Source organism: Xyrauchen texanus, chromosome 1 (genome assembly GCF_025860055.1).
Source record: "Xyrauchen texanus isolate HMW12.3.18 chromosome 1, RBS_HiC_50CHRs, whole genome shotgun sequence".
NCBI classification, from domain to species: domain Eukaryota; kingdom Metazoa; phylum Chordata; class Actinopteri; order Cypriniformes; family Catostomidae; genus Xyrauchen; species Xyrauchen texanus.
Window position 1 is genome coordinate 25,007,000 of NC_068276.1, and position 104,472 is coordinate 25,111,471.

Genomic DNA, 104,472 nt, shown 5'->3' on the forward strand with positions numbered 1-104,472 from the left:
GATATGGGCAAGGAGAAGGCTGGATAGATGAGTCTGGACAAACTATCCATTTTAGATAAAAGAACCCTTTCAAAAATGGTAAGATCCCTCTGCAGCCATCTATTCAATATGGACTTACATTTATCTGTTATTCAACAAATTTTTATTCTCCATAACATCTTTATCTTTAGAAATAATAATCCCCAAATATTTAACTTCCCTTTTAATTTGTATATTAGATAATGACTGCAAAGGAAACTCATGCAGTGTTAACATTACACATTTGTTTAGGTTTAAATGTAGCCCCGAAGCTTTAGAAAACTGGTTAATAGAATGTAAAGCTAATGGAATATGATATTCATTCTTTAGAAACAATGTTGTATCGTCAGCAAACTGACTTATAAGTACATGTCTATCCAACACTGAAAGACCTTCAATACCATTATGTTTAATCAATATAGATAATAACTCTGCAACCATTATAAATAATACTGGTGAGCTTGCCAGTCACCACCGAAACAGAAGAATCCAGCTGTTTTAGTTGAGGTCTGCCTTCTTTCTTTTTCGACTGTTTTCCTCTCTTTCTGCTACTGTTTTTATTGTTTCTAAACTGAAGACTGTTCTTTAATATATTAGCAGAGCACAATGTAATGGTTCCATATTTTATTTTTAAACTGTGGTGTTTTCATTTGAACTGTTACAGTGCTAAAACTTTAACTCTGTGTTACTCAGCTTTTTTTGTAAATTAATCTGAAAGAAATGTTGAATGAAACACTATGATGTTTTGGCCAAACCATTTGAATTATTACAGTGGGGGTAATTTTTTTTTTTAATTATTATTATTTGAAAGAGATTGTGAATAAAACTACTGTATATTGTAATGGCCAAACTAATTAAAAGAAAATAGTTGACATCGTTTCTGCTTCAGGGTTTTTAACATTGCTCATTATTAAGATTGCTTTTATTTTATAAACTTGTTAGTTTTATGAAAACTCAAATGTAACTTAATGGATATATACAGGGATGACAAAATACTAAATTAATCAAAAATGTGCTTTATTACTACATTTGTTTACAAGTAACTTTATTTAAGTTAAAAAAAATAATAAAATCAATAGGATTTACGTAATATACTGTAGAATTTAGCTTTTTTTTTTTTGGTCACTGGCAGCCACCCCGTTTGGAGGCAGTGCCCCAGCATGGCCCCCCCCACTGAAAATGCTCTAGACACGCCCTTGGAACAGTAAAAGAAAATCTTCCACGCAAACGCACCACACATCTATAGTAGAAGTGCCCCCAACTGGTCAAATATGAAATAACACAAACTGATTAAATATTTTCATTTTTTATATGGGTTACACCCTCCCTCTTTAAATCAGCTTGAATTGCTTCATGTGAACCAAAATACATTAACTAAATATGCCAAATCTTGGGTTTATCATAACTGCCCAACAAACCAAGAGTGTTGTTAAAACTCTCCAGCACAGTATGGACAAATGTTTTCCAAACTCATGATAATGAAAATGAGCAGGTGGTCTTCCTGACCTTGTATACCTTCTGATCATCATGGACATGGTCTTTTCATCTTTAATCTACTCGTGACTTGTTTACATTCTTTTCATCATTACCTGGATCTCCTAAATTGGCACATCATCATCGTCCAAAGAGATGGGATATGAACTGCTCTATTCTCTCACTCTCTTCTAGGAAAGCTTGGTCATTTATCAATACACTGTGAGGAACCCTAGATAACCCATCAGCATCCTGGTTCTGTGCTCCAGCCCTGTACCTGATGTTAAAACTAAAACTTGACAATGCAGCCAACCAAAGGTAACCTGCTACATCAAGTTTCACTGAAGTGAGTAGGTATGTCAACGGGTTGTTATCTGTGACAACAGTGAAAGTATTTCCATATAGATAGTCCTGAAATTTGTCAACAACAGCCCACTTCAAAGCAAGAAACTCCAGCTTGTGAGCTGGATACCGAGCCTCACTTTGAGACAATCCCCTACTTGCGTAGTACAGCACCAAGACCAGTAGCACTGGCATCTGTATTTGGGGTAAAATACTTACTTACTTACTTTGAACACACTTCATTGCAATGACACAATTTCGTGGTAGTGTGATATCATGATCAATTTTGTTTCTTACCCAAACAGAAAAATTGTATGGCTACTGCTTAGGAAGATGTATCAGACAGCTTTAAAAAAAATAACACCAAGTAAGACTGATGTTTGGCTGTTCAAGCAAAACTTCACACTCTGTGTGTCCAGCATTTGCTCTTCCAAAACACTGAAGTGCAACTCGCTTACCTGCAGGTACCTCACTGTTTTTACCTCTAAGCATCATCAAGCCAAGGTGCCCTGTGGAACGTTGTTTAGTTCTCAGCTCCAGTGCTTTGAGAATTGAATTATTCCCAAGGCCAGCTGACTTGATCTTCCCTCTGTTACAGCTACAGTGCTTAAGTTAGTTCCTATAAGAAGTGGTATTCACTGTTCATCCTTACATCTGGAACAACAAGAGCTAAAGTTGATACTTCTAAATCTGTTTTAATAAAATCCTTAGGTACGGTTATACTGTCCTCAACATACCCTAGGTATGGAACCACTCGGCCATTTGCACCTTTGACATCAAGCAACTGGGAGATGGGCTGAATTGGTTGTTCTACCAAATGGTCTTTTTAAAATGACAGAGACAGGGTTTTAATCTGGGACCCTGTGTCAAGCAACCTACTACATTTAACACCAGAAACCATGAATTCAACAGTACATTTTTCTCCAACTAACCTCCTCAGCACTTTTCCATATGTTTCTGCAGCATGAACTTTACAATCAGCTTTACATATTGAGTCGAGTTTGGGACTTTTCAGATCTTCAGAAAATGCAGTACAGGTTTCTTCTCAGCTTCTGTAGATTTGTTGGATTTGGCTTTGGGAACATCTTTTGGAGATGCTTCCTGTTTTACAGACTACAAATTGGCCACATGAGCCTGAAGATCTGCCAGATGTTTTTTCATTTTCATTGAAACAGCAACAGATGACTCTGGAGTAAAAATCTGCATATCTTTCACATCAGCACAAATATTGTCAACCATATACAAGCTAGACTGTGCATTGTTCTTGGAAATACCAAGATGTCTCATTCTGTTTGACTTTGCAGCTTGTCTATCTTCCTCAGTGGACAAAAGGAGTAAAAGTTCAGAAAAAGAAGGATGATCCCTCTTATTTGCTCAAGTTGTATGGTTGCAATTAGGCTGTTGTTCCAGAACCCACTGCAAAACTGCTTTAATAACTGCCTATTCATGTCACTGCTAGCTTTGCCACATTTCTTAACGACTGTACTCAAAGCAGTTTGTAGTCTGAGCAGGTAAACTGAAGGCTTCTCACCACAATTTTGGTTAGTGTCAAGAAATTTGGCGAAGAGCTTGTCATCATCTTCAATGGTAGCATAAGCTGAAACAAGAAGGGTTAGGTATTCACTAGGGCTGGAATGAGCCCCTAAGTGCTTTGCGACATTCACTGCTGGAGGCAAAAGGCTTTCTACCATCTTTCTAATCACATGTAAGGCTGAGAAGGCAGGATCAGTTTGGTAAAAATCAATACTGGAACACCAAGTGTCATAATCAACCTCTGCACTTGGACAGGGTGTTCTGCCAGAGAAAGGCCTGAGCCTTAGGCTGCTATGCAACTGAGATGACAGATCGTTGCTTTTAACTACATGCTCAACTACTACCCTCTATATTTCAGGTGTGCTTAAATGATCGGGTGACAGACAAAAATTAGATTCCCCACTGGCGAGGTTCAGAACATATTTTGAGGGGAGATGCTCGTGTAGAGGCTGCTTCAAACTCTGGTACTTGATTTTGCTTTTGTGGGACCAAGGTAGATGCTTTAAATATACTTCTCCGCTGGAAATGGTACATGAAACCTCCAAACCAGGGGTTTTTAAACTTTTTGATACCAATGACCCCCAAACATGATGATCCCCTTGCGAGGGACCGCTTTCAAATATAAACAGGCAGCTTTATATTTTAGATATAAATTCCCATTTATACAGTGTGAGAAAAAAGTGAGTGTAAAATGATAAAGACAATGTGTGGTTTGCAACATTAAACAACATTCTGTTATTTTGTAATAAAGGAAATTAAGAAAATGAAAAGAAATTATTAAAATACCATATCACAAAATCTGGAAAATATTACTTTGTATTAATTTGAGTGCATATCTTTTTATACCCACTCTTAAAGTAATATTAGATGCACAAACGTGATAAATTTTAACTAAATTGAAATATATTTATATTCTTTAAAAAGCACAATGAAAGACTAAAATTCCCAGACCCCAGTTTGAAAACCCCTGCTGCAAACAATACATTAACCAAAGTATATCGTAGCATAAGTTACATGGATGGCACTTTTACTTCGATTTTAAGGAAAATGTTTAACTAATTCTCCACCGCAGTGTTGTCTCCCTCAGGATCAACAGCAATATACAGTGAGGAAAATAAGTATTTGAACACCCTGCTATTTTGCAAGTTCTCCCACTTAGAAATCATGAAGGGGTCTGAAATTGTCATCGTAGGTGCATGTCCACTGTGAGAGACATAATCTAAAAAAAAAAAATCCAGAAATCACAATGTATGATTTTTTAACTATTTATTTGTATGATACAGCTGCAAATAAGTATTTGAACACCTGAGAAAATCAATGTTAATATTTGGTACAGTAGCCTTTGTTTGCAATTACAGAGGTCAAACGTTTCCTGTAGTTTTTCACCAGGTTTGCACACACTGCAGGAGGGATTTTGGCCCACTCCTCCACACAGATCTTCTCTAGATCAGTCAGGTTTCTGGGCTGTCGCTGAGAAACACGGAGTTTGAGCTCCCTCCAAAGATTCTGTATTGGGTTTAGGTCTGGAGACTGGCTAGGCCACGCCAGAACCTTGATATGCTTCTTACAGAGCCACTCCTTGGTTATCCTGGCTGTGTGCTTCGGTCATTGTCATGTTGGAAGACCAAGCCTCGACCCATCTTCAATGCTCTAACTGAGGGAAGGAGGTTGTTCCCCAAAATCTCGCAATACATGGCCCCGGTCATCCTCTCCTTAATACAGTGCAGTCAGCCCTGTCCCATGTGCAGAAAAACACCCCTAAAGCATGATGCTACCACCCCCATGCTTCACAGTAGGGATGGTGTTCTTGGGATGGTACTCATCATTCTTCTTCCTCCAAACACGGTTAGTGGAATTATGACCAAAAAGTTCTATTTTGGTCTCATCTGACCACATGACTTTCTCCCATGACTCCTCTGGATCATTCAAATGGTCATTGGCAAACTTAAGACGGGCCTTGACATGTGCTGGTTTAAGCAGGGGAACCTTCCGTGCCATGCATGATTTCAAACCATGACGTCTTAGTGTATTACCAACAGTAACCTTGGAAGCGGTGGTCACAGCTCTTTTCAGGTCATTGACCAGCTCCTCCCGTGTAGTTCTGGGCTGATTTCTCACCTTTCTTAGGATCATTGAGACCCCACGAGATGAGATCTTGCATGGGGCCCCAGTCCGAGGGAGATTGACAGTCATGTTTAGCTTCTTCCATTTTCTAATGATTGCTCCAACAGTGGACCTTTTTTCACCAAGCTGCTTGGCAATTTCCCGTAGCCCTTTCCAGCCTTGTGGAGGTGTACAATTTTGTCTCTAGTGTCTTTGGACAGCTCTTTGGTCTTGGCCATGTTAGTAGTTGGATTCTTACTGATTGTATGGGGTGGACAGGTGTCTTTATGCAGCTAACGACCTCAAACAGGTGCATCTAATTTAGGATAATAAATGGAGTGGAGGTGGACATTTTAAAGGCAGACTAACAGGTCTTTGAGGGTCAGAATTCTAGCTGATAGACAGGTGTTCAAATACTTATTTGCAGCTGTATCATACAAATAAATAGTTAAAAAATCATACATTGTGATTTCTGGATTTTTTTTTTTTAGATTATGTCTCTCACAGTGGACATGAACCTACGATGACAATTTCAGACCCCTCCATGATTTCCAAGTGGGAGAACTTGCAAAATAGCAGGGTGTTCAAATACTTATTTTCCTCACTGTATCTATAGTAGAGCACATATCTATAGTAGAAGCGCCCCCAACTGGTCAAATATGATTTTCTTTTATTATTATTTTTTATTTTTTTTTTAAATGGCTTACCAGTTTTAACATGCTTTTTAACTCCTCCAAAAATGTGCCCCATTCACTTCCATTGTAAGTGCCTCACTGTACCTACATTTACAATTATGCCAAAAAAAAAAAAAATGCTGTCAATAGAGCTTGAAAATTTATTTCACCAGAAAACGAAAATGTTCTAATTTTCATGCCATCCCAGGTGTGTATGACTTTCTTTCTTATGCTGAACTCAAACAAAAATCTTTAGAAGAATATTTCAGCTCTGTAGGTCCATACAATGCAAGTGAATGGTGCATGGCCAGAACTTTGAAGATTCAAAAAGCACATAAAGGCAGCATAAAAGTAATCCTTAAGACTCCAGTGGTTAAATCCATAGCTCAGAAACAATATGATAGGTGTGGGTGAGAACCAGATCAATATTTAAGGCCACCAACTGGGCAAGGAGGATAATTTATAGTAAAAAGTACTTCCATCTATTTCTCACCCACACCTATCATATTGTTTCGAAAGATATGCATTGAACCACTTGAGTCATATGGATTACTTTTTCTGCTGCCTTTATGTGCTTTTTGAGCTTCCAAGTTCTGACCACTTTTCAATTACATTGGATGGACCTACAGAAATTAGGTTTAAAAATAAAATCTTTGTTTGTGTTCAGCAGAAGAAATTCATACACATCTGGGATGGCATGAGGGTGAATGAATGATGAGAAGTTTTAAATTTGGGTGAACTATCTCTTTAACTAGTATTCAACCTGAAATATTCCTTTAATTGAATTCACCAACATCATTGTTAATGTCATTCCAGACATGTGGGCACAATCAAAATAATAATTCATTCAGGCTGATCAATTAGACAGGGTGAAGCACTTGTGCTCTAATAGAGCACAATGATGACTTGAAAATGTGTTAAAAACTTGGTCTCACTGTTTGGTTAGCAGAAAGGAATGCTGCTCCTTTTGACTTAGGCAGTGGTGATTGGACTTCTTTGGTGATTTGACCATAAGGTCAAAAGTCTGTAGCATAGATCTAACAGTCGGAGCAAGATAAGTGTCTTTGTAAATCAAGTAAAACTAGTTTTTGGGTCAGACAAAACACACACAACTGTGTCTGTCTCTCACTTGTCACGAGCAATTAAGCTGCATGGACTGATAGCGCTCGATTGGCCCGAGCTGACCTCCTCTGTAATATTTCTTTTCATAACTTACCATCAATCTTTAAATATTTAACCAACTCGCATGAAATACGGAAATTGACTTCTTTCAGTTAGACAGTGTAAGTCCCATTCTTCTGCCTTGGATGAGAGATATCACTTTGCCTACAGTAGCTATATTTAACCCGTTAAGAAAGCGCTCCATTGAAAATAAATATATCAGAATTCACCTGAAATGATAGTTCTGACCTGATTACCGATTAATCAAACACAGTGCAAGTTTATCAGAAATGATTTTCCGTCTAGCCAATCTTTGCTCTGAAGAGGCGGGGGATAGAGCAACATGTATATGGTGATCTCAGACTACTGCTCTCTCTCTCTCTCTCTCTGACAGAGAACGAAGAGGTAGAAAGAAACTTTTCCGAAAGCACAGATTATCCCAAAGTGTACATCTAAGATGGTATCGATTAATCGGATGACATCTCTGTTTTCTGTGTCTTGGGAGCAAACTGTCGTATGGGTGTGCAGTTTGCTCATTACACTATTCATTTTGTTGGTGATTCGCCATCTCATAAAGCAGCGGAGACCCCGAGGGTTTCCCCCTGGACCGACACCTTTGCCCATGATAGGGAATATACTGTCCCTAGCCACAGAGCCTCACGTCTACATGAAGAGGCAGAGTGAAATCTACGGACAGGTATGGATGACAGTCTCTCTCACTCTCCATTTAATTGATATGAAGTAGCCTACATGCATATAATCATAGTATCAATGTAGCCTATAGGACGATAACTTGTGTATCCAATTATTTTTTTTTATTTTAAATGACCCCCCTGCAATTTAAAATGCTATAGTTCAACAAAAGCCCATTAAATCAAACTTTTAATGCCTAAAGACCGCTTAGGGGCTGTTCACACCGAACGCGTCCTTGTGCTAAGAACGCGCAGCACCGCAGGGGGGCGAAAACAATTAGAAAACGCATTCGGTGTGAACGGCCCTTTACTGGGTGTTTTAAAACTTTAACGTTACAAGTTTGGCAAAGAGCTGCAGCACTCAAGACAAGTCGTTTTGCAGAACGGCCAAGATATGCTGAGTCAGCGTGTCTCTTTCACTGCCTCATTATATGCATGATGGGGAGGGGGAATCAAGCCCTCTAATTATACTCTGTTCATTAGGAGAAATATGTTTTGGCAGAGTTACAGTGAAAGGAGGAGGGAATTAATGACTATTGCTATTTATATCCAGATTTTTAGTCTCGACCTGGGAGGCATCTCAACTGTTATTCTAAATGGTTATGATGCCATTAAAGAGTGCCTGTATCACCAGAGTGAAGTTTTTGCAGACCGGCCATCACTCCCTTTATTTAAGAAGATGACTAAAATGGGAGGTAAGTGGTTCCTTATAAAATAATTCTATTTATTATAAAAAAGTCTCCAAGAACAGTTCACTTCAGAATGTTCTAAATTGTCATTTTGTACTGCTGGGTGATTCAGAGAAAGATCTTTGGTAATATATGTCAGAGTTAGGGTTATAACTACATGAGGTTATCAGATTATCAGGATTGCAATTCTTGTAATTTGTGTTAAACCCATGAGACTTTGTTTGAACAATCATCTTTGGTTAAACATACAGAACAGAAGGTTTATCATTAGATAAACTTTGCTTCTTTTGTTTCCATTTTTAAACCTAACTCTTTCAGCATTGTTTATTCACCGTCTAGGACTTCTGAACTGCAAATATGGTCGGGGTTGGATGGAACACCACAAACTGGCTGTGAACAGCTTCCGCTACTTTGGCAGCGGTCAGAGGATGTTTGAGAGGATTTCTGAGGAGTGCCTGTTTTTTCTAGATGCCATCGACAAGCACAAGGGCAAGCCCTTTAACCCCAAGCACCTTGTTACCAATGCAGTGTCCAACATCACCAACCTCATTATCTTTGGGCAGCGATTCACTTACGATGATAGCGATTTTCAGCACATGATCGAGCTCTTCAGTGAGAATGTGGAGCTGGCAGCTAGTGGCTGGGCCTTCCTGTACAACGCCTTCCCCTGGATTGAGTACCTGCCCTTTGGGAAACATCAAAAGCTGTTCCGCAATGCCAGCGAAGTGTATGACTTCCTTCTGCAAATGATCAAGCGCTTCTCACAACACAGGGTTCCCCAGTCACCACAACATTACATTGATGCTTACTTGGATGAGATGGAGCAGAGCGCCACTGATAAGGCCACGTCTTTCTCGAAAGAGAATCTAATTTTCTCTGTTGGTGAACTCATCATTGCCGGCACAGAGACCACCACAAATTGTCTGCGCTGGGCCATGCTCTACATGGCTCTATATCCAAGTATACAAGGTTGGTGTCCATTGAGTGTGCATCAGTTATTTTTCATTTTTGTGCAGTAGAACTAATCATGTTATGCTTCTGTGTTCAGATAATGTCCAAAAGGAGATCGATTGTGTCCTGAATGGCAGGCCACCGGCTCTTGAAGACAAGCAGAGGATGCCCTATGTGGAAGCAGTGCTCCATGAAGTCTTGCGCTTTTGTAACATTGTCCCACTGGGTATCTTCCGCGCTACCTCTCAAGATGCAGTGGTGCGTGGCTATACGATCCCCAGGGGCACCATGGTGATCACTAACCTGTACTCAGTGCACTTTGATGAGAAGTACTGGAGTGATCCATCCATCTTCTGTCCTGAGAGGTTCCTTGACCTTAATGGTAAATTTATCAGACGTGAGGCATTTCTCCCCTTCTCAATCGGTATGCCACCATAACTCCATTATCTTTATGTTTTGGAAAAGTAACCTCAGAAAGTATGTTAAATATACACTTTATATATCACTTTATTAATAATCTTCATTCATCCAATGTTCTTTAGGCAAACGTCACTGTCTTGGTGAGCAGTTGGCCAGGTTGGAGATGTTCTTATTCTTCACCACATTGCTCCAGAGGTTCCGCCTTCAGTTCCCAGAAGGCTTTATTCCAACTCTTAGCCCGAAACTGGGCATGACTCTGCAACCTCGGCCGTACTCCATATGTGCCATCAGAAGAAAGCAGTAAAACTCCCCCCATGAGCTGTGGCACATATGCACTCACCTCAGGGGATCCTAAGAAGAAACACAGAACGGCAGTGCAATTCCCTGTCTTAAATTCCATCAGGTTTTCAGCTGGGAATATTGACCTCTGATATTGACTTGTTAAATTCTCAGAATGTGTCCTCCATACTTTCACAGAACCCTGGCAGTAAGTGATAACATTACTGTTAAAGAATACATGGTATGGAGAGCAAAGAGTGAGCACATGTGTATACAAATGTGACAAAGACACGCTGTTGCAAGATTAAGTGTAAAATGCATGTTTGATAACTTGAATTGAAAAAAGTGTACCAAAGTGCACGTCAATAATGAGGTATTGTGTCAATAATTGATAGGGTTTACCTATAACTGAGGTTATAAGAGCTCAGCTGAGACTAGCTGCCTTTCCAAGAAAGTTTTGGATACACTTTATGACTCCCATTGGTTTAATGCCATATAACAGTGTTGAACTAACAACAGCCCTGTCTGTCCCTAGTTTATATCAGTGGAAACAGTTTATCAAGAAACTTGAGCTTTAAAAAATGGTGCTATCATCAAAAGCTGGACTCATTTTGAACAATATATTTTTATAGTACAATGTCCTATATTGCTTTTACTTTTTAACCAGTTTCTGAGCAAAGACTCATTATTCTTGTTATAGTTAAACAAACTTGGAAAAAACCTTTACATAATGAGGAAAAAAAATAAACATATTAGGTAAATCTTTGTAAATCTGTTTTGAGTTGCGTGCATTTTAATACTGCCCCTGAGGTTTTAAGAGTTGGGGTTTTGTCTGTCTCAAGCGACATTTCTTTCAACCGTGCTGGAATTTTCCTGAAGCCAAGCTATACACCATATAAACTAAGCTGAAACTGGTGCGTATATTTAGAAATCTTTTGAGATTTCCTGAAACTGACTCACTCCAGATTTCAAAGTGTACTTCTGCAAATCCGTAAACCTGGCACGTTTAAAAATGAATGGTGTGCACTGGTAATTTTTTGCACACTTTGACATACAGTAAAACATTTAGCCACCTTTTTTCCCCCTCATTTCTCTTCTCATTTTCCTTCTGCAGTACCATAAAAATTCCCAGATCCACACAGTAACATTTACAGGCCAATGTAAATGTTTTTTTTTTTTTTTTACAAACAATGTTGTTTATAGACATCACCCATACAACAAACTGCACAGGACAGAAAACTCTAAAAATGAGAGAGACGGGAAGGGGTATTGTGGCTTTGGGTAAGCTGTCACAGTGATGCTGTCATCTGAAGAGATAAGGCTGCCCTTATATACGACCCACACTTGAGGACTCCTCATCAGCTGACTGTCATTTTACAGGCAGTTTTCTCCAAAAGAATGCTTGGGCTTTCATGTGTGAGCATAACATAATTAACCGCAACATGCAACTAGATGATGCTTAGAGGAACGCCCAGATAATGTCAAAAACATGTTGCAGCATTGCCATTGAGGAGAAAGGTAAAGACAGTTGTGCTTGTGTCTGGACTTCCCTTAATAGGTGAAAGATCATGTTTAACACAGTTAGTATTCCTCTGGGCTGGTGCAGTACAAACGCTATGAACTACATATTTAAAAGCTTGAACCCACTTGAGTGAATTTATGTCTCTTATTATCTAAAACCCATTTTGCATTAAAGACTTAAAGCATGGTTAAAAACTTTAAATCAGTTTTGTAGATATATTAAAATAATTAATTTTATAAATACTAAAAATATATATGTTTATGTAAATAGACATGCTGTACTGGATGGTTAAGGAAGAATGTCTAACAAATGCCCAGCATCCATGGACACTTTAATACGGTTCCAAAAGCATACCAAGTGTCATCTCATGTAGTTGGTTGAGAGAATGCCCAGAATGTCAGAGCTGTAATTTATAGACAAAGAGATGGCTACTTTAAAAAGAAGCTCAAATAAAAAGAAATAACAATAATATATAAATGTAACATTGTTTTTGGTCACTACATAATCCCCATACTTCCATTTATGTTTAATAGTTTTGATGACTACACTATTATTCTAAAATGTGTAAAATGCTAATAATGAATAAGTAGGTGCACTCAAACCTTTAAAGGGTAGAAAATGTGGTTTGCTTGAAGTTTATGATTAGGTAATGTGCATCCACATCTCACTGGTACATGAAACAGGCAAGTTCACATCTGCTCACATGCAAAACACAGAATGGAGAAAAAACTTGACACAGACAGAAATCAATTGAGAGAGTGGAACTATTCTTCAGGGATGGTGCTTTTATGACAGCTATAAATAATAACAAAAAAAGAAAATTCTCCCCACAACCCTGAAAAGGCTGGATGGTTACATCAGACATTGCTATCTAAATGCTACATAAAAAAGTGAATGCCATCATAAAGGTACTAATGACAAGAACATCGGAGGCCACTGTGGTGCGGATAACCCCCCACGGTGAGATACCACAGTCCGCTTTGAAGATCGAGCAAGGGATCAACACGAGGGGGTGGAGGCGCAGTGATGCTCAGATCTGAAGTTTCCCTTCTTGACAACCTGAACGATATTCTGAGTGTGTGGGTTTGGGGCCAACTGAGGTTTGCTCAGCGAAGGCAGGTGAGGGAGAGGGTGAACGGAGCATGCCGAGGTCCCGGATCCAAGAAATTATGAACACACAGTCTGGACAGAGAAAGAGAGAGAGCACCACAAGCTGTGTTGGGTGCACACAAGCCCCAATTACAGAAAACACCCTGAGCACAGGCCAAAGGGACTGATGAACACACCCACAAACAGGAGAGAGAGAGGGCAGCATCTGGCAGCTCTGTTATGAGATTGTGACTCACAACTGGCGAGCTTTAGAAATAAGGGGGCTTTTCGGCAAGAGTGGTTATGAGCAGGAACACAAAGACAGTGCACCAAAAATGAGGAAAAATAAATAAACAAAAACAAAATATATTTTAAAACTGAAAAACACAACACCCAAACACATCCACATCTGTAAATATTATTAGATTTTTAAAACTCCTGAAACAAGATGTTAATAACATGTTCTCAATGTACAATATATGTCAGCTGTATGTAGAAAACAACGCATTGTTGATTAATTAAAAATATATTATATATATATATATATATATATATATATATATATATATATATATATATATATGCAAGTATTCTTTCTGTGCAGAGGTTAAACACTTGTTTGGTAGTAAAATGTGCACATTTATATCAGGTTATTTCCTCCTAAATAAACAAGCTTGATTTACACTGCCTACTTGAGAACTTTCCTCTACAGAGACAAAAAGAGTTTAGGCAAGGTGAGGCAAAGAGGAAGAAACTGAGAGCGAGTCAGTCTCCACCTCCCCAGACACCCCCCATTATTATAGTGGAATGCCTTAAGTTCTTGCTTCAGATGAAATAAAATAGAAAACTATTAGTATTAAACCTGCCTTATTGTGGAGAATACGAAAATGTACTTAAAAAAAGAAAGAATGAAAACGTGTACAGCTTCCAAGGTGAAACCCCTGCATTACTAGTAATTTATGCACTGGCCAGAATATGCGTTTGGCAATAATTAGTTTAAGTAAAAGCATGTGTTTGTATGTTTGTATAATGCCAAACATAAAGTAACCCCCAAAGCAATGTTTAGTCTATGACGTGCATGCTAAATCAAACAAACATTTCATTTTCACCAAACATTCCTGATCCCAATGCTTTTAAGGGGGTCTTTGCAAAAATAAACATGGTTATACTGGTCTGGAGCAGCTGATAAGGACTGGGGTAAAATCCAGGACTTTGCATCTCTTTTTGTTGATGACTTTCACGTTGTTCATACAAAAAATAGAAACATTTTTCTCCGCCTCTGAAAAGAACGTTTCGACGTGCAAGTTATTTCGGAATTGCAGAATTATTTTTTCCCCCCACAAAACAAGGAACGATCCTTCACATGAATCCTGAGTAACTGTGAAAAAATATATATCTATTCAAACGTAAAAAAAGAGAAACATCCCTTCATTGGAACAGCTTCCCTGTCCCATTTTCTATGCTTTAGAACAAAGATGGATTATACAGAGAAAACTCAAGGATTGGCAACTCGGCATTCCGGAAGAGGAATGAAAAAAAATTCAATAAAAATCAACTGTATAAACAACAAAGGCAAACGAAAAATGAAGGAAGGTGATGCACACAAATAAAAAGCATCCAAAACGATGCAGAAATCAGGTCATTTTTTTTGTCAAAAAATTTCAGCATTTCCACTTGCCCTTGTGACTCTGTTCAGTAATACAGTGTTTGATGTCGCCAGCATGAATTGGGGACTGCACGTTCAGTGCAGCGTACATAGTCCATTGTCTGGACCACAAGAAAAATAAAAAACAAACAATTATATATATATCACAAAAGTTCAGACAGGCACATTTTGAGTTATGCTTCCTGACAGTGGGCCTGAAACAGTCTTTCTGTGTTTTTGAACTGTTCACTTTGGTAACGGGTGTCAACTGTGTCACTGTCTTCTTTATTCTCTAGTCATTTGTGTCTCCTATTTGACTTAAGTACCTATGGGAGAATTAAGAGCTTTACGTTCAAGGCAACATCACAGTCAGGTAACCATGGGTGGCACGATTCTTTGCCACATCCTTCCCTGCCTGTTTTCTTCTTTTTCTAATACCACCACACAATTTTGCATCTTCAAAGCTGTGTTCAGCCTCCACTGATTCTCCATGGGGTGAAAGTGCATAGGATTGGGGCTCCCACCGAGGGTCCTCTCACAGTAGTAAGGCCATTTTTTTCAACACAATGTGAACTGCATTAGCTTCAGAGTGTCGGCACAGTGACTAATTTCAGCGTGGGGAGATTCAGCACGGTCTTCCTCTGGGTGTCAATGTTTGTGCGTGTGTGTTTAGGTGAAGGAGAGGGAGGGGTCATTCAACTCTGTTCAAGCCCCTCTCTAAGCTTCAATTCTTGACCTTAATCCTCCAGCTATTGCCGATCCTCTTCCTCTGCCTCCTCTTGAATGGCCTGGATGTCATCAGAGGAGGAGTTGGATGTAGGAAGGCTTAGGCTCTCTGCTTGCATCTTCTGCTGAGTCTCCAGCTCTTTGGACTTATCTTCTTCCTCAATGGTCTTCTTCCACACCTTGTGGTTTTCTGTTAAGTGCTGCATAATTTTGCAGAACAATCGGCGTCGACCCTTCCGCCTTTCTGCAAGCAAAAGTTTTCAATTAGCACATGCCACACCTTAAATAAGACACCAGGGGTGCAATGTTTCAAATTTCTCACAGCTGGCAGAGTTGTGTACCGTAATTTCCGGACTATAAGCCTCAACATTTTTCCCACGCTTTGAACCTCGCGGCTTAAACAATGACGCGGCTAATATATGGATTTTTCCTGCTTTAAAAGTTTATTTTAAAAAATTAAAAAAACATTCTGTGATGTGCTCAGTTTTTTTGGCGGCGTGAAGCTTTCGTTAGACCAATGAAATTGCCGAACGGGTTAAGGTCAAACAACTTTTTTGTTTGCTGTTTAGATTAAATCAAACTTCCCATCATTCTGATTACGGTAGTCATTTTGTCACCCTCATCATGGCAAAGACACGGAGAAATGCATATGATGCAGCTTTCAAGTTGAAAGCGATTGATCTGGCTGTTGGAAAAGGAAATAGAGCTGCAGCACGGGAGCTTGGTCTTAATGAGTAGATGATAAGACGTTGGAAACAGCAGCATGAGGAATTGACTCAGTGCAAAAAGACAATTAAAGCTGAGGCTATTCTGAGGCTATTCAACTCCGACACCGAAGGAGATGACTTCAGTGGTTTCATGTGCACAGGAGGAGGAAGATAGTGACCAATGACTTTCTTGGTAGGCTACTGTTTACTGCTAATTTTGTATTTTTTGTTACAAGCCGTGTGTGGCAGTGGGGGCGTGGTCAAGCGCCCGTCCGGGAGAGAAAAGCGGTAAGGGCCATTAAAAGCCTTACCTGGAACGTCAAGTGCCCTGCTTCACGTGTCCTTCTTGTGAAAACTGTCACACTGGCACCAATGTTTCGTTAAAGCCTATTTATTTTTGTTACAAGCCGTGTTTCGTTACCTGCGGCTTATAGACATGTGCGACTTATTTATGTTCAAAATAATATTTTTTTTTTAATTCAGTGGGTGCGGCTTATATTCAGGTGCGCTCAATAGTCCGGAAATTATGGTAAGTTTCTCAAAAAAGGAATTTACTACAAATGTCTACTCTAAAAATCTAATCAGATTACTGACCTGCTGACTGCTTCATTGAAAAAGTAAACACAAAAAATGTTTCGAATAAAAGCTTTTGTTTTTACGCAAATTAATTCAAAATATCGTTTACTATCGTTTTTTCTTGTTCATTGACTCGTTAGGGGACCACACCCTTCAGCTCTATCAAAACGCAAACAGATGTACTTATTAACATAAGAAAAATGTGTGCAACACAAGTAAAATACTTAAAAGTTATAAATAAATGAACTTACATGAAAGTCAGTAACTGTATGTAATCTGATTACAAGAATTTAAAATGTAATGTGTTACACTTCTTTTTGTACTAAACAGTAATTAGACTACAGTAATCTATTACTTTAAATTAGGCATCACCCAACACTGACAGTTAGGAAATTCAAGACTGACACCTATAACCAATATTTCAAAGCTATGATCGTCCGTTATTAATCTGATTGACAATTTCTTTTTACTGGCAAAATGTACAATTTAGGAGATGTATAGTGGTCAACCAATATATTGCCAAGGCTGATAAATCGTCTGATATTCAGAATTTTTTTAAATATCGCATCAGGCGGGGCCTGGGTAGCTCAGCGAGTATTGAGTGCTCTCTGTCTGTCATCTCGCACACACAAGAGTGCACTTGATGATCATGATGGGGCATTTACAGTGTGTGAGCGGGCGGCTCTACACATTCATTTTGAAGCACTCATCACTTGCAGATGTTTTATTTATTCAATTAAATCAGATAATTTTTAGTTTATCACACTTGAACATATCAGAATTTTAATTCGATTCATTGTGCTTTCAAACTTTCATTTTCGTCCAAATATGTCATATTCCACGACATTCTGTATTTTATTGCTAATGCCATTTTTATGACTAGATTCCCTGTTTTCAGCATACTACATGTGGTAACTGTGGTAAAAGCTGACTCCGATCGTTCCGATCTCCGAAAATTAATTCACATCATGAAGTATTAAGTCTGAATCACCACGCTACAAACCCTGTGTGAATTATTATATATCTGTGGTCTGACTGTCATCATTGTCTAAAGTTTATAACTCACAGGGATGCAAACTCATGAGGGGGGAAAAAGGTAAGACAATCACTGATCCACAAACACAAAAAGTTTTCCAGGTTATTTTTTTCAAGAATAAGCTAAAAGCACCAACTCAAGCTATTTTAATGATTCAAGTATAGCAAATGATCTGCAGTGCAGAATTAGCTGCAAATATAAAGGGTATTTTGGTGTGGCTTGCTTCTGTTTTACAGATTTGTTCAGATTCATTAATTGATTAGTTTAGTGACTACTTCTGGAAATGCTCCTAGGTGGTGACAAATGAGCAACTTATGTGCTATGAGTGAGTCATTGAATAATTTTGAGATGTTCATGACCAAAGTCTGCCAAGAGACTTTATAGTATTTAAGCACTATAAGAAATCAGATCTATTCCTCCAGTTTGTGAACTGCCGAGCATGACTTTTCATCCAAAGAGACAACAATAAATGTCTAATAATTTTAATTATCCATACAGTATCCATAAAGTCCTTACTTTCTAAATTTAGCATGACAAATCTACTGACTTCAGCACAATGTTTAAGAATTATAAGAATAAAGCAGATCTACTGTATAATTTTACTAGATCATTTAAACTGCTGAGCATGAATTTTATCAGAAAAGACAACAATAGCATAATAGTATGTAAAACAGTTGAAGGATGGGCAAGGAGGAGGCGAGAACCGGCTTGACGATATAAATCATAGTTTAATGGAAAACTTAAAAGACAACACAAACACACATGACGGACATGTCCGCTAACGATCTCTCTCTCCCGCACAGCCCCTGCAGTCGACCTTTAAACCTCACGGAGGCATAATTAGCCTAATACGGGACCGGGTGTGTAGGATCACGACCCAGCCCCGCCCTCCGCCCTGCCACATAGTAATAATAATAATAATTTTGAGTTTCAATAATGTCCTTTCGTCATTATAAAGCACATTTCACGTGAGTTGAGTTGAGGCGTCAATGCTCCGCTCAAAGCCAGCGTCAAGTGCCGCTTTGCCCTCCACATGACAAGTCTTGCAGAACGAGGCTTGCCATGCAAGAAAGCGGGAGGTGTGCACAATAAATACTGAAAACATTTCTTTGGAAGATAAAAAAATGGCAATTGGTTTGATTGCAGAAATTCAAAAAAGGACTCCTTTATGTTTAGGTCTTAGCGTTTGTTTCTTTTTTTTTTTTTGTTGTAAATGAAATTACTGTAGTTCAATGACTGTTGTTTCTGGATACTTGGAAACTATAAGGTAATAATTAATTAAAATAAATTCTGAGACATTCAATATCGCTTCATAAATTTTGACAGCTTTAAAATATTTCTTGTAGCTTTGTACTCTCAAAGGCATCTTTTGTGTGAGGCAAAAACATGTGTGAAAAACACTTTGGTGTTAAGTGGGAGCCGAGGTTGCGCTGCCGCTTCACTTCATAGACTTAAATTAGCTGACACGAATCACGTGTAAGCCCCTCAACGTGTATAAACATCAGTCACTTTTAAACATCAATAGATCTTCTGCCCTTTTCTCTCCATGATGAACAAGGTATTTTTAATCATTTGGACACTGGAGGTGTCAGAATAAACATGGTATTGGCATACTACCACACTACTCTTCTTTCTGCCATAGACTGATATAGCATAAGTAGTAGGAGTAGTATGTGAAGTATGCAATTGCGAATGCAGCCCATGAAACACATGTAACCATTGTCACGTTGTGAGTCTGGCCAATCGTGAGTGAGCTGTGTCATTATCAGAGCTTGTGCAGCTCCTCTGGAGAAACTGCAGCAGCGGAGTGAGGCCAAGATGGCGTTGTGAGCGGTGGTGGTTCACTTAGCTGAGGAACAAAATTGGGTATTTCTCACAAATGACAAAATATTTATATAAAGTTGCAAATTAACATTCACAAAACTATTAATTGTTAGCTAATCTTGAACAAGATTCAAGATTAGCTTGAATTGGGTTTGTTGCAAACATAACTACATAACTACAACCCCAATTCCAAAGAAGTTGGGACAGTATGTAAATGCAAATTAAAAACAAAAAGGAGTGATTTGTAAATTATATTCACCCTACAGTCATTTCAAATCAGATGATTGCAACATGCTCCAAAAAAGTTGAGACTGGGGCAATTTAAGACTAATACAATTTTACGACAATGTGAAACAGGAGATGTTAAACAGGTGAGGCAATCGTGTCGTAGTTTATAAGGAGCCTCCAAAAACAGCCTAGTCCTTCAAGAGCAAGGATCATTCAAGAATTGTCAATTTGCCAACAGATGCTTCAGCAAATAATCCAGCACTTTGAGAACAATGTTCCCCAAAGACAAATTGGAAGGATTTTGGGCATTTCACACTCTACAGTGTTCAATATAGTTAAAAGATTCAAGGAAACTGGTCAAATCTTGGTGAATAAAGTTCAAGACAAATAGCACTTCAGAATGCACATGATCTCTGATCCCTCAGACGTCACTGTCTTAAAAACATCAATCATCTGTAATGGATATCATGAACTTGATCTTGGGATTACTTTATTAAACCTTTGTTAGTCAACACCACTCGCCGCTGCATCCACAGATGCAAGTTAAGACTTCACTAGGCTCGGTCTCATCTTAGATGGAAAAAAGAAAAGTGGAACCGTGTTTTTTGGTCTGAAGAGTCCACATTTCAAATAGTTTTTGAAAAACACAGCCGCCGTGCTATCTGGGCCAAAGAGGAAACGGACCATCTGTTGTGCCCATGGTATGGGTAACTCTCACTTCTATGAGGGCACATTAATGCAGACAGATATGTAAACATTTTGGAGCAGCATATACTGAAATCCAGCACTGTATTTTCCAGGGATGTGTTATTATGTGTTATTAGAAGAAATGGTGATGTTTCACAGTGGTATACACTTGACTGCCACAAATGTTTTGGAGAGTGTTGCAATCATCGGATTTGAAATTACTGTACAAAAAAAAATTATGAAATTCACAAGGTAAAACATATATAACGTTTAGTTGCAGTGCTTTAAACATAGCAAATGGTGACTATCATTTACAAATCACATCTTTTTTTTTTCATACTGTCCCAACTTTTTCAGAATTGGGGTTGTACAAACTCCATAGTTAATGTCAGTTTGTTTGCTACTGTTCATTGCAAAATGTCTCCATATGCTAATCTCAGTGCACAAATGGAAATTTAACCTGTAAAAGAGTAAAGAAACATCAATGACACACATTCGTATGCCTGCAAATCCAAAGTTGGAGGTAATTGTGAATCTTGCTCAACACACCAAGTAAAAATCAACCTTCCAAAAGGCAAAAAAGCGCTGCCGCCTCTGTCAAAGACACCTTCTCTGAGTGTCGTGCAGGAAAACATCTCCCGAATCCTTTCAAAGAACATTAATGAGAGATCTGATCAGATTGAATGAATGGTAAGACAGAATTCAATCTCTTTCTTCAGTTCACAAGGAAGTAATGGATCTGCAGAAAGAAAAAAAAGCCTTGAAATGTCGCAATGCATATCTGGAAAAAAAGGTCACTGAAATGGACATGAAAATTCATGACCAGGAGCGCTACAGGTGTAGATGTTGCCTTCGCTTATATGGACAGTCCGAGCAATCTACCAAAAATGTGAAAATGAGAGTCATAGAAGTGTGTTGAGCGATGGCTTCTGATACAGACAGAAACATGATTACAGATGCTCTGGATGTTAGACAAAACTTTGGATGATGACAGGAGAATTAATCAAAGACCGGTGATCATGAGATTAATATCCCGTACATCCAGAGATTTAATCTGGAAGTATACAAAAAAACAACAAGTATTTGAACGTCAAGGGGCTGTGGTTTAAAGAGGATCTGACAGCATTTGACATAGCCGCACAGAATCGTCTCTGGCTGGCAGTGGAGAAAGCAAGGAAGGAAGGCAAAAGTGCATACTTCAGTAGAGCAAGGGCTTTCGTTGTTGGTAATGGAATTAAATAAACTGATGGTCGTTTTAGATTGATGTTGGTGGTTGTCTCCAAAGACAATGCTGTTTCTGAAGAGGATACATTTTCTTCAACTATTAAATCCATTGATCTAAAAGCATTTGTGATATTTCAACTCTTATTTTGAATGTTTAAGCAATGATTATATTATGTTTGCCTTGTTCATTTGTGAGAAACCCATTAAGTGTTCAAGTTTAAAGTGTAGGTTATCTAGTCACTTTATCTACTTCAGTTGTACTTCATTTTGTATCCTATGTCTTTTTCTTTCTTTTCGATCAATGCCAAAGTTATTCATGATATTCTTAAGAAAAAATATTTATTTTTATAAGAGAAAATTGCACATTTTTGTTTCATTCAGGAAACGCATGTTCTCCTTTTTATAAGTTTTGAAAATATCAGTGGGGAAAGGAAATGTGGTTTTCGTTTGGCAGCAATTTCTCAGCAGGGGTCGCTATTATGCAAGATACATTTACTGGTGATTACTAAGTTGTGAGAATGATGATTGTGGAAGATGGATATTACTTTTGATAGATGAAGATCATGAACAATTTTCTCTAGTCAACTGCTATGCCACCAATAACAAAACGAACAACCAAGTAATGTTTTCACATACTGAATCTAGAATTAAACATTTTATCTCCCTATACCATTCTTGTGATCTTGATCAACTGTGTTCAATATTAGGCCTCATTGATTTGTGGAGACATAAGAATCCAGACGGGGGGAATATATGTGGTGTAATAAGGATTGTCCACTTCATTTCCATATAGACTATTGGCTAATGTCTAGTGACATTAAAGATAATGTGGATTGTGTTCTGATAGAACCCTCTATAATGACAGATCATAAAGGGATCTATATATTAATAAATATTGTCCAAGGAACATCAGTTAAAAATGTTAGTAGTTACTGGAAACTAAATCATAAATTTCTAGAAAATGAATACATAAGAATAAAAATTAAACAAATGATTGATAAATATCTGAAAATTGCATATAGAAAAATCTTATGGAAATTATTGGGAATTAATGAAGTTTTATATTAGATCAGCAGCCATTAACCATGGGAAATTGGAAGAAAATTTTAGAAAGGTGAAAGAGAAATCATTTATTTAAGGAAATTTAAACTTAAGAAGAATAGAGAAGCTCAACAGTTAAGATTTATTGCAAACTGTATTAGGTAATAGACTGAATAAAACCAGAGGTGCATTTATAAGGTCTAGACTTAAATGGTTGGAAAAAGGGGAAAAAATACAAAATATTTTTTTGTTCTGGGAAAAACGGAACAGTGATTTTGCCTCAGTTTCAAAACGAATAATTAACGGAACGTTAGTGGATAAATCATCAGTTATTTCAAAGTACTGTATGTTGCTCAGTTTTATAATCATTTGTATTCTTTGACATTGACTACATCCAACATTTATGTTTTTTAAATTGTTTCTCAATTGATACCAATTTTTTTTTTTAAAACAGACCAACGTGTGTGATAATCTGTGTGATAAAGAAATGGACATGGATTGCATGTTAATGGATTGCATCATCTCTTTCAAAAGTAACAAATCTCCAGGTAATCATGGGTTAACTGTGGAGTTTTACAAGGATTTTTCTTCTCCCCTTTTCTCCCCAATCTGGAATGTCCAATTCCTAATGCACTGTAACTCCTTGTGGTGGCGTAGAGACTCACCTCAATCTGGGTGGCGGAGGACGAATCTCAGTTGCCTCCGCATCTGAGACCATCAATCCATGCATTTTATCAAGTGGCTTATTGAACGCTTTACCGCAGAGACGTAGCGCGTGTGGAGGCTTCACGCTATTCTCTGCGCCATCCATGCACAACTCACCACGCGCTCCACCGAGAGCGAGAACCACACATTATAGCGACCACGAGGAAGTTACCACGTGTGACTCTACACTCCCTAGCAACCGGGCCAATTTGGTTGCTTAGACCTGGCAGGAGTCACTCAGCATGCCCTGGATTCAAACTCACGACTCAGGGGTGGTAGTCAGCATCTTTACTCGCTGAGCTAACCAGGCCCCCCTACAAGGATTTTTTTTTAAAGAACTTGCACCCTTCCTAAGAAGCGATTCAGAAGGGTGACTTGCCTGCTTCATTAAAACAGGGGTTTAAAACATTGATTCCTAAACCCAATAAGGATAATATAAATTATTTATAGTAAACTGGAGGCCCATTAGTTTCCTTAATAACAACAGTAAATGTTTTGCAATGATTTTTGCCAAAAGACTGAAACAAAATCTTGAGAAAATAATAGATGAAGAGCAGTCTGGTTTTATGCAAGGCCGGCATATTAGGAATAATATTAGTCTGGTCTAAGATATGATTGATTATAATCATTCGTTTTATTTTGTTTATTGATTTTTATAAAGCTTTAGATACAGTGAATCACAAATTTATTTTGTAAGTTATTTGGTTTTGGAGAACTTTTTTTGAATGCAGTTAAAACTCTTTACAGTGGGTGTAATAGTTCTGTCAAACTTGTCTCAAAGGTTTAATATTAATCAAGGTATCAGACAAGGATGCCTTTTTTATTTTTGTTAATCACTCAGGTTTTGGCAGTGCATATAAAAAAAATCAGATTAATGGTATTACAACTTTATGCACAGAATTAAAACTCAGCCTATTTGCTGATGACACTGCAAAATTTTTAAAAACAGGTTTGAGGTGTCAAAGGTAATTAGATATTTAGAGGCATCAGGGAAAATGCATTTTTCAGTGTTATTCCCCTTAAAGGATGTGCTTTCACAGAATTAGGAAGTATTCCAGTTAAACAGAAAATAATATATTTATGTATGGTAATATGTAATAATGAAAAACAAAGGTGTCAACTAAATTTGTATCCAATTATTGAGAAAACAAAAAAGATTTGGGGTTAATGAGGGATACATCGATTTTTGTGAGGGTATTATTTTCAAAGGTGGAAGGAATATCTAGATCTGTATATATTTCATATTTGGAATATATTTCCTTGCTATTTATTTAATACTCTTAGTGGTATACAATTTTTGTTGAAGTGTAACTATTCTGTTGACAAAATCCCCATAAAATGTCCACAAACAAGCCCTGCTAGCATAAAATCTTATATACAATATGCCACCCTGCTCTGGATATCAGCATCAGCCATTAAAAAACCCTTATCGGATGACCACTAGAGACGTCAACATTATATATAGAAAACACATATGAAGGTAAGTTTAACACACTGACACTAGAGACAAATTACCATAATTACTGTGGAAAAATTAATATACATTTAATATTTATTTTTCCAGAGGTGTTAGACATAAATACTAGTATAATGTGTACTGGACCATGGTTGGTTTTTCTTTTCTTTTTTTTTAACAGGAAGCATCTAACAACTATAAGTCACGCAGCTCAATAAGATAGTTCATCCATAGTGAATTCTGTCATCATTTACTTGCCCTCATGTTGTTCCAAACCCCCATAACCATTTATTTTGTATAACACTAAAGGAAATGTTTGGCAGAATGTTAGGGACTGACAGCCCGAGTCACCATTTACTTTCACTGTAGGCAAAAGAGTTGCATCTAACTGAATGACTGACACTGTCAGTGTCTAACATTTTGCCTTTTGTGTTCCACAGAAGAAAGAAAGTCATATGGGTTTGGAACAACATTATGGGTGTGTAACTAATTACAGGAGTATAATTTTGGTTCAATGAACCCTTTAAAACATTGTCAACTGAACTTATGTATCCATACTTGGTTCAAGATCCTCGTCCAACTCTTCATCTTCTGTTTCAATGTCTTCCGTTTCCTCTTCATCGTCGGAGCATTCCTCGTCAATCCAGTATCCTGGCAGCAGACCGGCAGCATCATAAGAGTTACAAAGAGGCCCGACGATGTGTGTAATAAAAGACTCCTGTAGCTTTGCTAACTGTGGTGCTGAGCGGTCCATAAATGGGCTAATGGGTAAACCTAGTGAGGCCTCCTCATCACCCTGCAGGCAAAAATTCCAAAATATACAAATGTAGATCTCATGCTGCCAGAAGAGAGTAAGATTGTGTACTTTAAATGAAGCCATTAAAACATACCTGTTCATAAAACTCATTGACAATACCCTCTGTCCATTTGAGGTGAAGTCTGCGGTCTTTAGCGGGCCCATTAATATCTGCCAGCTTAATGCACACTTGGCACACTAATAACCTGTCATTTTCATTAGTCCAGTCAATGCCTGGACTATTCACATCATTAACCTGTGAGACAGGAAACAATCAACCATACAAGTTTATGCTAGTACCAAAACAAAACAAAAGTTATATCAAAAATATGCTAGCCGTTCTGCCGGATCATGCCACAATAGTGCACCTTGTATGTGTTTGTGCAGTTTAAGGGATAGTTCACCCAAAAATAAAGATTCTGTCATCATATAGTGGCCATTCAAAACAAACACGTACATGCCCAAAAAAAGTTAGATGCTATACAACAAATAGAACAAAAAGCAGATCTCGCAAGATGCATCTTTAAAAGCCCCTGCACTAGACACTGAAAAAAAACATGGTAACTTTTATCGCTAAAACAACGCAAGTTTTTGCATGAACCCGGGTTGCACTGTAAACCAGCCTCTCTCAAGCACTCATTAACGTGCAAAGGACAACAAGATATTCACTGAAAAATTACTTATATTTCATATTGTTTCAGTTCAATCCTGGCATATGCCCTCAATCGAATATAAATATGACACATAAATCCTATTGATTACTTTAATGATAATTTTGGGTCCTTTTATAAGCATTTGGGCCCTTTTATTAAGCTTTGAAGTGAGGTAATATCCACTGGAATTGCATTAAAAAGACAGGCAGCAATATTCATTGAAACAACTATTTTTGTGTTCTGCATAATAAAAGTCATAAAGTTTGGAACAACATGAGGGTGAGTAAATGATGACAGCATATTCACTTTTGGGTGAACTATCACTTTAGTGTTTTAACTGTATGTAATCACATCCAATGAAAATGATTTTGAAGCTCCTTCCATTTCTGAGAGGCATCAAAAAACTAATCTATCCACTGACCTTGGAATTAAACTCAGCAAGGAAGTCAAAGTGCTTCTTCAGGTCTGTGGCGAGGATGGCCTCGATCACAAGGAATCGAAAGCGCTTAAACTCAACATGTTCCAAGTTGCCAAGGAAGTTGAACTCTGTCCGGGAAAGAAAAAGGCTCCAGGCAGATGCTGCGTGATGGTTCTCCAGAACTGAGCGGTCGTTATACAACACCGCCTGTGTTAGTGTGTGTGTGTCCATGAAAAGAGAAAGACTGAGTGAGAAAGAAATACTGTAGGGTACAACAGCTCTAAAGGCACATTTGATTATTTTTTTCTCAAAACACTAAATAGCAACAAAAACTACCACATCACTTTGCTAATCACAAGTTTGACACTATGTCACTACACTACACAAAATTATTGCCTGCAATTTCTAAAGTTTGATTTGAAAAGGCAATCTGATCTAATATTTAATCATTTTGAAATGTTGCAATAATGTAGTTAATGAGATTCACTGAAATTATCAAATTAATTTTTTATTATCAAAGTTTTGTTCAAGGGGATTTAATTAAAAGTTTTTCAATAACTGTCCAATAAGTGAAAGGATAGAATTTGGGCTAAAAGCCCCCCTGCCCCAAAGGCCCCCATAAACACATTGTTTTTCTTAAGTGGGGCAAATAGTTTTGTTATGGAAAAAAGTGGGGTCACACTGACTGATCCAATCAAAGTGGAGATTCATATGTTTATAGAATACTTGAGATGTTATGAAATGTCAAATATGATAGAAATTAACAGGAAATATGTGTATTTTGAATAAGCATTATTTTAACGTTACTCAAAAAAGCATCTTGCTGTCTCAAATGTATTTGTATAAGTTGACACATTTTGCTCTATATCTATTGCCTCTATATCTACACAATATCACTATAAACCCCCTGGGGGCATTTTACCCCAAGTGTGTGGGCCCCCTCGTCACCTCTTTTTAAAAACTGAATTTTAACTAAATCAACCTTCTGTTACTATTTCTTTTCACACAAATTATGTTGCTCCATCAATTTCAATAAAAATAAATATTTTTATTTTAAATCTTGATACATGACCAGAAAAAAAGCTAATATTCCTTAAGCTATGGCCTTAAGCCCTGTAGTATGTTCCATGTGCTGATTACAAAATTACAGCCTTCTGATAAATCATTGGCTGTCACCACTTGTCACAACAGTGTGAGAGCTAAAACTCTAAATGCTTTGTTATTTTTTTATACTTAATTTATTTAAGAATAGTTTATAAACACATTTCCAGCTACAGATATATTGCAGGTTACATATGTTAGAAAGTTAAAAGCTGTGCACTTCAAATGAAATAGTTCACACAAACATGAAAAATGTCATCATTTACTCACACTCATATCATTCCAAATCCAATCTAATCCATAGGACTACAAAATTATACATAAAAAAAAGCAGTTGATAGTGACTTTGATTTGATTTGAGAGTCAATAAAAACTTAAATATAGGGTTATCTCTTAATCTTATGCCTTTATAAAACTTGGAATATGGTGCACAAGTCACATAGACTACTTTTATGATACTTTTGGGTGCCTTTTCATTTTTCTTAAGTGAGACACTGTTAACTGCTCTTGTTTTCTAATCAGTGATTGTAACATTCTTTACAATACTTCCACAAAATAAAAATAAAAGGCATATGGGTTTGGAATGACGTGTGTGAGTAAATAATGACAACAATTGTATTCTTTGGTGAACTATTCCTTGATGTTATGTAATGATGCATTGTTCACCTTTATTAGATAGGAATGTATAGGGGGAGAAAGGAAATGACAGAGGAGAAGAGGGGGAACAGGATCAAGAAAGGAACTCATTGGATCACCCATTACAGGGGTGCACAAAATATCGGAGCTCTGCCCATAATTTGCGGCATAACTTACCTGAGGAGCATTAGTGGCTACAAGAAAGGCATTTGTGCGACCAGGATGATCATAGTCATGCATAGCAGCAGCTACATATAGTGCCATGAGTTCCAGTGCAGGCACATTCCAGGCCAGACAGCCATAACTGTCATCTGAGAAAGAGGAACTTTTGGATGTGGCATATGCCACCCTGCCTGGAGAGATTCCACTGTCTGAATCTAATAATAAAAAAATAATAATAATAATTAACAACAGTGTTTAAAAACTATTACGTGTTCAATCTAGGTGAAGGTTCATTTCACAAATCAGTACAGTGCTTTAGATAATTAGGTGGCATGTAAAGTATTACCTAGCAGGTTCTCTTATCTTCTTTTTCTTGAATAAATGGTCTGTTCATTCGAAGTTTGATGCAACTAATTTGCCAAATAATCAAAGTAAAATTTCATATGAAAACATAAGCATAAGACTGTGTGATTTCTGCAGTAAGTTCAGTTCAGAGATTTCAGTAGCTATTTTTTGCCATTATAAAATTTTGTTCATGTTTTCTGTGCTGCGAATTAAGATTTGAAAAGGCCTTAAAACATTGCTGATCAATTGCAACTTTTTAAATTCCACCAAGTGGCTGTATTCATGCATACTGTTTTAACTATTTTTAATAACCGCAATATTCTGAAGGCATACAGCACTCCTCAATCTCCTTCTGAAGATTTCAGTTTTTTTTATTTAAATTTTTTTATATCAGCACTTGAGCCAGATAGTGAAGTCACTGGTCTCAGTAATTCAACACCTCTGCTTGCCAGTGCTGGCAGCTGTGTGGACCAGCAGCAGAGTGACTCAGGGTGAACTCCATTTGAGAAATTACAAGGACCATCAGCAGACTTAAAATAAGTCCCAAACATGCTGAGCCAGCAGCTGGTACAGATCTCAATCGCAATAGAGGATCTCTTATCAGATAGCATTTGTGCCTCTGGCTGAAATAACAAAAACAGGATGACAGCAATGGGTCCTAATTTATTTGAGATATAATTAGATGACACATGACTGCGGATACAGATGTTCTAACCTGAATCTGTCCCTAATTTACTCAATGAAGAAATGTGAATTCTATTCATGTAGCCAACCATTTTAACCCAGAGCAACTTGGTGTTAAGCGTCTTGTTCAAGGGCATAATGGTGATGGCCCACTGCGAGGATTGAGCCAACAAACTTCCAGCTACCAGCCCAGATCTTTGACCACTACATCACTAAACTAGATTGGAGTGCGAGAGCACAAACGTACCTGTATCACTTCCTGTGACATGCTCATTAAGGATTTGCTGAAAGCCTGGTATTGGCTGGGTGGTGAGATACCACACTGCATGTAGAACATCAGTGGCATGGACACGGTTGTGATCTAAAGAACGAACCAGGATAACACTTTAATGCTTCACTGGAAACAGTTTCAACATTTTAAAATTATACAAATCTGCACTGAGGTCCAGTTTTCAAGTTCAACTTCAAGAGTTTTATTCTCACAGGGGATATCACGATAGCCATTCTCCAGAGCGCAAAAGAACATCATGAATTCCTTAACAGGGATTTTGAAGATCTCGAACAGACCCGTGTCCTGGAACAAAGTGTATGCCACCTGAGAGAATGTAACACAAACAGAACTTCATTAAGACAAGACAACCAGTGAGCCATCAAAACCCAGCAGATAAATGCTTATTAGATATTGAACAAACAGTGCAGACAGGGACCATTAGCATTGCATTCAACTAATTCAAATTAAATGTCATTCACATCAAAAAAGTTCTAATAAGCAATAAAAGCCTGCAGTTGGTTGGATTTAACTTTAAAGAAATGGTTTTAAAGGGAAAGTTCACCCAAAAATGAAAATTCTCACATTTATTGACCCTCATGCCATCCCATATGTGAATGACTTGAATGAGAACACAAACAAGATTTTTAGAAGAATATCTCAGCTTTGTAGGTCCATACAATGCAAGTGAATGGTGACCCGAACATTGAAGGTCCAAAAAGCACATAAAGGCAGCATAAAAGCAATCCATACCACTCCAGTGGAATAAGAACTAACCCTTTAATTTGCAAAAGAACAACCATGTTTTTAGCCGATAGCAGCGTATTTATATTTGATGTGAATGCTGATGCGGAAGCGGCAGCAGAAGTGGCATCCCTTGTGTGAAGACCTACTTGTGTAAATACCAGCGAATCTACCTGTGCGGGTCCACTGAGCAAGAACACTGACAAGGCACCACTCACCATAGCACTTAAGTATCTTTTTTTTTTTTTTTTTTCTATTTTCCTTATACATTGCCATAATATGTCTAAACCACACATAACATGTACACATCCCTGCATATCCCTGTTATCTGTTACAGACAGTTTACACAATACAGATGCAGGACGCAGCACAACCCTCACAACATACGGCAACTTTGCACATCAGCACCTGCTCCACTTTCATTTTCAGTTGGACTCTGGAACCGCCAGTCAGCTGCGAACAAAGCTGACTTCATTCCAGCCTTCGCCACACAGTCCACCCTCAGCAGCACTGACAGAAAGATGGATACGTCCAGAGGATACAGAAACACCCTCTGCTCTCTCCAACAACTTCTTCTCTCACACCCCTCGCCATACCAGTAGGGGTGGGGGAACAGGTTTGTTCTGACACTGACACTAGGCTCTACCTTAACAACCTGTCTTGACAGCATCTGTCTAATTCTCTCTAGGCCAGCACGTATGACACCGCCCAGCCCCTGGCCCTCTGACGTTCTTCGTGAACATCGGACTGACCTCAGAGCGGCTGAGAGGAGATAAAAGATAAAGATCCAGCAGATCTGGGTAAATATCAGTCTCTGCTTGCATCTTTTTCAGATAACGTTGAATCTGCAAAAACGTCCTATTATCAGGACAAGCTCAACAGCACCACAGACACTTGCAGCTTATTTAGAACATTCAACACACTCCTCTGTCCTCCCCCTCCACTGCCTGACACCTATCTGACAGCAGATGTCTTCACCACATTTTTTAATAATAAGGTTACAGCCATCAGCAATAGATTCTCAGCACCAAACACTCTCAAACACCCACCTCCTGTTTGAAGCTCTTCTATCTCTATTTTTCCACTCTGACTGACACAAAGATCTCTAAACTCCTCCTCTCCAACCACTCCACCACCTGTCCCCTTGACCCCATTCCTTCCCACCTTCTCCAAGCCATCTCTCCATTCATCCTACCTGCACTCACACAAATAATTAACACATATCTACTTACACTTTCCCACTACATTTAAGCAGGTTCGAGTAACCCCACTGCTTAAAAACCTGTACTTAACCCCACACAATTAGAACACTACAAACCAGTATCTCTCATCCCATTCATGGTGAAAACACTTGACAGGGCAGTTTTCAATCAGATCTCTGCCTATCTCATTCAGAACATTTTGCTGGATGACAATCAGTCAGGCTTCAAAAGTGGACATTCCACCGAGACTGCCCTGCTGTCTGTTGCTGAGACAGGTGAGAGCTGGATCCAGATTATCCATCCTGATTCTAATGGACCTTTCTTCAGCCTTTGACACAGTCAACCATCAGATCCTTCTGTCCACCCTCACTACTCTGGGCATCACAGGAACTGTACTTGAATGGGTTAAGTCCAATCTCTCAGGTAGGTCCTTGCCTGGAGAGGTGAGGTATCCAAGTCACATCAGCTACTTACTGGGGTACCTCAGGGCTCAGTGCTTGGGCCACTTCTCTTCTCTGTATACACAACATCACTGGGACTCATTATTCAAGCACATAGGTTCTTTTACCACAGCTACGCCAATGACACAGCTCTACTTGTCTTTCCAGACCAACGGCACAATGGTGACTGCTCGAATCTCGGCCTGTTTGGCAGACATCTTGGCCTGGGTGAAGGAACACCACCTGAAACTTAACCCAGCGAAGACTGACCTCCTCGTCTTTCCAGCCAACCCTGCTGTTTAACACAACATCACCGTTCAGCTGGGTTCAACTACAATAATGCCTTCCAAAATGGTCAGAAATCTAGGGGTAACCATTGATAACCAATTCAGTTTCACAGACCACATCTCAAAGACACCACAATCATGTAGATTACACTCTACAATATCAGGAAAATAAGACCCTTCCTCTCTGAACATGACATACATCTTCTTGTTCAGTCACTAGTCATAACTAGACTGGACTACTGTAACTCTCTCATTGCAGGCCTCCCTGCATGAGCAATTAGGCCCCTGCAAATGATCCAGAATGCAGCAGCACGTCTGGTCTTTAATGAACCAAAGAGATCACATGTTACACCACTCCTTGTCTCTCTTCACTGTCTGCCAGTTGAAGCATGTATCAAATTCCAGGCTTTGATGCTGGCATACAGAGCAGTCACTGGTCTGCACCAGCGTACCTAAAATAGTTTCTGCAGAGCTACGTTCCTACCAGAAACCTGCGGTCGAACAAACATGCGTTACGTTCTTGCGTTCAAAACATTTGATGGAGCGCAAATCCGAACTAAGGGATCTCAAGATGTGTTCTAAGAATTACACTATATTTAACTTGACACAGTGACCTAAAATGTTTATATTTATGAGGCAATGCACCCGAGACGCTACACAAGCATGTCTGATGCAGGTGTGCATTTACAGGTCCTTAAACAAGCCCTCATAATAAATCTCGAACTGATTGACAAATTCACTTGTGAAATGGATTGCTGTGAACTGTATGCCAATGATTGGATTATGATCAATAATATGGTAATAAACAATACATTGTATTCTAAAGCCGCATTTTTGTATTGTCTTATTAATGATTAACTCTTCTGCCACAATTTTAATTATCTGAATATTTATTTTATATATATATATATATATATATATATATATATATATATATATATATATATATATATATATATATATTAAATATTTAAAGATAACTATGTATAATTATTTCATCATTATATACAGAATTATTGTTATATGAGGGGCTTTCTCAGCAAATATTTGTATATGCGATTAAATGTGATTAATCAAGGTTAATTAATCGGGACACCATGTAATTAATTTGATTAAAAATTGTAATCGATAGACAGCCCTAATATATATATATATATATATATATATATATATATAAATATATATATATATATATATATATATATATATATATATATATATATATATATATATATATATATATATATATATACACACACACCGATTAGCTACAACATTAAAACCCACCTGCCTAATATTATGTAGGTCCTCCTCATGCTGCCAAAACAGTGCCAATCTGTATCTCAGAATTGCATTCTGATATGCAATTCTTCTCACATGTTACAGAGCAGTTATCTGAGTTACCGTAGACTTTGTCAGTTCGAACCAGTCTAGCTATTCTCTGTTGACCTCTCTCATCAACAAGGCATTTCCGTCCAAAGAACCGTCACCATCTGGATGTTTTTTGTTTTTGGCACCATTCGGAGTAAATTCTAGTGACTGTTGTAGGTAAAAATCCCAGCAGTTACAAAAATACTCAAACCAGCCCGTCTGCCACCCACAATCATCCATGCATTATCTAATCAGCCAATCGCGTGGGAGCATCAAATCATACAGATACGAGTCAAGAGCTTCAGTTAATGTTCACATCAACCAGAATTGGGAAAAATGTGATCTCAGTGATTTGGACCGTGGCATGATTGTTGGTGCCAGACAGGCTAGTTTAAGTATTTCTTTAACTGCTGATCTCCTGGGATTTTCACACACAACAGTCACTAGAATTTCCATCCACAGAACTGCCACTTTGGAGAAGTACCAATTGCCTTTCAAAACAGCAAAATCTGTACATTATTACACAATTTTGGACATCAGTGTATATTCTTGTTGCACTCTAATCTGTCTTGGATACTACTATTCTGCTGCTAGTAAAACTTAGTAAGATTCCAGCAACTAGCAATCTGTATGTCCACTCTGAATGCAACACTACTGCGCAATGTGGCACAATCTCAGCCAATCACAAACAAATTTCACATTTGGACAATTACAAGAAGCTTGATATTGGACCAAAGAGGAAATAACTGCAGTCGGACAACCTGTTGTGACACAGAAATGAAAAAAAAAAAAAAAATAAAAAATAGAATGACCCATTGCTCGTCTCTGTTGATTTAAGACAAAACCCCAGATTAACATGAGAGTTACAATTTAACGCTTGTCACATTATCGCGCATCTGGTTAGGGCATGGTGTCAGGGTGTTTTCACACTCTATCCCTTTAAAAAAAAAAAGGGAAAAGGACCTCTTTAAGTGAATCAAACAGTGAATGGAGCGAGAGAGAAAAACAGTTGTTGCATTCAAACAGTCCCTGGCCTTAAATGTGGACTCTTGTCCACTTTAGTCATGGTCCATTCATAGTTATTGTTCTTGCTCCATTGTCAATTAACACTACATTATTACATTAATAAGAGTGAAGAATAGTGAAGCACTAACATAGCTGAGAATCCTGCCAGTCTTCCCTCCCGTCGTGCCCATCAACTCAAAGATCTGGAAGTTCCAGGTGTTGATCTTCTCCATGAGTGATTCATGCTCTATCAGCATGGGATCCAATATGAACTCTTTCTCTCCCTGCCAGAGATCAAAAACAGAGAGCAGAGTGAAGGGAGAAGATTACATTTTGTGATCATCTACATTCCTTACAACAAAAGTTGTGCTGAAACACTCTTAAAAGAATAGTTTACCAAAAAAATAACAAATTGTCTCATCATTTACTCACCCTCATGCCATTCCAGATGTGTATGACTTTCTTTCTTATGCTGAACACAAATTAAGATTTTTAGAAGAACATTTCGGTTCTGAAGGTCCAAAAAATGCAAGTGAATGGGTGCCAAAATCTTGAAGCTCCAAAAAAATTAAGCCACCATAAAATTAATCCATACGACTGAAGTGGATTAATGTATTCTGAAGGAAAATGCTAGGTGTAAGAAAAAGATCAATAACTAAAACTTTAACTATACAATTTAGCTTCTGCCCATCTGTGGTTTGCTGGATTATGCATGAAATACATAACATACGGAAGCACAGTGTTGCTTACAACAGAGGAGGAGGAATATTATACAGAGGCAGACTTGCTTTTGCTATGGATTTGTATTTGTATCTGTTTCTTTTTCAAGATTTTTTTAAGGTGCTTACGTGTGCTTATCTTGGATGCCTCAACCTACTGAAAAATATTTGATTACGTCCGAGGCTTTCATCGCAAGTTTTCACAGATTCCTTAACTATGATCCTGAGAAACTGAAGCTATGGCTGCTCACTGACCCATAGAGTCACTCAAAATACTGAGGGTGTGCAGTGAAAATTTTTCACTGCCAAATTCTGAGAGGCAGTTTGAACGCCACCCTCGTGACTGTGTATATCAAAGCCAGCCGGAAGAGAACATTTTTAATAAAAAAAAGTTTAAATATTGACCTATTTCTTACACGCACTTAGCTTTTAGCTTCAGAAGACAATTAATTTAATTAATCCACTGGAGTTTTGTGGATTACATTTATGATCCCCTTATGTGCTTTTAGGAGCATAATGATTTTGGAACCCATTCACTTGCATTGTATGGACCTAACTATTCTTCTAAAAATCTTCATTTGTGTTCAGCAGAAGAAAGTAAGTCACACATCTGGAATGGCATGAGAGTGAGTAAATTATGAGAATTTTCATTTTTGTGTGAACTACCACTAAGTCATTCCGGGTGTCTTTTACAGTGATAACAAAAACATTTGACTGAGTCAGCTCATTTACGTTATCCTCGCATGCTCTTACAGTAAACCCCTTTGGGGAGAACAATGAACTGCAAGCTTGCAGAGAGATCCACTCAAAATCCACAGCTATAAATCCAGCAACCACATCATAATGCAAAAGCATGGGAATGCAAATAAGCACAATGCATCTGCAACAAGATCTCTGGCCAAGCTATAAACTGCTTGGTTACCACACCAGAGCTCTGTTCTGCTCATTCAACAGCTGGCCACTTTAACAACTGCCAGATTGACTAATAAAAGCAGTGAGAGACCGGTAGAATCGAGAAGGGGATTTCAGGTTATGTGGAGAATATCTCTTCTCTTACAGGGTTTTCTAAGGCAACCATTATAAACAGCACTTCGTAAATTACAATTACTCATCCACAAGCAACACTAGATCTTGATTTTAGGTCCTAAGGCAATGTTTTAGACAATAATATAATGATTTAAACCACGTGGGGATAAAGTGAAGTATTGGGTTAGTGTGTGTGTTTTACCTCAGGATCTGGTGAGGACTGCTCGGTACTTAAAGTCTGTTCCTCTTCTTTGGTCTGGCTTTTCAGTTTCTCCCCTGCTGTGTCTGGAGTTTTCTCCTCCTGAGACTCAGCCTCCATGCTCTCCTCTCGAATCAGATTTTCCCCTCTATACTCCACACCTTCAGCTAAGAAAGCGAGCAAAAGCATCATTTTGACTATCAACTTACAAGATACCAATCTTTTCAGGAAGAATGTGACTGTTGTGAATAATAGTGGCTGTCTTGGAATAATGTACTTTTTTAACCTACCTGAGCGCATTCGTTGCATTTCACTGGATGCTGGGTGATTGCCCTCGCCCACATCCACATTGGAGACACCCTTCACCATCTGCCGACCACAACTATTAAAAAACACACATTTACAACACCATCAATTCATTCTCTCATTAGGTACAGCCAATTGGTCTCCTCTAAGTGTCAAGACAGAATAGGAGGAAGATGTTGCAGAAGTTACAGTACCTGGTGCACAAAGGGACTGAAGCAGGGCCACGATACTGCTGCTGGAAATCAGGTGAGCTCAGTGTGTAGCCCAGAGGTTTGTGCATGTTGACGCTGGGCTTGGTGAGGAAATCAGCCGTGTCTGGGAACTCCACAGGAGAGCGTGTGACCATAGAGGAGCCGGGAACAGCAGAGAGGCTGTGACTCGGTGAGCTGACCAGACTCAGGCTGGGAGATGCACCTATGGACATATGAAAGAAAAGGTTGCATGCAGGGTCCAAAATTAACACTCGCCAAGCACCAAACGCCTTTTAACTTTTCTAAGGAATTGCAAAATAATGAATTGAAATTGCAAAGCAGGGGAAAGAATAATCATTCAACCATTTTCTCAATGTGAGCACATCAAATCAAAGAGATCATACACTATACTGAAGAAGAGAAGATTGGTCACTTATGTGCATCTTCAAGAACCTTTACCTTTTACCGTAAAATTTATATTAAAGAAAATAGTTTCTTTTTTCTTTTGTCATAACCCCAGAACTTAATGTAGAGACACATTCCTGGCACTAAGACACCAAGACAGCTAAATGAAATAATTATTTTGTCACAGGGAGAAAAATCTATATGTTTTCATGGAAATAATGCAAAACTACAAGGGACAAAGTCCAAAAACAAGGTTTGTAGATGCATGGGGTACAAAAATCCAAATAGAAAAGAAAGCCTGCACACCATTGTTATTTAGAGTCAGACCACTTTATGTGAGATTACTGCAAATGGGAAAATGTTTAGTTCACAGGAGACCTGCAAAACATATTAATAATAAAAAAAAAATATTTATGGCCAAAATTTACTCAATTTACCTGGCATTGGCAAGAAAATAAAAAAGACCTGGACTCTGATTGCATGTGACGCAAAAGCCACTGTCACAGTGATGGTTTTTCCATTTACGTGCATGCTTTATTGTCACTTTGCCTGACTAATCACACATTTCTGCTAAGATTTAACATATTAGATGTGAAAAGAGAAGTTATTTTGCTTTTAATAGGTGCTGACCTGGTCTTCTGGGGACAGTATGGCCGTAGTTGAGGGTAATGGAGGAGGATCTCTGTTTAGGGATGGTGAGCAGGTTGCTGCTGGGCCCATTAGACACACAACTTTGGCTGCAGGGTACAAATGTATAGAAGTCAATAATAAGTAAAGTTTTCATTACTCCTATTCAACAAGCAAAGAGACACAGCATCTTTGAAAAAAATGTATATGCCACATCAAACACTGCCACCCAAAGGACAAACAGAACAATTACACAATGCAGGAAGTCCTTATAAACCCTCAACTGCAATCTAACTGCCTACCGAAACTAAATTTTGGTGATCTTACATAATATTTGACCATTCACTTTTGTCAGCTTCCAACAATCCACAGATATCAGTGCACCACGTTCAGAAATTAACAAAGGACTGGGGAAAAATTAAAAATTAAAAATTAAATTAAAAAATTTAATTAAACATCAAAAATGCCCCACATTTTTACAATGTGTAAGCAAAAATGTCTGTTAAAATGTTTTATCTGTGATATAACATTTAATATGTTACTCTATTCTAAGCCTGTCTAGTTTTTGGGTCATACATATTTATTACTAACTCCATAACTTGAAACCGAGATTGTATTGAAATCATACTGATGACGAACAGTACAAACCTCTATAATCTAACACTGGGACTAGCCAATTGTTTTCAAATATATATTCTAGCCGAGTGTTTATGGTTGCACATTATTTTACAGTACAGAGTACTTACCCAAGAAAGTACTGAGTAATGTTAGGTAACTCTTAGGTAACTTAGTATGGGTTAAGATTAGGGTAGGGGTTAGGTTTAGGTTTAGTGTCTATTTATTTCTACAGTTGTAAGTAATTGAACAGTACTGTAAAATAAAGTGCTACTGAGTTTCCTGTGTTATGATATCCAGCTCTTTTTATATTTGATGTAGAGTTTATTTTTTGGTAACATTCATAATAGTAAATAATTACTATATTTATATTTAAACCTAAATATCTGAGGAAATTTCATGCTGTGTTTCAATCTAAAATATGCCCTTCGAAATATAAAAAAATGTCCCTCAAAATGAATTGAAGGGGAAAATTTAGCCTTTTAATAAACAGTTACTTTATGACACTGCAGTACACCCATGCTCCTTTCTTGGTCCCTTGCTTTACTCATCTGGGGCCACATGTATTAGTATTAGAGATAGGGAAAGTTTAGTCATGAGAGGTCTGACCTGTTGAGCTCAGATTGAGATCTCTTTCCATTGGTGCGTTCCCAGCGTGAGGCGGCAGACTCCAGGGGAGGCAGAGAGGAAGAGGCTGAACTGCGCCTCAACTGAGCGGTGGGTAGACTGTTCCTGCTGCTCAGACCCTAAACACAAGTCATGTAGTAAGTAGTAATTAGTCAGATACGAATTCCAGTTTTGTACGTTTATTTAAAAAAATCTCAGAGACAAGGGTACTTTTAATAAATGTCAGGTCGTGACAAGTTCTCAAATGTGTTTTATTTGTTATAAATGTATTCATTACAATTAGGGATGACATGTCATCAAATTTTCATATCACAATAATTGCTGAAGCATTAATCACAGTATATGGATAACGGTATTGTATTGAATTACTGTACAGAATTGGTTGAAAGATAAATTAACTTTATTGTTGTTCCAAATTACAAGATTTAGTAACTTGTTTTGTACTTTATAAATTAAAAGATCAAAACGAAAGTAGACTAAAAGAGACATGGTGGTTTTCAAAAGAATGAGTCCATTGCTTCTATTTTGCATTTATCAAATTTATTATGGTTTATTTTCATTGCAAATTAACAAGAAACAACAATAGTATCCTTTAGAGAGGAAAGTTTTATTGAAAAAGAAACATGAATTTCAGAGTTTGATAGTAATTTGGCATGTCTTCCTTTTACTGTAAGACTTAAGAGTGTTAACAATGTTGATTTATTGATGGAAATTCTACAGTGCATTCAGAAATATCAAAAATTGGTTAATAGGTCAACCAGAAATTTTCACTGTATTTTGAAGTGCTCAAAATAACAGTATTGTGCATGTTAATTATCACAGTATCCCTTATTATTGAATATCAGCTAATATTGAATTACAATATAAGTTGGCCAAAATATATCAAAATGGTTTGATATTTTTATGCAATATCTTTTTTCATGAATTGTAGAAACAGTTTTACTGCTTAAATTTAGCTGAAAATCCCATAATAGGCTGTTTAATGGCCAGTTCCAATATGACCCAACATAGTGTGAGAACATACCCCACTTCTGGCCATATTGTCACAAAAGGTTAATGTGTGCTCCAAGTATCGGTGTCTTTTCTCCTGAGCAATAAGGGTGGAAATGTTCAATAGCTTATTCAACAATACACCTACCCTGAGAAATATTTCCTGGAGTAAAAATTGTGACAACTAGACCCGATCTCATCTATAAATAATCAGTGAAGATCCATCTTGGGTAGGCTGTAGTGTTCAAAAAGTAAAATCATCTCTGGTGCCTTCCTCTTGTCATCCTGCTCACCTACCTTAAGTGGCTTTCTGTCTCCTCTCTCTGAGGGGTCCTCTATCTCAGCACAGGTATAAAAGCCAGGGAAGGGGGTGAAGGGGTTGACCCGGGGACGACAGGACCCAGAGAAAGCTCCCATGAGACTGCTGATGCTGCGCAGTGAAGAGAGAACATGGGGCGAGAGAGAGGGGTCCAGCAGCAGGTCTGACACCAGGTTCCTGGCCTCATTTATCACAGAGAGATCCACACCATTCCCACTCACTGCACCCTATGTATATGTACACAATACACATTTCAGTATCTATAGAATGACTGGTTAAAGAAGACAACACATTTAATATTCCCCCATTCACCACTACATGGTCTGCATCTGGAGACTTATACTGCCTCCTTGTGGTCATTTATAGGAACAAAAGGATATCAAACATACAGCATGCAATGCCGCACTGCTCCAGACTTACAAAAGTAGTAACTGTAGCAAAAGAATGACTCATTCTCAGAGCCATCCATTTGAAAAATCCAGCCAAGTGCCAGAGACAGCTTTTGATGATATCCACTCAGTGGAAAAAAAAAATAAGTTCATAATGATATTACGGGAAGAACTCAGGGTATCTATAAACTTGGCTAGCTTTAATCCATATTCAGTCTTGTGCGTACAAGCTGAGCTCATTTTATTGATTGTATTTAATTCAGACCAATATAATTTTTTTAAGGGAAGGTGGGTTCTGATGAAAGTAATAAAGCGGCAGCACTGCTGCGACCTGTGTGTGCGCATGCACACATGTGTATATGTGTGTGATAAAAGTGCTTAGTGAGCACTTCCTTCTGGAGTTGACGTCATTCGGCAACCTTTATGTGAGCCAGGATAAGGGTTATCCACTCGCAGGCCTGCCGCAGTAATGAGCGGCAGACAGAAAGAGGCTAAAGGCCTCGGCATGCGAACAAGGCTTGTTCAGACAGAAAAAAGGACAGTGAAGATGCTGGGAAATGGACCGCAAAAGCTTGTTTTAGGCACATGTACATAGAGCATTATAACATAAAAAACAGACACAAAAAAAATCTATATTTCTAACAAGATGGAAGTTGTGAATTAATGATTACCACAAAGATCAGGGTTACCGTACCTTGTGACCAGTGAAATTCCATGACTGTTTCCAGTCATTTCTGATTACTGGATAAGGATTTTAAAAATAATTTTGCAGAGATTACACTCATAATGAGCCATTTGTAACGGATACATTTAAGTGCTGAGCATTACTAGAAAAAATTATATTAATATTTTCATAACTTTTCAAAATGTTTACATGTCCTGATATTTCCAGGTTTTGCATGACTGTGGGAACCCTGCAAGATAGCAAGTTAAAACTGTGCATTACCTAAAATGTTAAATATTTATGAATAATGGATGTAGATTACATGATATGGTTATTAAAAGTGAATAAAAAAATAAAAGCATGTCTGGATATTGTTAAATATTGTAATATGCAGTTACCTTATAAAAGTATCATGGAAATTGTGCAGAAGAAATACAGATGAGTTTTGCTCCAGTAAACTGGAGCAGTACATACCTGATATTGTGGCTTGTACCATTGTTTCAGGTCCCAGTCCCACAGGATCATCTAAAAGAACACAAAACAAAGGCTTATTAAAGCACACTTCATTCATAACTGTCACCCTGCACAAAAACTGTGGAAAGTAAAGACATAGACGCAGCTAAATGAGTTATTTTTGTGTTGTTGAAGCACCTATAACCAACGTTAAAAATAAACTCTTCTAGGTATTTCTATGTACAACAGTTAATTTGATGTGGGAATGAATACTTTGTCAACACCTGAACAAGACGTTTTGTGCGCGGAAAGTTGCTAAATGAAAACCTTTCAACTTGCAGAAAGAAAAAAACAGAAAAAGAAACCACACTTTAACCACAATGAGACATCAACAATGGTGCTCACAGATCTTATTTAACCAAACTACGTCATTTGACTGCAATTCCACGTTATCTACCTCATAAGAAAGTCACCAAGCAGAAGCCAAGTTCCACAACTATAGGTCATAGACTGGGTCTGTTTTCTGGTGTTGTGGTAATTTTTTCTGTTACAACTGAAAACACAGTTGTCTAAAAAATATTATGCTTGAATGTTCTGTAAACTATAACTTGTTCTATGAATGCTTCAAGTCTGAATCCATTTAAACCACCTAATAAGATGTTCAAACTCTAGGCAAACTTTTTTTGTACCAAAGCATCCTCAACATTTACAGCATGAATAAAAAGCTAATGTACAGCTTTACCTATTTGTACACAAATAGGTCTTTGACCTAATCAAAATAAGTCATTTCAGCTTTTGTCAGTCAGCTAAATAGTATTTGTTTAGCAAATTTATGAAGCTAACCCAATGATTTTATAAAGTACAAACAATCAATGCAGTTTCATAATTAATATGAGGTACTAAAATATGCATGTCAAATAATTATACAAGTGTAAAATTGTTTCAAATTTAGATTAAGTATTTAATGTCAACAACCACATAGTTGGTATTTTCTAAGCCAAGGAGTATAAGTTTACTGCTTACAACAATCAAGGCAGATAAAATAACTTATTTCAACTTTTGCATAAATGACTGTTGCAACCAGCCAAGCACAAATCAATAAGAGTTCAGTGGTATTATCAATAAAATACCATTAGAGTCACGGAGTCTTAATAATTAGATAATTTTGAATTTGAGAGAATTCTCTGCCCATGGCATTGAATATGTGAGCCGTCGCCATGTTAAACAAAGAGAGCCCACTGTACTTTAGCAGCAGCTCATTATTTGACCACAAGAGGGAGTGCTGGTAATATGTGAGAGAACAGCCTGCTCTCTCTCTCAGCACAACAAAGTCCCCTGCACCTGCACTAGCTGTGTCAAATGTGTCACTTACAGAGGCTCTAATCTTTAGAACCAGCAGCTCTCACAGATGCTCAGAGCGGTCCAAACGGCATGGCCAGCGACTCAAAACACACACACACACACACACACACACACACACACACACAGACGCACGCGGTTCTCACTGAGCAACAGATGGATCTGATCTTAAACACACTCATCAGTGAGACTGCACACTGCATCAATACAAAAAATAATATACAATATATATTTTTTAAGAGTAATGAATGAACAACATCAAGCTGCTTCAACACAAATAATAGGTGGTTTAAGCTTAAATTTCTATCCAGTCCATGTTTGGATTGGGAGTGGTTCAAGATCAATACGCAGAGTGGTCTAACTCCTTTAGATCAGATGTTTCACTGATCGGATAGAGATGATCCCTGTTAGTCGTCAGCTTCTGCTTAACACTGGTTTTTAGTATGGCAAATAAGCACTGTCATGGCAACCTGACAGAAGCCAGCAAATAATGGTACAAACGTCATGGTAACCAGGATGGTGGGAGAAAGGCTGACAAGATCACCGTGAGGCTAAAAATGTACTCAATCTCACATTTAATCTCCCTTTACTTTTGTTCTTTACGGTCTATTAAACTAATTAACCTCACAGAGAGAAAGATAGATTAGAAGAAAAATAAAGGTGCAGTCGGTTCCAAACCTCAAATCTGCAGTCAAAATATCAAATCAGTTTCCTTGAAAGTGTGTTACAATTTACAAGTCAACAACAAATCAGGATATCTGAGATGATGAAAATGAAAAATTTAGCTTAAAACACTTAAATGTATTCTTAATGTATTCATGTCGCTGAAGATCATTTATACGATTTTGTTGATTAAATGTCAAGTGGTGTAACCGTCAAGTAAAAACTTTACACTGGTAAGGTTTACATTTTACTTAAATCTTGAATATTTTGGGGTGTACACATCTTTGCTTTAAAGTTTTCACATATTTTTCAAGGTAAAAAGCATTTAATTGTATTTCTTTTACAAATGCTATTTATTGAATCAGTTTTAAATACAAATTCATCATATAAGGTCTATTGACTATATACTGTAAGGTCAAAGTCATCATATCATGCTCTAACCTGTGTAACTCTAAACCATATACATCCAAAAATTATATCTTTGTTAATTTTAACTAACAATAAGTGCTAATACTGTATAAATAAGCTAATTTGTATGACGTGGGTTCAAAGCCAAGACTGATAATACATTCACTTATGTGTTTAAGTGAGGTAAAAATAAAGAGGGTACATTTCAGGCACCATTTAAAAAATGGGGGTGGGTAGTCTGTATATGATTTTATGAAAATTAGAAATCCTTTTTGATTTAATCAAATATTTGATTTTGATCAGCAAGCCAAAAGTCTGGTTTAATTTGTCGCTATAAGAAAATGTTGCATGATCTGATATTTAAGGTGATGAAAGTGTGCTGCGTTGTCAAACTGCTACAATGACAAACATGTTGTCATCCAGTTCAAAAGATATTGAAACATTTTGCACTGGTTTTGTCAGCTGTTTCTACTTCTGAGTTAGTATGGGGCTTTCCATATATATATATATATATATATATATATATATATATATATATATATATACAGAACACTTAGAAACACTTAAAATAGAACACTTCCTCAGTAAAACAAAAAATAATAATAATAATTACTTGAGATAACATGAAGATGTTGTGATATTCACTATATGTGTTAAAGGAATAGTTCACCCAAAAATAAAAATGATCTTATTATTTACTCACCCTCATGTCATCCCAGATGTGAATGACTTTCTTTCTTTTGCTAAACACAAATTAAGATTTTTAGAAGAATCTCTCAGCTCTGTAGGTCCATACAATGCAAGTGGTTGGTGATCTGCACTTTAAAGCTCCAAAAACCACAGATGGTCATAGTAAAAGTTATTCATACAACTCCAGGCTTGTAGGCATACATGGACTGTTTGAGTTTAGAGGGAGGGACGCCAATTGCCGCTGTCGTGCAGGGGTTAATGTGCACACTTTTCTTTTTCTGTTTTTTTTTTTTTTTTTTGTTCTGGGGGATTTTTGGGGTTTGATTGTTGCACTAATGTTGGAAAGTGGTCGCTACAATTTTATTTTTGACACACAATCTATTTTTAATAATGTGTCAAAACGTCAAATGTTAATATGAGTGGATTGTATCTCTCCATGTGGGATGTGAATTGGCTGGGGCACCCCATAAAAAGAAGTAAGGTTATTTCTCTTCTTAAACGTAAAAAATATGATATAGTGTTTCTTCAAGAAATGCATCTTTCCCCGCAGGATGCTGAAAATTTTGGGAAGACATATTTTCTTTAGTGCTGGCTCAAGTAAGAGCAGGGGAGTCATTACATTGATAAGTAAACAGCTACAATTAAAATGTCTCAAACAGGTTAAAGGTAAATTAGAAAGAGTCATTATTGTTTTAGCAAAAATTCAGGGGCAAAGGTTGAATTTGACTAATATTTGCGCACCTAACGCTGATGATAAGAGCTTTTTTATCTTCAAGGGATGTTGCAAGCCGCTGGCACCCCTCATTATATAATATTGGGAGGAGACATTAATCTTTTGCTGGACTCAATACTTGATCATAGTGAAGCAAAAGTGTGCAAGCCCCCTAGAGCAACAGTGACGCTTCACAGGATGTGTAAAAATCTTGGTCTTACAGATATTTGGAGACTTTTGACCATATCTGGTAGGGAATATACATTTTTTTATCTTGATTCTGAGATAAACATGGAGGAGTTTGGCAAGGTAATTAAGGCTTTGCCTACAGGAAAGTCTCCAGGGCCAGACGGCTTTGCCACTCTACTTTTTAGATCTTATGCTACAGAACTGGCTCCACTTTTGTTAGAAGTTCACACGGAATCATTAAAGAATGGAAAGCTTCCACCAACCATGACACATGCCCGGATCAGTCTGATTCTTAAAAAGGACAAAGATCCAAGCAAGTGTAAGAGTAACCATCCAATTTGTCAAAAATTCTGGCTAACCGATTAAGTAAAGTTATGATATCTCTTATACATATAGATAAGGTGGGGTTTATTCTGGGCCATAGCTCTTCTGATAACAATAGGCGTTTCATCAATATTATGTGGTCAGTGGCAATGATCAGACTCAGGTTCCTGCCATCTCACTTGATGCCAAAAATGTGTTTGATATGTTAGAATGGGATTATCTTTTTAAGATTTTGGAAATATATGGGTTTGGGAATACTTTTATTGGATTAATTAAATTATTTTATAGACACCTGGTAGCAGTTGTACAATCAAATTTATTAAATTCATATTATTTTACTCTGGATAGGGGCACCTGTCAGGGTTGCCCTCTTTCCCCATTATTGTTCTGTCTTTCTCTGGAACCATTAGCAGTCATGATAAGAAGGGAAGATGATTTTCCAGGGGGGGTAGCGGGAGGTATGGCGCATTAGCTTTTGCTTTATGCTGATGATATTTTATTATTCATCTCTGACCCCATTAGATCTATGCCTTGCCTCTACAGAAATATTTATTCCTTTTCTAATTTCTCAGGATACAGAGGCAATTGGTCTAAATCTGAAGCTTTGACTCTGACAGTGTACTATGGCTTTTCATTGGCTTTTCAGCAGGGTGCCTTCCAGTGGCCCAAACAGGGCATAAAGTATTTGGGCATTTTATTCCCAGCAAATTTGTGTGATTTATTTAGAGTTAATTTTGACCCTTTAATAAAAAGTTTTTTGAGCGATGTGGGCAGGTGGGCTTCATTACATTTATCAATAACTGGGAAGGCTAATGTATCCATCCATCCATCCATCTTCAACCGCTTATCCGAAGTCGGGTCATGGGGGCAGCTGCTCCAGCAGGGGGCCCCAAACTTCCCTATCCCGAGCCACATTAACCAGCTCTGACTGGGGGAACCAGAGGCGTTCCCAGGCCAGGTTGGAGATGTAATCTCTCCACCTAATCCTGGGTCTTCCCCGAGGCCTCCTCCCAGCTGGACGTGCCTGAAACACCTCCCTAGGGAGGCGGCCAGGGGGCATCCTTACCAGATGCCCAAACCACCTCAACTGACTCCTTTCGACGCAAAGGAGCAGCGGCTCTACTCCGAGCTCCTCACGTATGACTGAGCTCCTCACCCTATCTCTAAGGGAGAAGCCCGCCACCCTTCTGAGGAAGCCCATTTCGGCCGCTTGTACTCGCAACCTAGTTCTTTCGGTCATGACCCAGCCTTTATGACCATAGGTGAGGGTAGGAACAAAAATTGACCGGTAGATCGAGAGCTTTGCCTTTCGGCTCAGCTCTCTTTTCGTGACAACGGTGCGATAGAGCTAGTGCAATACCGCCCCCGCTGCCCCGATTCTCCGGCCAACCTCCCGCTCCATTGTCCCCTCACTCGTGAACAAGACCCCGAGGTACTTGAACTCCTTCACTTGGGGCAATACCTCCTTCCCTACCTGGAGTACGCACTCCATCAGTTTCCTGCTGATGTAATTAAAATGAATTGTAATCCAAAATGTATCTACCTGCTACTATCTCTGACTGTAGATGTCCCCCTCTCTTATTTCAAGCAATTTAATAGCATTGCAAAGTCCTTCATTTGGAATGGTAAGCATCCCAGATTACATTTCAATAAGTAACATAGGCCAATTGACAAAGGTGGGCTAGGCATACCCAAGATTTTGTCTTATTATTATGCATTTGGTCTCAGACATTTGGCTCATTGGTCGCTGCCACCTGAGAGAGCCCCTCCCTGGTTTTGTATTGAACAGGAACCCCTATTTTGCCATTGCAAAGACTTTCTTCCAAACTAATTGGAGCCGTTAAGTTACACCCCATTATCTTGCATTTGCACGTGGTATGGACAGAAGTGTCCAGTGTGTTTAATTCAGACATTTATTTAAATGTTGCCTCGAGCATATGGCTGAACCCAAAATTATGTATTAATAAGTCCCCTTTCTGCTTGTCAGAATGGATTGTGAGGGGGGTTACTAAACTCTTATACCTTTATGAGAGTGGAGTGTTGAGATCCTTTGAAAATTTGGTTCAGCATTTTGGGATTCCCAGGTCTCAGTTCTTCAGGTATTTCCAGCTGTGCCACCTGCTCTGTACTGTTTTTGGGAGTAGTTTACACCCCCCTAATGCAGCAGATACTCTAGGAGAGCTGATTACTGCTTTTGAAAATGGTCATGAGGCATCAGTGTATTACTCCCTGCTAATTCAGAGTCTGAGGGACGGAGCTTTAAATTCTATCAAGAGATTATGGGAGAAAGATTTAAACTTTGTATTAGAGGAGGGAGTGTGGGCCAGGATTCTAAAAAACATAAAGTCTGCATCTAGAGATGCAAGGGTGTGCCTTATGCAATTCAAGATTTTACATAGATTCTATTGGACCACCTCTAGATTGTATAGGCTTGATTTTAAAGACACACCCACCTGCTGGCGAAGCCAATCAGAAGTTGGAGACACAACCACATTTTTTGGTTCAGTGTTAAGATCCAATAATTTAGTTTGAAGGTTCAGAGTTTTATGTGTGACGTTCTGGGCACTCAAATGAAATTTTGCCCCAGACTCTGTATTTTGGGCAATAGGGCAGTCATCGATATAAACACATAAAAAAACTAGGTTCTGACCAATGTGATGATTGGTAGGCAGGTTATCTTAAGGGGATGGAAGTTGGATGGAGCGCCCTCATTTCCGGAGTGGTCTGCAGAGATGGGGAGGGTGGCAGCTTTCGAGGATGTGTTAAGTAGAAGGCTGAGGTTTTGGCATTTGTTTGATAGAAAATGGGGCAATGATTTAGTGTTTTGGGGGGACTCTCGGGGAGGGGCTGAGGAGAGAGAAGGTTAGTTTTAATTATCTATGATTTTATATATATATTTCCCCTTCAACAACCTGTCATATAGAAATTCATAATCCAATTAATTAATTCCTGATAAAATAAAGTCCCACCAACAGTTTTTTTTTCTCGTTCAATAGCCTGCTCCAACTGAAAATGTGTCACTTCATGATAACTTTAACAATACTGTAAAACAAAAACAAACATTTCAGGACTAAATAATGTAGAAACAGAATTGGCACAAAAGCGAGATAAATCCAGTCAAATTAAGAAAAATAAAATAATAGAATCCGATTTAAGTCAGTAAAATGTGTATTGAGAGCCTTATCTTAGATGGTAGCAAAAGTGATGTGTGTATGTGTTGAAGAGATGAGCGTGTCGCCGTCTGTGTTCTTGTGGGTGTCATGGAACTGACGTCAGTGCAGGCTAACGCCCTGCAAACTTGAGCTAGTCAGCAGCTGCTGTGAGTGTCGGAAAGTTCTGGCTATTCCTCAGTCAACTCCAACCAGTTTCAGAAAGGCCAGGTCAATGGCACTTCCTCAAGTCTCAGCCGACCCCAGAGACGATCACATTTCACAATGAACACATTTCACATTTTGATTTTCCGGCCGCATTGATCTGGATTGCACATTTCACAATTTCCAGGCAAACTGTGTAATGTTCTACATAAAATCAAACACTGCAGAAAAAATGCTTTAGCCATTCTGATCTTTAAATCAAATATAAATTGGGAAAAGACCCAAAAACATAAAAGTGAAAATGCACATACATAACCACATCTATTCATCAAATTTAAAGCTTATGTTGTGCTGGTAGTCGTCTTTGACTTACATTAACACTACAGTGGCATGGTAGCAGGATAATATAAAAGCAATAATTATTATCTACCTTTAGCTAAGATTAATTTATTCAGTAAGCAAAAGTGTCTGATAATAGAGGGGTTACTGAGATAAAATAAGTAGTACTGATCATGTGATATGACATTCTATGGCCCCATGACCAGTTTCTATTAGAATACTGATATTTAAGCATATTATTCAAAAGTACCATTCATTTTTTTCAGGTAAAAGACAAAATTAAAACTAGAGCTCGACCGATTTATCGACAGGCCGATATTATCGGCCGATATTAGGCATTTTCCAAACTATCAGTATCGGCGTTTATAATGGCCGATAAATGAATATTTAAAAAAAAAAAAAACGGACGAAACACCCTTCAACCATGTCATGAGTGTTGGAGTTGTATAGTTTGTCCACCAGAGGGCACTCTACACCGTCCCTGTTGGCAACACTCGTGTATAACGCGCCACACATCCTGCAATCTGCTGATCCAGCCAGAGTCGGGCAGAGAGAATCAGTTATCCGCGAGTGAGATCATCGGTGAAGTGTGTTCATGCCATGGTGAGTTGGTCACATACATTGCTTGAATAACAATTAAAAGAACATCCCCATCAGTTCTCTTAACTCAAATAAGCATGACAAAATTTGTGACTATCATGTCCAGTTTTGCTGCTGTTAAATAAGCCGAGAGTGAAGCGGAATTAGCTAGTAATAATTACGTTACGTTGTTACAGTGTAGTTGACTGACTGTCCTTTTAACTTTTGACGATGTGACTGAAGTATTTCTTTAATAGCGCGTGACAGTTATAGCAATGAGACGTATCATCTCTCCTTGGCCTGTTATATTGAAAATGTATGTTTTACAATTTGCAGTATGACGTTATCCATTGCTAAATTATGGCTCATCATAGACTAGCTAACCACAAAGCTAGCTAATGCCACTATCATCAGTGGAAGACCACTAACGTTAACAGTAATGAGCTTGGAAACCACAACGAACTTTTTCTGCCTAAATAAAGTAATGATTATTACTGTATTTATAACTAGCATATCTCTAGTTACAGTCCCTGCATTGTAAAATGTAAGTTAGACTTGCGAGGAGTGAACATTTAGACAGAGAAAAAGTATCAAACGTATCTTGTGCATAAAAGACAAAGTTAGCTTTTCTTTTGCATGATGTGTGTGAATCCAACGACGCCAAGTGTGCGTTGCAGACTGTCGTTCAGCCGCAGCATTAACGAGTCACATAATGGATTTAGAATCGCTAAATAATAGGTTTTAGAAGGCAGGCAGCAACTGATGATTGAAAATGGTTTGATGTAGCTTGATGGAAAGAATTTAAAAAGTGCAGGTAAAGGGATAAGCAAGCTGACATTGTAATTATAAGGTAGCTTATAAGGCAATGTAGGGAGTGGGACTAACCAACCGTTTCATCAGACTGTCAGTTTTGGCAAGGCAGTACCTCTCATGTCCACCCTCCTCTGTGGCGAGCGAAAGAGTGTTCAGCACCATAGGGAATATTTATGAGGATAGGCGAAGCTCTTTGAAAGGAGACAATGCAGAGAAACTTTGCTTCTTGTACTACAACCTGCCTCTGCTGGACTGGAGCTATTGAGGATTGACTGATTCAGTACACTACCTCATATATACTGTTAGCAATTTATAAGTAGTATAGTTTAAAGTTATATTTATGAAGCTATACCAAGTCTTTTAATACTGGTAACTTTGATTTGGTTGTTGTTGTTTTTGTGTTTTTGTTCAAAGGACTTTACGTTTCATATCTTAAGTTTGTATTTTTATACATTTTATTTATCAGAACTTTAATATATTTTGATGTTCCTCTGTTCTGTTGTGACAATAAAAGAAACAAGTTTCTTTTTAAAATGCATTATCATATTATTTTAGTTAAAACTCATAAATAACTACAAATAACTAATGTTAGGGAAATCTGTTAATGATTTGTTGCGCGTTTCTGAAAAAAAAATAAAAATAAAAATATCGGCCGATATATCGGTTTATCGGATTTTAAACCCAACAAATATTTGTATAGGTATCGGCCTTCAAAATCCTTTATCGGTCGGGCTCTAATTAAAACACACCTTCAATAATGCAATTTTTGGTTCCAAATATAATTATTATCTGACTGACATTTCAAGTTAACTCCAAATATGGTGTAGATCCTTGAACATCAGCACCATCCAAAAAAAAAAAAAAAAAAAAACAGGGAAAAAAAAGATAAAAAAAAAAAAAAAACTAATCAATAATGGCTCACGGTCCTGGTCATTACACTATTATGCCGTCTTCTGGGAAGCAGTCTGTGACTTCATGCTAAGCTGTGATTAAGTCTGGCTCCCAGTCAGTCAGATGGTTTCAGGACTTTGATGGACAGAGATGACTGGGGAAGAAGGTTGTACTAAGCAGTACTACGGAACATTCCCTTTGTTGGGGTGGATGGAGATATACCACATCATCATGTGCTTTTCACACGAAAAGCAACATTTCTCTCTGGATTACTGAGGTTAGTAACAGACACTGACCAAACCAGTCATGAGCTTTCACATTCCACTTGACCAATCAGATATGATAGTGGCTGTGTGATCGCTGTCTTCCTTGAAATGATGCATTGTGTGGCGCACTAATAGGACATTATAATGCGCTCTAAAACAAAGACACTGTAAATGGGTTGATGCATCAATTTCAGTATTATAAATTATTAAAACTGATTATTGGGTGGTAATGGAGTGTCGTTCCAATGGGAGGGTCTGAAAGCATTTCCCCACAATGTCGTCATTGAGATGATGATAATGGCTTTTCTAACCACAGGAAAAACAATGATCTTTAAAATGGCTCATTGTCCCTTTTTAAAAATATGAAAAATATAATCTAAACATCACAAGAATTTATTAGATTAAGTTCTGGAGTCCAGTTAAGCAATAAGACAAGTTCCAGTTCACTGTGTGTAATCTGCTTTAGCCATCGAAATTTGTTTGGAAGTGCCTTAGGATGTTGAGTTAGGGTTACACAGTGGTCATCTGTGATGTCTATGAATCAGAAGTCATGGAAGAGGGGGATCCTGTTCTAGTTTCTGTGCTGATTGTTTTGATATGACAGAAGCACTGCTGGGGCTCCTCGATGAGAGGGACTGAACTCGATCCATCCAAATTTCTCATCGGCTGTAAGCTCTGGGTCAAGGTCAAGTGAGCAGGGCTCCTGAAAAAAAAAAAAAAGGAAAAATAGTGTGGCGGTCAAATGCTCACAGCAAGCCAGTCTCTGCAGTAATTACTGACGTATCCCCAAGGCCCCCCACCAATCGGCTCAAAGTAACCAGAGTAGGTGCTGTGAACAGGTAGGGAGGCAGATTGGCTGCCCTTTGTTTCACCCTGCCTCTGCGCACAGCTGGCAAGCTGCACCACACCACGTTGCCCCTGCGCTGTCTTGGCACAAGTAAGAGCAAAGAGCTCCAAAGTTACTTCTTTTTTTCCAGAGCTGAAAATAAAATCCTGCTGTCTGCAAAGTAGCTGTGAGAGGAGGAAAATCATAAGTCTGTGCAACGGATCTGGGACTGTTGCAAAAGCAAAAGTTTCATCACTACAGGGAATGAAAGTGGCCCTGTTTTAAATGGCCCTGACATGAAGATCTGTCTCAGGTGATCTGTTTACAAGTGGTCAGCTGAGACACATTGCTGTTTGCTCCTGGTAGTAACATCCATCTCAAATGCATCTTCTGTGATCGGATTTCAAGGAAAGGGTCTCGATGCCATGACTACATTACTAACTTTATCAATGTGTTACACTTTTGCATTTTGATAAAGTGCAAGAAAGTGAGGGGGGAAAAAAATTTAAAAAGGAGCACTGTTTCTTCCAAATAGGTACATTTTAATCCAAGCATGATTATTTACAGCAGAATGTTCAGTTATTTTAGTGGTGTTTTTATTATGTGAACTTTGGATGTGCATAATTCTGCATGTTTACATTTGTGCTTTTCCAAATGTGCAATCGGATTGTTATTTTCTTTTAAAAATACACAACTGACAAAGTTTGAAACACTTGTTTTGGGCAATGTTTGATTGACAGATAAGTAGGCAATCTTTCACTGTTTTACTGCACATATCAGTACAGATTCGCATTTACACTACAAATGCAATGTGGTCATGTGTGTTTCTGACTACCTCTGAATGTGGTTTGAGTGATCCGATCACAAAGAGTTTTGGACTTGTTCACATCTGTATTCAGAGCCAGCATTGCCAGCCTCATCCGTCCCAGTGCCAGCATTGCCAGCCTCGTCCGTCCGGAGGAGGAGGAGAAGAAGATAGGCTTCTCTTCCCCAGTCTCCACCTTCCACAACTCCACCTTCCATGGCTCCGCCACCTGAGCCTTCCACGGCTCCGCCTTCCACAATTCCATCTCCAGAGCCTTCCACGGCTCAGCCTTCCCCGGCCCTGCCTCCTGAGCCTTCCACAGCTCCACCCCCTGAGCCTTCCACGGCTCTGCCCCCGTAGTCCTCCACGGCTCCACGGCTCCGCCTTCCACGACTTCGCCCCCTGAGCCTTCCACGGCTCTGCCACCAGAGTTTTCCACGGCTCCGCCTTCCACGGCTCTGCCACCAGAGTTTTCCACGGCTCCGCCTTCCACGGCTCTACCACCAGAGTTTTCCACGGCTCCGCCTTCCACGGCTCTGCCACCAGAGTCTTCCACGGCTATGCCTTCCACGGCTCCGTCTCCAGAGCCTTCCACGGCTCCGCCCCAAGAGTCCTCCACAGCTCAGCCTTCCACGGCTCCGCCCCCGAAGTCCTCCACGGCTCCGCTTTCCACGGCGCCGCCCCCGGAGTCCTCCATGGCTCCGCCTTCCAAGGCTCCGCCCCCGGAGTCCTCCTTGGCTCCGCCTTCCACGGCTCCGCCCCCAGAGACTCTTCCTATAGTGGCTCCACCTTCCAGGCCCCCTGACCGAGTCCCTGTCCTGTGGCCTCCTCCCTGGCCTCCTGACCCAGTCCCTATCCTGTGGCCACTTCCCAGGCCTCCTGACCCAGTCCCTGCCCTGTGGCCACCTCCCAGGCCTCCTGACCCAGTCCCTGTCCTGTGGCCGCCTTCCAGGTCTCCTGACCCAGTCCCCGTCCTGTGGCTGCCTCCCAGGCCACCTGACCCAGTCCCGTCCTATGGCCGCCTCCCAGGCCTCCTGATCCACTCCCTGTCCACCTCCCAGGTCTCCTAACCCTGGCGTTCCGCCTGATCTGCTCCCTGACCTTGCCATGTTCCTCTGCTCTCCTTGTCCCTTGTGCCCCCTAGGACTGCCTGTTTGCTCCTTGTGCAACCCCGAGCCTCTTGTTTTCCACTTCACTCCATTGTTTTATTTTATTTTTTTAAGCATCTGGAATCCACTCCTTAAAGGGGGGGGCTCTGTCACATATTCCCTGTTGTCTTTTGTTTTTGTGCTTTTATGTTAAGTTCTTGTTTAGTTCCTGTTTACTGTTTTTTGTGGTTCTTTGTAATTTCATTTTATGATTGGTTTTCCCCTGATTATTTCACATTCTCTGATTGTTTCCCCAGGTGTTCCTTGTTTTCCCTTGTAAATTTAAGCCCTTGTTTCCCCCAGTTTATTTGTCAGTTCTTGCATGTTTTGTTATGCTCTGTGTAAGGTTCTCTGTGTTTAGATTTATTCTGTGCTTTCTTGTTTACTTTAATAAAACTGCGTATAGATCCTCATTCCTCGCCTGCCTCGTCACAATCGCATTAGTATAAGTGTTTAAATGTAGGTGGGTCTTTAATACCAGTGTTAAAATGTATCGTTTGTCAAATATAGCAGTTTGTAAGTAACAGAGCTAAAAATAAGTGTTTATAAAGTCATCATCAGCCCATTTGTTGTAGCACCTCTAGTGTTACTTTCACCAGGAAACTGCAGCGAAACATAGAAGGTTGCACGCAAAATTAAGTTAGCAAAAATTTTGTTATATTACCATTTATTATACGAGACTAGGTTGGTATTTGTTTCACAAAGTGATCAAATGTGTAAAAATGCCTTCTCTAGGGGTGTGGGCAATTGTTTTTGTGGATCTGTGATTTACAGCTCATCTCTCTTGGCCACCTGCCTCCAACTTAAACAGATGCTGCTGATGCAGGTCTGCCGAGGCCCTGACGGACTGCTCCACTGGGTTTCCTCAAGGTCTTTGCTCCTTTCCCCTGGCTTTCAGAGCCACACCTCCAGCTAACCCCAATCAACCTATCACAGAGCAAAGGGCAGGGTAGGTCAGGTGGTGACTCGAAGGCTCAATCCCTGTGTGGTGACTGAGGTTTTTCCAGAGGTTGGCCATAACTCTGACTCATCAAGATTATGTAAGTGCATCTGTGGCACCTAGTGAATAAAATCAGAGCTGGTCAGTCAGTAAATCTTTGTTGCTGTGAAAGCTTTGTTGCTGTTGCTCTGAGCAGAGGAAATGGTTCTAAACTCTGACAGTGAGATCTTGCTTTTCTATAAACACTTCCTCCATCTGACCCTAAACATATTGGATTTTCAGGACACTTTCAAAGTCCAGCACAGATGCACAGAAGGTGTCATTAGTATTGGGATTTCTTGTTTTCAATTGACTTGTTACCCTGACAAGATGTGTTACAGCTAACGCAACTCAAGTTGAAGTTGTATTGGACTGACAAAAGAAAGTAGTACATTTACAAATGCTATTTAAATCAAAGCATGAACCCGTTTTTGAAGCAGTCATAGCTAACAGAACTTTGGTTTCAGATGCCAGGTTTAGTTTTTGTATTCTGAATGGATAAATAAACACTTTTAGCATTTGGTGAAGGGACATGCCATATCCAAAACAGCCCCATCAGTTAGATTGTTTATGATAATTGTGATAATAAGGTAATTACATGTGATGATGTAATCACTGCAGTGTTCCTGACTTTCCTCTTCACATTCCATGTCTGTGTCCACATTTAAGGATAAGGGCAATGCAAGACATGAAGATAAAAAAAAAGAAACAAAAAAGGCCATGGAAATGGCAGCTAACAGCTCCAGAGCAGAAAATCTACAACTACACAAGGCTAATCTAATGCTAAAGTGTCAGTCTCTTCACTCATTCTTCAGGTTTTGGCTCTTGGCTGCACACCAGACTGAAAATAGCTTGAATAATAACAAACACATTTTAGCAGGAACAACAAAAATGCCACAAGCTAAGGAAGGTCAACATTATTACGTCAATGATGAACTTATTCCCACAATGGTATGTTATAGGACTAAATAAATCAGTATTTGCCTTTGTTCAGCATTTTGTGAAGAAAAAAAACACAGACATTATCAGTCAAAAAGTAACAAAGTATCACATAAAAACTTGTTTGGAAAATGTTTAGAAAGTACCAGAGCACCCACGAGGACGTGTGACAGCAGTGACCTACAGTATAAGATCTAAAAAACATGTTTCATTAAATTGTTTAGTAATTATTACACATGCCGTTTTTGTTACCTAATTTAATTTGAGGAAATACATGGAATAGTTGTACTTCATAAAAGCTGATTAAAAATGCTTTCTGATATAGACAATACATAAAAAATGACTGTAAACTGTACAATTTCTCTATATATTTTGCATATCAAAACTGTTAAGTACACAGCATAAAGGAATTGAGCTTACAACTATCAACAGAGTTTTGACAGACCACTAGCAATAAAATAAGAAAGAAATTCACAATGATGTTCACAAGGAAATGTACTGGGAAAAAGGGTTTCTTAAACTTAGTTTTGAAAGTTTATCTAATCTAGTCTTGTTCCATAGAGAGCATATGGCGTTCTAGCATGAGTGTGTTACATATTGACTGACTTTCTCAAACTCCAGCTGATAGGAAAGTGTGAAAAATCGACAGCATGAAAACTGAAGGAGCCTCATCCTACTAATTCAAACTCCTCTGGCTTTCTATTTATTATTCTTTTCCAGAAACTTAAACAAAAAGTTAAAATATAAGCTACCCAGGATAAAGAAGCATAAAATGTTTCCAACACATAAAAAATGCACATTAGCATTTTAGGTTTATTATAAAACCTCCAATTGCACCCATGTTTAGCGGCTTAGAAATGGTAACCAGGGCTGGTATGACTGTGACAGCAAGCCATCAGTGTACTTCTGCAAGAGTGGAGATTGGATCCTGAGAGTTGGCTTGATCCAAATTTAAAGCACAGCACTGAATAAATCACACACCCATTAATAGTTACAGACAGGTGGCATTTCATGTGGGTTTAGCTTTTTCTGCATCCAGTATCCTCTATTGACCTAGACTTCAGCTGTGCAACCCAGCACAAACAGGTCTGAATGAACTGTGCAATACACTGGCTATGTGCCCTACAGTCATGAATGCCCTCAAAAGTCCCTCTCAATGATAAGCCTCTTGAGCTCACTCTTCATTTGTCAGTTCACAAAGTTTATCTACTTTTAGCACACAGTCTCGTAAAACAAACTGTTATGTGGTGAACCACAAAGTACTGAACTATTCATTTACTAACTCTATCAAGCCACTCGACTATACTTGGATGTTAATAGAAGCATGCAGTGTATTTCCATGTAATGTCCTATAAGATTGAGCAATCGAACAGATTATGGTAGAGTTGCCCTTGTGCAACTTCACAAAACCAGCAAAAACGTGAAAATAAAAACCAAGTACTAGCGAAAAGCCAATCCAACCACACTTGTCGAATGGAGAAATACAAGTAATAAAACTTTATTTGCCAAATTCCTTTTATTCCTTATATTTCTCCATTCCACAAGTGTTGCTGGATCTGCTTTTCAATATTCTTACTGATTAATCAGCATTATAAAATGTCCTTTTAACTTTGTTCATTGCATGCAATACTGAGAAAAACCAAACAGTGTTCAGAAATGGTACAAAGCATAATCTAAGATCGAATCCAAAATCTGAAGAAGCCTTTGACTTCCATGTTGTCACCAGCAAGAGGTAGCCATATATTTTGTGTAAATTACTTTAAAAGGAGGGGGCAATAAATAGCTTGTTTCCCGACAGACAGACGTTTATGCAGTAATTGACTTGTAAATGAAGGCTGAACGAACACAGGCCGCCGTTCCCAATGGAACAGAGGACACACACACACACTCTCACACACCACAGCGTGTAGCATAGCTCACACATAATTTATCCCTCAGAGTTTCTCCAGAACTCCAGTGTTAACATTACACCCCATAACGTCTCTGAAACGTCAACATGCTGGATACAGCACGTCAGGCTCTGGAATTTTTCACTCTGTGGAGTGCAGCTCATGCCAGACTGATTTGTGTCAAGTGAGGCCAAACACACAAACAATGCTTGCAGAGAGGCGTCCTCTCAAGCAGAGGGAAGAGAGCATGTGTGTACAACAGGAAGACTCTACCTGATATGGCCATGAGTGCCAGATAGGACCAGGCTGGAGGCCTTGTATGGGAACATCTGGCTTTATCATGGAATCAGTGCAGACAGACCTCTTGCATAAACATAGCCGCACTGGAGCACTGCAGACCACCAGTCACTAACAAGCCAGTGAACGGCACCAAGCTGCCATCTATTAGAGAACCCAGAGAAATAGCCTGTTGACAAGTGATTTATTTACAAACAAGTGGAAGGCTCAGAGCCACAGGCCCACCAACTTTCTTAACCATACATCAAAGAGATCATATAACCATGAGTTATCCTTGCTTAACCCTTTCGTACATATCCATCATACTGTAAATCTATCCACGGCTTGGATCAAACTTAGTTTTCTGTCATTTTAAAAGGATTCTTCCAGGTTCAATACGAGTCAAAGCACTACTGACACAGTGTTTCCCATTAATTACCTAGACTGTAATAACAGAAATTCAACGCTGTGTTAAGCATCTCTCACTCTTGGTCAGTTTGATAGCCTACTGCTGTTAAAATCTTTTAAAGTTGTTAAAAAGCACCGAATTTTCTTAATTTGTTCTATTATTTTTTATCTATTTCTATTAATTGCTGTTTTTATTGTTATTTTATTACTGACTTTTTACTAGTGTTGAATAATTACTTCAGAACTTGAAACCATTCTTCTATAATTAACAAATTAGTTAGTGTTATTATTTGTTGTGAAAATAAAATGTCACTACCGACTACTGAAATGTTGGTATTGTGATAATGTCTACATCAGGGGTGTCAAACTCAGCTACTAGAGGAGCAAAGTTCTGCAGAGTTTAGCTCAAACACTAATTAAATACACCTGAACCAGCTAATCAAGGCCTTCAGGATTACTAGAACACTATATAGAGATGGAGCGTCATAATCTGAAGACCATGCCCACCGGGGGGGGTGGTGAAATAAGCAATCGACATGGTTAAAATGATGAATGTTTTTTTTTTTTTTACAATATCATGTCGCGTTCCAGTGGGCGTAGTTCTCAGAGTAGTTCAAGAACTAGTTGCGATCTGTCTCAATTGATCTACTTTTATGTCCTGAAACAAACCGTTTTTTGGGGTCGACAGCTTACAAAAAAATGTTTCTGGGTTATTTAGCTTGTTTGCTGTACACCTTGTCACACAGCAACTTTTAGACATTGTTTTGGTTTTTGTTATAAGTCATAAATGACAAGGAGGTAGCCTCTCGCAATGCAAAGTCAATGGAGACGGTTGGATTGTCCCCCCGGTGTGGGTGTGGCCTAAATACACTCTGTCTCTATGGCAGGTGTGTTGGAGCAGGGTTGGAACTAAACTATGTGGCCCTCCAGGAGGTGAGTTTGACACCCCCGGACTATATTGTTCATGGTAGATATTGCTGCAATAACATGATGAAAAAGTAGATCTCATTCCATAGAACTATGATCACACTGCTGTAAATGATGGCGATGGAGGATTTTCTTTATTTGTCTACCATACACAATATAAAATAATTATCATATGACAATAGCCTCCTCCCCTACCCAGTGCAGTTTACATTTCTGTCGCAGAGAATTAAGTTGATTGCATAGGTACACTATTATGTTTGGGTATCGTTCAAATTTTAGGAAACAACAGAAACTTTGACATGTTACTTGAGCATGTGCTTAATGTCGAGCCCTGATGTAACATTAGGCTATTTGTTATGTTAACTAATCAAGTTGAAGTAATGCTACTGTTTAAAGCTTAATGTTTGTACCCTTGATTTTCAGATCATGAGCATTTTTTTATATTTCAAGAAGAGAGAGTGAAATCCACCACCAGACGAGGAAGATACAACTACAGAGGTAGCTAGCTAGGATAGCTAGCATAGTTAGATGGCAAGTCAAACAGAGTAACAGTGGAAATGTAACATTACTTGTTTCTTTGTAGCAGAAGAGACAGCTTTTCCAGGTAGCAGAAGAGATATCAGGGGCAGCAGCAGAGACAGCCTCAGCTGACTCTCATAGAGGGACAGACATTCAGATAGGGGCAGAAGGGCAGGTCCTTCACATAGGGGCAGCAGGAGAGACAGCCTCCCCTGAGGGAGGGACAGCAGGTGATTTTGACAGCAGACAAAGGGGCAGTAGGTCAGAGTAGTTTCAGTTCAGTTTTTGAACCATGATTACCATGCTTTGTGTGTGTGAATTTTTTGCTATGTCATCACCATTCATATCTATACAAGCAATGTGTTTATGATTAAATTACTACTAGAGCACACAATTGTTAAAAGAGCACAAAGTTCTTCATAGATCTAGCCTCTTAAAATTACTCTCAAAATGTACCAGATTTAACTTTAACATGTACAACGTATTCATGGGGTGGAGCATGCCACCGACCCCCCTAGTGAGTCCGAGGTCCAACCACCACAGTCTCACCACATCTATGACAGGCTGTTGGTTACCACAAGAAAAAAAATGTCCCTCAGTTTGCAAAAAAAAATAAAATAATAGTCATAGTCAATAAAGTCATAGAAGACTATGGTTTCAAAGGGTTTAAAAGCAGAAATGTAAAGCTCTTTAAGTACTTTTAGATTGAACACATTTTTACATATAAAATGTGTGTTATTTCAAAAAAGTCTAATTCGTATTTGGTGGGACTACTGTACATAACACTTCAAGGCACTAAATCTGAGTTATGGTTTACAGATATACACAGCAAGAAACAGCCTGAAACTGTACACTTAAATTTAGTCACAAAAAGATACAAACAGTACAAGTTGACACAGGCTGGCATCACTACAGTAGTAATAAGCTTTCTGATGATTCTGGTAGTGGGGTTAAGCACTGAACACACAGAGGACTTGTTTGAAAAGAGCAGCGGTCAGCGAGGAGGAGTGAGTTCTGAGCAGTGAGAGGTGGATCAGTGCAGGAAAGGTCAGGCATCTAGAGTGTGGCTATAGTATGTGATGCCCACACTTATTTTGCTGTTAGATCACATGTGCAAACAGGACTCCATGCTCACGTTATCTCTCTTACAAAGAGCGTGTTCAGGGAAGTACGAGAAGACTTAAAGCAAAACTAACCAGCTAACCTTCCTAAAACTCACTGGCATGGCTGTCTTTCATCTCTGCGTGCTCTTTACATCTGACAAGCTGTTTACTCTGTCTACTGTCAATCAATAGGCCAAAATTCTTAAAAACAATTTTTTTTAAATCTGCGATTTAACAGACACACAAGTTCTTGCAATGCACGCTTTGCTAAAAGCCTTAAAAATGCCCTCTCGTCGTCAAATGTGAGTGTAATGATTTGTTTTGTGAGAATCATAAAATGGTTCTTTGTTGGCAAGGAAAGTTGTGATAGGTGTGTTTTCTGGTCCAAGAGTTTTGTCTAAATCATGACAGGAGGGTGTGAGAGAGAAAGTGTGTGCACATGTGTAGGTGTGAGAACAAAATTGAGGCCTGGAGAGACCAGAAAACCAGCAATCATCACATATAATTTCTTGTCCACTCTCTGAGGCCCAACATCCTGTCAGTGATACGGATTTACCAAGTGGTCAAAGGTCACAGAGTCTATTTAGTGGTGTGAAAAACACAACACAGATATCACCAAACATACCTTTTTTACATTAAGACTCTGATTGTGGGTTTTCACCTTTTTTATCGGCGTAAATCTAGCAAATTTTTTTAAAAATATATATGATTTAGTGTATTTTTATAACATTATTCTGTGTGTTATATTACACTGGCTATAATTTAAAAATAACAGCTCTCTATTTTTTCCAATTTTGGAAAGTGTATTATTTATTTATTTGGCTGTTGAAAAATGAGAACGTTAACATACTATTTGCTGTGGTCTCCCATTCACACACAATGAAATTGTACCCCTCTGGAGTTTAATTCTGCATTCCAAACTCAGAAATCTGAAAAGAGTCCATAGTATGACATTTGGTATTTGAGATTAGCAAATCAGACAATAACCCTGCTTACTTGGCTAATGGTCTTGTCAATGGATTATACACATTTTGTTTTTCTAATATATTTGGAAATATTTTTATTGTGTAAAATAAAAGTTTTTTTGTGCCTGTGTCGTTTGCGACCATTAAATTGTATTGCATCATACATACAGTAAATGTTCATGTAACTAGTACTTTAAGAATTGCAACCTAAAGCATAGTTTCTTCCATGTTTTTAAATCTAAGAGGCCTACTAAAGAAAAGCAGAGTGATTGTTTACAATCTTGAAATTAATTTCCCTATCAGATTTCAAAAGGGTTTTTTTATTGCTATATTTTCGCCATGTGTAAATTTTCAGACAAATAATTGAAAGCTTTGAGCACAAATCGGAGCATTAGAGAAAGTCTAATTAAATTCTCACTAAATTACTAAATGGAATCAAACATTCAGGAGGAAGAATGTAGTAAATCTTAAACAGTGCAGATAAAACCAGTTGAGCCGTGTCCCGTCATCTAATATGAGCATTATTTTTACTGCATTTTCCAATATCAGCTGTAAACCCTGTATGAACACATATAGAAAAAGCTCTTGTGCACTAACCACCAAAGAAAAAGAGTAAATGCAGGTTGTCTGGTTTACTGAATCAAATGTGTGATCTACACAACAAAAATGTGTTCCCTATCAAAAAGCTACACTTTGATGCTGCGCTGATTTAGCGCTTTGGGAACGTCTTAAGAGTGACCGGCTGTGAATATGTGTGCAACACCTCAATGACATTGACTAGAATTTATAGCCTCTGCTGGTGACATCATTGGATAGGGCCATAAATAGATGCGCCACAGGTGCATCATCAGATCTTTTGTCTTCAGATAATTCTGTTTGTGTTGTGCTTCTTGACAGTCAGAACTTTCTACTTTCCTCTGTTAGGAGTTAGAATTGTTAGGCAGTACGCAGAAACCTTTCTCTTTCTCTTTCTCTTTATTTAAAAAAAAAAAAGAAGAAAAAGAATGACTGATAAACAAAGCAAGTGGTGTGTGTTCCCATGTTTACGCTCTATGGCTGAAACGGACACAAACCAGTTTTGTTTTGTGTGTTTGGGGGAACAGCATGCTGCTCTTGCATTGGGGCGGGGCGGGTGCGAGCATTGCTATTTGTTTACAGTCGTCTCGCTTATTTCCAAGAGCCAACGCCCATTCTTTCATAGTGGGACTCTCGCATAGATCTGGCTGAGGAGCGAGAGACGGGTCCGTCCCTATCGCTCGCTCTCTCCCCAGATCCAGCTGATCCCTCTCGTAAGCCCTAAGTGCGCTTCGGCGCCTCTTCAGTTCATGAGGGGGACGCTGAACCTCTGAACATTCCCTGCACAATAATAAAGTGGTTGAGGAACTACTCAAGGTGGTTAATCGTGCTGTGGCCAGACTACAGTTGGACTGGCCACGTGAACAAGAGACCCCCAAATGCTCCTTTGGTCTGGTGGCCAAAAAAAAAAAAAAGGGAAGGGAATGCTATATCAGTCCCTTCCTTACTTTGATGACCTTTATGACGAGCTCTCTCGTTCATGGAGGAAACTTTATACTTCCCATGTCTTCGTGCCCTCGACGTCGACATATTCGACTATCGTGGGTGCCGAGGCACGGGGGTATTCAGTGATGCCGCCGGTAGAAGAGACACTTGCGGGTTATCTTTCACCTGGCTCGGCATCATCACTAAAGAGACCCACTCTCCCCACAAAGCTGTGCAGGACCACCTCCACGCTTGTGGGGAAGGTTTATCAGGTGGCAGGTCAGGCTAGTGCTGCCCTGCACACTATGGCAGTGTTACAGGCATACCAGGCTGATTTGTTGAAGGACCCGAGTGCGGGCACCACGGTCGACGAAGAGGCTTTCTCTGAGCTTCGTCTAGCCACGGATCTGTCTCTCCGCACATCCAAGCAGACGGCTCGCGCCATTGGCCGGTCTAGGTCTGCTTTAGTCAGCATGGAGAGACACTTATGGCTCAACCTGTCGGGCATCAGATATAAGGACAAAACGTTTCCTTCTCGATGCCCCGGTTTCGACCTTCTGGCTTATTTGGTAATGCTATCAATGTAGTTATCACCAGGTTCCAGGAGGCAAAAAGTAATGAGGAAGCCATCGAGCAATTCCTTCCTCGCCGTACTCAGGGGGAGGGGCGGAAGCGAATCGTGCTCCCCCTCATAAAGACCGGTTTGTCGCCCTCAGTAGCCCCCAAAGCAAGACCTCAGGGCAGCCCAGCCTTGTGGGAGTAGCCCTCCCTTGGGACGGGTCACGTGAAACATCCTCCCGATACCCCCACAAAACCGCTCCATTCCAGCCGCCTCTGGTTTTTTGTGAGTTATCGGTTTCCAGCTAAATATTGGGTGTTCTGTTGCTTCCTGCCGTAGTCCAGGACACGGGACACTCGACATCACCTCAACAGGAAGTGTCAGTATCGATACCCATCTCAGAGAATCTGGCAGCGTGGAAAATACTGCCAGGTGTTTCTATGTGGGTCCTAAGAACAGTAGAAAAAGGCTACAGTATTCAATTTGTTTGCCATCCTCCGCGTTTCAATGCCGTGGTTCCCACTACAGTGAAACCGGAACAAGCATGTCTACTGTGGAAAGAACTGCTAAATCTCTTTGTCAAAGGGGCCATAGAACATGTTCCCTTTCCAGAGAGAGAGTCAGGTAACTACAGCAGATACTTCCTGGTTCCCAAGAAGGATTTGGGGTTGCGTCCGATTTTAGACCTTCGAGGCTTGAATCGCTCAGAGGGCATTCAAGTTGAAGATGCTAACAGTCAATACGGTCGTGTCTCAAATCCAACATCATGATTGGTTAGACACGATTGATCTCACGGACGCATACTTTCATATAGAAAGTCTGCCATGACAGGAAGTTCCTGAGGTTCGATTTCGGGGGCAAAGCTTTCCAATATCGGGTTCTTCCATTCGTTGCGACTCCAGGGCATCCGCATTCTGGCACAATTGTCTCCCGCTCTAACCGAGTCCACTCAGAACACCCTGAGCAAAGTCAGGCTAGGCCAAGGTTGCACTGTTCATCAGTATCAATGACCACTAGGTCTCATGGCAACTGCGTACTCGGTGATCCCTTTGGGCCTTTTTGCACATGAGACCATTTCAGTTGTGGCTCAAAGCCAGGGGATTTCACCCAAGGGCAAATCCCCTAGGCTGATAATGGTTACACGCCGTTTCTATGTGGTTCAGACCCCGGTTTCTCACTTTGGGTCCCACTGTAGGCCAGGTTGCTAATGACAGACGCCTCCCTGAAGGGCTGGGTAGAGGTCATAAGTGGTCAACCAGCTAAAGGGGAATGGGAGGGTTGTTAGCTCGATTGTCACATTAACTGTCTCGAGTTGATGGCTGTATTTCTGGACCTTTTCGCCTCCCAACAGACAGTGCAATAAGTCAAAGGAATTATCCGTTTGCCATGGGGGCAGCAACAAGGGGTGGCCGCCACCAAGCAGACAATGTTGCATTGGGTGAGGGATGCAATTGCCCTGGCCTACGAGGCACGCAGTCAAGCTTCGCCAGTAGGGATCAGGGCTTACTCTACCAGAGGGGTTGCCTCCTCTAAAGCCTTAGCTAGGTGTCCCTCTGAAACATGTTTGTAATGTGGCGGGCTGGTCCTCTCCGCATACATTCATAAGATTCTATAGTTTGGATGTTCATGCCACTCCAGGCTCTTATGTCCTTGAGTCAACATCACAAGCTCATTTCTGAGACCTCTCACGCTCTTGTGAGCACAACTACACAACCGTAAGGGGTCCGGACACCCACAGTGCGGTGGCGTGGGTATTCTCGTTCCCAAAGCGCTAAATCAGCACAGCATCAAAGTGTAGGTTTTTGTAGGCTTCATTGCCGCACTGAGGATGCCCCAGAACTGCTCTTCAGACAAAATACCTGACAATGCACCTGTGGCACATCTATTTATAGCCCTGCTACAGGTGTATCCAATGATGTCACCAGCAGAAGCTATAAATTCAAGTCAATTTCATTGACATGTTGCACACATATTCACAGCTGGTCACTCCTAAAGACATTCCCAAAGCGCTAAATCAGAGCAGCATCTCGTTCTGCATTTATCAGGGAACAGGGGTTACATTTAACCCTCTTGGGTCGACGGATGCACCGGCATGTCCTGCTGGATATTTTCATCATTACAGCGGAAACAACGTAAAATACTGCATAATTTTTGGTACAGATAAGTGTAATACATCATTAGAGACTATAAAGGGTCTACTTTTATTTGTGTACACTCACAATAACAACAAAACCTTGTGCTTTTGTAAAATAAAGAAAATAAAAAGGGTGAGCTGTAAGCAGTCTCTGGGTTTGCGAGTATATATCTGAAACACGTCACAAAAATGAACTGAAACTCCGCGAATACATATCACACAAACATGAAACATATGTCTACAGAAAGCTTAAAATGTCTACTTTTAAGTAAAACAATTCAAATAAAAACAAATATTCTCCTGCAATGCAATCTGTATTAAAAAAAGTGATGTACAGTTTTTACTGGTCCATCTAATTGTATGAGACGATCAACGCAAACGTACACGCCTCCGACAGTGAGGTTTGATGTCAACATATTTAATTCATTTATCTGCGCATTGTAGCGATACAAAGGCGAGGAAACGCCTGGATAGTTTGGAAGAGTTAACGTTTTCCTCAGAAGAAGAGCGGGACTCTGATGAAAGTTTGTATTTTGAAGAGAGACTAGATCCAGCCAAGTATACAATTTTGGACGAGTAAGTCATTTAGTTTTCATTAGTTGACATGCTATCTTATGTACATATTTTTCTAGTGGGACTATTTCCAGACATGCCAGCCAGGATTCAGAGTATTGACATTTAAATATGCCCATATTAGAAAATCACCATCTTATAATGATTTTTGAAGGATCATGAGACACTGAAGACTGCAGTAATGATGCTGAAAATTCAGCTTTGATCACAAATTGCATTTTACAATATATTTAAATAGAAAACTGTTCTTTTAAATTGTAAAAAGAGTTCACACAATGTTTTCACTGTATTTTGGATCAAATAAATGCAGAAGAGACTTCTTCTCAAATTTTTAAATGGTAGTGTAGGTATAAAATTAAGTAAAGTCTTTATGTAAAGAAAATATATATTCAGATTACTTCTTTTAACTTAAAACTTGATTTTGATCATTAAGTCTCCTCACATTCATTCTCTTTCTGTCACATTCCTCATTGATAGGCCCAGAGGAGGGGTCTTTGTGTCTTCAAGTGTGAATCACCTCCATATTCATGATAGTTCATGCCTCCTCGCGTATGACCTTTCAACACTAAAATTGTCTTACAAAAGTTCAATTACTATATTGTTTTGTATGTGATCAGGATGGTTTTCACATCATTTTGTAGCAACCACTCTAAGCTACAAGATCCAGTTCTCAAAAGTCTTGTGGACAAATGTTTAGTATGTGTTATATGGCCTTATTTCAGTGACTTAAAATGTTTGATTTTTCAAAAAACATGCATAAAAGTTATTTTCTCAAAAATACAAGCATGTACACACATGTTGCTCACATATTATTGTAGCCTAGTTTGTGCTGAATACAGTGTTATCAGACTTTAGCCATTCATTTGTTTTAAGCAACTGAAAAAAAACACAAATGTCAAGGCATGTCAAAACTTCTCCAGGGCCCAAAACACCCTCAGACCCCAGAGGGATAAGTAACCCGAGACGTTTCCCTTCTTGTTCAATTAATGCAATTCTCTAAAAAGTGCACTACACTAGTTTACATTGTTGGGTGAATGTGAACCAATCATGTACGTTATGTTCAACAACATGGGCAAGGAGGTTTGGCAGCAGATTTGTAGTTCCCTGTATGCTTTGATTAGGACATGATGCAAAAAAAATAATATTGTTAGATTTAATAGATTTAATATTGTTAAATGTTGATATTTTGGGATTTAGAACTGATTCTGTTATGCAGGGTTACCATTACCATTGTGGCAAAGATCTTTTGCTTAGGTTGAGGTTGGGTACACAAACAATATGCTGTCTTTCTCAAGGAGCATTTACTACTTAGCATTAGCATGCAAATGTATGCAATTGCTAGCAAAAAGTTAGATAATTAGCAGAACCTTATAACATAAATCAGTAATGTCAAATGAAAATATTATGTAAAATGGGTCACATATTTTCAAAAATATTTGAGTCATTTAAAAACAACTTTATTCCATTATGTTGAAATGATGTGAACAAATTCTTTCTGACAAAGAATTAATGAGCTGAACCAAGATGAAAAAATATGAAAAAAAAAAACTTGATTGATTGATGTGGAACTGATGAAAATGATTAATCATGTAAACTCAAACTTTTTTTTTTTTCAGTCCACCTTTATAAGAGCCAAGAAGAACATGTCATTTAGAGACAGCACAATGCCTGCAGGTGTGGTGGCAGGAATTTGAAAGGCGGTCAAATTTCAATTAGAAATTCACTTCAAGATGCGTTTTTAAATGTTGATAAACTTAACATGGCATCTACAAAACACAGTGCTCCTTCACGAGACACTGAATAAACTGAAGCGCAACGGCTACAGACGTTTGTCCAGCACAGTGGATTACAAACTACAGGGTGCAGCCACGATTAGCTAGGAGTGTGACAGAATCTCTGTTCTGTTCAATATTTTTTTATGCTAAATAATTATGGCATTACCAACATCTGAATAAATTCACTTCCCATGCGCTGTTTGATTACAGCCGGCTGCGCTCAAATGCTCACATGTGTGAGTCTGCCCGTACGCTTGTGTCTCGTGATAAATGCAGTGCTCCTGCAGGAGACTTTGTTGTTTTTAATCAAAATGCCCCTCTTTAGGTGAATTACGAGAGTGTAAACAGACAGGAATAAATCTGCGCTGTCTTGATGAGATATTAAAGCAAACACAGCTGTTAATGTATAAGCAGATGGGGCAAATTCAATATGTTAGATCTGTGCGATCTCTAAATGTATATAAGCCGCATACTGTCTGTTATATGCATTCATGCATTCTTACTGTAACAAATCAGTATTAATGTATATCTATCACACAGTCAAGAGCGTCTAGTATTTAAGTAGTTTCATTTTGCATTAAATTACATTTTTAAGGTTTTATATTATTATTTTTTAAATGTTTAATTGCTACTGTTGCTGAAAAATTAAAGCACTGTTTAGAGAAACACTGAAGCCCTCATTGTTTTATTTAAATTGTTAATATTTATTTAAAAATAACTTTTGTAAAATAACAGTGCTTTATTTCATATTTGCTTACAAGTGCAATACCAAGATAACAGAACTGTTAATGAAGCTTTTTTCTGCTCATTTTGCTTTTTACTTAGCATGTGAGAAACAGGTTGAATCATTTATTATTATTATTATTATTATTATGCAGATTTTTAAAAGGATTTTTTTATTTTTTTTTTTTGCAATAATCACAAGGTGCTGATTGGTTTATAACGTATTCGTTGCACCCTCTTGTGGACATTTTAATTTATATATTTGATTTACAACTTTCTGCATTACTACATAGATTGAAGCAGAGAACTTCTTGCCAGAACCTCTAGTAAATTATGTTACATTGTTTAGTACCCTTATGTCCAGGTTTTGTAAATCACTGAAATAAGAATTTTTCTTCAGAATCGTTAGAGAATCATGATCTTTATTCCAAGCAAAACAATTGTGATTCTCAATTTATCAAGAATCGTGCAGCTCTACGAGATGGGGTAAACGTGTCCAGAGTTCTTCTTGGCAGGCTACTCAGCCTTACAGGCCCTGATTAAGGTGGAGGTGGGGTAAGGGCATCTGCTGACTGCCGGCTGCCAGGAACATTAACAAACCCAGCACCTTTGTACAATGGGCAAAACTTCAGTAATGTAATGCTTGAACCAGTCTGGCCATTCTCTTCTGACCTCTGTCTTTAACAAGCCGTTTCTGCCCAAAGAACTGCGGCTCGCTGGATTTATAATTTTTTTGGCACCATTCTCTTTACACTCTAGAGACTGTTGTGTGTGAAAATCCCAGGAGATCAGCAGTTACAGAAACACTAAAACCAGCCCGTCTTGCACCAACAATCATGCCACAGTCCACAAATCACTGAGATCAGATTTTTCCCCATTCTGATGGTTGTTGTGAAAATTAACTGAAGCTCCTGACCCGTATGTGCATTTTATACATTATACTGCTGCCACATGATTGGCTGATTAGATAATCACATGAATAAGTAGAGTGCAGTTACAGGTTTTTTTTACAGGCAATTTTTTTTTGTTCTAATGTGACAAGTGAAACAACAATTAGGCTTTTTTTCTCTCCAATTTGGAATGCCCAATTCCCAATGCGCTCTAAGTCCTGGTGGTGGTGTAGTGACTCGTCTCAATCCGAGTTGTGGAGGACAATTCTTAGTTGCCTCTACGCCTGGCCAATTGGTTGCTTAAGAAGCCTGACAGGAGTCTCTCAGCATGCCCTGGATTCGACTCCAGGAGTGGTAGTCAGCATCTTTACTTGCTGAGTTACCCAGGCCCCCTAACAATAAAGACTTTTTAACTTTTGTACTACGCCTTAGACTCTTTTTCTCATTTTTGAATTGAAACCCTACCAAAGAGCACCTTCTGGGATTACTTCACGAGGCCCCTTCAGCAAGTAATGTTCCAAGATGTTTTATTTCTGATATTTAAAAATATATTTATTTTTAATATTTGTTTATTTAATAATGTATTATGTACCAATTTAATCGTGATTAATCGCGATTAATCAAAGAAAACTGTGCCATTAATTACTTACTTTTTTTAAACAATTCACAGCCCTAATTTAAACACATGTTTTATAACTGCTACAGAAAGATTGCAAGGGCTATGTTTTTGCACCCATAATATATTTGCCAAAAAAACAATGAAACTGAGTTTTCCTTAAACAAACATTAGTTGATGCTGTCAATTCACTTACTGTATATATACATTTGTATTTGTCCAGAGGAAAATAAACACAGATTTTCCATTATCTTTCCTCTGCATAGTTACCTTCTACATGTGGTGTCAATTTGTACTAACCGAACATCATCTCGAAAAAAGCAAGGCATGTGAAGAATGCAAAAAGAATACTTTCCACTTGATCCCCAAAGGGCTTTAAAACTGTTATCACTGTACAGGCACTCCAATGAAAAACAGTGTGAACAGACTGAAAATTCTACCAATGAATTATAGCCAGAGAGAACAACCCCAAAATTAATAAATGGGACTTGAGTGGCTCCTGCTGAAACAGTGACTAAAACATGGAAGTAACTCAGTCTTCATGCTAAAGCCTGAGAGAGCATCAATCAAAGATCTGCCACATTCAGGTCTTTAGGTTATCTTTAAGAAACCTAGCGCATTCCAAAACAATCATTCCAAGATGTTTTGATCCTATTATCTATACTTTTCTACAGCTGACTGAGATATTTAGCATCTAATCTAATCACAATCAACACTTTAAGACTTTGCACACAAGAATAAACATAAACATTTTTTTTCTGCTAAGAGGAGACCAATTGTTGATTTGAAGTCCATTTCCTAGAGACTTTTTTTTTTTTACCTTTGCATATTTTTAAACGTGAAATGTACGGACCTTTATTTTAAAGGGAAAGTTCACCCCAAATTTTTAATTCTGCCATAATTCATTATATGATTTCTTCTGTGGAACACAAGACATTTTAAAGAACGTTGACATTCCATACAAGTGAATGGTGTACGAGGCAAACATTTTGCCTAACATCTCCTTTAGAGTTCCAAAGAAGTAATTCATATGGGTTGGGAACAATATGAGTTGAGCAAATTATGACAGAATCTTCATTTTTGGGTCTTCCTAATCTTAATCTCTTTAATTTAAATGCTTTAATAATTATTTATAAAGGTTTCTCTGCCTACGTGCTGCAAGTGTGTAACTGTGTAACGTCAAACTTGCAATCGTGGCACCCCAGAGCAGGTTTTACCTCATCAGTCTGTCATCGTGGTTACAGATGCCCATCAGAGCACTAAGCGCCTTTTGTCCTGTGTGCCATGATGCAGAGAGTGAACATGATACAAGATGTGACAGGGACCATGATAGGGCTTCTGGTCATACATCCCTTTCTATGTCTACGCAGAGCTGTGTCTGCTGTCATCAGGTTTCTGACGGGATCAGATCTGTCTGTCAGGCACTGGGCCATGCCAGGGAATTTTAGCTCTGCCTCTACAGCTGCTGAAGCGAGCATTTGTGTGCTGAGAAAGGCTTCATCCCTGTTCCAAAGCACCACAGGAGCCCTTCAGCTGCTGCAGTCATTCTCCTAGCGCAAGTAAAATCAAGCATCCCAAGGGGCTGTTTCCTCTTAAAAGCACTTAAAAGGAATAAGAGAGTTTGAGTAACAAATAATTTTTACACTGTGGCAGGGCGGAGGGCGGGGCCATGACTATACACACCCGGTCCCTTATCAAACTAATTAAGCATCCAAGAGGGATAAAGGCCGATTGCGGGCGGTGGTGCGGGAGAGAGAGATCGTTTATGTCGTGTGTGTGTTTGTATTTTGTTTAAGTTAATCATTAAAATATTATTTATGTAGTCAAGCCGGTTCTCGCCTCCTCCTTTCCATAAAAATTACATTACACTGGTGCCGAAATCCGGGAAGGAGGAGGGATGCCCGTCGTGGAGTCCTCGACACTGTCATCCACCCAGGGGAGCGCTGCTGTCATCCACCGGGGGAGGGAGTAGACCGACCGAACGCCCGGACGCGTTGAACGGCCGCCGTCCGCGAGGCGAGTGGGGACTGGACTCCCCGACCGCCTGGAGCAATGGAGCCGCTGCCAGGGGCGAAGGAGAGCCCTGCCATCCCCCAGAAATGTGGAGGGGTCGAAGGAAGACCACCGTACACGAGGGGAGGAGGGAAGTGTCTCCCTGACCGCCTGGAGCGGTAGGGCCGCTGCCAGGGGCAGAGGAGTGTCCCCACGAGTCGCAGAGAATGCGGAGGGGCGGTCTGACCGCCGGGGATCATGAGTCTGACTCCGGTCCGCCCAGGCAGAAGCGGCTGTCGTCCACCTGAGAGGGTGGAGAAGTGATTGAGGACCATTTCCATCTCTCTCTCCTCTCTCTCTCTCTCACTGCCATTCTGCGTTGGCCTTTTCCCTCTTGTTTAAAGCCCTCCGCCCTGCCACGAAACACTATATGGGATAAGTTCTCACAATGGAACATGTCATTAAACAGCCTATTCAATATAGTTGCAATTTTACATTTAAACAGGATACACCGATCAGCCACAACATGAAAACCACCTGCCTAACACTGTGTACGTCCCCCTCGTGCCACCAAAACAGCACCAACCCGCATCTCATAAAAGCATTCTGAGAGCTATTCTGAGATTATATTCTTCTCACCATAGTTGTACGGAGCGGTTATCTGAGTTACCATAGACTTTGTCTGTTCTAACCAGTCTGGCCATTCTCTGTTGACCTCTCATCAAAAAGGCGTTTCTGTCCACAGAGCTGCTGCTCACTGGATGTTTTTTGATTTTGGAGTAAATTCTGCTGTGTGTGAAAATCCCAGGAAAATCCCAGGGGATCTGCAGTTACAGAAATACTCAAACCAGCCCGTCTGGCACCAACAAACATCCATGCGATTATCTAACCATCAGAAGAGGGAAAAAAATTTGATCTCAATGATTTGGACCGTGGCATGATTGTTGGTGCCAGATGGGCTGGTATGAGTATTTCTGTAACTACTTATCTCCTGGGATTTTTACACACAACAGTCTCTAGAATTTACTCAGAATTGTGCCAAAAACAAAAAAACATCCAGTGAGCGGCAGTTCTGTGGATGGAAATGCCTTGTTGATGAGAGAGGTCAACGGAGAATGGTCAGACTGGTTCGAACTTGGTTTGACAAAGTCTACAGTAACTCAGATAACCGCTCTGTACAATTGTGGTGAGATCAATGGTTGGTGCTGTTTTGGCGGCACGAGGGTGACCTACACAATTTTATGCAGGTGGTTTTAATGTTGTGGCTGATCTGTGTATATAATATAATATATATTTATAATTATAATAAGCAAAAAAACAAACCAACAAATATTGTAATTAATACAATCAGGAGTAGTGGTGGCGTAGTGGGCTAAAGCACATAACTGTTAATCAGAAGGTCGCTGGTTTGATCCCCACACCCACCACCATTATGTCCTTGAGCAAGGCACTTAACTCCAGGTTGCTCCGGGGGGATTGTCCCTGTAATAAGGGCTCTGTAAGTCGCTTTGGATAAAAGCGTCTGCAAAATGCATTAATGTAAATGTAAATGTAATACATTTTATAAATATATGACAAGTAAAATACGTGACAACTTACCCTAATAAAAATGTGACAAGTTATTCCAACATGACATTTATAAAAAAGATTGCTAAAATATGATGATAATGAAATTTTTGTTTGAAGGATAGCACTCACAAAATGTATTGTAACACATTTTGTAAAGACAGTTTTGAACTACTGTATGTGTTCAAATCAACATACAAAACCACTGGTCGAGAATTGAGAAGCATTTGTGTAATTGGACATTCGACTAAATCTTATAGTTGCTAAACATTTATGGCAAATTGCCAAGGACTCCTCTACATACTAGTTTTACACTTTTTAAGCAATGTTATATTTCTCAATTTCATGTTATTTTAGAAAACAAAAAGTTAAATGACATTACCGTAGTCAATTAAAAGCAAATCAAAATAAGAGGGCTCTAGTCATTAACCTGGTGGAGAGCCTGTGTGCACGTCATACGTGGCAGTCTGGGTGGGCCACAATTTAATTTAGCGCACCGCATCCACTACCACTGGAGTTTGTTTGTGTGTGTGTTCACTAAAGTAACAAGTCCTTTGTGCCCACAGACGCCTACCATACTCTTCATTAAGCCACACGCTTGAGTGACACACACACACACACACACACACAAAGTACACAGAGACCAAAAGAGTATTCCACACACACCTCAGAGTTTAACTGACAGCACATTTATATTACTAAGATTTTCAATGTTGTTTTTCTGTAGCTGTCTTTGCCTTAGTGTAGTGGATAATTAAAACATTACATTTACAAAAGTAAAACTAAGCACTATTTTCCAAAAATAAATTGCATTTAAATTCTTAATTTATGCACTAAATAAAACAGCATTAAATCTCTGCACTCCGAGAAGAGAATAAAAAAAGAAACTCACTCAATTTTAAATCTTAGCCAAATGTTTGAAACGTTAACCATTTCATCTGTTTAAAAGAAAGACTTCCTGACCAGTATAAACAAAGTCAGGAGACTTCAGGACAAGTTCAAGCAAGAGGGAGTGAGACCCCATGGATGGGCGCTTTTTTTTTTACACTAACGATTGACTGTTCCCCTTGTGAAATGTGGCTGACGTCATCACAGCTAAAGCTTCAAAAGGAAAGGGGTTGGGGTCATTGGAAGGGCTCAATATTAGTAGTATATTTTCATAATGAAAACTTTCATAATCAAATGTTGTGAATATTTATCAGTTGTTTGATAAGTATATATGTGCACTGTAGTGAGTAATAGTGATTCACAGTTTTGCCCTCTTTCAGAGGGGTTCGCACTCGGCAGCTAAACACACAGACCTTCCTCTGTAGCCACCACTGACGTCAGCAGTCACCTAGCAACAGTCTTTTGGTGTAAAAGCGGCAGTGCTGACACTGTTTTCAAATGAGACAGAAACAGAGAGAAAGAGAGAGAGAGAGAGAGAGAGAGAGACAGACAGACATATGGTCAAACTAAGAAAGAAAGAGACCAAAAAAGTGGAAACAGATAGCATACACCACTTTTAAGGTACTTGTGTTAATAAGAATAATGTATTGACAATCTTGGAAATCATCTTGATTCTGTTGATTAAACTTAATTTGTATTAAACCCATATCATTCCTTAAATTTCAAGCGTGAACATTACATTTTCACAACTCAAGTATTTAATTAATTCTGCATGCCTTTCAATTTCTTTTGTCATGGAAATTAAATAGCCAACACCAAGTTAAAGTGGTTATCTCTTTCTTTAAGTCAATTTGGCACAGGCTTCTCAAGCTCACTAACTGACCCATGAACTCTACGTATGACCCACAATTCCCTCCTCCCATCCGACCGAACCATGAGTTGTTTCCCCCGCAGTCAGCCAAGTGAACAGAATGCTGGTCACATAAATGGTTCAAAAACCTCCTTGTTTCTCAACTGTTTCCATTAAGGTCCCCAAAACACAAAAAGACACAAAGCACTACATGGATAAAGGGAGTGAGTGCACACAAACGCATTATTTCAGTGAAGCAGAATACACAAATCTTGCAATCCAGTCATAAAATGGAAAGAACTACAAAATGTGGAATGTCTCGTAATTTGACATATTTGGAATAAAGCATGAATCCACAATTGATCAAATTCAAATCATGATATGTCCTAAGTTTGATGATTAAACCAAAAAAGGCTGAACAATATACAATGAAACACATATACAGTCTTCATGTGTTGTGCGCTTTAAAGTGATTGTGTAAAGCCGACTGCTCATACACTGTTAAAATCACATCATAAGCATTACACGCACTATGTATGTGTAGTAGATGAGAGAACAGAGCGCACAAAAACCTTGAAGATCGCAGCACATGTAGTCTTTATATTTATAAAATTAGATAACAGCCTTTTGCGGTTAAATAGGTACATTAAGATATATAGCGAGCTGCTTATTCAGAGTCGAGAAGCTGTCGTCATAAACATGCAAACTGAATGTGTTTCATTCGATTTTCCGGCAAAACAAAATTAACTTTTTTGAATGCTTGAAATTGAAGAAATTGCGATAAAATTCACTATAGCAAAGAAATGTATATTCAATGTAGGAATAAATAATAATAATTATAATTATTATTATTATTATTATTGATATTATATATAAATAATAATTACATTATATTTAAGCAATTTATCAAAAGCAAGAGTACTGTTGCACTGAATAAAATTTTCATCAATGCTTTATTAATACTGTGATGCTCTGCAGTGCAGCACTGAATTTTGACAAAATAAAAATAACTTAAATGTTGTGTTTTGGATTGTGCTATAAAGATCCGTATAGAAGCACTTTATTTGATAAACATAATGCAATAGAATGTTGAAAATAGTGCTGCACGATTAATCATATTGCAATCGCGATGCCAGCCTGTGCGATTATATGACGGCAAATGCTGCAATTTCTTAAATAAATAAGTGCATGTGATGTGTGGACGTGACAGCCCATTCTTTCTGAGAGCTGTTTGCCCATTTTCTACATCACTAATAAAGATGACCAGTCAGTCTCAGTTTAGGGAGTGGCAAGTGTAGTCATGTGAGTTTCCGGTGTTCAGCATGGAAATCAGGTGACGATGGATGCTGAGCAGACCGACACTGAACTGGTGGCCAGAAAAAATAACACAGAAACACAGATCACAGCTTGGCAATATGTCTTTATTTCATCAATAATTAAAGTTAATATAATACTGGAGCATGACATGTAAATAAGCACAAACTCCAAAACTGTAATTCTCTATGCGGTCAGAGCTGCTTCAGTCAGTCGCGGAAGAGACCCAATCTGAGAGGGAGTCGAGACCGGGAGAGATATAAAGTTCTGCCGGGTGATTCGCACTCTAACACGGAGACGCTCGTCTCTCACCCCCGATGTCTGCAACTTGCAACGTGTAGCATCATTGATGAGATCATCATGATAAGATCAATCTTATGTGAAAAATAACAATAAAATTACAACAACAATAAAATGTGTGTATATACACACACACAACAAAAACAACAACAACAACGTTTTAGTGGTTTGAGTGAACCACACTTTTATATCCACTTTCCTTTTCAAAAGTGTACAAGTACACGTTACATCCTGCTTAAATGTCCCTGTTTGTTTGGACAATCTTATTTTCGTGAAAATTTGTATGATCTTATTTATTGTTCCATTTTATTTAGGTGTAATATTGAGAAAATAACAAGTTTGCAGTAATGCAAAGATATTATTTAATTTTGTAAAAATATTTTAATTTGAAAACAATGTGCATTTATAGTTGTTGCTAGTTTGTATGTTTGAGTTGAGAAATACACATTTCAGCATTATCAGTAATCTATTTGTGCATTTTCCTTGATAACAAGCAAGCTGACTCATGATACCATTTGTTTATTATATCGCAATTGCATATCGCAATATTAACCTCAATAATCGCAATATGAAATTTTCCCCAAATCGTGCAGCCCTAGTTGAAAAGTAACTTCTCCGTTTTCATTTGATTCAAGTTCAAATTTAATTTAACTATTAATTAGGATACACATTTTAAACTCTATAACAAAATTCAGAAAAACTCAAACAGAAACCAGAGCTCGAGCAAAATTTTTCAAGTGTTTTGCTCTGGCGGCTTGTCCTCAAAAATCACCTTCTACATTCCAGTGCTAAATCAATGGTAATCATGTTAAACACAAGCAATTTATAAAAGGAAATACAGTTTTACTTCTGTGGAAAAACATTGCAAGAGGAAAAAAAAGACACACACAGATTTATTACATAAAAAGCTACAAAAAAAACATGTGTATCATTATAACATTTTTTTTTTTATAAAAACACCACATTGTGTTACTGAGCCAACTAACACCCTTACAGTGTGACGTTTGTGTTTTCAGCAACCACTGCTCAACTAAGCCAGCATAAAAAAAACTAAAGAGCTGCAAGCTAATTGCTGGTGATCATGACGCAAACCATTTCCAAGATAACCGAGTTTTGGAGTAGCCGCTCCAGTATTTCCTCATCTGTTTGTACTCACACCAGCAGGCTGACAATGCACTCGCTGCATCCTGTTTCAGTCTACAGACAGAGACGCCACTCATCTCTGTTAACCGCTTCCTCCTTAACCTGGAGAACTCTCATGATTGAGTAATTACTCATGCTACAGGTGCTATGATGATCTTTGGGTTGGAAATATTAAGAACAAAAGTTTTTGGGAGCAGTTATAGAGACAGAAATAGCTGGCTGTACATTGGTTTCTTCACGTCTGGCAGAAAAATATAACACACAACTTGAAATTTTCCAGGTTGCTTGGCACTGTGCAAACTTACTAGCACAAAGCATTTATCTACTGTTCCTCTCAATATAAAGAACACACTGTAAATTATTTTTGTTGTTTTTACAGTATTATGGCTGTATTTTCCACCATACCTTACTGTAGAGACTGTTTACAGTATGTTACTGTCAAACTGAGCTGTATTCTTTAGGAAAAAAATAGCAGGAAAATAATTACAGTAATTTACTGTTAAATTGCATGAGAACTGGCCCAATCTCAAACCTGCACATACACAGTTTAGAAGGGGACATTTGTGGTATTATTCAGTTATATATTATCAACAATCGCATAAAAAATAGAACTGTATTGAATGCACCTGGCAACCTGTGAGAGTTGAGCCTGCACATGACTCCTCATCACTTCAGCCTTGAGAGGAGCAGAAGCAATCTATTTTACGACTGAACCAGGTTAGCACCAAAAAGAGCACAAAACATCTTTTGGCAGTTTATAATAATTATTTTAAACATTCATTATTTGACAATGAAGATCTGCATGTAATTTTTGACAAGCACCTGTGTAGCGATAAAGTTTACTTTCTCAAAATGATCCTAGCATTAGTTATAGCAGCTATTCTGTTATTTACAAATATTACATGTTTGGCTCTGAATTTTATTCGATATATATATGTAAGTAACTTCAATTTCAGTCCTCTCTGAATGATGCACAACTGGTTGTTGAGAGTGTATTCTCTCCCTTGTAGCATAAATGTCATGTTGATATAAAAACAAGACTGAAGTTACCTGATATTAATTGATTTTTGTATTTTGTTCTCTAGGTCTGAGCAGGCAGAGAATCGGAGAGTGTTTTTTCAGTCATTTGGACGTCTGGTGAACTTAATATTGAAGTTTTTGAATGGACTTTTACACGTGTAGTCATAATTTTACCTTTATGAGTGACATTTATGTGATATTTGAGTTGTCATTGTGTAATAAATGTTCTGTTTGCAAAAAGGCCTCCTTTTTAAACTTGTAATAGATACAAGTTAGTTACTCTAACTCTGTAAGCTAAAACTACGCTTACAATGGTTAGTTTTATGGTATGGACACTGAAATGTAATATACAACATACAAGCAATTACCATAATTAATTTTATTGTACATCTAATTTACTGTATTTTAATATACATCATACAAACAACTACAGTAATTCATTTTACAATACAGCACACTCTGTAAATGATTATACAGTATGCTGTAAACTAGGACTGCAACTAACGATTATATTAATAATCGATTAATCTTCAATTATTTCTACAATTAATCGGATAAAAATTACATTCCATTTCCTGTATTTTATTAAAATATGATATTTCAAAAAACTGAAATGATGAAGGGCGTAAGGATTTGCTTTGATTTACATTACTGAATTCAAGATTCTATACTCTCACAAAACTTTGAACAAAGCCTGAATAATAAAAGTTAAATATATTATTATTATTACTTACAGGACATATGCGAAACTTTCCTTTACTTGTAAAACTTAACAAAAAATGCTCATCCTTAAAATGATCCAAAGGAAATGGAGTGGGACAAAAAAATCAGCCCAGCAGAGGGCAATAGTGACACGAGAATAGAAATATTAATAAATCTGCCCAGCTGAAAAAAACATATTTATGTTATATACATATGCTTGTACACTGTCACGGATTACATAAACATGTAAGAAAATATTGTGTTAAATAATGTTTGCCATAGTATAAATTTACTAGTGAAATCAGACATTACATTTGGCATTATCAGAAGGACTTTCAAATATCAGGACGCTTTATTATTATACATTTATTCAGCATTACATATAGTTTAATAAAGTACAATCATCTGTAAACCCAGTGCAAATTCACTCTCACGCTGAAAAGATTCACTCATCCCGGGTGCTCTCTGTATTACATGAGGAGGAGAAAACACTTTCAAAACCGGCACACCTTGACTGCTGAGACTTTAGTCTGATATCCATGAAAACTGCACAATTGATTACATTGAAACTGAATTCGTAGCCAATCATGTGGCAGCAGTGCATAAAATCACAACCATCAGAATGGGGAATACATGTGATCTCAGTGATTTGGACCGTGGCATGATTGTTGGTGCAGATGGGCTGGTTCGAGTGTTTTGTAACTGCTGATCTCCTGGGATTTTCACACACAACAATCTCTAGGGTTTACTCATAATGGTGCCAAAAACAAAAAACATCCAGTAAGCGGCAGCTCTGTGGACAGAAATGCCTTGTTGATGAGAGAGGTCAACAGAGAATGGTCAGACTGGTTTGAACCGACAAAGTCTATGGTAACTCGGATAACCACTCTTTACAATTGTGGTGAGAAGAATATAATCAGAGAATAGCTCTCAGAATGCTTTTATGAGATGCAGGTTGGCGCTGATTTGGCAGCATGAGGGGGACGTACACAGTCTCATGGCTGATCAAAATATATACACACACACACACACACACACACACACACACACACACACACACACACACACACACACACACACACACACACACACACATATATAATGGTGTGGTGTAGTGGTCTAAATCACGTAACTGGTAATCAGAAGGTTGTTGGTTCAAACCCCACAGCCACCACCATTGTGTCCTTGAGCAAGGCACTTAACTCCAGGTTGCTCCAGGGCGATTGTCCCTGTAATAAGTGCACTGTAAGTCGCTTTGGATAAAAGCGTCTGCCAAATGCATAAATGTAAATATATACAAATCAAGCTGTTGACTTGTACACAACTATTACACAAGGTACAAACATTAATCGATGCTCAAGAAGACAACAAACTACTATACGCATACTATATTTTATGTAAATATATGTAATATAGATTCTGAAGAGCAGTACTAAATACAAATATTTAATTTCTTATATTTGTATAAATTCTGAAAGGGGTGTGAACATTTATGAGGCAAAGGGGAATGCAAATTTATCTTCTCAACTATAAAAACTGTTAATTAAACATCAGATTAATGGGTTATCAACAGTGTGGACTCAGGAAGGTGAATTGTTGGCAATTCTAAGTATTCACTAATTTAAACTCTCAGACATGCTGTTATTCGGTTGAATATGGAGGTTTGTTTTTAAAAATGTGTAAGAATTACACGTGTATGAATATTAAGTTGCGCATTTTCTGTCATGTCATTACAATAGTAATTCTGACTCGCTGCACTGTGAGCACAGAGAGGATATGAGACTGCAAACGGGTATAAAAGCAAAACAACTAAACACCAAAAAAACATACATATACAAATCTGAGTATACATGATGTAATGGGAGTCATAACAATCAGATGTTGTGTTGAGCGATAGAGACTGTTTGAGCGATTATGAGGACTTTCATGTCAATCAAACATGCGCACTCTCCAGGTGCTCTCAATATCTCAGCAGTCACTCATCTTAGTGCTAATCTGTGAGAATCCCAATTTAAATCAATGTTGTTCACATTACCAGTAATCACATCAATTATTTTTTAACCATAACGGCAACGCTTCTTCACTTATTTGCTGAATAATTTCTGATTTGTATTACAGCAAAACGCCAAAGACAGTAAACAAATCAAAGATAGATATTAATGATTTCTTACTAAAGCAGCTTTAGAGCTTGTATTGTTCTTATTATTGAACATATCTCTGCTGTGTGTGATGCGCACATGGTTTTTACTGCATACCAGTATGTCACAATGACCTCTTGATATTGACAACAGAACTATTATAACAGTTTCAAAACAAATACATTTTAGCATTTCACAATTAATGTAAATGTAATGTCATTTTGGTAACTTTATAAAAAGGTTCCATTCATTAACATTAACAATGCATTAGGTATCATAAACAAACAATGAACAATATATATTTTACAGCATTTATTATTTATAATGTTAGTTAATAAAAATACAATTGTTCATTGTTAGTTCATATTAATTCATAGTGCATTAACGAAAACATCTTTTGATTTAAAACATTTAATAGTGTATATTGTAACTAACATCAAGTTCATTAGTTCATGTTAACTACAGTTATGTTGTTAAATAGTTTTAACAAATGGAAACTTTTTGTAAAGTGTTACTGTAATTTATCTGTGTGGGGCATAAACATATAACTGAAAAATATAACTTGCAAAAGTGTGGCAAAGTGCACTTTTAAAAAAATCTGTATTGGTCGATCTTAGTGTTAAAAAAAAAAAAATCTGAGATCTTATCGGCCTCAAATTTCCTGATCAGTGCACCATGAAATTCGTTGTCGATGATTTCAATTATCGATAATTATTGATTTTATTGATTAGTTGTTACAGCCCTACTGTAAACTACTGTAAATTGTTTTACAGTAATTTTACTGTGGTATGGAATATCCAGGAACTTTACAGTGCACATTTATTATTAAAACCATTTGTGACAGGGATTTAAATGGGTTGAAAGGAGGAGGCGAAATATTATTTATACTGTCAACCCGGTTCGGCTTGACAATATAAATAATATTTTTATGAAAAACTTAAGACACTAACATCAACACACGATGGTCAGCTGCCCGTAAATGTTCTCTCTCTGTCGCACCACTGTCCGCAGTCGGCCTTTATCCCTCTCGGATGCTTAATTAGCCTGATAAGGGGCCGGGTGTGCAGCATCACGACCCGGCCCTACCCTCCACCCTGTCACACCATTCTAACAATTTTTTTTTAAATCCAAAACAATTATAGTGTTTTAGCAACCATCAGAATCTGCTCTGCAAATCAATTTCTAGCTGACCTGACATAAAACAGTTACTGCCTGCAATTATTTGTTAAACTTTTGAATATTGAATATTTAATATTTATACCCAACCAGCAGAAAAAAAAACTTCTTGAAGAAAATTATTTAATTTTAAATGTTATTTATTAATTTTATTTTTAAGAAATAAAAATAATTTGAATTGCAGTCAATTCAATTGTTTTCATTTTTAACAGTGTAAAAGGGAGCAGTATAAATACCGTTCCTCATTGCTCCTCATTTTAAATTTGTGACTTGGGTTTGGGCAACACAATACATCAACAGATACAAAACACATAATCATCAATATTTACACATGCTACAAAAAGACATCTGTTGTTCAGAAATATAGTAGCTTGATAACCAAATAGAAATGTGCAAATAATGTCCAAATTTCAAGATTCGTTCCCTCTTTCAAACACACACTCACACCAACCCATTGATTGATCTGTTTGATGCACTCAAATAATGGAAATAGATAAGTGTTTAATTTCAGCCAAAATGGGGCCAAGTCTCCCCATTTTCTTTTCACTAGCTTTAAAACTAATTCTCAGAGATTCACACCCAGTACTCATATATGTAACTTAATTTAAAAAATGTATTTCACAAATAAAATGTATTCCTGTCACTGGTTTTCAGGCGGTAATTTTCTTCCAGAGGAAAAAAATATATAATATTGAAACGATCACACACACAGTGAACAGTTTGACGTATCTCCAGACAGTATGGACGGAGTGTTCTCTACTCTGATCATGCCGTTGAGCAGGCAGTCAGTAAATTGTACATGGCAATAAGTAAAACTTGTCTTTTTTCTGTATACATACTCTCGTACGTCACCACTTAGTGACGTCAATGTTATATCATTCCACATGGCATTAGTGCAGGAGAACGTGACGGCTAAGAGGAGCACTGCTCCACTATTCCACCGTCTCACACACGCATGCACCTTTTCTCTCTCTCTCTCACTCTCTTTGCCTTATATTTAAGAGTGTCTTAGAGCCAGTATTTGCCTCTATATGGCTAAAATACAATTGTGTATATTAATGAATAAGCCTCTTTAATTACTAAAGGGTTTGTTAATTACAAAATGTAAATGCACTAATATGTTTAAATGAAAAAAATACAAGAAAACAAAAGAACAAAATCTTTAAAAACTAGGGAGGGGAGAAGCTTTTTATCAGACAGTAAAAACCCACAGCAACATGCACTGGTGGAGCAATAGATATATGGTGACAGGAATATCCAGTCTGAAACAGGTGAAACAACAAACAAAATAACGAAACAATTTTTAAACAATAGAGCTGATTCGACTTGATCCTTTCTGTGTGACAGTCTTTTGTGTAATATTTTTAGTCCTCTGTATTATTACAGTAAAGCACGGTGGAGCCTGCTGCCCAAAGGCTGATGATTCAAAAGATTAAATGAGACGTGAAGATTTAAAGCAGTATGACTGGCACAACCTCATTGTTAAAAACACTGTGAATACCAGTACATCATGTAATGGTGGACAAGGTAAGAAGGCTGTTTGATTGCACACAGTGTTCTGTCTTCAAAAAGATAAACACTTGCTAATGAGGGATGGCGAATCCTCCTGCTCAATTGAAAATTAAACAAAGATCGAATCACAGCCTGAAGAGCTCCAGTTCTGCATATATTCCCACACAGCAGAAAAGAACATATCAGTGAATGAAACTTAACAACTAATTGGTGTATTTACTGCAACTTTGTGAAGTAAAAGACAGAATAACATTTAAATTAGATTTGTGCGCAACAAAGCCTTTATACCTGATGAAAAGCTTATGCGATTGCACCCTATTTTTGAATAGCTCACATAAAGGGATGTTTGGAATGACGGGCTTACTGTGAATCTCCACACACTCACTTACACATCAGCTGTGGAAAAATACAAATCCCTCTCATCAAGTCCAATGAATTATGAATTGTCAGTTTCGCCGTTCTTTCATAAATACATAATATGGAGCACTTTCCAAATATGCCACATACACTGCAGGGGATTCCCGACCCTGGACATCTCCCACATTCAGGCATCTCATCCACAATAATGATCTATTCATTTTCCCTTACTGAGTGAAATTATTGTGAGCACACATGGCCTCTCTCTGTCATTTATATTCTCACACACTCTCGCAGGCAACGTGTTGTCAGTTCATACAGCAAATCACTCAGTAGAAAGTAAGCTATCACAGACATGACTAAAAACACATTTTTATTTGCACATTCATGTTTGAAATTTTGTTGTCTTTCAATTCACAGCTAATATGATTTTTGATGTTCTATTATTGAATATTATTCATTATTGAATATATGAGCCATTATGTGAATTGAGTCACTATAAGACAACAAGGATCCTAAAGGAGCAGAAAGTGTTCAAATAAACAAATATATATCAAAAAATGTTTTAACATTTTGTGACTTCAGCATTACTTGAAAGCCTAAACCTTCAGGGCCCTCATTTAATGCATGTTTAAAATAGTGACAGAAACGTAAATATTATATTTTAAACCGTAACCTTAAAAAAAAAACCTATAAGAGTTGTAAAGCTGAACTTGACCTATGGGGTTAAGAAGTGATTGTTCTCAATTATTTTGTTTTTGTGAAGTCACACACATTACTAAATATCCCAGAATCAATGACAGAGCCCTTAAAAGAATCTCTCTAAAGCCATATGGTAAAACACCCTGCAGAAATGACAATTACAAGGCTTCAATTTCATAACTGAAATGTTTTTTTTTTATTATAAACAGACCAAAATTTATTCTGATGCTGAAGCTTTGAAATGGACAAAAACAATTCGAATGAACTGCAAAAAGCCCCATGTCCATATTCAAGAGCGGAGTGACATTTTGCTGTTTAAAGGTGTTAAATGTGAGCTGGATTGATGCATCGATCAATTAACCAACGATGCGATGTCATCGATACAACGCGTAAAGATAAATGTATATAATTTTTTGTTTTGTAAGGACCAACAAAGTTGGTATAGAAATGCTAAATGCTTAAAAATAAGCTGTTAGTTGGTTCTCACAACAATAATAAAAAAGTAGTTTCCTGCGTGAATTAGACGGGAGAAACCTGAGAGTTTATTCCAGGGTTTTTGCAGTAAGCATTCTGAAACGTCACGTAAACAAGAATGCCATTTTCCTTATGTTATTGAAGTGATTAAGAGAAAGTGGTTTAAAACACTTAGGTTTCTCCTGGACAGCGCGGCTTACGTGGCCATGTAAAGACATAATCAATGTTCTGATGGCTGTTTGAAGAGTGTGCGTGCATGGAACAGACAGAATAACTAGGTCAGAGGATGGAGCCCTCTCATAACAACAAGTAAACAAAATGGAAAGCATTTTACATTTTTAATTTCTAGGAGTATTTAAAAAATATCTACTACTGTGTCTAACGTCCGCATATATTTGCTCAAGTATATTAGTGGAATCCCGGAGTTTGGCATAAGAGGGAAACACCACTATTGCAGCGCTAATCCGTTGCAGGTCACAATGGAAATTTTAAGAAACAAACACAGCCACAACTCTGGAATATATGGAAAAAAGTGACACAACAGGGATGCCATGTTTGTTATTTACAAAAGCATTGCAAAGAAATTACATTGCTGTGGATAAAGCTGCTAACTGACCGAGTCGCATGTACAGTATGCAGGGGCAAAGAGAAAGCCTCTGTTGCCTCTTAGCCTTGGAGTCCACCATACATACTCAATGTCATGTCTAACCAGAGGAATTAGGGATGTCAAAAGTACCAGTACTTATGTACCAAGTTGATAATAAAATATAAACAATGTAATAATACAAGTGTTTATGCAGTACCAGTAGTATTGATACCTACGTGCTGCCTGACTGACACAAGACTGCTTTCAAATGCTCACACAGGAATTTGAATTTGACATATTTGGGAAAAAATGAACGACCAATTAATCAAATAAAAAATGTAACAGGTCCAACTGTGACAATTTAACTGCAAAAAATTGTATTAAATAAATATACTGTCTGCATTTGCTGTGGGCTTTAATAAGGTGTCAAACTAACTTACCTCAAAAGACTTCATGTCATAAAAACAAAAAGCTTAATTCTACTTGAGACAGAAATATGTTACTGTATAGTAAAATTTTATATTCACTAAAATATTATAAAATGTATAGTATGTAATGTATACAGTATTTGCGATAATAAATATTATAATAATAATGTTTAAGCAATATATCACAGCACGAGCGCTGTTAGGGTTGGCTATAAAGGCTTGCTAGGGTTGCTAAGAGAGACTACAGAGACAGAGTGGAGTCAGACTATCTCAGCTCCGACGTCAAATGCATGTGGAGTGGTCTGAGCAAAATAACAGTCTACAAATGCAAGAAAAGCAGTCATGTGGATACATCTGCCTCATTACCAGACGAGCTCAACACATTCTATGCTCGTTTTGAGGCAGACAACAAATTTCCTGCTGTGAATATTCCCACTGATCATAACAGCTGCCCTCTGGCCCTAACAGTACCTGAAGTCAATAGGTCCTTTAAGAAGGTCAACACTCGTAAGGCACTAGGTCCTGATGGCATTCTCAGCAGTGTCTTAAAGGTTTTTGCTGACCAGTTAGCAGGTGACTTTTCCAACATCTTTAACATCTCCCTAAGTTTGACAGTGATCCCCACATGCTTCAAGAAGACCACCATCATCACTGTCCCAAAGAAAACTGCTGTCTCCTGCCTGAATGGCTACCGCCCTGTAGCACTGACCTCAGTTATAATGAAGTGGCTCTTCAAAACCCACATCTGCTTTTCCATCCCAAATACCTTGGACCCCTTTCAGTTTGCATACCGGACAAATAGATCCACAGATGACACCGTAGCAATGACCATGCACTCAGCCCTTACACACCTGGAGAAAAGTGACACCTATGTGTGATATTTCACTTTTCAAATAGGATAAAAAAAAGCCTATTTGTTTTGCTTTTTTAAAGCATTTTAATAGCATATCATCCATTTTTGCTTTGGTCTCAAAATTTGTATTGAGAATCAAGACATTTTACTGGTATTGGTACGGACTACCTGTCATGACAACCCTAAGAGGAATATTGCATTAAGTCTCTGTGCAGCTAATCATTTTTAAGATTACTCCAATTATATTTTTTTCGGAATACCCAAACATCTCTCACTTGTGTGATAACTGTAATTATTACACGGCTCTTTGGAATACTTGATTCTGATTGGTCAATGGTGGCATCTAGTGGTTTGATATTTCTGAGTAATAAATGCACTTCTATATGTCAGACCGCTCATCTGGATTTCTTCATTACTACTTCTCGGATCACTGTGTGATCTCTATAAGTAAGCTAATTTTAACTTAAATCCATGTTTCATGTGCATGTATTTATTCATGTGGCAAGTACAGGCAGTCTTTTAATGAGCTGGATAATGAGGAGAGAGACCGCCATTTATATAGAACAAACACCGACAGAACTCTGTCACAAACCAGGTGGATTTCAACTGTTTAGCTATATATTTCTTCTCACATAATTACATAACTTCAAAACAAATCAATATTTTAGGTCCATGTATTTATTTATTTGGTTAGTAGCAGTGTAATAAGCAGGATAATGTATAGTCAGGTGTTATCACAAAATAAACCCCTTCAGGCTGATGCAAGACCACTCAGCTTCGCAGAGACCATCGTGTTCGGGTATATTATGTGATATCAACTGGTTGATTGTACTTTGTCCTTTACTGAAAGGGATAGCTCACCTAAAAAATAAAAATTCTCTCATCATGTTCTCACCCCCATGGTTATCAAATCTGTATGACTTTCTTTCATCTGCTCAACACATTTGAAGAAAAGTAGAAAAATATCTTAGCTCAGTAGGTCATTAAAATGCAAGTAGATGGTGCAAGTGAAAGTTTAAAAATAAAAAATAAAAACAAATCACAGAACGTCAGCATCAACTTTATCCATATGACTGTATGGTTAAACAAATGTCTTCTAAAGCGATATGATCACTTTTGGTGTGAAAAAGATCAATATTTCAGTACTTTTTAACTATAAACCATCACTTCCGGTAAGCTTCATGAGTTCACGTGGTCTCTCATAGGACGTATTCACATAGGTAGGTTACCGATGTAATCTCACATTCTCCTCTTGGTTGAGACAACCAGAATAACCACACAAACACACCATTGTGAGAAATCAAAATGATACAAACCCAAATTTAAACAGAAACCAATGAAGCTTCTGTACAGCATTCCTCCTACTCAGTTGTACACAGCGTTGCTCTTTCAGGTGTGTCACACATGCGTCAGTTCTCACATGCCAATGCGATTACGTCACAGGCATGACTTATATTTAAGAAGCACTTAAAAAAAATCTGCACAAAAAGCAATCGCGTCACTTTAGAAGAAATTAATTTAACCACTGGAGTCATATGAATGACGTTTATGCTGACTGTCTGTTCCTTTTGGAGCTTAAAAAGGTCTGATCACCATCCAAATTCATTTTAAGGACCAACAGAGGTCCTTCTTCAAATGTGTTTCAACCTGCACCATAACTGACCACCTCTGTTTACAATGTGCTTAAAGTGCAAAACGATTATTCTGCACAATTTTGTCATGCAATATTTATACTGTTTACTTGCTCAGACCTACCTTAACCACTGCCTTTTTTTCAGCATGGGTGTGGCTAAGATTTTGGACAACGGACAAAAGGCTAAAAGCCAGGAACTAAAAAAAAAGGTCCAGATTCTTTTATCCATCATCAATGCATGCACTGTTTAAACTTCATGACAATCAGATGAGAAAGATCATAGATAATAAACAATATATTCAATGCCCAGTATTGTTAGAAACTAGGAGGAAAAAAAAAAAGAGGAAAAAAAACATTGCAAATGTATTGGCTTAATGTATGCAACTGTTAGTATTCTTACTGGTACTTGATATTTCGAGTACTTCGAATATCAATATTTCAAATTGTATTTCTAGCTGCTTTGATTGTCTCAAACAAAATACAATTCAACTATCCAGTTAGTTGGTTTGGTAAATAAGCACCTGCAGAAAACAATAATAAATAGAAAAAAATAGAAATTACAATTTTTAAATGTTTTTGGACTTTGTCAATTAAAAGGAAATGTATCATGCCAAATCAGTTGTACTTTTCTGTGATATAAATTGTGAATAGTATAGAATTGTAGTGAAATGTGTATTGCAGTAACTAAAACAATATTTGATTTACAAAAAGTTGTGTTACACATACACACGACAAACTACTAAAGTAGCACTTTAATCTGGTTGAAATAACCCAATTACTCATCACCAGTTCTGAAAAATGCCTTGGGACAAATCATTTTTAACAACTAATGCTAATAATGCATTTCATTATACATTCTTAACTCAAACGCAAACATTTTTTCCCAATAGGCTACAGTTTGTGCTAATATTTTAAAGATTTAGCTTACAGGCTTTTTTGAGATTCAGTACATCCTGAGTACTTTTTTAATGAAAAATAACAGTTTTCTAAATAATTTTTTTCAAGAGTTTGTTTGGTATTAATAAATAAATTGACAAAATCAGATAATTTTCAATCAGTGACTCCTATAAAACAACCACAACCTGATCTGATCTGCTATGCTGATAACTGATGCCCTTGTTTTGGGGGTCCTATCTTTAGTCACTTATGTAACATTTGTTTTCAGTTTGGTAAATCCTTAAAAAAATGTATACATAGAATTTCATGAACTCTGATATCATGACTAAAGGAACCAACTTCAATACTAATTTGTGTATAATAATAGATTAGAACTAAACTTAAAACTTCTTGTCTTTTAAACAAAATTTCAATAATACATTTACCTAAGTGGTATGTTGTAGTAAAAAAAGAAAAAAAAGAGCCAATGCATTTGCTTCTCAGTCCCAGAATTTCCACAATATATTGCCGCTCCATGTGCTATGTTAAAATTGATTGGGCTTTGTTATGATTATCAACTGATTTAAAGTTCCGAGCCTTATAAACATTTCAAACAGTCTGTCTACTGCGTACAGTGGTCCATCTTAAAGGCACCATAATCCTGCCAATGGTTCTAAACACAGGTCAGGCTGTGACGAACACTGAGCTGAAAATGCAATGAGTCACAGGTGGCTTGAAGAGAGAACTGGTGTCATTTCTCACTCTGTGCAAGTGAAAAGTCATGAGGCCACACATGAGAGACAGCATTGACTGGAACATCACAAAAACTTGAAAAAAACTAAATCATGTCACAGTAGAAAAATAAAAAACACATAGATCCATTTAAATAATAATAATAATAATAATAATAATTTTCTGCATTTTTGCATAGCAATGAATTGAACAGAATTAACTACATGGGTGATACATACTGCCAATTATTGTACAATTACTGTGATAGTGACTGATGATAACCTTACACTCTCTCACTTTCAAGATCTGTAGAAGATATCAAATAAAGAAACATAAACCCTAAGGTGAAAAATAGTGATGCCACCTTTTTGTTAAATACACAATAAACAAGTAATATGTTAGATACATGATGCCAACTTCACAGCAAAATTATTACAGCCCATTTTCATTAGGTATCATGATTACAAACAATAATTTTACAGAATTTGTTCATCTTGGTTCATTTTTAATGTATATTGTTCAGTGTTTATAATGCATTAACTAATGTTAACAGATAGGCCTAAAACTTTATTTAAAAAAATAAAATTGTTACTACATGTAGCAACCACCTTATATACAACGTTATTGTAAAGTGTTCCATAAAATGTTTAAAAAAATAATAATTGTAAAGCTACAAATATAAATTGCATTCTTTAAAATCTTGCAAATGCAACGTTTAAAAAAACAATGGCTGTTTATGAGCCTGGGAGCAGTATCGTGCGTGAGAATAAACTCTCAGAATCAGAAAGCGAGAACAAGTATGAAAGTAATGTGACTCACACAGTGTATCATAACTCGGACAGAAAAAAAAAAAAACTTTGCATAAAAACTTACACCGTCTGAACATTCGGTGTTCAAGAATTGTTCATCAACCAATATAAAAGTTGAATGCACCTACACATACGAATGTCTGTGTTCAATGTTGTGCAACTTTAAAGTGTACTTCGTCAGCTCTCACTGCTCATTTGTGGGCACATATATTTTACTTAATTACACAGACTCAAAGGCAATCAAATTCCATGAATTAAAAAAGCCAATAGATTAGTAAATATTTAATAGTCTGATGACACAAAGTTGTTCTGTATTCTAAAAGCGCTCTACACTGCATAACAATATCATAAGCCAATGGATAATTCAAATGTATTTGTAATAACACTTGAAATATTCATAATTATAAGACTGTCATACATTAACATTAAAAGGCAATAGCAGACATGAGCTAGAATTTAATATTGCCTCAATTTAAAGTGGGACAAAATGGAGTTAGATTTAGGAGTTTGCAGATGTGGCATAACCTGGCAAAAAACATTTACTTTTTTTTCCAGTTTGAAAATCGTATTTCCAAGTGTCATTACAGCAGCTCGCATGTAAGGGAGAACTGATGCTACTACTCTAAGAACAGATGCACAACTTGGAGGTCAAAATAAAGTCTGAACCTGGTCATACTGAAACCTCAGTTCATGAGCGTATCTGGAACAGTGCACACATTCAAAGCACTAAAATCTTTTGAAGCACAAAGTGAAAGGCCTTACATGCAAGTGCAGAGAGGATTTAATACATAATTGTTAGTGAAATCCTGAAGCTCATTTCAAATTTTCTTATTTCTCATTTATATTCACTGGAATATTGCCATTATTTACAATATGTGTATGAACAAGCCAGGATGACCAGGAGCGGATCTACCGGGGTGGCATCGGGTGGCAAATGCCACCCGAAGAAAAAGCATTACCACCCCAGCATAAGTATCCAAATGTATTAAACATAAATGTAAGTATATTATCGTTGATTTTGACATTGTGTAGGTTTTTATTCATGTCAAACGTTCTAAACTCTTACCGAATGCACAAATGACTACAGAATTGATTACAGCACCATCCAATCCCGTGATTGTTAACAGCAGCAGCCAATCACAGCATCGACCAACTGCCTCCCTACTATTGCAGCACGTGTGTGTTGGCTCTCACTGGTTGATGAGCTTATTTCCTCAACAACAATGACCACATGGATAAATACGTGGGGGGAAAAAAAAGAGATAAAAAAGTTTAATTTCTCAGTTGATTCCAAGTATTCACTGAATGATTATTAGATATATATATGGGGCGCACCGGTGTGTAGTGTGCGCAGTGTGTTTCCTCCCTATACAAACTAAGTGCTTCATGGCCAGGTTGTGTGATGTGAGACGGTTGTTCGTGAACAGTGTCATCTCGCTCACCGGCGCATATTTACTTTTTTTCCAGGTTCCCACTGCTGGAGCGGAGAATTTGTGGTTGTCGCTGTCTGAATTTCGGATCTTTCATATACAGAACCGTCAATAAATGTGTCTTTGTTTCCGCTACTCTCGTCTCTATTCACATTTTATTGCATTTTATTTTTAAAGTGTAACACCCTTCCACTGTTCACTAATAAAATCTTGTTTTATTAAAATAAAAAGTTACATTTGGACAAATTTGAATCCAAATCCTCTAAAAACTAAAGGCAAAAAGTTACCACAAGATCAATCAGTCATGTTTTTAATCAAATTGCTGATATACATAGTGTTCATCTACTGATTAACAAAATCCCAAGACTGATAGTGGCAGATGTAGAGATGAAATAACCACATTATGTGAACTATTTATGTGGGTGCTTGAATCGTCATTAAGTACAAATGTTGATCGAAACAGGTAATTTAAAATAATCTTTAACTGTGCATAACATAATTAATATTCTTGAGTTTTACAGCACTGCCTCCCACAGTACAATTTTCTGTACAGTTTATTTTAATTTAGACCTAACTTTGTGTTAATATTTGCTTTCAAATTGATTATTCCATCTGTTACAAAGGTGATAGGTCTACAGGACTTTAGCAGACATGTATTTTCCATCCATGGGTACACTTAATAAAGGTAGTGACATTTAATCCAGATTGCCGATTCTATATTTGAAGCTTAGGAACATTTAGAATTTGTTGATGTGTTTCATAGATAATGTCTTGGTGCTCTGAAGATAGAAATTTTGTTCCTTATTTTTTTATTATGCAAAAATAGATTTATTTTTTTTTAATGTTGGCAAATCAGTATCAAAATGGTTACTATATGGTTCCTGTGGAAATGCAGTTGTATCAAAAATTAATGGACATTTAAAATGGTATAGAGACTCCAATTAATGAATTAGTACTTGTTGCAATGAAGCTTGGTACCTTAATCCATAAGAACTATGCATGGGTGCTTGCTTTGGTGTTGCCACCCCTCAAAGTCTCCATGCCACCCCATAAAAATATCTAGATCCGCCCTGAGGATGACTAAATGAAAACCCAATATGTTACAGTCTATTTGCTTAGCATCACAGGTTTGATGACCATGAATTTAGAGTTTAAACATGACCCTTTACCCCCTGTCAGGGCTGACTTTTTCTGGCCGAAATGAGCTTGACTTTTAAAAAAGTCAAAGAGCTACAAGCGCCATATCTTACTCATGAACCAACAAGATCCCTTTCATATCGCTAGTGCTTATAAATTGTTAAATTCATGTGTCTAAATGTAAATTATGCTGTTTTAGTTTAAGTATATCACTCAGAACTTAAGCTAAGAGCTTTGTTTAAACTTTGCATATTGCGCAAGAACACAAAGGAAGAGTCGATCCATCCACATTCTATTTAGGGCACAACTTCTGGGACGAGCATCGGTCCCCTTTTCAACTGTTTAAAACTGTCAGAATTCAGCAATGATTAAGTGTGTAATGTTGTGTTTCACTTTAGTATAAACATACAATTCTTAACAGTGCTACAAGTGTACTGTAAACTGGCTAATGTCCTCCTTACTCAAAAGTAAACAGTTCCTGCAGTACTGAGAGCCCATAAAAAAATATTGATATGATTCTACACACACAAATTTCTATTAAATGTATTTCAATAAAATTTAACAGGACACCTCACCATCTTAATATAAAATGCAAACTGGGGGGAAATTACAACCCAAGACTTTATAACTAGGCCACACTATTGAGTTCTCCTTGCAACGTCCATAAATCTAAACAGCTAAATTACTAAAAAAGTTTAAACTGAAATGTTATAGCAAATACAATAATTTCTCGCAATGTCACAGTGAAACAGTCACTGAACTATTAAATTTGTGAGGCAACAGCGAACTGACCAGGCACAGAGACCTGGCCAAACAACTAAAAAATACTAACACCATCAGATACATGATGTTACAAACCATGTGGACTGTTGTTCTAGCATAGTTGCTCAGTGCATAATTCTGATTCATCATCACACGCATAAACCTCCTAATACACCAGCAAACGCGTCTAACTGATAGTGTATTAGGCAGCTTATGCGAGTGATGATGAATCATAATTATGATATGTAATGATGTATTAGGAGTGTGCTGGTGTATTAATAATATGATATTTTGTATTGGAGTGTGATATTATGTTTATCAAAAGTGTGATGTTTATGGCGGTGTATTAGGAGTGCAATGTGTCAGGAGCGCAAATGTGTAATGAGAGAGCGAGTATGATGGAGTGTGATGGTGTGTATCAGGATTGTGATCAATTAAGATACTGTATTAGTTGTGTGAAAACATATCAGGTGTGTGATTGTGTTTTAGGTGTGAGATGTGTGTGATTGTGTCAAGAGTGGAGTGGTGTATTAAGAGTCGGAGTTTGATGATGTGTATCAGGATTGTGACGGTCTATCAGGTGTGTGATGGTGTAGTGAGAAGCATGTGACAGTGTGTCAAGAGTGCAATGGTGTATTAAGAGTCAGAGTATGATGTGTGTATCAGAACTGTGATGGTGTATGAGTTGTAAGATGTGTGTGATGTGTATTAGAAGCGTGATAATGTATTAGGAGTATGATGTGTCAGGAGTGCAAGTGTATTAAATGTTAGGGATTGATGGAGCGTGATGGTGCGTATCAGGATTTTGATGAATTGCGATGGTATATCAGTTGTGTGAAGGTGTGTATCAGGATTATTATATTGTACTAGAAGTGAGATGTGTGTGATGGTGTGTCAGGAGGAGTGCAATGATGTATTACTATTTTGAGTATGAGTGTGATGTGTGTATTAGGATTTTTTTGGTGTACCAGGAGTGAGATGTGTGTGATGGTGTCAGGAGTGCTACGACGTATGAATAGTTGGGGTATGATGGAGTGTATCAGGATTGATATGGTGTATATTCGGTTTGTGAAAGTGCACTAGGAGTGAGATGTGTGTGATGGTGTCAGGAGTGCTATGACGTATGAATAGTTGGGGTATGATGGAGTGTATCAGGATTGATATGGTGTATTAGGTTTGTGATAGTGCACTAGGAGTGTGATGTGTGTGATGGTGTCAGGAGTGCTATGACGTATGAATAGTTTGGGTATGATGGAGTGTGATGGTGTGTATCAAGACTGATATGGTGTATTAGGTTTGTGATGGTGCACTAGGAGTGAGATGTGTGTGATGGTGTGTCAGGAGGAGTGCAATGATGTATTACTATTTTGAGTATGAGTGTGACGTGTGTATTAGGATTTTTTTGGTGTACCAGGAGTGAGATGTGTGTGATGGTGTCAGGAGTGCTATGACGTATGAATAGTTGGAGTGTGATGGTGTGTATCAGGATTGATATGGTGTATTAGGTTTGTGATAGTGCACTAGGAGTGTGATGTGTGTGATGGTGTCAGGAGTGCTATGACGTATGAATAGTTGGTGTATGATGGTGTGTATCAAGATTGATATGGTGTATTAGGTTTGTGATGGTGCACTAGGAGTGAGATGTGTGTGATGGTGTCAGGAGTGCAATGAAGAGTTTGTATAATGGACTGTATTGTGTGTATCAGGAGTGTGTGTATCGGGGTATGATGGATCAGTTGTGTTATGGGGAATTAGGATCAGGGTGTGTGCTGATGAATAGCTCCTACCTGTTCTCTGGAAATACATGGCAGAGAAGGTCTGCGGGGCATCTTACAACTGCCATAATAGCTGCTTGGCGTTTCTCCCAAAGAAACACAGCTGGACCTTCTCCTGGGTCTAATGACGGGAACTTTCTCATCCGCACTGGGAGTTCTGTTGGCCGTCTCCCTAAGTGGACAACCGTTATCAAAACAGAGTGCCAGAAGAGAGCCGGAGACCCCGGCCATGCACGCCAGCACCGGCCTGAGAGATGGAGACAGACAGCTGAGGCTGGTGAAGGACAGCAGCCACACCAGGCTGGCGAACACCAGGATCAACACGCTGTGTTTGAGTTTGAGAGTGGGGATGAGAGTGAGCAGACCCACACAGCCCAGCACAAACAGTAACCTGCCCATCATCTGCATCTGCTGGTGCTCCTCTCCCCATTGCAAAAAGCGCAAAACCATGTAATCCCCCAAGTAGCATGATGCTGGTAAAGACAAAAGCCAACATCTGCTGCTTTCCCTCTTTTTCCTCCGCAGATAGAGGGTCAGGAAGAAATACGCACAGCCTATGCTGAATAAAGGACTGATGGACTGGGAGAAATCAAACAGAAAAGTCCGCAGCTCCGATACGCCGCGTTCACTTTGAAAGCTCTTAGAAATTAAAAAGGAGAGCGCCAAGACTGCCAGCGCTCCCACGTAGAGAGCCGAGCCTCGGAATAGTTTGGAGTTGAGGATGTCCTCATTGCAAAACCTACAGACGGTGAATAAAAAGCCCCTTTGATGGTCTTGTTTTAATGGAGTGACGCAGCTCTTCACATAGCCGTTCCTGAAGCTCTCCGCGCTGTTTGCATTGCCAACAACACCACCGTGCTGGCGGATTTTGCTGTGCAAAACATCTCCTTCCTCCCGCAGTGCCATGTTGTCCTCCTTCGGTGCTCTTTAAGCTTTCATTCCTCCGAAATAAATCCTCTACTTGTCAACGTTTTACTACATGACGGCAAACGCTCTCAGGCATTTTGGCCAGGAGGAAAAGAGGGTGAAATGTTGTTGTTTTTTAAGCAGACTCGAGCTCTATGTCGCCGTCTAGGTGCGACAGTTTGTAACAATGACCACAGCGCGAGACAGGCACGCGCGCTCTGCAGGCAGCCAAATCGCGCGCGCCTTTAATTACCATATGTGTATTCTCCATTGCAGTCAGCTTTTCTAAAGTTATTGCTCTGTGATCATGTATAAAATACTATAGAAGTCAGCATGACGTGCAAAAAAAACGAAACAAAGAGTCTTAAATACAACGCTAGAGACAACAGTAATGTGCGTGTGCGTGAGAATGTACTGTCATTAAAAAAACATTTCAAGGAATGTGTGTGACGTCTGTCCATTCGTTGTAATTTAAGTTTGAACATACTGTACACTCCCAAAAAATATTTTAACGAGTTTTTAAGAATTACGCATAACAAAATTCCATTCAGTTGAATTGTGTAGCCTAAAGTTTAACTAAATTAAATTATACATTTATAATTTTTACTTTTTATTGTACTAGGTCAATAGTAAGTAATGTAAATAGTGTTGCTTTTTCAGTAAAGAATTTTTCATCTTTGCTGATGCTCATGAAGCAACAGAGGCCCTTCTCGTTTTAGTGCAAGCACCACAAGAGGTCACTAACATGGACATAATATGTCAAAGTTTTTTTAATACATTACCATATCCCTTTAGGCTTTAGGGTATTAGATATAAAATAAAACTATAGCAACAGGTAGTTCTGGAGCATTTATTTGCTTAGACAGAAAGAGCTAGGTCTAATTGTTAAGATCATAAGCTTATGTTAAATTATGGACATATGAATAAGAAAAAAACATGACTAGCCCATGATCATTTGTCCTTATCCAGTCAACACCTTTTCCTTTCCCTATGCTAAAAAACATGTTGTAAAGTGGTGGAAATCCCAAGAAACCAATACTTCGGGTGGAAAGAGACCAAATTAAAACTACAAGAAAACCAAGACTGGATTGTTTAATAAGCTTAAAATGGCTCACATTTGTAAAAAGAACACACCTCAGGATTTTATGACAGATGAATATATTCTATATTTATGAGCAAAAAAAATCCATGTACTTGGCTAAATGTTAGCAATTGTGGTTCATTCATTATGGTTCAGTTATTCTCAAATTCAAAAGATAGAGACTAATGCTGCTTCCGTAATGTTTTGAAATTGACCTCTGTATTCCCCATAGTTATATAAAGTGCTTTTCCATGATTTCAACTGCATAAGTGAAGATGTGGTTGAATAGACAAGTCAATAAAACTACCAGTGGTTCTCATGTAAGGATATTATTCACACTAATCTATTTTACAAGCTTATATTGGACTTGATCAATTTGTTGACATGCTACTTGTTCAAAAATGTATAAATTATGAGGAAAAAAGGCTAACTTTAAAATAAAATAACCCATTAGGAATATGTTTTCCTTTAACAGACATCATATCATAGAGATAACGTCATTACAAACTTTTCAAATGTAAACCCATAAAACTCAAACAGGAAGCATCTAATTTAAGATGACTTTCTCGGTTTCATTGTTCTCACTGGGAAATGCATCACTAACTGCTCACTCAGACCACTTTTATGAGTTAGAAAGGGGGCATGTGAATATTGGTCTTGTCTACTTACCCACTTGTCTTACATATTTCCGGTGTTTGGCCACTAGTGTGGAAGTAGACGTGAAGACTGCGAGTGTGTGGATGACTTTTGATCGCATGTTGGGACACTCGTAGACTTAAAGGTGTTGGTTGCTACAGCTGTTTTTGTTTTTTCACTCAGCTGAAGACTAATAGTTTTTGGTAGCAGTGACTGTTATAGCCTACTTAAAATAGTAAATAACTGAAAATTGTACCCTTCTTTCCATGTGTTAATACACTACTGATTGTTGGAAGTGTATTGTGCTGTATAAAATATGTAATTTTTTTAAAATGTTTTATTGTGTGAAAATAATTGTAAAAGTTAATTATTTTTTACACATTTTGATTTTCAATACTTTGCACATTAAAAAATGTTAACTGTAAAATTCTGTCATCCATAACTGCTGTAAAACAGGAATTATAAGCAATTTATTTCTACTTTGTTTCTCAATACACTGCATAAAAGATTAGATTATATTAGATTCAACTTTATTGTCATTGTGCAAAATACAAGTACAGAGCCAATGAAATGCAGTTAGCATCTAATATATATATATATATATATATATATATATATATATATATATATATATATATATATATATATATATATATATATATATATATACATACTATATATACATATTGCTATTTGCACTTCTGGTTAGATGCTAACTGCATTTTATTGGCTCTGTACTTGTATTTTGCACAATCTAATTTAAGATGACTTTCTCAGTTTCATTGTTCTCACTGGGAAATGCATCACTAACTGCTCACTCAGACCACTACTTACATATTTATATATACTTATATAAATATGTAAGTATATACAATATGGTTTTTTTGAGTGCAAAGTTATGATGTAGAGAAGCAGAGACCAGCTCAATGCAAATGTCTTTAATACAGTAGAAAGTGCAAATGAAGAAGCATAAACTGAAGGTGCATTGTACAGAAATGAGGTATAAATATGTAAATGTGTAAGTATATGTATATGGCCGGTGGCCATAACAGTGCAAGCAGCATCAGGAGGTAGACATTATGTGCAAGAAATGTGCAAGGGAATGTGCAAAAATAAAACATATATATATATATATATATATATATATATATATATATATATATATATATATATATATATATATATATATATATATATATAAATTAATAAAAGAAAAATACAAATATGAAGTTCGGGTGGGATGTAGTGTAAACTTACTTTAACAAAATAAAAACTTAATTCTATAAACCTGTGTGATCACAAACCATTTAAATTATATGCTTTGGCTTGTCATTTATATAAGATGACCAAAGACCGCTTTACACAACTAATCAGTATGTGGTTTCCTAAAACAAATTAAAATCATTAAACATATATTTGAAATACATAAAAATGTATGTTGATAAATTCATTTTAAAACATTTACTAGACTGCATATTGTATGCCACACTGGCTGATAAATGACCAAAATGACCAGCAGTATTAGGCAAGAACAAACAAAATAATGTGATTACTGGGCGAGAATGATAACAAAGAGGTATATACATATACACAATGTAATGTATATGTAATGAAATAATAAATATTATTTCGTAATTATGATGCTCTAGTGCACTAGTGTGGATTTAGCGTGGGTTAAGTGCACTGAGCCTTGGCATGTTTTAGACATTGGATAGTCTTGAACACTTAATTCCTGTCGCGTGCACGCACACTCAAATGGCCAAGACCGCAAGTGTGGGTATTGGGGCAGGGCCATTGTCTTGGTTAGCGGGGGGCCTTGGAGTCAAAAAGGTTGAGGACCAGTGTCTTAAAAATTACCTAATGACCTAAATATCAAAGTCCAATTAAAAAATATATATTTTATTTTATCCCCTTTTCTCCCCAATTTGGAATGCCCAATTCCCACTACTAACTATGTCCTTGTGGTGTCGTGGTTGCTCACCTCAATCTGGGTGGCGGAGGAGAAGTTTCAGTTGCCTCCACTTCTGAGATAGTCAATCCATGCATTTTAACATGTGGCTCATTGTGCATGACACCGCAGAGACTCACAGCATGTGGAGGCTCATGTTATTCTCCACGAGACACACATAACCTACCACATGCCCCAATGA

The 104,472-nt window shown here is 38.0% G+C and overlaps 2 protein-coding genes across 2 annotated transcripts; one reads left to right on the forward strand and one right to left on the reverse strand.

Moving 5' to 3' along the window:
- Nucleotides 1-7,702: 7,702 nt before the first annotated feature.
- LOC127649180 (vitamin D 25-hydroxylase-like) lies at nt 7,703-11,065 on the forward strand. The gene is made up of 5 exons (XM_052134165.1): nt 7,703-8,001; nt 8,550-8,691; nt 9,025-9,654; nt 9,734-10,060; nt 10,179-11,065. Exons 1-5 carry the CDS (start codon nt 7,762-7,764, stop codon nt 10,358-10,360), a joined length of 1,521 nt encoding a protein of 506 aa, XP_051990125.1. The 5' UTR covers nt 7,703-7,761; the 3' UTR covers nt 10,361-11,065.
- Nucleotides 11,066-13,492: 2,427 nt separating this feature from the next.
- Nucleotides 13,493-100,838, reverse strand: LOC127647794 (cGMP-inhibited 3',5'-cyclic phosphodiesterase 3B-like). The gene is made up of 16 exons (XM_052132266.1): nt 99,712-100,838; nt 42,465-42,515; nt 40,916-41,164; nt 39,611-39,747; nt 38,390-38,496; nt 37,358-37,577; nt 37,148-37,239; nt 36,861-37,024; nt 35,063-35,197; nt 30,080-30,191; nt 29,844-29,957; nt 28,583-28,782; nt 26,672-26,875; nt 25,692-25,853; nt 25,360-25,597; nt 13,493-15,561 (listed from the first exon to the last, which is right to left on the reverse strand). The coding sequence occupies exons 1-16, from the start codon at nt 100,603-100,605 to the stop codon at nt 15,341-15,343; spliced, it is 3,300 nt and encodes a 1,099-aa protein (XP_051988226.1). The 5' UTR covers nt 100,606-100,838; the 3' UTR covers nt 13,493-15,340.
- Nucleotides 100,839-104,472: the final 3,634 nt, after the last annotated feature.

Bases quoted from the DNA above. Each gene is read 5' to 3' on its own strand.
- LOC127649180 (XM_052134165.1), top strand. From the start codon at position 7,762: ATGGTATCGATTAATCGGATGACATCTCTGTTTTCTGTGTCTTGGGAG. The intron at 8,002-8,549 runs GTATGGATGACA...ATTTATATCCAG, and splicing joins AGAGTGAAATCTACGGACAG to ATTTTTAGTCTCGACCTGGG. The intron at 8,692-9,024 runs GTAAGTGGTTCC...TTCACCGTCTAG, and splicing joins GAAGATGACTAAAATGGGAG to GACTTCTGAACTGCAAATAT.
- LOC127647794 (XM_052132266.1), bottom strand. From the start codon at position 100,605: ATGGCACTGCGGGAGGAAGGAGATGTTTTGCACAGCAAAATCCGCCAG. The intron at 37,240-37,357 runs GTACTGTAACTT...GTTTTTTAATAG, and splicing joins TCAGTCCCTTTGTGCACCAG to TTGTGGTCGGCAGATGGTGA. The intron at 15,562-25,359 runs GTATGGATACAT...TTTTGCTTGCAG, and splicing joins GGACGAGGATCTTGAACCAA to AAAGGCGGAAGGGTCGACGC.